General features: G+C 46.4%; 4 protein-coding genes and 1 pseudogene across 9 annotated transcripts; 3 read left to right on the forward strand and 2 right to left on the reverse strand.

The window, feature by feature from the left end:
* The first annotated feature begins 4,439 nt into the window (after positions 1–4,439).
* On the forward strand, positions 4,440–21,043 carry LOC8029989 (isobutyryl-CoA dehydrogenase, mitochondrial-like). Its single transcript, XM_002408388.5, has 11 exons — positions 4,440–4,840; positions 6,563–6,663; positions 7,849–8,018; positions 10,855–10,964; positions 11,292–11,506; positions 13,241–13,376; positions 14,614–14,711; positions 15,414–15,566; positions 18,499–18,601; positions 19,116–19,194; positions 20,730–21,043. The coding sequence occupies exons 1-10, from the start codon at positions 4,729–4,731 to the stop codon at positions 19,166–19,168; spliced, it is 1,251 nt and encodes a 416-aa protein (XP_002408432.3). The 5' UTR covers positions 4,440–4,728; the 3' UTR covers positions 19,169–19,194; positions 20,730–21,043.
* Positions 21,044–25,066: 4,023 nt separating this feature from the next.
* On the reverse strand, positions 25,067–38,456 carry LOC8029979 (nucleolar protein 10). 3 transcript variants are annotated; one of them, XR_005799035.2, is made up of 4 exons: positions 35,975–38,456; positions 34,613–34,844; positions 28,412–28,573; positions 27,059–27,233 (listed from the first exon to the last, which is right to left on the reverse strand). XR_005799035.2 is itself a non-coding variant. In XM_040222034.3 (1 exon), the coding sequence occupies exon 1, from the start codon at positions 38,036–38,038 to the stop codon at positions 35,978–35,980; it is 2,061 nt and encodes a 686-aa protein (XP_040077968.1). In that variant the 5' UTR covers positions 38,039–38,456; the 3' UTR covers positions 35,925–35,977. The 3 variants fall into 3 exon arrangements, 1 of the variants encoding a protein (XP_040077968.1); XR_006078290.1 differs by having other exon boundaries at positions 25,067–28,573; XM_040222034.3 differs by lacking the exons at positions 27,059–27,233; positions 28,412–28,573; positions 34,613–34,844 and having other exon boundaries at positions 35,925–38,456.
* On the forward strand, positions 30,064–31,074 carry LOC115330064 (annotated as a pseudogene).
* A 6,365-nt stretch (positions 38,457–44,821) lies between the features above and the next one.
* Positions 44,822–87,404, reverse strand: LOC8029980 (protein PAT1 homolog 1). 4 transcript variants are annotated; one of them, XM_029991766.4, is made up of 20 exons: positions 86,975–87,383; positions 86,139–86,238; positions 84,459–84,583; positions 81,388–81,480; positions 79,753–79,821; positions 78,340–78,453; positions 76,834–76,935; positions 73,719–73,964; positions 72,848–72,998; positions 71,221–71,310; positions 69,282–69,342; positions 68,479–68,541; positions 66,988–67,171; positions 64,445–64,582; positions 63,553–63,673; positions 62,614–62,777; positions 60,472–60,645; positions 56,804–56,995; positions 54,778–54,872; positions 44,822–47,575 (listed from the first exon to the last, which is right to left on the reverse strand). In XM_029991766.4, exons 1-20 carry the CDS (start codon positions 87,011–87,013, stop codon positions 47,308–47,310), a joined length of 2,589 nt encoding a protein of 862 aa, XP_029847626.2. In that variant the 5' UTR covers positions 87,014–87,383; the 3' UTR covers positions 44,822–47,307. The 4 variants fall into 4 exon arrangements, with proteins under 4 accessions (XP_029847626.2, XP_029847625.2, XP_029847627.2 ...); XM_029991765.4 differs by having other exon boundaries at positions 64,445–64,585; XM_029991767.3 differs by lacking the exon at positions 68,479–68,541 and having other exon boundaries at positions 64,445–64,585; positions 86,975–87,404.
* A 303-nt stretch (positions 87,405–87,707) lies between these two features.
* LOC8029981 (deformed epidermal autoregulatory factor 1 homolog) lies at positions 87,708–106,883 on the forward strand. Its single transcript, XM_029991764.3, has 8 exons — positions 87,708–88,289; positions 90,780–90,985; positions 91,351–91,474; positions 92,300–92,386; positions 93,284–93,390; positions 94,572–94,703; positions 95,812–95,964; positions 104,521–106,883. Exons 1-8 carry the CDS (start codon positions 87,863–87,865, stop codon positions 104,680–104,682), a joined length of 1,398 nt encoding a protein of 465 aa, XP_029847624.1. The 5' UTR covers positions 87,708–87,862; the 3' UTR covers positions 104,683–106,883.
* Positions 106,884–128,249: the final 21,366 nt, after the last annotated feature.

The following is a 128,249-nucleotide window of genomic DNA, read 5'->3' on the forward strand; positions in this document are numbered from 1 at the left end:
GTTTCCGAACTGAGTGGCTCTGGTAAAGTTGGCGGTTCATGATGAAGACCCAATGCCAAGAGCTGATCTTCTGTTTTCTAACCCAATGGCAATGCTTAGTTTCCTTCAGTTGCAAGACACCGTCGTCGATCTTCACTTATTCTTATTCGTGTATTCACATTCGAAATGACTGTCAATTTAGTGTAAAGGCATTTAACTGAGGAGGAGACACGAGTATTTAGGGTGGCAGTGCTGAACTTGAAGTACCGTTATTTGAAAGGAGATACAGAATTATAAGCTCGCTGTTTTCATATGACCATGTCTTCATATGGCCAAAATGGGACTAGTAAAATGCGTATTCGAGGTAAGTTTTAACTTGAGCCGCTTATTCTTGAGCGTCTCAAAATAAAGTTACAAGCTACAATTAATGGCCCGTCAAAAATCAGCAACTGAGCGTATTTTGCTTGTCCCATTTACATAATAAAAAGTAAAGTCTTTATTTCAAGTAGTACCCCAAAAAAGCGGACCCTTTTAAGACTTTTTCTTTGTAAGTGGAATTAACTTAAAATATTAATGCGCGAATTCGACCTTTAAAAGCCGCATTCGATGTAAGTTTCTACTTGATACGTCGAGTTCCTGATTTCTGTGAGCAATTTTAGAGTTAAAACATAATTTCGAACACCCTGTTGTCGACATTTCTATTAAAAGTAGCGCAAAAAAGACAAGACAAAAAGACGAAGAAACGCACAGGACAACAAGCGCTTGTCTTCTTCGTCTTTTTGCGCTATTTTTATAATGACTGTCCATCACCAACTTGCCCAGCAGGCCAAGCTTTTACCCTGCAGTCATAGAGGTCATACAGCAGCAAGTTTGTAGTGAAGCAGAAACTGCAAGCGGGTGCATGTTGCTTTGCATAAAGCATGCGCTGCACAGGTATGTACAAACTACAGGCAACGCCTACGCACAGCTGCTTTTGAGAGTGTTTGACTGCGTTGCGTCGAAAAACGAAAGTCGAGTCACCGGCATATCTCTGCTTCGTATGAAATCCAATGCAAGGAATAGCTTAACACGCGACATAAGAAGCGAGAATGCCCTGGTTTCTCGCAGCCGCAATGCAGTCAAACACACTCAAACGCAACTATGCGTAGGAACATTAAGGCGTGAGGTCGTATGACTTAGCGCGTACCTAACACATAGTTTACACGTGCAAGTTGGATGCACCGCGAGCTCGCGCATAGCGCGCGTGTGTATGAAGGCACTCTGGCGCATGCGTGAAGCTACGCCCTCGCGAAACTGTCATGTCCACAAGCGGTACCACGAGCAACATTACATCTTGACGCTTTGATTTCTTGAAATAAGCTAAAACTTAAAAACTCTACCCCCAAACAAAGTGAGATTAAAAACACCGGACTCAAATACCCAAAGAGCGTTGGGTGGGAACGGCTCGTGTTCCGTTCTTGCACTTGAGCAGGCAAACGTCTGCGCGGCGGAGCCGCTGATTATCCCCACCCGACAGACGCCCGTCAACCGATAACGAGTACAGTTACGAATACGCACCCACTCTGCTTACAGAGGGGTACGCCGCGGTATGTTGGCATCGAGGGCCGTGGAACTGACGCAGTCAGACTAGCGGCTATACGACATATGCAGCGTATGCAACGACGCCCCAGTACCCTGCAGCATGGCGGCTGGCTCTGGTTGCCGTTGCGTACGACAGATGGCGCTTTTTTCTCTGAGGGGTTATGAGGGGTCTATGTCCCAGTGGTGCCTCATTTGGTCACGGTGGCGCTGATGGTGAACCGACGGTGGCGCTCTCTGAAACCCTGCCCAGAGCTAATTCGCAACTCCAGCAGATATAGGGGGCGCGCTAAATCAGGCAAAATGGAGGACGAAACGAGGTCGTTTTTGTCGTTCAGCACGTGGAACACCATAAATTTGTTGCACTGCAGCGTAAAATCGGTGTTACAACGCAGAAGCAAAAAGAAAATCAACTCTGTACATCTACCACTTAGCATAGGCACCTTTTGCCATTCATTCTGGAGCACGCTCAAATATCAGCTTAGGTTGCTCTTGTTTTAGAAGCTTTGCCCTGTTTTGTAAAAAGAAAAACAGTTAAAAAACCTTCACCTTTGTTCTCCTTCTGGCATTTAATACAGACTTGTTTGTCAGCAGATCACACACAGCAGATATCACCGTGGCATATACAACTCGAACGGCCGATGAGACTATTGCTATTACAATACAGCTTCTGACGAGAGCCAAGAGGAGGCTTGCAGGGGAGCACAAGCACATCGAAATGAGATTGGCGTTTCCGGGCCTTGTTTACATTATGCGTAAAAACAGGGCGATCGGCGACCAGCTGATCGCAATATAACACCAATGATACCGATGTTTGGATACATAGAACGCAGGATAAAGACCTCGATCGTCCTTTGTATGCTGTAGCTGTCATACTCCGTCTGTTCGTGTGTTCCAACCGTGTGTTCGTAACATCGTTTAATGCAAGGCTTTAATGGTTACTTCATGCAAGCAATGTCAACAAAAATGTTTGTAGCCGCAGACCGATAAGTTTAGATTTAGATAAAGCACGCATCATAGTTTCAACGCGCAAACATTGTTGATACGCACTAGTGATGGAACGAATCTGCCCAACTTCAAATTCGGCAAAGTTCGGCACATGCCGAACTTTTAGAGGAAAATTCGGCAAAGATTCGGCGAAAATTCGGCAAATGTCTGCACACGCACGAGAACGCGACAGGGCCATGGATTGCAAATCTACGCCGTGCGGTGGTGCGGTTACCATCGTACAGTGTAGTTCTACCCGCGGTTACAGCGAGGTGCGGAGTGGGCGACATGGTAACTGTGAGTTTGTCAGCCTTTGTGAGTCTGGTTATCGTCAATATTTTCTGCCGCAAGAACGGAAGATCGACCACAAATTGACTCAAAAACGACCCAGTCCACTGCGAAAGTGACGTATGATGCGGTACAATTGGTATAACGTGATTTTCATTTGATCTTTCCAGCAATGCAACGAGGTAGTTGCAACATTGACTGACAAGTACTTTAAAGCACTCCTCGCCATTATAGCAATCCTGTTTTCGGCTCACAAGTAGTTTGTGCCAAAACAAACTAATATTGCTTTTCAATTAGCGCTATTTCGCGGTTTTCATCTATCCGCATAACACCAAACACAGAACTATCATGCTCGACGTTGCACATCCGACATTCTTTACTCTCCCCATCTTCCTAAACGTCAGGAGTGTCTAAAAACCAGAAACCGGCATTTTAAAAGACGCTGCGAATATGCGACGCACACTCTCATGCAAAACTGAAGCGACTCAAATCGAAAAACATGCATTTTTACAATAATATTAGCTCTTCTGGTGAAAGCTCAGCAGCCGTTGCATTCATTCTCGCACAAGAAACGGTGACTCGCAGAGAAAGTAAGAACACAGTGTTATCGCCTTTATTTCAACGATACAGACTTGCAGGCTCGCGCTGATGACGTTTCAAAACCGAAACTAGCGTAACGTGATTGCCCCGACTGCGTTCGCTCTACCCAACCCCGTTGTCACACCACTTCAGCAAGAAGTCACTTTAAAATTACCAGTGAACACACAATAATGACACCGATATAATTATCTCCCAGAATATTACCGTAATAAGTAATAACTGTGCCAATATGGACTTTAAAAAGCCTAAAAACTTCAACGGCACACCAAAAAACGATATGTCAACTTTTAGGTCTGGCGACAAAGTATTTTTGCCGAATAGAAAAGTTTGGTTTTATGATTCGGCGCCGAATTTTCGATCCAGCAAAAGTTCGGCCCATCGCTATTATGTATTTTTTTGTTTGGACCCGCGTACCTTCAGTTCAACTTGACAGCTGCACCAGCGTGAGAGAGCCCACGTTGAACACTTGCTTACATATCTTGACTATGACAAGATTTATTGCCTTCGACTGACTTGAGCACTTGAGACTTGAGAACGTGAGAAAATCGTTGTTTCTTCAGTATTGTGGGAATGTACGGAATCGCAATCGTTTTTGACATAATAATGGAACACTTTAGAATAATTCGCGCTAAGTTTTGTGCCCCGCAAGGACCTGACTTTTTTCTTAAAAATTGCGTGAGCGGCATCATGCAGCAGACGACACGGACGTCACACCGTTCACGTGACCCGCCCCGGCCAACCCGAAAAGCCCATCTCTGCTGCGAGCAAAAATCGTCTGCTTCAAACGCCATTGCCTTGGAAATTGCCTTCTCAAAATTTGCACACGCATCCGATATTATTAAAACTTTGATAAAGTGTTTAGTGCTTTACTAACTTCACGACAGACTAGTTTTGAAAAGTGTGAACTCGCCGTTCATTTTTGAATCAGCCGTGTTGTGCCGATCTCCATGTATTCTCCCATAGGGCGGGCCACCTCCTGGAACCTTGAGTACCACGTGACTCGCGCCGAGCCGCTCTGTCGGCCATGCTGTCGGCAAAACACGGGGTTCAAAGGATTGCGCTACTCTGCTCCGTAGGAGCTATATAGTGCTCTAGGTAGCGCAAGCCACCGCCCAATACGAGGAAAACTGCCGTCCGTTATGCATCTCGCAAAGTTGTACCTGTCGCACTATGGCCGCTATGGCAACATAACGCGATATCGCCGCGTGATGTACCGACGCTCGGTGGCTCGTTTCGCTTTATAATCATTTGTGCTACCGCTTGTCGTCAAGTTAATCAGTGCGGCTGTCTCGCAGGATGGGTTCTCTAGGTCGACTCCTGACTTGCAGTCGAATCAGCACTTTTTTGCGGGCGCAGTGTGTTTCCCGCAAACTTGCATCCGTCAGATTCGCATCCACCGCTCTCGATGGTATGTTTTGTTTACCATATTTTCATCCGTATAACCCGCGTTGTAGCATCTCTGTCATTTCGTGGCAATATGTCCCCCCCCCCCCCCCCCCCCCCCCCCTTCCCCCACCATCACCACCACCCCTTTCAGAGATCAGATATGTAGTAGATGTAAGTTTCCGTACCCTTTGAAAATAAGACTATTCGCGTGAATAATAATAATAATAATAATAAAATCTATAAATGAGGGTGAACGTCGCAGTAATCCTTAACTCAAAGAGTGCAAACCGTAACCACAGACTTTTTTTGTTTTGTTTTGTTTTTGTTTGTTGTTGTTGTTTATATACTTCTTCCGAAGTTATGTGCGATAATTTTTTTTTTTTTTTTATCGATATTCACCCCAGAACGGTGTTTAGCAAGGGACAGTAGCTTCAGAAGGTGACATCACACATTTCTCGCAGTACTGTGCGCTTGCTAATCCTGAAGCCCGATTCTCACATGGTGCGATTTCGCTTGCGAATTTGCAGCTGCGACGTCGGACATCGGAGTCAACCCCCAGGCGTCGCAGCTGGGCGCTCATGCACCGGACGTCACAGCTGCCACGTTGGGCACCGAAACTTCCCCCAAACCCTTTTTTTTTTTTTTTTTGCACGAGCGATGTCGGATTTGCAACATCGCAAGTAAAATTGCACCACGTGAATCGAGCTTGAAGTCGGTGTTTCTAAACTTAACCGATTTTAAAATTCATTTTAATCACAATGTTCATTGCATATTAGCGGCGAGATGTTTCGGCGGCGCCCTCGTTTGTTTACCTTTCGTGACGTCATTACCTTGTGAAGAACAAGTTCAATGGTGTCTGTAATGAGCATGGTGAAAGCCTGAAATCATAGCGCTTTCAAAGTAACACTGTCCACACCGTCAAAATTGACGTTCTTACATTGCTCTTATTTGCGTCGATTTGATATCCTTTGCTGACGTCATAGTCAGCATTCGGCCAATGGTGCTGAGCCGATCACAGCAACGCTTTCAGTCGCTTGCGTCGCCAATAGCTCTACGTACAGCTGTGAGATACTGGCTGACAAATTCTTAAATATACGAGTTAAAATTGAGGTGCACAATATTTTTCCTGTTGTTAACACCTGTATCTCGGAATTTGTCAACCCGTACCTGACAGCTGTGTGTAGAACTATACACCACACATCGGGATGAAAATAAATTTCACAATCGGTTAAGTTTACAACACTGACGGAAGCCCGAGTCACATATGGTGTGACTTTAGTTGCGATTTCGTAATTGTGAGGTCGCTTGTGTGGCAAAAAAAAAAATGCCTGGTGGAAACTGCGGGGTCTGACGTTGGAGCTGTCAATTCGCAAGCAAAACCGCACCATGTAAAGCCCGATTCACATGGTGCGATTTTGCTTGTGAATTCACAGCTGCGCATAGCTTTACCTACCGTAAAATACCGGGCAAGCACCCACTCAAAATTTAAAGATAATCGCGAAAAAATGGGGGATGGGCACTTGTCTCGTCATCAATTTTACATATCAGTGTACTGTGCATATTTTCTCAGATCTTACGAATTTGTGTATGGGCGCTTAGTGTGATATGGGCGCATACACGGTATTCTATGGTAACAATTTTAGTGTTGGAGCTTTCACAAGAATGCAGTTTATTGGCGAGTGAACAGTTCCATTTTAATTGCAGTAACGCAGTTATTTATTTTTGTTTAATTTTCAATTTTCAGCCACGATCGGACTCTCGGAAGATCAGATTCAGATGCAGCAGATGGCTACCGACTTTGCCGTAAAAGAAATGCTGCCCAACATGTGCGAATGGGATGAAAAGGTGAGAAACAATTGGGGGGGGACGGGACGGGACGGGACGGGACGGGACGGGACGGGACGGGACGTGACGTGACGTGACGTGACGTGACGTGACGGGACGGGACGGGACGGGACGGGACGGGACGGGGCGGGGCGGGGCGGGGCGGGACGGGACGGGACGGGACGGGACGGGACGGGACGGGACGGGACGGGACGGGGCGGGGCGGGGCGGGGCGGGGCGGGGCGGGGCGGGGCGGGGCGGGGCGGGGGGGACGGGACGTGGAGTAGCACATAATGTTGTGGGATGCCCTGTGCATAATATTAATTGCGTAATATATAGAGAGAAAATCTTATGCTATAAAACGAGCTGGAAAAATTGGCGCCTGTGCATAGAAAGCTCGAGCTTTCACTGAATATGCATGGATGCGGTGCACTTTATCTGGTAAAATTTCGAGGCGCAATTCCCTTCCTTTAAAAAATTAGATCAACAAACTTGCTAAAGGCAGTGGCAGGTGTGTTTACAGACAAACGAGTTTGCAATGAACGTATATTGTGGCGCCATTTTCCAATGGGTGCAGTGAGAAGACGACAGACACTCCGCCGTCTGCTCGCTGCGCCTGTCGGGTGACGGCGCCACAAGTTACGTTCATCACCAACTCTGTCGTCTGCGAACATATCCGCTGTTGACTTTGGCAGGTTTGTTGGTCTAATTTTTTACAGGAAGAGAAGTATGCCTTGAGATTTCATCAGGTAGAACTGACTACCTCAATGCACATTCAATGAAAGTTTGAGCTTTCTATGCGTAGGCGCCAATTTTTCCTGCTAGTTATACGACGTGAAATCTGAACCCTTTACAAAAAAGCAAACAATATTCATATGATCTGTTGTGAGCAAATCTGGCATGTGAAATGCAGTGTGCTGTATGATGACTGAGGTTTAAACAAAGAAAAAGCTTAAGGGGGTTAGGACATGCCAAAAATAAAATATGAAAACAATGGTGTGACTAATTTCAGCAGTGTTGCTTGGTCACCAGACAAAAATGATGAACATTCCTAAATTGATTACCGCAGTTACTAGAGCTCTAAAAATCTCAAAGCTCTGTGGGACGTGTAAACTGCTGAAATGCCTACAGGCGTGAGGGCAGGCATCTGTCCTAAATTATTTCTCGTTTCACGGGCAATGTGTCGTCTCATTTGCCGGCCATCAGGAGTACTTTCCGGTGGAGGCTATGCGCAAAGCAGCGGAGCTCGGATTCGGAGGCGTCTACATTTCGGAGGACTACGGAGGTGCTGGCTTGGGTCGCTTGGATGCTTCAGTCATTTTTGAAGCCCTCTCTCGTGGATGTGTCAGCACGACTGCCTACATCAGTATCCACAAGTAAGTCAATTGAACTAAGCAGACCGCAAAGTGTGTTGGTGGAGGTATGGTGCCTGGAACGTATCTGCAACTGGTGTTTACCGCGCCTGTTTCACATCAACTTGACAGTCCACGGGAACTTTGTTTCGGCAGCAAGGAGTTGGAATGTCGCGTCATGACAACATTTGCATTCTCTCGTGCTTTTTTTTTTTCTTCTTCCTCAGAACTTTGACGCCCAATTTTCAGGATTGCAGCATCCGACAGCATGACACTGCAGCTTTTGCAATGTCATTTGTTGCCACTTGGGGTCCATTTTCGATACATGGGCGGAATAGGATGATAAGGACGCCATTTGGAGACGCGTTACAGGCACCATAGCGGCAGTGGCTTACGGAAAGGGAAGGAACTTACAGGATAAAACAGGTGACAGACGCATCTCTTTCGTTGGGCAACATTTAGATAAAAAAAGAATAAAAGCTCATTGACTACAGCTTGGCGTCACGTTGAACATCAGCAACCATGAAAACAAATGCCGTTTCCAGCGGAACGATTGAGATGGTCTGGCTGTTCCATTGTCTTGTATGTTTTTTTCTTTTTCTTTTGTAACTTAAAATTGATTATTTTTGTCCACCAATTCATACCTACTAATACCTACTAATCACTTTAATTAGGGTTGCTACCTTCCCCCCAAAAAAGGGGGGTGGGGGTGATTATGTGGGATTGATTTCGTAAAAAGACATGCAGTGTTGACATTCTTTATTACACAAATCCAATGTATTTTGGCACGAGTTTCCCAACGTGAAATTACTAACATAGACATAATAATACAATAGCACATGTAAGCGCACAAATACACAGCATTAAACTCCATAACATGCATAGATACACACCATTTAGTCAAGAGTAAACTGCCAAAAACAAGTCTCTCATCTCTCCTGGTCCTGCGTAGCACAGATGAGTAAGCACTCAACAAGCCGTTTGGATTGTGCACTGCTCCTGTCACTTTAGGACGCATGCAGGCTACAATTTCACTAGCAGTGTCAGCCATTAAATTTCGTGAATTCTAAAGGCTGGAATTTTCATCTGCAGGTAATATAAATATTCGTGCCCGCTAAAACTCGCAAACATTAAGGGTCTTACAGTAAATGGTCTGACTTAAATCGCGATTTAAGTCATCTTGATTTTTATTCTCCACGCTGGCTGTAGCCCTCATTCTGCTTTTTATGTTAACTCATTTCGTGTGAATGTTACCATGTATTTAATTCTGGTGTAGACAGTATAGAGGAAATGATTTTTTTTTTCTTTGAATGAGGTAAGAATTGGAACCACTGCTTTTTAAACAAATGGTGAATGTGGAGATGGGGAAATGCAGTGTCAGTATACTACATAAAATTCAATTTCATAAGTAAATATTCAGAAACTACTCAAGCCGCAGCTCTCTACTCTGGTTGTGATTCCCCCCCCGTTATTTTTTAACTAGCGTTTTATCGAAATTATTTATTTTACCTCGTCGGGCAATGCCTGACGTGTTACTGGACGTTTTTATATTTTAAAAATAAATTCTGCTAAGCGCATAAGGCAGCCCAGCATACTTCAGTTCAGTGAACGTATTCCACTTGAGTGAATGCTTGATTCTTAGATTCATAGGTGAGCTTTACTTTGCATCTGTCCAAAGGCCGGTGAGCTTTTCTCTGGTGAGCTTCTCCTCGTGAGCTTACCTCCGGTGAGCTTTTCTCCGCCGCCCGGTAATGCCGCGGCCGCCCGCATCTGTGGACGGGCGATATGGGGGGGTAGTCCTGTTTAGTCGCGTGTTTCCCACACCCCTACAGGTGCCGGCTTTCTGCTTTCTCCCATTTCCCTCCCATTTTCCCGCTCGCCGCCGCACCCGCTTAGAGATTTCAAAGGATGACTTCCTCTCTCAAGCAAGCTCGCTCACACGCTTTCTCTACTTGGGAGTCCTCAACAGATTTTCGCACATACTTTCTGTAAAAAAAAGTATCCATTGACAAGCACTTTTTGCGCTAGTTTTTGCATTGACGGTGTAGAATGTGTTTATAAACCCCCCTTTCTAAAAAAAAAAGAAATGTTCTTGGATGGTTGAGAAAACCGGCAACAGATGGCCGGTTCGAGGTACAGCCCAAAAACCAACTTGCCATGCCAAAAAAAACAACAAAAAAACGTCCATGCAGGCAGGTGACAACCCTGGTTTTAGTGCTCCTGGGAATTCCATTTTTCGTGCATGCTGTACGTTACTTTCATAATGACCTTTGGCCGGTACAGAAAAGGGCACAGCCAGGGTGTGTACTAAATATTCAGCGGCGCTTTGGGAAACTTGTGATTGCAGGAAAAGGCGATCAATCAAAGACTACTGCCCTTCCCAGTCAGCAATTTTTGCTTATCTCCTGCCATGGTTAAGTAACACCGTTTTCACCGAGGTCACCATTGGCTCTGCAATTACTGGAAGTGGGCTTTCTTTCGGTGTTTCAGATAAAATATCAAATCGTGCCAAAAATAGTGGTGGGCTATCTTTCGGGGGTGGGGCATTTCTCGGGATATTATGGTGGTCCTCCCAGGTATGACTTGTCATCATCCTTAACCTTGTGTGAAATGGAACAATTTTATCCTTTAACTGGTGCTTTTCCTAAGAAAAGGCTGGCTTTTAATTACTTCGGTGCACTGCGCGGTACTTATTGCATGGAAACAACCGACTGAAATGAGGTGGGAATTGTCACTTTTAACGCCGTCCCGTTTCTACAACTTTTGATTAGACGCTCTCACACTTCTCGTTTTCGGCGTGTCCCAGAGCTTTCTGTTCATGAAATTCTGAGTGACTCGTGTTGTGTGTTCACCATTCCAGTATGGCCTGTTACTTGATCGACGCCTTTGGAAATCACGAGCAAAAGCTTAAGTGGCTTCCACAGCTGTGTACGATGGAAAAGTTTGCGTCCTACTGCCTCACCGAACCGGGTAATAAATTCAATTATATTTATTTTCTTGATATCTGTTGAGTCTCTCAGACCGGGAAAAAAGGTGCATTGGAGTCTCGATACCAAAAATACATATTTTAAGTATCACGTTTTTGGAAAATGCCCTACAATTCCAAACGTGCACCTCTAATTTTGACTCATGCACCGCCTAGTGAGCCTAGTATGAGGAGTTCTGCGCTTTGTTAGTATCTGGTGCCTCTAAACCAAATTGTGTGGACAATGCGCTGAAAAAGCTAGAGAATGATGAAGCGTTATTCGGCTAGTTCAGATACATAACCCGGCCACAATGACTTTGCTGCACGTGCAGGCAGTGGCAGCGATGCTGCGTCGCTGAGCACGACGGCCAAGCGGGACGGTGACGACTACATCTTGAACGGCAGCAAGGCTTTCATCAGCGGCTCAGGGGCCAGCGACATCTACGTCATAATGGTCCGGACGGGCGGTCCGGGCCCCAAGGGAATCTCGGCAGTGGTCGTGGAGAAAGGAACGCGCGGACTCAGCTTCGGCAAAAAGGAGAAGAAGGTGCACTCTCTTTTTGGTTGGCACGTAGAATCCTTTATCGGCGGGGATGGAGTCTCTGCATCGGTCGTGCCATCCTCTTGCAAACGGACAGAAAATTAAGCTGCTGCTTTGGTTTACCGCTCGAATGTCCCGTATGCAGAGTGCTTTGGCGGTATAGACAGAAATCTGGGCAGCGTGATGTCGCATGGCGTCGGGGTGTCAGACAGTTGTCACGTGATACTGTCAAGCGGCATTGACACTTAATGTCACATAACACTGTCTCTTCATGTCACTTGACATCACGTGAGACTCGCTTGATGTCACATGAGACTGACACTTAATGTCATGTGAGGCTGTCACTTGATGTCACGTGAGACGCACGTGATGTCACATGAGACTGCCACTTAAGGTCACGCGAGATTGTCACTTCATGTCACGTGACACTGTCTCTTGATGTCACGTGAGATGCACGTGATGTCACATGAGTCTGCCACTTAAAGTCATGTGAGACTGTCACTTAATGTAACGTGTTGCGCCACATCGCACCATGACTTGGTAAGCCACATTTCAAGTTCCAAAATTGGTGTTGACATGTGTCACTGTGATGTCACGTGAGCTGATCTGGCCTGACGCATGTCACTTGACCACCGGACCCAGAGAAGCACCAGCCTCGTGACCATGCGGCCTGTAACCGGCGCCTTGATAAATTTAGCAGGACATTTGCCTGCTAAATATTTCCGATGACTGCACGTATGTGGATGCATTAGTAACACAAATCCCAACGTATCTTTTATTAAAATGTGCTCTGCATTAAAAATAAAAGGACAGAATTGAGCTACTTTGAACAAACACAAATAAGTATGTCAATGTATAGGTACGAAAGTGAAAACGTAAGGGGTCGAGGTGGCTGCAAGCCTAGCTTGCAATGGCATTTATCTCTGGGTGCCGGAACTCTTTTTTAACGAACCTCGGTTGGGAGATGGTAGTGAAATAGAGGAGAGGAAATGGGGAATAAGCTGACGAAAGAGGGGGAGACAAAATTCGTGAATGGATGCAATCAAGGCCTGTCCACGCACTCACCTGAATCTTGCTCTCAAAACGGGCTCGCTATATGAGCCACACTTGTGGTATCGGCACCCTTATCCCAGATTATATGGTGGGTGCCGCGCCGCCATTTTCGTGCCTAGTGGAGAGCGACCACAATTGGCGACAATTAGGATTTGAAAACACATCTTCTGAATCTTTAGATACAGTGTCGGAAGGCTTGGTAGATGTTGTTTTTCTCCATCGTGGACTGTTTTAACATTCATGGAGGACAAAAAAGCGTTTCTTCGATGTTCAGACGAAGTTTTGGGTAAGTGGCAACAGCGATTTGGAGCATCAAAATGGCTGAAGTGCCGGCACAGTGTAAGGTATACTTAGGTGTGGACACCATTCCCGTGGCAGCTGTCCATATAAAGTCCTCTCCTCACCAGGGCAGACGTGCCGAGTGGAAAGCACGTGTACCCCCATGCCACAGGAACAAAACATCTTTTCGTTTTTGCCCATTTGTTTGTCTCTCAGTTGCGCCATCTGGCCGACAGAGACGCTGCCGGCATAGGCTAGTTGGGCGCGTGCCAATGGGACTTCTGCTCGATCACGTCGCAGCATTTGCCATGGTGTGCGTCCTCACCTAAAGAGTATCTTACACCGTGCTCTGAAGTGTATCTTAGAGGCTCTGTCTCAAGGTGGTGTCGACTCTCGTCTGCCTCGCAGCTTGGCTGGAACACGCAGCCGACGCGAATGGTGATCCTGGAAGACTGCCGAGTTCCTGTGGCCAATCGTTTGGGTGAAGAGGGCCAGGGATTCCAGTTTGCCATGAAGGGGCTGGACGGAGGTCGCGTCAACATTGGTATGACGGCCCCTTGGTATCATTCAGAAGTTTTTATAATTCGGAGTGCTTTGCAATGCAGACTAGTGCAGGCTGTTTGGTTAGTCTGCATTGTATTCTATTCGTATATTATGGATTGTTTCAAATTCAAAACCCCCCATTTATGTTGCTCAACTGCAAAAACCTACCGTATTTTATCTCAAGAGATAGTCTACCTAAAATAGAGAGCAAATCAGGTGAAAATGAGGAGTCGGCTAACTTTCAGTGTGCGATCAACAAAAGTTCAAAAAGTGCTGTTTCTAGATCATGTGACCTGCTAAACTTGTTATCTCTACAAGGGGCAATGAAGCAAAGATGACTGTCCTCTTCAGTCAGCAGTACCAGCTTATCTTCTATCGTAGCTAACTAACCAGATTTCCACCAATATCACCATTGGCCCCAGGCACTGCATTTACTAGAAGTGGGGTTTCTTTCTGTGTTTTTAAAGGCAAAATTGCAAATCAAGCCAAAAATAGGGCTCGTTATCTTTAGGAGGTGAGACGTCTTGCGGTATACTATTAAAGTAAGCTGGCGTGTCACGAGATGGTTTGCAAAAGACTATCTCACTCGTTTTTTTTCATGAATTTCGCCACTTTTTTTGGTTTTGAGGTTTCTCCAATTGCACACTGCCCAGTCACTCCTGAAATTTTTTAAAATTTTGAACTTTTGAAATTGAGTTTTCTGCTAAGAGTTGAAGAGACGAAGCTGCTGTCGTCTATGGGTGCAAATATCTCGCACGGTTTTCGTTTTCTCTTCTGCTTTCATGCGCTACGCCACAGCCGCGTGTTAAGGTATAAGAAAGGTAGCCCGATGAATTAATCATGTGGCTGCTAAACATTGCTAAATTCGCCTAAGCGCCTAGCAGCATGTATAGCAGCAGAGATTCAATTGAGTTGGTGTCAAAGACTTGGTGTAGCACCACATGAACTTGCTTCTTTGCTTTCTATCTTCATGATTTGTTTATTTTATTTCTTGTGTCACCGTGGCGATCTAGTTATCTGGAGAAGTTTCCTCTAGGTGCACCAGTAGGCCAGGCCACAACATGACTGAGTGGCCGTGTTCTCACTGCCACGGCCTCGATCGGAGGCGCGGCGAGATGATTATTTCGGGTTTAAGTTTGATTGTGGAACTCCGCTCAAACAAGGTGTGCCGGCAGGAGGCAAGCACTCCTGTTTCGTGTGTTTCGACAGATTTCAGACAGGCGTGCTTCTCCCTGCAGCGTCGTGTTCAATGGGGGCCGCAGCCGCCAGCATTGACGTTGCCATCGAGCACATGAAGGTTCGGAAGCAGTTTGGAAAGCCCCTGGCAGCATTTCAGGTCAGCAAACTGCCGTCGACTTTTGGAGGACGCGCATACGCTTGCATGCCTTAGGAATGAGTGCGGTTTTTATGATAAGGCTTTGCAAACTGGGCGCGATAACGCTATCACATTCCACTCTTAAAGGCGAAGCTTAAGTGTCCCTCAAGTATTTTTTGTTCACCGAATCTTGTTCACAAGAGCAGAATTCAGCAAAAGATGTAGCATGTGAGCATTGTGCACGTCTCGGAGTCTGTACCTTACATTTATTTGGTCACTCAAGCTGTATGTGCATCTCGCACATGGGTTAACTTCACTAAACCTTCATAAAATTGGGACCGAACCCTTCTGCAAGGAACGAACACACATATGACAATCTGCTGCCTGCTATGAAAGTTGTTTGTGTTCTGTGGTTTATGGTTGGCAACCTTGGTGACCTTTGGTTGGTAGCATTGGTGGCGTTTGGTGCTGCCCTGTTTTGTTGTTTATGTTGTTAAAGTCAGGAAAGTCAAGTATGTCAAGATAGTTAAACCATGGGGACATAGAACACACCTGTTCTGACCTCTTGTTGGTTCAGATTGACACATTTTCCCTACATACCACTTTTAAGGACAGTTTACCCATCTTTACTCATTTGGGTAAAGTTTACCTTCATATTCCCACCCCCTCTTTGGCAAGTTCATGCGTGCTCCAACATGAAATTGTTTGTACTGCTTTGAACAGCACCACCAGTTCTTGCTGGCCAAGATGGCCACAGCGTTGCAGACATCTCGTCTGATCGTGCGCAAGGCGGCAGAGTCCATTGACCTCGACTCTCCTTACAAGACTGCTTTGTGTGCCATGGCAAAGCTGCACGGCACAGAGGCAGGATTTAAGGTGAAGTAGCCTCGCCTGCTGTCACCAACGTTTGCGGAGTGTGTACTGCACTCACCAAACTCGATTTCACCGCAAGTGCTAGCGAAGTGAAAGCTGCAAGCACGAGCATATTGCCTTGAACAGCGCTTTCTCTGCGTGTGCTCACATGCCCTTTAGGCATGCTTAAAGTATGACATTTTTTCTTGTAACATCTGCTCTAATCATACTTATGGTGAAATGGGGTATATCAAGTTCTGTAAACGAAAGCAAAGCTCGCAGGTTAGTTTTATGCAGTCGTATTGGCGCAAACTGAGACATTCTATTGGTTGTGTAGTATGGCTCTTGCACTAATAGGCTTTTCGTTTTTCCTTACCTTGAAATGCTATTTCTACTAGTTGGAAATGTGCAATTCTCATTATTCATTGAATGCTTTTTTTTGTTTCTTTTTAAAGTTGATGTATGCCAATATGTTGACTCAGCCAGAAATCTTGTCTGGATTCAAGAGCCTTGAAGGCTTTTTTGGGGAAGGTTCTATATTGTAGGGCTTGTCCAAGATAAACTTCAGGGTAAACAAATGACCATATACACAGGGCATTGCTTTCTCCGTGAGATTGGCCTTAAAACTTGGCATGTGACGGCGGCAAGCTGTTATTTTCCTCAAAAGGTACATGTCTCATCGTTCGCCTATACTGTAAAACCCCTTATTTTTGCGGCCCCTATTTTTCGCGAATGGGTCACAGATGACATAATCGCGACCACTAAATTTCGCGAATTCCAGACGCCTGCATTGAAAATCTTAAGAACCGAAATTTTCGTGTGCCCTTAAATTTCGCGAATTCTTCAATTCGGGAAATTCGCGAAAATTGAGGGCTCGCAAACATTAGGGGTTCTACAGTGTATGTCAAAATAATGAAGTGCTACACCATCCCTACAGAAATAAGAACTAACATCATTTGTTTTGAGACAGCTAGTTGTGGTCGAGCTTGCTCAAGGAAGACAGAGCTCGAGTTTTTAAATTTCACCAGGTAGATGTGACTACAGAGAATGCCCCGACAGAAATTGTCAATTACCACTTTATCAAGGTGGCAATTTTCGTAAATTGTTTTAGGGCATACGGGTTAATTTTTGCGATGTCCTGTTTGTTTGCGACTATCTGGCTGCCACAGTTCAAACTATTCATGTTTCTTTTGTGCTGCTGCTTTGAAGAGAGTATGGGTGCAGAAAGAACCCAGTGATCCCACTCCTGCGCCCAATGCGCCATTTTGCTCCTGAGGCAATTTAACGCGCCATCCTGATAAAGATCTGCCATATTGTGACAAATTGCGTAGCTGGCCGAATCCGACAACGACTTCCGCCAGCTATCCTAGCCATACGCAACCTGAGCCATGGCAAAGTGAAGGACATAAGCTGTATTTTTTAATGAGGGAAGTGCAAGCCTTTCTGAAAATGTGACTAGGCTGGCAGGCCTAAACGAAAAGCTGCAAAAGCTTTAAGGGTTGGCCTTTGATACATTCTTTCCTTTAAAAATAAACAATGCACAGTAAGTTGTATCAACAGATGTGTCATCCTTTTTATATGAGAAAGATCTGTTTACTAATCCATCACATTGGATTTCTATGAAAGAACAAAGTGGGTTGTACTGTCTACAGCAAAAAAAGCCCCAAAAAGTTGGGTAGGAGATTCATAAACTTTAAAATTATTTTTATGAAATTTAGGTCATCATAAGATTTCATAACTGCATGCTCAAAAGTACCTTTGAAAGTGATAGGTGTTCAAAAGGACTCCGAATTTCATGTTTATGTGCTCCAAAAGTCATTCTTAATTAGGTGCTCCAAAACTCGTTTTCAGTTGCTCCAAAAATAGCTCCCAATCACAATTTTGCAGTAGCATCACTGAATAACCTTGAAAAAGAGACAGGCAAGCTGACAAACCTTCAGCAGTGTAAGAAGCCAGGAACTGCACAACAGAAGAGAGTGACAATAAACGGACAAACATCTTCATTCTCCAATCTCGCCTGCAAACATCCTTTGTTCACCAGCTGTTTAACGCAAAATTTCACAAGAACACCCACCTAAAATGAAGAGATTAGTGGTGAAAAACATGGGGTGGACTATCTTTGGAGATGCGACAGCTAAGCTCTATAAAAACAAATTGGTGATAAAACACCGGGGTATCCGCTTTCAAACCAAATGAAATGGGAACTGATGCCGCCGATCGCGAACAGGGCAGATTTGCGTTTCACAATGCGATAAACACACTGGAATCCTCTATGAATTCCTAGCTGTGTCACAAGAAAAGATATCGCAGATTGCAAACGCAGCAGATTCGCTTTTCACGGTCCGAAGGACGCACGGGAACCCGCCGCGCACACGCGTGTCACGGAAACCGATACCGCAGATCGCTGACGCAGCATATTTGCGTTTTAGGGTGCAATAAACGTGCTCACTTCCTTTTAATACCGCTATCTTTATGAACTGTGGCATGTAAACGACGAATTTGTCGCAGCTATCCTAATCGAGGGGATTTATAACTGTGCTTGCTATATGCAAGTATTTTCTTCCATTTCAAATTTGCATGCATTAGGCAGACGTTGCTGCCTAATGCATACACTTGCAGAATCGCGGCAGGTTATCCCCTTTGATCTCACCGAGCGCCTGTGCACTGCGGGGAAGCAGTATCTCCAGAGCTCGCAAGCTCCGCGAGTATTGCTTCCCCGCAGCGCACAGGTGTTTGGTGAGAAGCCCACTCATCAAAGCTCCCCCGTCGTGATCAACACTTTGAAAAATATGAATATCGCAGTTCGTCTCGAAGCAAATATCGAATAGCATATTATTTGAAACCACTCTTTGAAAATTAGAATATTCGCACAACCCTGCAGTGATGTTCATACAGTGTGGAGAATTCAAGGTACTCAAATATATTTATCTTGTTTCTTGTCTTCTTGACTTTTTAGGTTACGAACCAGGCGCTACAGATGATGGGAGGCTATGGTTTCATCAAGGAGTATCCGATTCAGCAGTATCTACGGGACTTGAGGGCTCACCTCATCATAGAGGGTAGGTTCATGCTTGCAGTATTTCTGTATTTATTTATTAATTGTACCTCATGGTTTAAGCAGTACTACAGCTGTAAGAGAGCGAGTTACAAACATTATCAAAAAAGTTAACAGCAGCCAAAACCAAATATAATCGCTTAACAGTGCATTGACTCTAACCTAATATCTGATATAGTGGCAGTAGATGGAAAAAAGCAGTTGCACTCGTATGATTTGGGGATAAGAGCTATAAAAAGAGCTTGTGTTGTGTGTGCGGCTTTGCAACGCTGATCGAGGAAAGAGGACGTACAGCTCGGGCCATTAAATTAGTTAGGAGTTGATTTTGTTACGTTTAAATTGTTGTAATGTGTTTCACAAAATAAGCATGGATGAGAGGCTATCTACCAGGTGAAGAGAGGGGGCAATGAGTCACTATAGGTTTGATGAAAGCAGGTTTTGAGGTACTATGCCTCTTGAGTAGAAAATGCCAATGCATCTTATGAAGTAACTGGGAGCTGCCTTGATCTGTTGCCCAGGTACAAACGAAATGATGCAACTGGTGATCTCCAGAGACATTCTTAGGGACTGAGGGAAGGTCGTTTCGGAGCATTCATGGTGAGTCGGGCGTCTACGCCCTTGTATGGAGTCGGAGCGTAGCTTCCACTCTGGAGCGTAGCTTCCACAGTGCTCCGGCCCTGCACTGCCGCGAGAGCGCGTGGCAGCATGTGGCTTTGTCTGGCGTCGCAGTTGCTCGCATGGCTAGTTTCATCAGAGTTAGATCACTGCTGAAGCTACGCTGACCTTGACAATATGGCCCTAAACAGTTGACGCCATGTATAGAACTACCTTTATTGGTACCTAGAGTGAAAGATCTAGCGACGAGCTATAGTCGTTTAGCTAAACTTACAAAATCTGGCATGTACACTGCACAAGCCTGAATTTTGATTTCGACAACGAATGCAGCGTCACTTTAGTGTTTCTGGTCTCTCCTCAGAGCGTAATGGGGTCTCGTTTTAAAGGATTCGACCTATTGGCATGCAGCATTTGGTTTACACTACCGTATTTATATCGTATTATTGTATAAATGGCTGTTTTAGTGAAATAGTTGGTAAATAAGTCGTGCCTTTCTACAAGTCACACTTACTGTAAAATAATGCGGAAGTACCCACTTTGTTTGTACCAAGTGCCCACTGTTAACATCTCCCAAACTTATGAATTCTGCAAATCATGTATTAAGCACTGACCCCCTCCAAAGCACTGGCATCAGCTGAAAATATTCGTCCCGTCGCGGCGGCCACAAGAACACCAGCGGCGATGACGGGGATATTGTGCGAGAATAAAGGTGCCTTCTCCAATCCCATTCACCCTAACTTCAAAGCTCTTTATTGGCCGCCATCTTGTTTTTACCGATTTCACTGGACAAGCGCTCGTGTCTAGATGAACCCAGTTTTCAGTGAAAGTGGGGTGGCGCTTCCGCAGTATTTTACGGTATGTATATTAATGCGAAAGCATTAGCTATCTCGTGGAGCGAGCTGACGTCATCAGTTTAAAGCGCAAAAACGACTCCTAGTTTCTGCGGCCCTAATAGGAGCGATTCGCCTTCCATTGGCTGGCGCGCGTCGACGGGGCTCCCATTGGCCGCTGCGCCATGGCCTCCGAGATCCCTAAGCGTGCGCGCGCTAGTACGCAGCATACGACAAAGGGAGCGGACGAGCAGACGACAAAGGGACGAGCGGCTTGCGTGCTTTTGCATTCAGAACTCATAAGAAGTGTTTAGGTGTACATCAAGCTTTTTTTGTACAGTTGGCACTGCAAAACTGCACTTAAACCACTTTCAGTATTCTCACATACAAAATCAAACGAGAAATATGACCTCCGTGGCAAATTTGCACAGTTAAGGTTCCTACTTAATTAAGAAGAACAAACTCGTTCAAGTCGCATGATTGCACAAAACTCAGCAGCGACACTTCTGGAAAAACACCGCGATTTTTACACTGGACACTATATGGTAGTCGTGTTGTATCACATTGTAGCTACATTGGCTGTCTGTAACTTTTCTTACTGGAATTGTCCATCGATTCTGTTTAGAGCCATCGTACAAGGTTCCTTCCACAGCATCTTACTTTTCTCTTCGTCCGTTTTTTCCTCAGGTTTCGTCCAGTGCCGTTTTCAGATATGGAAAAGGACGGAGAACCACTTAGCTGTTAGAAACTGCTGTTTCAGGATGTAGAATCTTTGTGCTGTCTGGTGATCGCTGTGAGACACTGTGCTCACAAGTCTGGAAAACTTCCTTTCTCTCTCCTTGGCGGCTCTGTCAGAGAGTCGCGACACAAGTGAAAGTCAGAAGTTAAACTTACAAATAATGGTTACAACATTATTGGTCACAGCAGCGTTATGGGCATCAGCATTACTGTAGGTTTCAAAAAACAATTTATGGTCCAAATTAAACATTTTACAAAGTTTACTTTCTGGGCTGCATTTGTGCTGACTTGGAAGAGAAACTTCGCTCTGGGTTTCTAAATAGAGCAGCATATAATCCTCATTTACTCAAAAAGGTATTGGAGATAATTAAAAAAATAATTTTAATTAAAAAAAATAATTTAAATAAGGGTGTTGTTTTGTTGTTTCTTTACTTTTTGGGGTGTGAAATGTGCTGCCCATATTTTTCTGCAATTTTTAGGCTACTAATATTTTTTCACGACGTGCAGCACAAAACCTTCGTCAAGAAGTTAAGAAAAAGGATGGATGGGTGTATGGCTTAACCCTTTCAATTGGGCAGTAGCTTGCACCACCTAGCTGCTCCATCGACCAACATCGCCTAGATAAGACAAGGCGTGGATGCTGCTCCTGCGGTGTCGCAAGGTAGTGGCCAACCGGTGACACAGTATTGCGCTGAAATTAAGTAATTGCATGTTGATGTTTTGTCATAGGAACAAGTTTCCATTAAAAAATTATTGTTTTAAAAGCTATAAGGATAGCTATAAACAACCATTGGGCTGGAAGAAAACATCATTAATGTACAATAAACAATCCTGAGGAGGTGCTTGAAATCAATATTTAGTCGTCCGCTGGGGCATGGCAGATGCCCGTTGTTAGTTTAATGCACAAGCCTTCAAGCCTTTTTTTTTCCTCACTAGACTATTTGCAAAATGCACGACGCCATCTAGTGGGGCGCCGAAGAACATGCTCCATCTCACCAGTTGGCTTTGGCGCTGGCAAAGGCCAGGGTGCAAAAGCGTAGTTCCGAAGAATCCTTTGCTCGCTCAAGCACTCGCGCAGAGAAAGCGCTTTCGAAAACCAGGCGCCAACGCCCGTGCCTTTGCCGGCACTCGGAGCCGATTTTCGAGCTGAAGAGTATGTTCGCCATGTTGGTTGTGGTGAGAAACCAGCAACCGGCGGGGCAACGAGCATGTACACACGCAAGAAGAGAGTAAAACTCTGCTCAGCCTTAGCCCACAGGTGTAGGTGAGAATCTATTAACGCCACCAAATTGACAAACAGCAGAGGAATGTCGACGCAACAAAGATGGCAGCGCACAGAGTGTTGCCAGACGTTCGAACAATTTTGCACATGGTATACACCGTTCCAAGTAGGTCGATACAGAAAGGGAAAGACACTCTCGAACCAGAGCGCTGCGTCAACGCTCCACTTACCCTTGCCCTCAAAAGCTCGTCTGCTTCACGGAGTGGACTGTTAAAAAGCATGTGCGCAGTGTGCAGAGGCAAGTTACTTCGACAATGTTAGGCGCCGCTTTCATATTATAGCGTATTTTCGCGCGTGACATGGCCTATGCAAGAGAAGAATCGACCGGGCTGCACTGTGCTGCAATTGTTTGCAAAAATAAAAACAAAAAAATAAATAAATAAATAAACGCCGATTCACTGTGCGAGACCCATGCTGTCAAACAGGATGAATGTGGGTGCGGCATGTTTCTGCTGCACCAGTTCTACACTGCTCCAGACCTACGACGCCGGTGGCTGGCGAATTTAAACAGGAAAGACTTCTTGCCATCGAGGGGCAGTCGTGTGTGCTCCGACCATTTTTTGGACGGCTGGCGAACTGCGGAGAACCCCGTGCCGTTCCTTCGCCTGGGCTACAACCGAAAGGTTAGTGGAGGGCGGCTTAGACATTGAAAAAAGAAACCAGTTGCGTGAATCCTGGTCTGCTGATTTAATAGTACACGCCACGACACCGTTTGCGCACAAATAATTCTCACGCGAGGCGATTACAGAGAGGCACATCAATGTGCCAATATTTTGACAGTAGATTCCAAATCAGAAAAAAAAAAAAAAAAAAAAACGAATCCGTCTCACTTGCTATCTGTACTCGGTATTTATATATTGATTCATATTTAAATTTGAGGCTTCTACTATTTCTATCAAAGCAGACGTGGCAACGCAGGTCTGAGCCGCTAACCGCAGTTAGTTCAAATGTTCCCGGCGCCCCCAAGCTGCGACAACTCGAGTTCAGCGCAAATTCACATGCCGTAATTCGTGCCATCCTGGCTTCGTTCAATCCTCAATTTCACTAGCGACCGTCAATTCCACTAGCGATCCCGAATTTCGCTAGCGATCGAAGCGCCGAGTTCGGGTTGGGAGCGACGACTGCCCCAGAACCGCGCTAAAAATTACCCACAAAAAGATGCCAGGAAAGCAGGATGCACTTTTCCCTATGCCCGACATACAAATTAGGATAGTGCTTTCCTCCATGGACAAAGACGATGAGCCGAGGACGCCGAATACGACAGCCGTGCCGGTAGAAGCAGCTGCGATCGGTGCGACTCGGTGAGCAGGGTAACTGTCCAGTAACGGATTCTCCCAAATGCCCAGATGAGGATAGGCGGCGCTACACTTGTTAAAATGGTGCCGGCTAGGAAGCCCAGCTTGGAACGGTGTATATTGCAATTTTGTTTTATAAATGTTTGCTAATGAGAAATTGGTTTGGTAAATCGTTCATGCAAAGCGAGCTTGTTCCCCTTACAAAAATGCAACGCAGTGTGGTGTCGTAAATGCTGTGCCATTTGCATCAGACTGCGCCAAGGTGCTTACGCCGAGACGTCCGGCCACATTTTACCAGAATGCTAGGAATTCGCACCGACACTGCATTTCACTGTGAAAACGGAAACCAACGGCTTGGGCGTGTACTGCCAGACCATTACGGTAAGAAGCTTGTACAAGCCTTGAAAGTATTTGGTTATCGATTAGAATAACGTAATTATTTACTTCATCTTCGTATCGAATATGACTCAGTACTCGGAAGTTTGGCGATATTTCTCATTGCTCGTGGTCTTTGAGCAAGTTTATAGCTCCGTTGATTGCACTTGTTACCGTACACTGGTGCACTGAGGAAGAGCAATACCTGCGAAATGCACATTTGTACCATTTTGCATAAGACGGGTCTTTTGTGCACAAGCGTATTTAGAAAAAAAAAAACGACACTTTGTGAAAGCTGATGGAACAACTGCCTTGAAGTAAAATTTGCAAAATAAAAACACAGTTAGCTTATATAGTAAACTGCGGCATTGCGACAGGTTGAACATAAAATTGGTTGGGTTTTTCAAATTTGAGAATTGTGGCTGTACTGCACTACGTCAAAATCGAAACAATGACGAGAACCTTTTCTTGCTAGTTAATTTGACCGCGTTTTTATGAATACTTAAAAACGAAAGAATAAAAACATTAAAGACGTACACAGACGACCGCACTCTTTCGATTAGTAACTTTGCTAATCGAAACCGTGGTCATCTGTGTAGTGTACGTATTTAATGTTTTTATTCTTTTCTTGCCCAGAGACGGACGTCTGGCTAAGCCTTTTCTTCGTGAAATTATCGGATGGCATCGTGGGCCATTGTGGCATTTAATTATACGACACAAAAACAGGTGGAAGGGAAACAAAATTAAGATTGACTTCTTTCGTTTGGCCAAAATAAACGCCACAGTGACCGCTCCGTGTCATTTAATGGTTTCCCTGGGAGAGCTAGGCCTTCGATGAGATGACGTTGAATTATCTTTGTAAGAAAGTTGGGGCACAAACGAGCTGGTGATGGTTTAACATGAAACGTCATAGGCCATAAATACAAACATGATTTTTGTCAAGAAATATTGGCCGTGTTTGAGACTTGCATCGTGTCATCCCTCATTCTCTCCAGTCTTGTTGGTTTTAGTATATCATTAGTTCTTTTGTTGTTTTCTTTTAGCGCTGGGCTTTCATCATCTCTGCTAAGCACATGTGCTCGTGCAATGTAAGCAACCTTTAGGGCAACACGCTTGTGCTTGCAGCTTTGTGTTTGCGTGAACATTAAATCAATGAAAGGCTAATTAGTAGGTGGCCAAGGTCTGCGAGTCGGCATCGTCGAATAGCAGGCCCGCTGCTCAAGCTCGACAAGGTTGCTTGACCAGCCTTCCTTCTTGGGCCTTCCTCTCGGGATGGGCGTAACACCTCAACCCAGCTGCCTATAGTTCGCCAGAGTTGAATAAACAAGCAAGTTCTGCAATCACTTGTCGACCTTACTTTTCCTTTATACAACGCCAGACTGTGTTTCCTCGCAAAAAGACCGCTCAATTGAGCAGCTACCGATATTAAAGCCCCTATACCTGCCTCTGCCCCATCGTTTCGAGGCATCCGAAACGCTTGTGAATATGTCACGCTTTTCTCTTTGGATTCATTATATAAACTATGCTGCATGTGTCTGACAGACTAATATGAACAGTATTTGAGGGAATGTAGGAGCACGTTGCCTTCAATATGCTATGCTGCACCACCCTGAGGCTGATGAAATTGCGGAGCGGAGAAGGGGACTGCGACAGTGTGCACATCAGAATATGCGCACTTTCTCGCAGCCCCTATCTCCACCCCGCAGTTTTATCAGCCTCAAGGTAGCGCTGCGTAGCATATCGAAGGCAACGTGCTTCTGATTCCCGCTCGCACTGTTCATAGTAGCACCTTTAGGAAGTTTTCCGGATATGTCTGGCGTACCTTTAAACACGGCAGAAAATCACTCTCAGAGGTTTGCTTTTTTAAAAAATTTAAGTCTTGATAAAATTTCTGGCATAAAAACAGTTTGCCTTGAGAGTCCAAGCAAGAGAAACATTGTGGGCTTCTCACAGGTCAAGCTACTGGGTATAGAGGTAAGGGGTGTCTTTTGGTCCCTCTGTTCACTTGATAACTTTTAAATTGTGCGATTTCTTTTGTTATATTTACTTTTTCCCTACGGTTCTGCACGATTTTCTCACAAGTGTACCTTGAATATTTGTGGGAACATATAAATATACAAGTTATCTTTGCTTTTATGTATGTGCACATGTCGTTTCTATGGAAAATTTCGTTTTTGTTGACATGTTTCCCACTCTATGCCTTGGGCCCCAAAAGGTGGCCGACAGTATACCTCAAAGTCCACCTGTAAGAAATGTTTATACACAGTACACCTTGACAAATGCCTGCTTTATTCGATCACAAAGCTTGTATAGTATGTAAATCATCACTAACATATACTTTGTCATTCACAAACTTTGGCCAGTCTCGTCATAACGAACATTGTAGAAAAAAATAAATCCTTGTATAGTTGGCATTGCATAGAGTTTGGACTTTTAAATGCGTATAGTCTGCTGACTACGGCACAGAAAACATGGTAAATACAACTAGACTGCAGTTGAAAACGTCATGGGATACTACTACAACGGACGCTACAACAAATCGCAAACCATTTACAATTCAACGCTTCTATGTGGTGCCATTAATCTGCTGATGTGCGAGCATTTATAATCCTCTCCCAGCCTTAGGGTTGGGGATGGATTTTAAGAGAAGGGGTGACATCCCCACAGCCCTAAACGGCAGCATTTTTTTAATAAACAAAAAAGCGTCGCCAGTTTTTTTTTTTTTTTTATTTAGGAAAAAGTCAATTTTGATGAAATGGCATTTATCTTTGTCCGCAACATCGCATCCATCTCCGATATTAAAACTGGTTGCAGCGTTACTTTGTGAATACCTTCGTATGTTGTGAAGTACTGGGACGTTTCCGCAAATAAAAACAATCCAAACTCCACCTTCAAAAAATAGCAAACTAAGTATGCAAAATCTGATCACAAAGCAGAAAATTTAACCCCCCAAAATCTGTTTATTGTTGAATATGTAACACCTCTCCCCGAATGTCCATTTTCTGTGCCATACGACTAAAACACCGACCTTGTTGAATTCTGAACAATAAATTTGGCATATAGGTTTATCGGTTTAAACCGATAAACATGAAACCCCCTGTACAGCACACAATGCAAAGTAAAAATAGTATGTGGCTCCAGAAAAATTTTAATCGGGTACAAAAGTTTAAATAAAGACAAGTAATGATGCTTCTCGAGTAGGGTGACCACCCGTCCCGCGTCTCTCGGGACTGTCCCGCATTGAGGGCTCGTGTTTCGCATCCCGCAAGAAATTCCAAAATCTTCAAAATGGCCCGCATTTTATACTGTCGTAAAACTCACTTTGCAAATCACGGTGCTGCCATATAGCGGGTCAAGAGGACGCGCGGAGGTCGCTGGTAATCGTGTGAATCCAAGTGGTACGCCATTTTCTATCCAATCATATTGCGGGAAGCGACCGTCGTTCTTGCAGGAGAACTGACGCGCATGCTCCTTTGTACCTCTCCCCTTGGTGGCAACATACTGTAAGAAAGATTGCTCGTTAAACGTTTAAATATAAAATATTGTAATTATTTACAAATCGTTGTGTCATTGCAGAAGGGTTGGCGTCGATATTTCTTTAGGGAAGACAGTCACACAAGGCAAAAAGCATGCAACTTACAACGGTCGAAAAAAGACAATGTTAAAAATTTGTCTAGGACCATGTTGATAAAAGTAAGCGTTGACAGGAAACAATAACGTGATAAGATTTACTGTTTCTTAATTTCATTATATGCATTGAGTTCTGCTGCAGTTGATATATTTTTTTTTGCTTTCAACTTCGACACATTTAATAACATTATTGACATAAATATATCACCGATAGCGCAAATTAATTTAGCCTAATTGCTGCAATACGATCTGCAGGTATATAAACAGCACATGATATTAAAGATGTAAACAGAGCCTCGGCTCTTTGTGTTTGTGTTCATAAATGTCCTCTCTCCCCCCCCCCCCCCCCCCCCCTTCCCCCTCCTGTATGTCCCGCATTTCACTAGCAGGAAGGTGGTGCACCCTATTCTCGAGATCTGCAATAATGCCGACTTTCGTAACCATTTTCTGGAAGGCAGAAAATGGACCTTTCTGGAAACGCCAGCTCCACCACCGAGAGCTCCAGGGCATCATGGGAACTGCGAGGGTGTCGTGCCTTTTAGCCAGGCCAAGTCTAGCCTAGTCTAGTTTTTGCATGCTAGGTGGCACATGCTACCGTCCGAACTGCGGCACCATTCTTAATCTATTCATGCACCTAGGCGAGCTAACTGTCTTCAACATTGTTCAAATGAGCTGCATAGTTTGTTTGTTTGTTTTTTTTAGCAAAGGAAAATAAAATGCACCGACTAGCTTAACTGATTCCCGTAGCAAAAAAAAACCAACAAAAAAACACAAGCCCTGCCATTGTTTGGAATAAAAAACACTCGCAGCTACGAGAATATGTTTGACTAGAACGTCATCGAGCGCAGGGCGGCACAGGGCACTGCAAAAATTGCCGTTTGCCGTACACGGGGAACCCACGCGAACATATACCAACATAATTTTTGCGGGCGGTACGGCGGTAGCGGCAGACGACGAAGCAGCAACCCTCGCTCTTCCCGTAATGCCTCGCGCGCCGCTAGGGGGCGCGCGCTACTTTCCAGAAAGGTCCATTTCATACGTGACACTACCTGCACATGGCACGGCTCTCTCAGGGAACCATCCAGTAGAGAGAAGGGAAGTTCTCCAAACTTATGAGCATGAGGTGTCCAGAGAGCACGGAGTATGCAAGGATTGTGCATTCTGAAACTGCAGTTTCCAACGACGAGGTGGTTCTTTGTTTCTCTCTGCATCTGAAACCAGAAAAAATGGCCCAAACGTGGAAAAAATAAAATGAGAAAGGTAAGATGTCTTTTGGTACAATGGCTCTAAACAGAGTCAACAAACAATTTCATGAAAAATGTTAGACAACCAGTGTCTAATCTAGCTTCTTATGATAGAGCATGACCAAGTACAAACCAAACGCTGAAGGCCAATAGACGAGATCTTTCCAAGTCCAAGCATTTTAAAGAATGGACATTCCGAATAGAAATATGAAACATTCCGTTAACGTTGCATCCCTCACTGAATAAAAAATTTAGGTATGCACACATCAGATTTTGTAAATCTATATAAAGAGATCTTTAGCTTTAGGTACCAATAAAGGCAGTTCTGGGTTAAAACAAAAAGAAAGTATTACGAAGCTGAAACATTGGGAAACACTTGGTTTTGTTGCTCAAATTAATTTTGTGTACACAACTCTGTTTTTTTTTTTTTTTTAGGTCGTTCACCGCTTTTAAGTTAGAGCTCCGAAATGCGTTAAAAGCAAACTTCCGATTCCACACCAGGCTCTCTGGAGAAGGAACCCAATTTAAGGGTTCTTCAACAATGCCAGTAGCACTGCCAATGCCCAAGGTGACTCCTTCCCTAAACAATGCGCACACATGTAGTTCCTGAGAGGAAACGCAAGGTGTGACGAGTCTTGCGACAGATACAGCAGCATTGGCTGATGAGAACGCCAAATATATTATGAAGCGTGATTTGTGATTCGTTCAGCTACTATAATGACAAATGCCTGCTGGATAACGAGACACGTCGGAAAAGCGGGCACATTCTAGCAGCACTTGACATCTGATGCAGCCAAAGAAGCATGGTTGGGGAGTTGCGGAAGCCTTTGTGTAGGGTTCGCAAGCCGCATGCAAGTCTTTAAGGGCACTCGCCTGCGGTGCAGAAGTGCACCACAGAGAAGCACAGTTCAAGTCGTACCAGAAGCTTTCAAATGAAAGCTGCCCAGCAGGAAAGTTCAGCTCCAAAGCGTCAGCCCTCGCAACCCAATGCAAATGGCAAAGGTGCAGATATTTTCTGGTGGAATAGCCAGGCTTATTCCACTGCAGTAGGCTTGCGGCAATTCAAACTCTGATATTTCTTACTTCTGGTTAATTCAAACATTTTTTAAAAAGTTGGTCGTCCCGCTACGTATTCAATGTATATATATACAGTGGTGGGCACGGCACGCATCGTGACATGTCTTCAAACCCGTTTTCTTTTGCCTGTCTGCAGGTAAGCCATGAAACGGCTTCTGTCCGTAGTGACAAACGTTGCCTTATTGCCGTGTCGTGCCCCCACAAGTTGTTTTTGTTGATGAAATATTGTGGTTGGGCTGTTCATGAGTTCATGAGGCAGTTGTTAGTTTTTAGTGGTGATGTAGAGCAAAATCCGGCACCAAACCAAAGTCCTGACGATAAACTAAATATGATCATGGAAGCTCAAAAAGATCAAGGGAAAGTTCTAAATTATATTAAACGCGATCAACAGTCGATCCAGAAAAGTGTCAGCGAAACTTGCGAACACTTTAAGAAACGAAGAAAGGTTAAGCCAATTGGAGTCACATATAAATAGTGTTATTGCGGTGCAGGAAACAGTTGATAACCTTATGAGAACCGTCACTGACCTAAGACAAAAAGTTGATGACTTGAAAAATAGGTCGAGACGGAATAACCTGATTATATTTGGCCCGGAAGAGACTGAAAACGAGAGCGCTGATGAGCTTGTTGAAACTGTTAAATCAACCGTGTTTGACAAGACAAGAGTTAACCCTGTAACCGTTGAGTGCATGCACTGTCTTGGTTTTAAACGCGACGGATCTCAACCAGTCAACTTTCGTGTCGCGGATTTCAGGGAAAACCTTAAGATACTAAGAAATTCCAACAAGCTGAAGGGTAGCAATATTTCTGTTAGTGAAGATTTTTCAAAGAAAGTGCGAAATGTGTGCGGAAAACTCTGGCATCCTGTGCTGCTGAAAGAGGCCAAGGTGCGAAAGCTCGCCTAATGTTCAACAAGTTATCGCTTAATGGAAAGCTTTTTTCCTGGAACGAAAGAACTAATACGCGTCAATTAGTCAACCAAATGTCTGAGCGGAGTTCTCCCAACCAGCAAGAATGACCAGAGCCTGCCTGAAAACTTTTGTTTGTTGAATGTAAATGCACGTAGCATTGTGAATAAAGTAACCCACTTTGAATCTCTACTTTTAGAGCATGAACCAAATGTTGTTGTCATGACTGAGACATGGTTAAAGGCTCAAATAGAAAATGCGGAGTTTATTCCACCAGGTTATTCAGCTTTTCGGAAGGACCGAGAGGGAAGGGGAGGTGGTGTTGCCATTATTGTTAATGATGAATATGCCTGTGTTCAATTGCCTGCGATTCATGGCATAGAATGAGTAGCTGCTAAGCTTTTTATAAGCGAATGTCCTATTAATGTGGTTGCTCTGTACAGACCCCTCGAGCCAAACCCTAAATATTTTTCAGTATTAAATGATTACCTTTGTATGCACGCTAAAGATAAATGTAAGCTAATTCTTGCTGGGAACTTTAATTTGCCCAATATCGATTGGAACAATTTACACGAAGGTGGCAACAAAGGTGAGTGCTCTCGCTCGCTTTTAAATATGGCGTTTTCCCATGACCTAACCCAAGTTGTCAAAACTAGCACGAGAACATGGGGACATTGCGAATCGTTACTCGACCTGCTTTTTCTAAGCAGACCCCTTCCAGACGCGGAATACTCATGTCAGGTGATAGATGGAATACCCGACCATGACATAGCTCTTTTCACATGCCCTTTGCTAAAGAATAAACCTCCCTCTTGTGTCATTCAAAAGGTCCTTAATTTTGGAAAAGCGAATGATGTTGGGATTGTAGGTTACCTAGATGGAAGTTTTGACGAATATAAGGAATACTCTATTTTGCCTACGTCAACTGTCGAGGAGGTCTGGGGAAAGTTAAAAAGAATAATTAGCAACGCTAGTTTACGCTTCGTTCCATTTCGCACTAAAAGGATTGCTAGGAAAAATCCGTGGATCACAAGGAACATCATTCAACTAAAGCGAAAGGTGAAAAGGCTACGAAAGGAATATAAAAGAGATAACCGCTCACCATTCAGAGGCTTCCAGATAGCGAACGCATCTCGTCTGCTTCGTCACCGAGTCTAAATTTTCTTTTATGAACATCACGCTGCAGAATTTTATGACATCAGCACCGCAAAAATTCTGGAGGTATGTTTCACTGGCAAAAGATAGCATTACTACTATCACTGTTGATTCAGTAACGATTACCAATAGGCTAGGTATGGCAAAAAGCTTCAACGAATATTTCCAGTCCGTTTTTACATGTGATGACGGTGTTCTTCCCGCGCTCCCATCCTTTGGATATGATTTTCCTGCTGCTCCGGACATTGAAATAAGTCAGCCCAGTGTTTTCAACTTGATACTAAATTTAAACACAAAAAAGTCACCTGCCCCCGACGAGATTCCGAATGAATTTCTAAAAAGATATATTGCTGAATGGATGTCCCACTACCTGACAATTCTGTATAAAAAATCACTTCACTGCAGTCAGATCCCAGGGGATTGGAAGTGCGCCAAAATAATTCCTGTTCACAAGCAAGGTAGCAAATCCCATGTGTAGGCAATTATAGGCCCATCTCATTAATTAGTATGTCGTATAAGTTTCTCGAACATATAATATCTAATCATTTAAAGACTTTTTTTTTAAAGTAACGGTATACCAGGTGACAACCAGCATGGTTTTCGTCGAGGTCGCTCAACAGTTACGCAGCTTATTGAAGTCACTCATGAACTTAGCTATTGCATAGATAGGGGTGGTCAGATCGATGTAATATTTTTAGATTTTGCTAAAGCCTTTGATAGAGTGTCGCACCCAAAGCTGCTTTATAAACTTAACACTATTTTGAAAAATAGAACAATAATTAGATGGATGGAAGCATACCTGCATGAGAGGGAACAAAGCGTCCATATAAGGGATAAACAATCGCGTCCTTGTAGGGTTGTATCTGGGGTACCACAGGGATCTGTGCTCGGGCCTGTACTTTTTATTTTTTTTATCAGCGACATGGGTAAGGAATTCGAAGAAACTGTATGTATTAAGCATTTCGCGGATGATACGATAATATTTACCAAAATTACAAGTAAATCCGACCAGCTAAAATTAAATCTGCATCTGCAAAAAATTTAAAAATGGTGTGACAAATGGGAGATGTCACTGAACATAAATAAAACCGTTTTTATGACAGTGACTAAGAAGCTAACCCGTCTAGTTTTCGATTACCGTATTGGGGAGAAATCGCTCACAAAAGTGATAGAGTATAAGTATCTAGGCGCATTATTTTGTCCGAATCTCTCGTGGAACCTTCATGTTGATCAAATATGCAAAAAGATCATGCAACGGCTCTGGACTTTCGCAGAACTCTACGAGACGCTTGTCCCCAAGTTAAAATAACTGCCTTCAAAAGCCTGGTCTTACCAGTCATGGATTATGCCAGCCCGGTTTGGGAACCCTACACGCGTCAAAACATAGAAAAACTGCAAAGAGTACAAAATAAGGCGCTTCGCTTTATTTTCAATGATTACAGATCAACCACATCAGCTACAGAATTCCGAAATAAAGCTGGATTTCACACGAGATTGAAGCGCATATGAAAATAAATCACCTTAAAACATTCTTCTCAATAATTAGCGATTCTTAGAAGTTAGACAAAAAAATACATACAGTTTTCGACTCCGAGATTTGTTAGACATAAGCATAACAGGCATATTGATCCCTATCTGTACTTTTCTGATGTATTAAAATTTTCGTTCTTTGTGAGATCTATAGATGATTGGAATAGTTTGCCTGAAACTATTGTAAATAGTCCAAGCGCATCTGTGTTTGAAAGAAGCATTGCCTCGTATTTTCTGATGTAATGTCGTACCGCATATTTTGATTATGTGCTCTTTTCCACAATGTACCCACTCCTGCCCTGGCCAGTCAATGACTGGCAGTAATAAATAAATAAATAAAATAAATATAAGCCAAATAATTCGAAAAAAAAAAATGGTTTGCTCTGTATGTTTATACAGCCTTGATGAAGATGCACCAATGGGTAATCGGTCTCTTAGCTGTAGGTGAGCAATTTAGCCAGTGTAGTAAACCGCTAACCTGGGGTTTTTAACGTGCATCTCGCAGTAGTGATTACACGAACGCGTGCCGGTACGAAACTGATCCAGATCGAAACGGGCCGGGGCGGTGGGGATCGAACTCGGGAGGTTCTAGGTGCAAGCTTTCGCTCCATGCTCCGAGCTGACATGCGTTAGCCCACTCAGCCACTTCCTCCCCCGATTAATTCAAACAATGTTTTCGTGCAATTTATACTTTTTGCTGTCACGGCCCCGTTGAGCGCACTTCTTTCCGAGCATATGTGCGCTGCGGAGAAGCAACACCCGCGGAAGCTCGCTTCCGCGGTTGTTGCTTCTTCGCAGTGAACCTGAGCTCAGTAAGAAGCACGCTTAACTAGGCTGATAGCCCGCAGTAGACAACTTTTCTGTGGGAAGAACAAACTTAATTTTGTTTTTGAGGTGTCATGTGGTGTCTAAACAGTCCACAACAGGCAACATTTTCGAGGGATGAAGTTATACATTTCACCAATGTTTCGTGTGTGGCATATGCCTGCTTATGATTAGTAGGCCTGTGTAGAGGAAATCAAACATTTGCCTTGTATGTGTAGCCATCCATATAGCAATCATAATTTTACCTAGAATCATATATCTAGATGATTTTTTAATAATTCAAACGAAATTCGTGGCTTCCAGGAGTTTGAATTGATGAGTCTATTGTAGATTGAGGGTTCAAAGTCCAAACAAGGTAAGTTTCTCTTTAAAAAAAGATTGATTCTTTTCGATACAAGCATTTGTAATCGAGCCGAACTGGACTTCTTCGGAAGGGTGCTGGCAAATTTACAACTTAAATTAATACTCCAATTGAGCACTTTCCACCACCATAGCAGTTTTGATGACAGACCTTCTCCTTTTTGCCGAAGCTGGGTCCCGGTGTCCCTTTCTCCACGACCACCGTCGAGATTCCCTTGGGTCCCTGACCGCCCGTCCGGACCATCGTGACGTAGAGGTCGCTGCTCCCCCATCTGTCGTAAGGGGCCTTAATCCGCTGATAAAAGCCTTGGTGCCATTCAGGGTGTAGTCGTCACCATACCGCTTGGCCGTCGTACTCGGTGACCCAGCATCGCTGCCACTGCCTGCATCGTTCGGCGAAGTCGGTGAACTGGTGTGCAGGTCGTCGTGACGGGGTGACGTGTACAAACTAGCTGAATGACGCTTCGTCACCCAACTTTTGCACGGTAATGTCTGAACAATCTGGCCGAGTGGCTCCGGACATTGAAAAAGACTAGATGCGCTAGGCAATGCAAAACAATGAACATTTGTCGAAACGAACTCGGTGTAGGGGATCCTTAGCACGAGGTCACCCGCACGTTGCTCAAGCTAGCTGTAGTCTACATGTTCTAGAGCGCCATCGGTGAAGTCGGCAAGGATGGCAGCGAAGCAGAAAAGTTTTATGCTGCAAAGGACAATGTTTCAGTGTAAAACATAACGGCTTTCATTGTTCATTTTGAAACGATTTGTGCACAGCAAGGTTGTGCGTAGAGCAACTCTATGGCTAACAAAACTTACTTCAACATGGCTGCAGGCAAAAACTAAAGCTTCTTAGTTCCACTCCATGCATTACACCCCAGCATTTGCAGTGTAATGGTTACCACAGAGACCAAGTGTCTTTGCAATATCCATTAGACACAATGTAATAATCAACTGTCAAGATCACTTTGGCTCTGGAGCATTCACGCTCCATTCAAACTAAAAGGGTCAGTTTCTCTTGGATGACCATCTTCCCTTGCATAAACAGGCTATACTAGATATTTGCTTTTTTAATGGCAGCAACGGCAGTGTCGCGGCTATGGGCAAGTTGGCAGTGCTTGCAGCTGTAACGCAGAGTTTGAACTCCGAACTTATCGCTCTTTCTCGTTCAAAATGTTCTCGATGGCAAAATACAGCTTTAATTGCAGGCACATGTTTGCCTGATTAAACATGTGCTCTGATAAATTCTACTTTCATCTAAATATTATTTATGACATGTGATGAATTCCCTTTCTTTGCACCATCTTGAGCCACATCCACTTGCCGTTTCTGCTTTGTAATAAATGTAACTACAAAGTCAGTTAAATTCATCTTTGACCACTTCAAAATGTGTAGCACAGCACATGATCCGTCTACAGACACTCGCGTGAAAAGCTGATGCACCCTGAAGCAACCGCGAGGCAAAAGAAAAAGCCATAAAATTTTATTTACAGCTCGGTCCTATTTGCCTACCAACCTCTCAAAATGGCGCCGGCTTCGCAACAGCCGCCATTTTGAGCCCTTTGGCCGACCTCCGACCTTTCCTCCTCTCCTGCATGTGTCTCTTCTCTGCCTCCTCACGCTTCCTTTCCATTGGCGTCTTCTTCAACTCGAACGTCATCGACCTGTTGCCTCCTGCCCCTGCCGACCCAACCCCAGTCCGTTCCCTCTCGAGCCTTTGACCCAAGGTTAACTTCCGCGACATTTTCTCCCTCTTAATAGACTCGCTCCGCGGACCCGTCAACTCCACGCCACTCTTCAACTCGTACATCTTCGGACCAGCGCTGGGAGCCACAATTTCTGTCCTCTCTTTCTGCCGGATGATCTTGTGCTGCTTCTTAACCTCCTTTGTCCATGTCCGGTCATCATCCGAACTGTCCTCGTCGCTGGACGCACCACGTGCCACTCCGTCGTCCACCGGCGTAAACAGGTCCATGTCAATGGCTGCCGCGGAGGCCGCCATCTTGTCTGCCTTCTTCTTTGTCCGCTTCTCCAGGCTTGTCACGACCGGCTGGAGCAGACGGTACTCATCACTCGCCGGATCCACTTCAAAGTCGGGGTTCTCGAAGATGGCCTTGAACCGGGTGTCTTCAAGAAGACCCGACCCAGACACCGGCTTAGACTTCGCCTTGCCGTCCGGCTCGCCGTCTTCGGCCGCCTCCTGCAACTTACGAGCAAGCTCCCGGTTGACAGCGGGTAGCTTGATGCCGCTTGTGACGCGATTGACCCTCGTCGCATCGATGGTCTCGCGGATCTTCCGGCGTCTGTAGTCCTCGTACGCAAATGGCTGAACCAGCGACTTCGCTTTATGGAACAGCCGGATGTCCAGGAAGTAGCCGTGCATGTATGCGCGCAGCAGGTTCGTGCCGATCAGGTGTCCCAGTCCAAGTTCCTCCAGCTCGCGCCTCGTAACAAACTTGTAATCGTCATACACTGCGTCCTGCTGCGTCTCCTCCAGTTCTTCTGTCAGGTTGTCCAGGAACGAGCACCACTTGGGAGCCGGGCCGAGGCTCGGAACATAGTACGCGAGAATCTTCTTGTCCTCGTTTGCCACAAAGAAGAGGCCAGAATTGCCGACGACGCACAGGTCGTTGAGGTCCACGGCGGGTGTGACCGAAGTGAATGCCTTTCCGGACAATCGTTCCCAGATCTTGACGACCTTACAATCCATGCTGAGGACCACGTCCGCGTCGCCACCGTGGAACGCGACCTTTTTCACCGGCAGACCGTAGAAGTGATCTTTGACCAGGACTGGTTTGTCCGAGCGGATGTCGAACAGCAAGACCTGACCCGTGGCCGTGCCGACGCCTAACATAAGCGCGTCTCTGAAGCACAAGGAGGTCACTGACGGCATGCCGTGGATCTCGGAGTTCTCGGTGACACTGTTGAGGGCGCACTCTAGGACCCCGACGCGGTTGCGGGAACGCGGATCGTACGCCTCGACCTTGCCTTCTTCGGTGCCCAAAACGACGAGGTTGTGGTACGCGTTAACCCTACAAGCGTTAACGGCCGTGGCTTCTGTAACGACGGGGTTCAGGAAGCGGCCCTGATCGAGGTTGAGCCGGTAGACCTGGGGACCGTCGCACGCGAAGAACAGTTCGCAGGCCGCCGACAGGTAAGCCATGTCCCGACCGAACCTGGGGATTCGGATGCGGTGGTAGCGACCGTAGGCCGCGTGAAACTCGACGTACCGGTCGCACTGGAGGAACACCATCTTGGCGTAGTCGTCGCTCAGGCACTCGAAGCACACGACTTCAGAGTCGAAGCACCGCTCGAACTTCATCGAGAGCTGGGACACCTCGAAGCAGCGGACACGGGGTTTGTAGATACCCGTGGCGAGCACGTACTGTCCGTCTTTGGACATTCGGACGTTCGTGCTGACCGTGGGCATCTCGAAGTCTTGGATGAGTTCGATGCGATGCCGGATCTCCGAATGCTTCTTGGCGAGCAGGCGCTTCTTCCGATCCGAGAGCCATTCCGGCAGCGACCTGCCGGCACTGAGGTTGTAGATTTTGACGTCGTTTGTGCTTGAGACTTGCATTTTTGCTGCTTCTTGCTAACCTTTTCGCTTAAACTTTGAAAATTTTGATAAGCCAAACCACATGGCGAAATCACGAAATACTCAGAAAGCCGTCCAAGATGGCGGGCTACACTGGATGGATTTCAATTCGGATTTCGGCTTTGGATTGGCTCGCTTATACCGATGACAATGGGTCACTGACGATCCATCTAGGCGCAAAGACAAAACAAAATAGGGGAAAAATGGAGGACGGCGGTACGTGGTTAGGGTTAAGAAGGTTAAGGATCTGTGGCAACGTGCGACATTTTAGCAACGACCGAAGAGTCCGGTAACATCTTGGGTCAGATAGTGCTGGTAAATGTCCTTCAGTCTTCATAGTAACCTATTGTTCATTATATAATGTTAAAGTATAGAAGGAAAAAGAATACAAAGTCTGACATCGCAAGATAATACACAATCGGTGAACAGCAGCGCGCGCACTGCAAAAGCAGTGCGCGCGCTGCTTTTGCTCCAGGCAGTCATGCAAAAGCAGGACAGTGCCAAAAGTCCCGAGTCACAAATCTGCAGTGCAAAATGTAATGGTGAGGCAGTAGGATGCGAACTTTTCGATCAAACACAGCTGCGGCCACCATCTAAGCTTTCACTCATGATTTCCAAAGGCGTCGATCAAGTATAAGGCCTTACTGAAACGGTAAACACACTGTTCGAGCTACTCAGCATTCGTGCTGCTTCAGCTCCAGGCAGTCATGCAAAAGCAGGACAGTGCCAAAAGTCCCGAGTCACAAATCTGCAGTGCAAAATGTAATGGTGAGGCAGTAGGATGCGAACTTTTCGATCAAACACAGCTGCGGCCACCATCTAAGCTTTCACTCATGATTTCCAAAGGCGTCGAACAAGTATAAGGCCTTACTGAAACGGTAAACACACTGTTCGAGCTACTCAGCATTCGTGAACAGAAGTGCATACCAGAAACGAGGAACGTGAGAGCATGTGATCCAAAGTGGCAGAAACTCAACAAACAGACAATTCCCGACGAAAGTAATCCCTGGAGAAGGGGAACAAAGGACAAACACAAATCTCCAAACACAATGTGTTTGTCCTTTGTCCCTCTTGTTCCCCTTCTCCAGGGATTACTTTCGTCATTCTTGTCCAGCTCGCTTGCACCTTTGCATTTAATTGCACAAAGACAATTCCCATCCTTCAGACCATGCTAAGCCCAATGAATCAAATTTAGGCAACACCAACCGTGTAAAAAAAAAAGAGCAACAAACGTGATGAGCAGAGCAAGGCCGCTGTGGAGGAAGCGAGGGGGAGATTTGACGGGAGGAAGGTTTCCCCGGCAGCTTTGACGGGGAGGTATTTCCCCCCAAAGGCCGGAAGCGGAGCGCGGCACGATTTGCTGGAGTCATGAGTTTTGTAGTATCCTGTTTGGACCGGCCTTGACGCGTTTGCAGATGACCGAGCCAGTGACATTATTAACTTGTGGCGCCACCTTCCAATAGGCGCAGCAAGCAGACAAGAAAGTGTGTCGTCTGATCACTGCACCTGTCGGAAGATGGCACCATAAGTTATAGTAGCGTCGCCAACTTGGTCATCTGCGAACGCGCCCCACATTGACTTTGGCAAGTTTGCTGCTCTCCTTTTTTTACAGGAAGAGAACCACGCTTTAAAATTTGACAAGGTAAAACTGACCTGCTAACACACATTCAGTGAAAGTTTGAGCTGTGTGCATGCATTGGATCAGCCATGGTGAATATACCTGAGAGTGGGGTAGAAAGGAACATAAAAGTCGAAGAAACAGAAAGGGATAGGACGTCTCTCAACATAAAATTCGAAGAAACAGAAAGGGACAGGACGACGTCTCTCAGACGTCGTCCTGTCCCTTTTTGTTTCTTCGACTTTTATGTTCCTTTCTACCCCAGTCTCAGGTATATTCAACATCCACCAGCTCGCCTGCACACTTACTATTTTATCATTGGATCAGCTTCAGCCACCCTAGATAAGCAACAATGGCACACGCACAAAAGAGTCCCTTGTGCACTAAAGCTATTAAAAAGTATGAAGTACCCTGGAATTACCTAGCAGGTAAAAATAAAAATTAATGGACCTTTTTCCAGTAAGGTTTTGCGCATGCGTACTCATGTCGCCTTTGTGGTTGCCAAGGCTCGGCGTATGCTGGGCTTCGTTGCACGGGTGACGAGGCCTTGTGAGCCGGCTTCACTGCGTACTTTGTACACGGCGATGGTACTCCCATTTCTTGAGTACTGTTGCTCCATCTGGTCACCAACCCAGCCGCATCTGATTAAGCGGATCAAAAGCGTCCAGCGGAGGGCATTCAGAACAATATGCTGCAGAGCACTTGGACATGTCTCTGGACTGGGCACCAGCTACTGTGACCGGCTGAAGGCTCTTGGGTGGCACCCGCTCCAACATAGGCGCCAAGTGTTCCGTGTGCGTTTCGCCTGCCGGGTGTTGGACTGTTCCCTGTCAAGCACCTACCTCTCGACAGTTGCTCGAATGGGCAAGAGAACTGGACAACCTGACGAGCTGAGGGGGAGGACATTGCGCCACAGCTCATCACTGCTCCCAGCTGCTATAAGACTTTTTGAAACTTCCCCTTAGTGTGCGCAGCCCCCTGCCGTCAAGCGGGGCAGAGTCACGAGAGCTGGCCCGGATGTATGGGATGCAGCTGGCATCCTCGTCATAATGCCTTACTTGCTTCCCACCTTCTTTTCTTTCCTTTGTATGTATTTTCTGTATTGTGTATATTCTGTACATATATGTTATGTTTTTTCACATGTGGTGGCGGGCTGGCAGGCGCTCTGAGCAAGGGTTTTTCACCTATCTGCCTAGCCTTGCACACCACCACATGTGCCCATTCCAGTACGTGCAAATAAAATTATTATTATATTATACCGTTTATTTCCTCTTTGTAAAACACTGCCACTAAAACACACTGCAGACGCACGATTGGCTTACCTGTGAAATTGTGATGTAGCTAGCGGTTGTGCAGACGCATCCACGGGCGAGGGCTTAAAAAATTACCGAAGCATCTACGCGACCCATACTCCTCACAAATCCGAGCTCCGCTGCTTTACGCATAACTTCCACCAGGAAGTACCCATGATATTTGGCAAAGTGGCACATTTGCCGGGAAACAAGGTTCGGCATAGGATCAATGCCTGCCCTTCAGTGGAAGACGATCTTCTGAGTAGTGGATACTCGTCCTTGATTATACTTATGGTTTTGCCATTAAAATCTCCCAGTTTCTGCAATATTATCACACGGCACATTGCAGGCCACTCCTTAGAGTCCGGCATAAAACAAATAATAGTTCATAGATATGTATGAAGCTATTGCGAGGTGTGGATGACATTTTATATGTAACATACGGGGCATTGCAGAGGTCACACAGTACCGCATGATCCATCAAGCTGCTTTTCGTTGATTACCCAGTCGCGCTGCAATTGAAAGCTAGACAAAATTTAGCCACAGAAATACATTAGACCTGTTCCAAAACGTACAGCGCCACGACGGCAGGGAATTTCGGGAACCCTCAGTACAGATCGCGCGCCTTCTCGTTGCGACTGCGTGCGCGTCGCGGCAGCCGTCGCAGCCATCCGCCGGAACGTCGTTGGCGGCGTACCGTATCTGTGGCAGCTTAAACGCGTCGCAAAAGGCGATTTGAATCCTTATTTGGTCGTAACTTACCTTCACGTTTTGCAGTGTCACAGAATCCACTTATTTTGCAGGGCGACAGGGTTCGACTAGGTTCAACAAAGCGTTGGCACAGCGGACGACAGAGACGGGTACAAGAGGGATGAAAAAAAAAAGGGCAGACTTTTTCTCCCGCGCACTCGTTGCTCGCCCGACAATCCGACTCGGCCACTTGGCTCTGGGCTGCTCGAACGTTGTTGTTATGGTAACCTGTGCCTGCTCGCATATGCCACGTGGTAAAGGGAGGAAAGACGATGGGAGGGGCGTACCGAGTACTCCCATTATTCGTCGCGCGCGGGCTTCTTGCAAAGGGTCTCTTAGGGGGCCTCGTGCCAACAGCAGCTTTCTCCACGTGATCATAAGCCAAACACACAGGCAAATTTATTTATTGTTGATGTTGGTGTGGCTTCCACCGCTTGCCCATTTTAAACTCGTCATTCATTTATACAAAATGTCACAAAAAACAAAACAATTTTTTTTTTTTGCAAAAATAAACTAGACATTGCCGAGCGCTCATTATGTGCCCAAAGGTAGCGCTAGAGGTCACAACCAGATGCCAAGGTTTCAGCCCGAACGAACACCTTATTCAAAAGCTACGAGATTTTCTGAAAATTTCAACAGAAAAATGGAGCCAACTTTTGCCAGTTTTCAGTTTCTGGTTCCATAGAGCCCCATCTATTCGAAAACCTCGTTGGCCACCATTAAAATTCTCAGAAAATCACTAACTTTTTTTTTAATAAGGTATTGGATCGGGTCGAAACTTTGGCATCTGGTTGCGACCTTTAGCGTAACTTTCGGCAAAGAATGAGCATTAGGGGATACCTAGTTTATTTTTGCGGTAAAAAAAACGAGTAAATTTTTTTTTCCGACACCCTGTACATATGCTTCATTGATCTGCAGAAGGTTAGAAGTTTTGGCATAAAACCTAGAGCACTATATAGCTCCTTCGGAGCAGAGTAGTAGGGAGGCTCAAGTGAGGGTGGGTGCAACTGCTAGATCGGCGATCACGGGACATGGACGCCATTTAATTGCTAAATTTTGCTGGGAGTCTATGGGGCAAAGGGTCGTTTTCTTTCCTAACTCGGGTCATAAAAGCCCAATAAGGTGCTTGAATAATTTACACAAAGTATAAATGATTACTTTTCCATAACCACCGGTTTTGTTGCGATAGGTTAAGTATTTTTTTAACGCGAAAAATGGTAAATTCCGCCATCTTGGACGTTGCTGCTTGTCTGGCAACTTTGCTTTCTCCGCTCGACGTTTGCAATTCTCGGAGCGAGAAGGAAGCGAGAGAGGCTGCGCCAAGGCGCTCGTTGCTTGCAATGGGAGGCGAGAGGAGGAAAGGCGCATGGAGCAACAGAGTTGCAACAGAGCGGGCGCCTGCTCTCGTGCAGGCAACACTGGCGCATATCCTTTCTCGAATCCTCTCCCTCAGGCGCCGCCATTAAATTGCAAACGCTCTCCAGGTTTTGAGTTGCGCCCACCCTCACTACAGCCTCCCTACAGAGTAGCGCAATCTAGAACGCCGCCTCTCGGCGACTAGCGGCGAACGCCCGGAGGTTCCAACTGCGGTCAGAAATGCATGGAGAACGTGAGACAATCGCTGTTTCTTCAGTATTGTGGGGGTGTACGGAGTGGCAATTGTTTTTGACATAATAATGAAACATTTTAGAATAATTTGCGCTAAGTTTTGTGCCCCGCAAGGACCTGACTTTTTTTTAAAAATTGCTTGAGCGGCATCATGCAGCAGACGACACAGCGACGTCACACCATTCACGTGACCCGCTCCGGCCAACCCGAAAAGCCCATCTCCGCTGCGAGCAAAAATCGTCTGCTTCAAACGCCATTGCCTTGGAAATTACCTTCTCAAAATTTGCACACGCATCCGATATTATTAAAACTTTGATAGAGTGTTTAGTGCTTTACTAACTTCACGGCAGACTAGTTTTGAAAAGTGTGAACACGCCGTTCATTTTTTAATCAGCCGTGTTTTATCAATCTCCATGTATTCTCCCATAGGGCGGGCCGCCTCCTGGAACCCTGAGTACCACGTGACTCGCGCCGAGCCGCTCTGTCGGCCATGTTGTCGGCAAAACACGGGGTTCAAAGAATTGCGCTACTCTGCTCCGTAGGAGCTATATAGTGCTCTAATAAAACCGTTTTCTACCTATATAGCATGAGAATGGCGCAGAAACAATAAGATACGTCTATTCAGCACCGTTGATGGCATGGCTCGTTGACCTCAGTCAACTTTCTTATGCGGAACGCAAGTTCGTCTGCTTCTTGCACATGGGTTGCAGCGACGTCAGACGTCGAGTTCTGAATGGCTCCGATTGGAAGGATAGTGGGTAGACCTCCACGATTGGAAGGCTGGCGGGTAGGTCCACCCACCAGCCTTCCAATCGTACCCAAACAGAGCTCTGCGTTTCGACGACACCGCAACTTCCGGCCAACGTTATTAGATTAGCCCAGTCACGGAACTGCTCATAGACGCTGCATGCACGAGCAGTACTCCACCTCACTCGCCACGACTAGCCTCCCGTCGTTCTGACGAGCCGGTCGGCTGCTTTGGGAACTGAAGTGTATCCTGTGGGATACGTACGTTTCAAAGCGCAGCATCTAGATGGCGTTCCATTGTACTCTAGGAAACAGAGTTTGTAAACGAAAATCTAGATGGCACTTCGAACGACGGGAGGCGGACCGAAGTGAGTGAGGGGAGGTCCACAACTGATGTAATCTAGTAACATTGCCCCCGGCGCAAGCAGCAGACAAACTTGCGCTCTGCACGACGTCATCACTAGTACGGTAGACGTGCGCAGTCGCATCGTGAATGTGCTCCCGACGCCAGCAGACGACGCTCTCGGTCCCGTACAGGCATTACTCGTTGTCTGCATCTCATCCAACTCCAACGTCGCCCTCAACAAGCCACTGGGGGCAGATAAGCAAACAATTATGTAATGCAGATTCTCTTTACATTCTTAAGCATGCCACACCTGTAACTGCGTGCCAATCTGCCGTTAATTCCACGGTGTATCTCCACCGCAGAAACGTACACTCAAGCACGAAACAGACACGCAACCTCGCATAAAAAGTGACTCCAATCAAGTTTTATGAGCAACAATTAAGTTTTTTTTTCTTCAAAGTAGGAAGGGGGCGAGATGAGGAAGATGCCACCTCTTGTACACCAAAACAAGAAAACTGTACAGCGATGACTTCTCGCCGCAGAGAACTCTCGACCCTGTCTCTGCCGCAAATTGAACGAGGGCAAAGAAAAGAAATGCACAAGTAAAAAAAACGTGGATGCTACACGTGTCGGACCCTCTCAAAAGCGATCCTTGCTCTCAAAATGTACAAATAGAAAAAAGCGCCCCTCTATAAAAAGAAACAAAAACAAGAAATGTTCCCCCTCAAAAGTTGAGACCTTATTGCAACACTTCAGCAGAAGGCAAGGGGGGGGGGGGGGGGCAAATTATTGAAGGTTGTTGACAGATCAACTCAAGCGTGTCATTTCTGTCTCCGAACATGGCCACCAAGGGGGAGCAACCTACCATTGCAGAAGTCACTTTACACAACGATGCAGTGCTCTACGTACAGATGTTAAAACCCAAATGCAAAAATGGGGCTTGGCAACGCAAATGTTTTTTTCCCAACAAAATGTTCGAGAAGAGCTAAAAAAAAAAAAAAAGGCTGCCTGGCATGCACTTGCGAGACATTTGAAAGGACCCATTTCATTTGCTCGCACGACGCACGTGCCTCCTAGATTCTGCAAAGTGAGAACATTGGCAACGCCTGTAGCAAATGTCGGCGCCCTGTTCCCAGATGCTTGCCTTGCATCGTTCTTTCGGAAACAACGAAAAGCAAAAGAAAACAACAGGCAACAACTTTCAAAAGTTGCACAAAGTCATTCTGAAGGTACGAGCAGAGCCACAAGAACCGTCTTTCCTAAAGAAACAGAAAATAAAATGTAAAAAAAAAAAAGTAGCGAGTTTAGGGAAAGTTTTACTCGTCCGTAACCAAAAATGCGGACGCTGAGATTACTGAGACTTTTGAGCGAAAACAGTGATTCACGCAAAAGTATAACGAAAAAAGAAACCAAGTGTAGCGACAACGAAAGGTTACGACGAGAGGATGTAGGTAACGTTGACAGTCACTTTAGTCTTTGAATGTAAAACAAATAGAAGTCGTCTCTAGCAAAACTGTCAGCGTAAGCGTTTCCTTTAGTTTTCACGAAAAAAAGGGTAAATTCCCACGGATGATCTACATTCGCTGATTTATCGTCACATAAATGGCCAACTTCCTCCTCCCCCGTTCGTTACGGGAATGAAGGCTTGAAACTATGGCTCTATTGGCTGAACTTCGGCCTGCACTAAGTCAACATTATTTAAACACCAATTTCTCGTTTACGTAACAACTGGCTGTCGTAGTAAAATGAAGCAAAAGAATAATTACGTTTTTACAGCAAGTTCGAGAACTTTTTCTGTGTACCTACACGCTTTGTATTCTTGAAAATTTCATGGCACTTTAATTGAAACAAAAGCTTCGAGGAAGTGAAGAGACAGCACCACTGGCCTTGCCTGAACAGGTGCAAAAAACAAAAAAACATAGCTTAGAACTTTAGACAACAACAAAAGCTTCCGACCGAACGTCCCAGTTTACGTCCAAGCTGTCACACTTCTGAGAACATAAAACCAGAAAGGAACGCTAGCTTTATCTTAAGAAACTAGCGTAGAAATGAAACAACGTATGATCACTTGCTCAGCCGTACATAAAAAAAACTTTGCTCGTTATTTCGTGTGCAACCTCAAATGCACCTGTACACGTGAAAACCAAGGGAAGTTCTTCTAGACTTTCCTTCACTCCCTGGAAATACAGACAAATTTTATGCCCTCTTGATAACCACACTTCCTGCACATATTTCGTCCAGCGCAACTGTCTATGCAACCTCTGTCTGCATCACCTTCGGTTGTTCAAGCAATGTAATCGCCGAGACGCTCGACAGCGCACTTCCCCTGGAGTAACCGCGATGGACACCTCACACAAGGTCCGCGTAAGTCGGTTTCACCGAATTGACTGCCCCAAATAGTTTCTTTCACATATCCTAACCTTACGTTCCCATCATATCCCGCCAAGCTGAAGTTACCCTCCCTCACCCCCTTCCCCCCAAAAAGAAGAATTGAAATCAAAGTGCAGCACTTGAAAATTAGTGGGTAAACACGGCCCTCGTCATGAGGTTATCTCTCCCCCAAGAAGTAAACTTTCGGGAAGCGACTGCTTAAAGTAGTAGTGACTGCACTGCGCAAGGCAACCCCACCCCTTTCCCTAAGAAAAAAAAAAAAAAAAAAAATCAAAGTGCGGCACTTTAAAATTGGAGGTGAACTCCGCCCTCGTCGCAAGGTTTCCTGCCAAGAACTAACCATTCGGAAAGCGACCGTTCACAGTGGTGACTGCACGAAGCAAACTTCTCCTCCCCCCACCCCCATTTCCCAAACGACAGAGTCCAACTCTCGCGCAAGCCTGGGAGGGATGACCGGTCCGTAGGGATGGCCGCACGCACAAAGGGGGGGGCCGAGAGCCTAACCCAGCGCCGCCACACCAATGTCTCCAAAGCCGTTGTGTTGCTGCTGCTGCAGTTGCTGCTGATGGTGCTGTTGCTCTCGCGGGGACCGCGAGAGCGCCTCCGCGAGGTTCGGCATGAGGGCGAAGCGGCGCAGGTGAGATGACAGGCAGTGGCGCTCTCTCGTGAGCAGCGGGAGCGAGTTCAGGGCCTCCTCGTCTACTTGACCCTCGGGCGAGGTCACCAGGAGCCAAAGGTGGTCCGCCATCTCCGACAGGAGCTTCGTCCTGCGAGGCGTTGCATGACCTCTCAAGTGAAAAAAAACTGGCACAAACTCCACACTCCCTGGTCTCGTCAGCATAATCCACCTAGCGTAAATATTTCGCTAGAGTAAACAACATTTGGAAAATATGGCCCCCGTCTTCGCGTTCGCCACCTCTCGTGCAAACTCTTCGATGCCCTTAACTATAGCGGAACGAAACCCTCTGCCCGACCGCAGTCACTGCCGATCATATCGATACTTTTAGGGGCGAATATTTCAAACCTGCATGCTTTGAACAATACTGGAGTAATAATGTGCTGGTGCATTCCTCCGCACGTACAACTTGTTCGTTTCTATGTCTGACTACATCGTTCTGGTGTGCATTTGTAACATTTTTTTTTATTATTCCAATTTCCAGCAGTCCGTTCCTCAAGCGATGGCCAATGGCAGTGCCTTCGAGGCATCAATAGATAAGGAAATAAATAAATTTAATGCGTAAAATTCGTCAGGTATACACGTCGCATGCTCCCCTTTATGAACAATAAATGTGCATGCATTTCTCCGCAACACTCCAGAAGAGCCAATCACTGTGATTTACGAAAGACAAACAGCAAATGACAAGGCACTGACAACATGGGAACACAAAAACAAGTTCTGTGTGGATCACTTTTATTTTTTTTTTAATTATTCCAGACGTTATCTGTGCTTTGTCATTCACCAGCTCTTTTCGCCGGTCGTAACGGTTGGTCTCCGCGGGTACTGCAGGAAAGCAGGCACACGGGTCTGTTCATAAAAGGTCAGCCTATTTTCAAATATATATGGCATGCACAAAATCTGTGTATGCATCGCTTCTGTGTGCATGTGCATACCATAAAATACCAGGCAAGCACCCACTCAAACTTTGGAGATAATCGAAAAAAACAAAGGGGGATGGGCGCTTGTCTGGTCATCAATTTTACACATATAAATGTACTGTGTGTATTTTCTCAAATCTTACAAATTTGGTAATGGGCGCTTAATCTGAAATGGGTGGATGCGCGGTATTCTACGGTATGTGCATGCATCGAATCTGTGTGAATCTGCACATATGTGAGAATGCACACAAAATCACAGACACACAGATTCAATGCATATGAACTCGCACAAGGATGCATACAGAATCATACCCATGCAGCTTATACTACGGGCTGTTCGATTTTAATTCAAACACACAACAATGCATACAAAATCACACCCATGCAGCTTATACTACGGGGTGTTTGATTTTAATTCCTACAGATTTCAGAAAAAAAGGGGGTGGGAGTTAGTCGAGTGCCTTCTTCACCGTACATTATCAGGCTCAGCGAACAACATATGAAGAAAATAATCCCTGGAGAAGGGGAACAAGAGGGACAAAGGACAAACACAAATCTCCAAACACAGCTAGGTGACTGGTGCGCGACCGAAAAAATCCGCCTGGTCCGGGTATCGAACCCGGGACCTCTCCATTACAGGTGGAGCGCTCTACCAATTGAGCTAACCAGGGGTTAGACATCAGTAGAGCAAACGGGTTTTATCAGCTGCCACCAGTCTAACACCAACAAGGGTGAAGCTTGCAATTTAAGGTTATAATTAGAATGCAATTAAATGCAAAGGTGCAAGCGAGCTGGACAAGAATGAAGAAAATAATCCCTGGAGAAGGGGAACAAGAGGGACAAAGGACAAACACAAATCTCCAAACACAGCTAGGTGACTGGTGCGCGACCGGACCAGGCGGATTTTTTCGGTCGCGCACCAGTCACCTAGCTGTGTTTGGAGATTTGTGTTTGTCCTTTGTCCCTCTTGTTCCCCTTCTCCAGGGATTATTTTCTTCATTCTTGTCCAGCTCGCTTGCACCTTTGCATTTAATTGCATTCTAATTATAACATATGAAGGGATAATCAGAATGCTAAGTTGACTAATTAACTAACATTTGTTAATTCACTTTTCAATTTTTGGTTTTAAAGGGGTAGTGAAACGAAATTTTAGCGCCGATCTTGTTGCATAAATATGGGCTAGGGACAGGCACCACCTCGGAAATATAAATATTGCGCTGTAAAACACAGGAGAACTAATTTTAAACATAATTAAACGATTTCAAATTCTCATCTGGTGGATGGGGGGAAGTTCTCGTGACATCACTTGTGCCAAAATAGCAGCGCCGTTCTGCGGCAATACGGCGTGCCGGCAGAATTCGCCTAGGCCTGAACGCGTTCGCAAAGCCTTGGCGGAGAAAGCCAAAGCGTAGTTGGCCACAGTGAGCTCGTTCTCGTTTCGGCTCTTTGCACGACACGGCCCGAGCATGCTTCTGGCACAGCCGGTATTAGTTGCTGCGAGTCGCGAGCTGCAAGCCGACGTTAAAAAGGATATGTTTGAACTACGAGGGTGTCAGCAAGAGCCACGCAAATGCCAAATACCTGTTCACACTCGGAGTGGACACGCGCGTTTGATCGAAGTGCTGGATTCGCTCTGTTAGACCGCGTTTCGGTAAGCGCTTCTGGACCGATCTTTTACGATTGCAACTCGATACTGACATGACACTCGGCAAAGAAAGGTTAGACCGACATCGCGTAGCTCCCACGAACTGCTATAGCTCGACACTGACGTAGCGTCGAGTCAGAATAAAAATGGCATACTAATAACAGAGTGTACATACCGAGTTGCCAAGGTAATCCGTATGGCGTTTATTTGAGCTCTATATCACACAAAACAAGGAGATAGAATCAATGAGAGTCCCTTTTCGACGACAGCGTTCGTCACCGCTGTCTCGGAAAACAAGGGGATCGAGATGACAAGGGGAAAATATTGACCTCTGAAATTTAGTTCAGGGATCAAACTACTCATCCGGTAAGGGTCCACAAGGGTCGCGCGGGCATATTCCATTCAGCAGGCCAGCCGGTCATGGACAGACTGTCTTGGCCAAGGACCGCCGGAGCAACGGTGCGCCGAGTCGATGTTGCTGCTAGGCCTACTATATTTTGCCGAGCTCGCTCGGTCGGCAGAATCGTGGCTGTTGTAGCTCTTCTCGTGTGTTTGTGGATCCTGCGTTCTTGATCGTGGTCTGTTTTAAGTACTCCTTCCCTTTTTTTTGCTGGTTGAAGTAGGGACGCACGAGAAGAGCACGAAGAAAAATAAATGTCCGTTGGTGGCCGATACCAAGTAACTGAGCAACGCTGTCGGCCTTGTTGATTTGATCGTAAAAAGTGCGTAAGACAGCTTCGGAGCTGTCGTAGGATTCTGTCGTAACCTGCGCAAAGGTTACGACAATTTCGTTTCGAGAGCACGGGTTTTCTCTCAAATTTGTCGTACGCACTTTTTTCGTCGTGAATTCGCTTTGAGAATCCGGCCTCAGAGCTGGTTTTGTCAGTGCTGCCGTGGTTGCCGACTTGCCGTGGTGCAGCGTGCGTGCAGCCCTTGCACATCTCAAACGGCCACGTTGTCACAGGTCGTAAATCGTCGACGCGCCACCAAGTGGCAACGCTCGTAACCACAACATTCACGCCGTAGCCTTTCCCGACCGGCACAAGTGACGTCACGAATGCGCCCAATATCCCAAGACGCATCGCGCTCTCCGATGGCCGATTTTTGAGCGCGTGCCCAATCGGGCCCATCAGGGTGAAAAATATAGCCATCCGTACAAAATACAAACGCGCGATTATGATTTATGAATATCATTGATCATATTGAACCTATTTCTGACCATAATAGGTGTATTTCAAGTTTCGCTTCAGTATCCCTTTAAAGGTCATGTTGGAATTGCAGTATTGATGGCAATTACTATTAGAGACTAGACAGGACTTGCCAAAAGGTAGCACTTTTCTAAATAGTATAAACTGATAAAGTTTAATGTTTTTTCGCCCGATTTATAAATTGCGTGTAAAAAGAGCGCAGCAAGCCCTGTCCATAATGACGCTTGGAAGAGCAACGTAGTCGTTTAGGTCACGTCATCACTTGTGTCGTCGGCGCACCTACACGCGGCCGATACAGTGATGACTTGATTAAAATGACGTCGCTCTTCGAAGGGTCATTGTAGGCAGAGCTTGCAACACTCTTTTTGAGTACAATTTTTAAATTGCGCTTAATTAAAATTAAATTTAAACAATTTTAAATTTAAATTAAAACCCTAAACTGGATCAATTAAGATCTAAAAGACCATTCCCTTTTGGAAATTCTTTCCATTGGTCTGGCCTCTAATAGTAACTGGTGTCAATACTGCAATTCCAACATGACCCCAAAAACCAACAAATAAAAGGTTAACTAAGGGGTTTTAGTTAATTAGCCAATTTACAGTGACAATTATTTCCTCACCTAATGTCCACCAAACATGACAAATACACGGTGAACACTGAACTCGTATAACTCTCACCCACTATTTAAAAAATAATGTTCAAATTAAAATCAAACTTTTTGTATGTACATGAACATACAAAAGGGTTTCACATACAATCAGATGCATACATGCACCCTATGCATACAAACTGTCACATGCACACACCATTATAGCAGTCTTGGGCAGTTAACTATAGTAAGTTACCGGCCAAGAAGGTAGCGGCAAATGCCCCTCAAAGGGAATTGTATATCCCTCCGCCTCCTGAGCATCCAATAGCGTCCGATCGTTTCCGTGACGTCGCAGCCAACGCGCGAGGAGGGCCTTGCCTTCCGATACATAGTTGCTTCATCTTTTGACTTTGACTTAGCATTGTGGAAGCCACAAGAGGGAGATTAGAGCTTTCCGCCTCCGATGGAAACAAATACGACTTGGGGGGATTAGGTTCCCCCTCCGATGGATACATAGGCTGCTTTCAGGGGCTCGGTTCGCCCTCCAATCAATACGGAGGTCGCTTTCTTAAAAAGTGGGATCGGAGACAAGTTGGCATCACTCTGTAGCTAATATCTATCCATTGAAGCGAAACGCTTCTTCCAATGAACTCTTCTTTAGAGTGCGGAGGGATTTGAAACAGGTGTATCACGCTTGAGGGAGGAGCGTCTCCTACCTTCTTGACTTGTAACCGACTACAGTAACGTGTTACCGGTAACTACTTACTTTTTCAGTAACTTGTAATTGTAACTCATTACTACTCAGTGAAAATAACTTGCAACTGTAATAGGGTTACCATTTTTTCAAAGTAACTGTAAAGAATAACGTCGTTACAGTGTATGGCACATTCTCCACTGCGCACGCAGATGTATCACAGTGCGGCATCTCTAAAGCGTTTCTTTTTTCTTCGTTCCGAGGAGGGAGCGAGTGCTTTTTGGGGGAGGACAGTTTTTGGCGATTGTCGCCCAGATCGCCCGCGGGCTTACTAATGCAAAGCCGATTTTCTGAACCTTGATTTTCTGCCGCCAAGCGTACGTTTCCTTCCCTTTCCATTTGAATCGTCCAACTCCCAGATGCACCCTTGCGGGGTCTCGACTTTAGGCCCGTTTGCTCTCTCTTCCCCTTTTAGAGCTCAGCTCTTAGGCGCCTGTTTCCGGCTTGAGCGGCGTCGCCGTCGGCATAATTGCGGGGTGCATTATGGGACGCGCGACGTCACTGATGACGTCATCAGTGACATCATGGTCACTGATGACATCATCAGTGACATCATGGTCACTGATGACGTCATCAGTGACGTTACGGATGACATTATCGGCATCGTCACTGATGACGTCATCGGCATCTGCATCGTCATTGATGACGTCATCAGCATCGACATCGTCACTGATGACATCATCGTCACGTGACCCTTGAGGCGACGGCGACGCTGCTCAGAGGGAGGGGTAGCAGACAGGATGAGGAGGTGAGGAGGAGGGATATACCTTTCCCTCAGTACCCTTTCTCTCCACTTGAGAATGAGTATTCGCTTGAAACGTCAGTCGTTCTGCTTGTTTGTGTGTTTTCTTTAAATTGAAAGGCTGCCCTTAGCCGGTACCAGGAGCACATGGTTCATAAATATTCACGTCGTGGGCTTTTCTCGTGGTCTCTTCTAGTTGGGGTGGTGAGACGGAGGAGTGCAAACGTGTCCGATCTCGTTAGAAAGTGGCGGAGAAAAGGTTGCAACAGCTGTTAGGAATCCTACACGCAGTGGTCATTTGTACCTCGGTCAATGCTTCTTTTGCGTCGATGCCGTGTTCAGCGGGTTTGACAAAGGAATGTTGCCGCAATATTGCTCTCAAAGTTTTCAAGAGAAGCTTCGTGTTTCATGAAATATTGTGCGCATGCAGTAGAAAACGATTCGACCTACAAAACTGAAGTGGCATGAGAGAACATCTACAAAGCTGATTGCAAGGTAGTACTTATATTATTATTATTGACTTCACTGTTGTATTAGAGTATATCTTATAATGATAGCGCTTATTTTAAAGTTCCTCATGGATCATCAGCAGGTATCAGCCAGCTTAAAATTTGGACAAACTAAAGTCACCTGTAATTTTGCCGAAGAAGAAACTATAATAAATGCTTTATCATATGGGGGATTTACCCCAATACTGTCTTAAATTGTGATCTTGTTCAGGGAGCTATTCATGGTAAAAATTAAAATAGGAAGAACCAAACATGTTATATTGATTCTTAGGAAAATCAGAGTTTCTTAAAAAATCAGATTCCCTACCATGAACCACACAGTGCCTTATAAAAAATCGATGCTAATTTCAAGGACTATTAAGGTAGGTTCCTTTTGAATGGTTTCTAATATTTTTGTAAAGTAACGAAGTAATGGCACTACTTTAGCAAAGTAACTCTTTCAATTTTGTAACTTTAACTATAGCAGGGTTACTTTTCCCTGAAAAACTGTAACACTTACATTTTAGCAATAACATGCCCACGACTGCATCATAGGCACATACACACTATACATGCAAACACTTGCACAGCACCCTACGTATAGCAATAATCGAACGAGAACGGCGCAGATGCACATGTCCGCTATGCACATGAACACTCACGCAAGCATGCAAACATATATGCACCCTACGTACAAGAACACTCACACAAGAATGTGCATGTACACGAATACTGTGTTCACCCTAACACAAGCATGCACATACATGCATCCCACGTATAATACTCACACAACACGCAAGCACGGCCGCTATACACGTGACCGCTCACACAGGCATGCACACATACATGCACCTTATTGATACGAATACTCACGCAAGAATGCGCATGCACTCACACATGCAGACACACAGAAAGTGACAGCACGGTACGCGAAGGCAACTCCTCACCACTTCCGTTGTTCTTCGTTGCTCGCGGAATCACCCTCTTCGAGAAAAATTTGTTCCGCGCGCTCTATGAGGCTGCAGGTCACGCGCACAGCAAACTGCAACAGACATCCACCAGTTCAGTAAAAAAAAAAACCTGGCTAGTCAATGCAGCAGAACCGATCCATTACAACGTCGTTTGTATAAGCTCTGAGGGAGTCAACTAACTACACCCGAGACGTCCATAAACCACCGAGACGGGCAAACTGGTTCTTTGCAATAGCAAAACTATTAGTGTCGTTTAAGAAAATTGTTCACCCTACATACATCAATTAAATTAATGCCAAATAAGCGTCCCTGGGTCTGATGTGTAGCTGGCAACGCTACATAAATTGATGAATAAAAATAATCAAAGGTGGCCACACACACACACAAAAAGAAATCTCTGCATTGTGATATCAAATTTCGAACAAATTAACTGACTGAATCAATACTGCCTTCCAAGCAGTTATTCGGGATCTCGTGACATCAAGTTCACACTTCCAAGCATATTAATTAATAAGCTTGTTTCACGATGCCACTACGGTGCAATCCACTTATAACGATACCACACACAACAATGTCCTGCTTATAACGATCAGTTTCTAGGGGTTTTAGACTAGAAACGCCCAGTATCTAGTCAAGATACAACGATAACCGTTCATAACGATTGAATTTTCGGGTTTTCTATATATCGTTACAAGTGGATTGCACTGTATATAAACATCCTGAAAACTGTGACATTTTTGATGAAGTAGTCAACTAAATCAATAAACAATAATATCAAAATAAACTCAGGGTATAGTGACATCAAATTGGTAATGCCACATAAAAATACTTAATCAATTTACTGGGACAGTCTGGGATGGCTCACCTGTTTTGTCTTATTATTTCTAGAAAAGTAAAATAAAAAAAAAAACATGAGCCATTCTACTCTGTGAAAATAGATGATCAGCGAAGCTGTTTAGTACACGACAAAGACCCGCCTCGAGGAGATGGAGGAAACTAGACACGCACGACGGGACCACCACCCCGGGAGAGCAGAAGGAAAGGAAACTAGGCACGCAAGCACTGGTAACGACGACACAGAGAGGGCAGTGCAAGCGTAGACACGGCCGACGCGGGTCGCACAGCAGCAAATCTTTGAGAAACCTTTATTATTTACCTGAGAGTCTACTGATCTTGAAAATGGTGCCTATTGATAACTAATCTACTGAATAGACCTATTCCTACCCAAGCATCAAGGAGAATGCAGGGAATGGTATTCCATGCATTGCACGTGCTGGCGTCTTGCAGCAGTAACTGTTCTAAAGCAAAAGCTCAAAACAACTGGCATCTTGCACGCCTGTTCGTCATTGTTTTATTTTGGTTATTTACTTTGAATCTTTTATACAAGGAAGGCGTGCGCGTGCGGCGGTGCGAGTGTGAAGTTTTTAGTCACTGCACACGAAAAATCCACGGAACCCTAGCCATAAACAGCTTCGCTGTAAAACACCAAAAAAAAACACCAGTTTTCTCTAATTCCAATTAAATAACTTAGTCAACCAATAATGCTGCACAATTCAGCACTTGTGAAGCTGTACAATGCACAGACTTCGTAATAGGCCACATCAATCAATCACCCCACCCAAATATTGACACTTACAGGATTTGTTAAACCTGGCCAATTCAATGCTACTTCAGCCCATTAACTAATCCCCCCCCCCCCCCCCCCCCCCCTCCAACCCCCGTTTCGGGAAGGGGGCACACACATTGTTAAGGGCTGCACCTAAGGCAGCAAAATGCCAAGTCAGCCTCTGTACATGGCTCACAGATACAATTGATATTATCAGTAGAATATATACACCTGATTGATTTGATATATGCATCAATGAGCCAAATCCTCAAATCAACCAATCACTTAGAGGGTTTGCTATTGCTCATTAATAAAGTAGATAAGCAGAATATGTAAACCCAATTGATCGATCTGGTCTATAAATCAATGAAACAAATTAATCAATCAGTCACTCACGGGGTTTGCCAAACTGGGCACTGGGTTCATCATCAGGCTGGCTGCCAGCTGAACCAAGTCTGAAAGGGAGGCGTGGCTCGCCACCAGAGACACGCTGCGCAGCCCACCCCGCAGGATGCCGTCCAGCCTGTCCTTGCGCTGTAGCAGCGAAATGTGGCGAAGCACCGTCGCCAGCGTGGACACGCCGTGATGCTGGAGAGAGAAACGCAGTCAGGAAAGGGCTTCGGCCGAGGCACACTCCAACTGCCAGTTTAAAGGAGTGATGCAACAATTTTTGTACTCTCAATAAATACCACTTACAGGGGTTGTCCAGCCAGTTTAAAACAATTTTTGGAGCAAAAAAAAAAAAGTAACTTTGGAGCACTTTTGTATCAGAAAATTTGCACTTTAAAGCAGCTTTGAAGCAGCACACACACTAGTTTGGAGCAGTTCGGTGAAGTTCCCTATGAGTGATGCCACATTTTTGTAACCACTTGAGCGATGCCCATTAAAAACCTAAAGTTGGCGGTCATACTGTGCTAGTCAAAGTGACCTTTGAGAGCTGTTAAGCTGTGCTATAAACCAGGCCAAATTAATGTTTTGTTTCCATTAGTGCTAGTGGACAAAGGTTAGCAGGATTGATGTGCAAGCGTGCTAACTGTCGCAATTGATAAGTCAATGTACAGTACCAATCTAACAGGGGTCTTTAAACGTTTTTTTATAGCGGAGCGGTTAAGGGCTAGCTTCTCCAGGATCGTGTCCGTGTATGTCGACACAGACCTACCTGGACAGCTACCGCCATCTATAAGCGACGGCGGCAAGCACACAACCAGTATGGTTTCCGCCGCCGCTCGTAGATGGCGGCAACCTTTCCAGCTATCATAGGAGAATGGATAGTTGGGCGCGTTGGTGGGAATTCATAGTAGGAAACAGTGCGAAAAATAGACGACGACGAAGAAGCACACAGTGTATCAAGTACAGCTCAGCTGGTCTTCCTTCTTTACGAGAGTGGAAAGTATGAATGATTTTTGGCTAGGGGCTGGGCGCAGTTTGGAGGATTGGAAGATAGGCAAGATTACATAAATACTAAAGAGTAAGCTTAAATAAGCATTTAAACACACAAATTTAAACTAGAGTTCAACAATTTAAAATGTATAAATACATATACAGGGTGTCACAAAAAAAAAATTGTTTTTTTTTTGCGCAAAAATAAACTAGGCATTGCCGAAATGCTCATTCTCCGCCCAAAGGTAGCGCTAGAGGTCACAACCAGATGCCAAAGTTTCAGCCGATCCGATTACTTAATCAAACGTTATAAGTGATTTTCTGAAAATTTCAATGGGAAAATGGCGGCCGACAGAGTTTTCGAATACATGGGGCTCTATGGCACCAGAAACCGAAAAAGGGGGAAACAATTGGCTCCATTTTCCCATTGAAATTTTCAGAAAATCGCAGATAACTTTTGAATAAGGTATCGGATCGAAATGAAACTTTGGCATCTGGTTGTGACCTCTAGCGTTACCTTTGGGCAGAAAATGAGCGTTCGGCGATGCCTAGTTTATTTTTGCGATAGAAAAAACCCTGTAAATTTTTTTTTTTGTGACACCCTGTACTTTATTCTTAAATGCAAAATGTTGCTAATTATGACATTACAAAATAACTGTGACTAGGAGAACTCACCAAGCATAAACCAAAGCGCATATGATAATATGCAAGTTATGACACAGATCTTAAATGCACAGATGTAAAACAAGGAAATTACGAATAGTAATGCAGGTCATCGCAATGTACAACAGATATTATGGCAAGAAAACCCACGTTTTGATGCAGATTTTGTCTCATTCTTTTCAATACCTTCACTTGCGCTTTTACAACGCATCATCACACAGCCACTTTTCTTTTTTTTTTTTTTTTTTTTTTTTTTTTTTTTTTACGCCAACGAAGTGGAAATTATGTGTGAGCACATTTCTATAATACAGTGTCATGCTTCTGAACATGGGTATGCAGAAAAAAAGAATTACTTGCTCCTGTTAAAGGAGCTGTGCAACAATTTCAGGGCTTTGCTTAAATATTTGTGGAAGTTGATGCCTGACACTTCTGCAGTGAACTGCAGAAAACTGATTTTGCCTGGATACCCTAGTTTTTATTTAAAAAAATGAAAAAGATCCAGGTTTTTGCCGCCTCTCAACTCGTACATCGTCTTCTGGGTCACGTGCGCAGTGACGTCACTTGAGTAGGCGCGGGGTTCCGGAAAAGTCCTCTTTTTAGAGTCATCAGCGAGCAGCGAGAACTCGTCCGCTCGCGACCGCATGACCACGTGCTGGCGGGCGCCCCGCGAAATATACGGTGAAAGGAGGAAAGTCTCATCCGGGTCCGGCCATACCCGTCCTTGCCCGTCCGGTACTGTCCCCCTCCCCCTCCGGCTACTGGCGGCTGTTCGCGGTTTTGTGGACCTAGGATAGGTGGCGCCACTAAAACTTTGTATAATGAAAGTTTCGTCGATGATACCAGGGTTTTGACGCATTTATATATATGTTGGAACGACAAGATTTACAGAAAAGTTACCTTTTATCAAGCAGGTATTCACATAACTTGGCATCTTTCTACAAGATTCCACACTGACGTCACGCCGCTTGTTTCTCATGGCCGCCGCTCGTGGCCGCAGGTCAGGAAATATTCCAAGTTTTGCTTCGCTATTACGCGGCGGAATCGCAACATTTCAATGAAAGGAGTTGTGTTTTCTGTCATTTGTGACACAGTGAACAGTATCAAAAGCAGAAGATGCCAATTCTTTCAACGTTAAAATCGTTGCACAGCTCCTTCAATCTTTAGTAGGGTGCCTCGAAATGCAACTAAAACTGCGTTGCATTAGGAATGTCGGATTGTAATGGCCAAACCCCCCCCCCCGGTTCCCATAGTTGCCAGACAAAAACAAATGGTACTCTTCCAAAAACCACTTCGTTCGCTCTGGCGCAATTTTTCGCTTTGGGAACAGCGAAGCACAGGCAAGCAAGAATTTATCAATATAACGCAAACGGCGCAACTGGACCACCCCTGCGCTTAAGAATTACTCCTCGACATTCGTAACCTATGAAGCACACGGTCTTTTTCTCTCCATGCAATGGCAGTCATGAAAAGAATTCGAAGAAAACTAGCAGTGTTCACTCCCCTCAACTCGCAGCCAGTTTCTTTCTCTCCATGCAACGACAATCGCAAAAAAAAAAAAAAAAAAGAAGGAAAGTTAGCAGTGTTTACCAACCTTAACTTGCAGTCAGAACAAGCGTGGTCACGTGACACGGTGCCAATTATATGCCGCCAACATTCATCGTAGCCACGTGCTAGGGCTGGCAAAGCACGGGGTACGCACCGAGTTCCACAAACTTCTAGAAGTCGTCGCAGTAATTGGGAAACAAAGATAGCGACAGAAGAGCGCAGAAATTAATCAAACCACACATTAGACAGGTTCGTTTTGCTGCGACGAGTTAAGGTTGTTTGAGTGCTTGACTTAATTTTTCCTCGTACAATGCACGACGCCTGCGTTTTTGCACAAAATAGAGCTAGAAAAACACTAGACAAAGGTCTTGCACGTGATATTTCCCTACTCCGCGCATATCAAAGCACCGGCCGCAATGTTGGCATTGACTTTCTCCAAACTTTCGGTGCGCCAGCGCCAAGTGGCAGGGACCCACCCGGCCGAGGATGGGGAGGATCCTGAGCACGAGGGCCCGCCCTTTGCGGATGCTCATCAGCTGCAGGAGCCTGTCTTCGGATGGCTGCACCTCCGCAAACAGGCGCTCCGACAGCTCCGCCCGGCGCTCCGGTGGACAGCTGCCGTCCTCGTGGGCCAGCACAAGCGTGTAGAGCTGCGAGGGACCGGACGCAAGGTCGGTACGGTCAGCACGTCCCGACTCTGGGGTCCGCGGCGACGCTTAGGGGCACCTTTGCTCTTGCAAGTTTGGTCCAACTACGTTATCCAATCAAACTTCTGTACCGCCCTCCGGTTCACGTGTTCTTCGTGGCCAGTTTAAGGGAGGGGTTGATTGATTGATTGATTTTGGGGGTTTAATGGCGCAAGAGCTACGAGGCCATCTGCGCCAAACGATAGTAACAATCAGCATGCTTTGGTGAGAGTTTTACCAAAGTGCAACCTAGGATTTGGTTGCAGAAAGACGATTGGACAAGGTTTCCCACTGGCCCTGCAAGCCTGTCGGCCTTCTCGTTGCCCTCTATGCCAACGTGACTAGGTACCCAATTTAAGGGAGGGGTTTCGCATGCACCTGGGCCACTGCTGTCTCCAGGTTTTTGGGCAAAAATTACCGTATTCGTGACATTACCATAATATGCTTGCTTCCTCCCCCCTCCTACACACGCTCACTCACTTACATACTTACACAGACACACCCATGCCATACTCCGTCTCACAAGCTGATTTGAGTGCTGGCAAACGAGCGGGTACGGGCACCTGGATAAGAAATGCGCTTTCTACGAGCGAGAGTACCGTATTTTCTAGACTATAATCCGTACCTGGTGCATAGTCCGCAAAAGCAAATTTGGGTATCAGAAATAAAAGTTTTTGCTTAGACAGTCCGCACCCGGTGCATAGTCCGTACTTAGTGCCTAACCCGAACGAAAAAGTGATCATACATAACACAACCTGACAAATGCCTACTGCATTAGCAGTAGGCATTTGTCATACATAAATCAACATTAATATACTCCGTTACTCATCAAATCCTTCACGTCTCGCTACACTGAACAATCTAGAAAAATCAAATCCTTGTATAGCCCGCATCAGGTAAAATTTCAACTTCTAAATGTATGTGGGCCGCGGACCACAGTCCAGAAAATACGGTACTTGTGCACACGAAGCATTCCACTTAGCTGTGCTCTCGTGAACTTTGCCAGCACCGAAGCCAACTTGACAGGTGAAGTGTTGTGGCTGATTCCCCCACGCTCACTCACTCGCTCATACAGATGCACGGTCACTTTGCAAGCAACTCTACAAAATAGGCAAACGCCGAGGACCAGATGCGGGCGACCGCCTGACGAGGTCCGCCCCTTCGTCTTCTCGACAAACGTTGACGGACGTAACCTCCTCGGCAGACCGACAGCCCCGGCAAGCCAATCGGCGTGTCGGAGCGAGCCGTGTGATGACGCGTCGTCAAAGCGCGCTCCTCCTATGGAGAGCCACACGCTTCGCTCCGTCGCTTCAATTGGCTCGAGGGGGGCCTAGCACGCACTCTTTGCCTCGATTTTGGGCAAACAAAGTATTGTAAAACTGAAAGATTGGACTCTCACAGTGAAGCCCGTGAGAATCCATTCACACACTTGCAATTGCTCGGGACCAAGTTCTTGCGACCTCTTAAGATGAGAAAACGTGCTGGCGCCCTCTACGAGGCAACTTCGGAACTGCATTTCAATAAAACAAAGGTTTTGCGCCACCTTGCAAGATCAAGTGCACATACTACCCGAGAGAAATGGTTGTTTATATGGGTAGAAACCGAGGGGAAGGAGAAGGCGAGAGCACGCATGGACGTCGGAACACCGAGCTCCGACCGGAACGGTTAGTGGGTAGAGGCAAGCTGCTCTGCATATCTACCCGTTCTTCGAACATGTTCGAACGAACGCCTGCGTCAGGCGATCGGCACTTGAATGGCCAGTAGAGACAAAGGCAGCTAGCTTTGCGTCTATTCACGAATAATCCGTCGGAGCTCGGTGTTTCGACATACCCGTGCGCTCTTGCCTTCCCCTCTACTTCGGTTTCTGTTTCGAGGCCCACGATCCTAAGCGGTCGGAAGCGCGCGAACCGGAATCAAGACTTGTCCCCCTACCTTCTCGATGTCCAGCATGAGCTGGCGGAACCAGAGGAGGTCCCTGTCCGGGGGCACGGTGCGGTCCTCCTCCTCGGACAGGCGCTGGACCCCCATGTCCAGGATCTTGCGGGGGTAGTTGACGCTCACCACCTGCAGCTTGCCCAGGGAACGCTCAAACTGGACTGCAGACGTGGGATGGGGGAGGGCAAAAGCGGGATGTCACGTTGTGGACCGGGCTACTAAACCAGCGGGTGTGGCAAGAGAAAGAAGCACCAAGATGAACAGTTCGCCAGAAAAAAGATGCACTCCCAAAGTCGGTGATAGGTTAGGGATTCAGCGGCCGCTCCACCTCCGGCACGAGCTTTCTGTGCAATAAGACTTTGCCGAACAGTGAAAACCCCAGCGGGAGGCGACGATCACCACCTTTCAAGAAATTTCACCTCAACCTTTCGGAAGACGAGGTATTAGAAACTCGTACTGTTAAGTATAAAGTGCGAAACTTCTCAAACTTTTCTATCTCCTAGGGGGCTCTTATCCATTTCGAGAAGCCAAGCAACAGGCCCTGGTCTCTGCATCGATGTGGTACAGCAGTACAGAAACCCGCAGTCCTCACAATTGTTATACATCAATTGGTTTTCTCTACATCGATGCAGTACAGCAGTACAGAAACCCGCAGTCCCTGCAATAGTTGTACATCAGTCACTGGCTCAGATCTGCCAAGATGGTGTTTTATCCGAAGAACCCTCGAAGGTGGTCCTCTGGGGAACCCAGTTTGAGAACCAATGATCTGGAACAACCCACGACGACTGCACGTCTATGCGAGCCCTCGCAGACACTGTGTCACTTCTTGTCGACTGCGGTGACAAGCCACGGCACACATTTGTTTTCTTTCGACCGAAGCGACTGCTTGTTTCGAGCAAGTATGCCCGAAACCTCGAGCGTATGCCCAGTACTCACTTGGGGTGTAGTTCTTGGACTCTGTCCGTACTCTCTCTGGCCTGAGGAACCGCAGCTTGTCGCCGTCTCCGCCGTCAACGCTCACGGAATCCCTGAGCTCGTTCTTCTTCTTCGTGTACATCTGCCGCAAACGAGTCGAGGAAACAAACGCCGCCGTCAATGGCTGCGTAGAAGATTTAACTCCCACCCGAGGTGGCACCAATGCCGAAAAATGGAAAACCAAAAAACAAAAAGCTAGAACTAAAGAAAAATTCCCCTTTTCCTCCATTGCGGCGGAGGCACAGGCAATGCAGGGGCCACGTTACTAATCTCGCTCGATTGAATCTGAGTCACTCTGAAGGGCCGCCTCACGTGACAACAGAGGCAGGGCAACGCTGGAGGTGGTTAGATTCTTGAATGCCGAGAACTTTCGCCCTAAAACGAGGTTCGGTAAATTTTGGAACGTGGCCGGAATGTACTGCCTGTTGCTTCGCCGTGATGATACGCAGACAAACTTGGTAGATACGACAAGTCCTGGGACGACATCACGAGGTCATGTGACTACACCCTGTCTCACTTTATGTTATGCCTGACCACGGCGGACGCCACAAGCCCTCCCACCCAATCCAGCTCTACGAACGTAGCACGCGACTAAGCTTTACCACGCTTAACAGCATCTTCCTCTCAAAAGTTGCAAGAAACGCGCGCGGACTTAAAACTGGCTCCGACGGCTGGTAGCATCCACTGCAGCCGGACGTACGGTGACACAGAGTACAGTATGTCACTGAAGAGTGCCACTTTTCTTTCAAAACCAAGTTCTATAACACAATCTGCGGTAAAAAAAATTCATCCGACTTCGCAAAAACTGGGGTCTCGTGGAGCTTTGAGAATGCGACAGGTCCCGCCGCCTCACCAGGTAGTAGTAGTCCTCCACCTCGGGGTTCTCCGGCTGCACCTGGAGCAGCTGGATGCGGACCAGCCAGTCCTTCTCCTTCTGCGTCATGAGCCCCGCGTACGGGTCCTCGCTCCCGGACCTCTCCTGCTGCGCCTGCTGCTGCGTCACGACAACGGTGTGGGGCTCAGACTTGGCGCTGCGTTCTCGAACTTTTCGACTTCGACGGATCCCTGTCTCTCTTGACCGCCAGCCGAGGATTCCATCCCAGTGCCGGCGTTGATGCATTACAGCCGCAAACTAGCCAACAGAGCTTCGAGACAACAATGCGTGCAGTAGGGTGCGTTTGGTTCATAGTTATGCACAGTGGTTCAGATCTCCTAAGGTTGTCCTTAAACTCAAAAAGCATTTTCCTTAAGGGCAGGGATGGTCAAAGGAATTTGGGAGCTTAAGAAAGTTCTGGAGGTAGGGAAACCTTAGAGGTTCTCTGGGGATACCCGTGTCCCTAGGAGCACAGGGGATCCCCAGAGTACCTATTTGGGTTCCTCAAGCTCCCAAGTTTCTTTGACCGTCCCTAAGGAAAGTACTCTTCCAATTTCAGCCCCACTTTTGCAGATCTGAGCCATACAATAATGCATAACTACGATCCACACAATGCTTTATGTGCACACAGTTGTTTTACGAGATCTGTGGGCTTCTTCACTGCACCAACGCCAAGGGGTGTTCCTCAGCTAGCATTTAAGAGAGGCAGGCATGACAATGAGATAAATACGTTTGGGAACCCATGCTCTATAGTCGGCGACAGGTCAAGAACGAAGTGGAAGCCCCTCCGATCTCTTTCCACTTCAATAGTGCGAACGCTGGTAAGGAGGCAACCTCCTCTCTTTCCACTGTTCGCTCCGCTGATATGGGAAGGGGTGGGAGGAGCTTCCACTTCGTTCTTGACCTGTCACCAACTATAGACCAGTGGTTCTCAAATGGGGGTCACGGACCCTTCAGGGTCCACGAAGCCCTGCCTCATCAGTCAAGCCTGGCAAAAAAAGTTCTCTTTTAGATTGAGAAGGAACATTGTATACTTTGGGCAAGTTTTGTCATATATCAATGAGAGAAGTCTGCTTCACACTAGCCCTTAATTATACCCATTTATTAAATCCTTATCATAATTAACCTATAGCTTTCCCTTCCCCTCACCACGAACGAGGTCCTCCATCACCTTTGCCAATCCACAAAGGGTCCACGGAACATCTATAGTTGAGAATCACTGGTCTAGACTTAAAAACCAGCACTAAAACACTTTCGAGAGAAAAAAAAAGGGGCCTCCCCCCTGTCCCTACAGCCGACTCTCATTAATTCAAACTCCAGGAAGCCACAGACTTTAGTTTTTAAAGGATCAGAAGTTTGAAGTATCAGAAATTCATATAAATATGATGTGAGGCGAAATAGGGATTTATTATAGGAATAGCTACACATACCAAGCGGATTTTTTACACTTTCCTCTACACAAAAGCAGGCACACACATAAAACATTGGTGGAGATTAAAGTGAATAGTGGCTTTGGCCAAATATTGTTTCAATTGAAAATCTAATAGTTTCTTTGAGCCTTTTACTACCGTCGTTCCATGCTTAAACAAAAATTCAGCTGAACTCGTGAAGTTTGTTCCCAACCCTCCACTTGTCGATTCCCAAGCTCGGTTAGTTTTTATGCAACTAAATTTATGAACTGTGGGCTCAGAAAGTCCAATGCCTACGTTGGGGTGGCATACAGATTTGACATAAAATTAAACCTGAAGAGATGCTCAGCTATCCCAATCGAGGAAATTTATAAATCTGCTCGCGATATGTGAATATTCTTTTTTAAATCTCAACATTAACCCTCAAAAAAAAAAAAAAAATCGATGAAAGTAGATTGTTAGGACGGTACTGCTTGCGTAATCGTAATGGGTTAGTCCCATCAAATGCGCATCTCACAAAGCACCCGCATACAGCAGAAAAGCAATGCCCGTGAGCTTGGCGGGTATTGCTTTCCCGTAGTGCATGGGTGCTCGGTCAGAAGCGCACTCAAAGAGGCTAACCCAATGATGAACAACAGTTACATCTTGAGGTGGCCCCACCCCTATTTTTAGCATGATTTGCTATTTTTCCTGAAACACCACTTCTAGTATAATTGCGGGGCGCCGTCCAACGGTGACCTGGGTGAAAACGGTGTTACTTAACCAGATCGGGAGATAAGCAAACATTGTTGACTGGGAAGGACAGTTGTCTCTGGTTCATTGCCCTTGCTGCTTGCAATCACATTTCGAGGATCACAAAATCAAAACTAGCATTTCCTCAATTTTTTTTTTTACGGCACGCTGTAAGTTAGCTTATCCCTTGTTTCCATCCGATTTGCTATCAGTTTTAGTTCAGCTATATCTCGGGATGTTACGATGAGCGGAAACTCTGTTTGAATTAAGCAGCTCATAAATGCATCGAAAACATGGCGGGACAATTAAAAATTTTAAATTTGTTTGAATTGACCAAAAATAGGAAACATCCTAGTTTAAATTATTGCGAGACCAGTGTACCTGGTAGGGTCCATCCCTGCCATAGAGCAGCCTTTGCTGGTGCTGCTGGTGCTGCTGGAAGGCACCCAGGTGCTGGAAGGGTCCGTCCTGGTACTGTCCCCCGTTGCTACTGTTGCCGTGGCCCCCATACTGGGGCTGGTACATGTGGTGCAGGTGGTTCGGGGGAGGGAACCGCACCTGGTTCCTGCAGCGTCGTCCCAGCATTAATTTGCCGCAGGTTCCTCTCGAGTTCGTCCAGACTTCGTCCCCCAAGTCTGTCGATCCGTTTCGCGGTTCGCATTCTAGGAATGCCCAACCCCCTCGACCAACCATTACACGTCGTACCACCGCAACTTGACGAAGAGTGAACGCCCCCCCTTGAGCCAGTTGGAGCGACGGAGGCAAAGCACGTGATGGCCTTCGCCAAAGGTATGGGGTTGAGAGCATAAACCCAAGCAGTTAGAGAAGAGGGGAAGGACTCTTACTCAGACCCTCTTTTGCGCGTCCAGACGTTGCTTTTGTTCCCCTCGGAGATAAGCCCGTCCCTTGAAATTCTTACAAAAGCGGCGTTCCCCTCTCTGCTGCCCGTGGCTTTGACAGCACTGCGCACACCTATTGACATAAAGTGTGGTCACACAATTCCTTTCAATGTGCCGACTGGCTCGCCGGAATCATGGCCTTAGCAGTTTGCCCAGTCGCGGCGAAATGGAGAATGGGGGTCTGCGTTTTTGACTCGTTGTTGATAAACAAGCACATGAACTCGTTACGAGTGCAAGCACAGCACGTGCACAGGAGGTTATCTCTTTGTTTTTTGCGGTGAGCGGGTACAAAGCCGAACGTACGAGTGCACAAACGTGGCGAGCGATGGCTGCTAACAGTGTTCAGGATGCGAGCAGCGAGCCCCAGAATTCTGAAGCAACTTTAGGAGTGACGAAAGCTGCAGAAGCGGTGCAAAGGTGGTGAACTGGAGCACCTTCAAATCAACGAGTTTAAAGCCAGGCACCCGTCGAAAAAAATGTAATTGCTCCGTGAAAATTCCTTGGCCAGGAAGGAGAGAGGATTTCATCGCAACTCCCGCTAGCTTTTCTTGGGCCGTAGAAGTCAGAGGGATCATTGGCCGTTTGAAGGGAAGCGTAAAACAGTTTCTTAACGCATTGAGCTTACGGAGGTGACCTAAAGTGGCGAACCTAGAGTATTAAAATTTCACCAAACAAACTTAACAGAGTAAAAAGATAAAAATCAAGAACGCGAAATCTCCCCTCCAGCGTCCATACGCTAACGAAAGGCATCCAAATGGTGCAACAGCCAACAGACGTACCCCGACGCTTGTACAGCCATGCAATGCCAGATCAAGCACGGTTTCGAGTCAAGCGCTGAAGCCGAGCGTTTGGAAACGGCACAGGGGATGGCGCAAAGACACAGGGAGTGAAAGACACTGAGACACCAAAAGGCAGACGCAAGTTGATAGATAGATAGATAGACAGATAGAAAGAGAGAGGGAGAGAGACATACTTATTCAAAAGAGGGTGCTGCACCTGACGAGGATAGAGCAGTCGTCGCAGGTCCATGGAGCCGCTACGGCGCAGTACAGGAAAAAGAGGAAGAAGAGAAGAGAAATACAAGAAAGAAGCAAGTGTAAGAAACCCAGGCACCAGGAGAAGCAGGAAGGACAAGGTGATAGGAACGCTCGGGTTTTCAACTTAACCCCCATAGCCGCCGACAAAACGAGAAGGGCAGAACAACGTCTTTCATGCGCCTGGACTTCGGCATGCGCTCTGTGCCTTCCATTGTGCTTTGGCTGTACGTGTCGTCAACGGTAGAAAGCTCCCGCTGGGGGCGCGACAACTCAAGCCCCTCCTTGCTGCTCCCGCCTTGTCGGCGACTACGGCGATGCTCCGGGTGCTGCGTTTCAGAAGGTCGCCATACTTCGGACGCAGATAGAAAGGCTGTAGTCGCGATTATACTAACATCTAGAAGGTCGCATAATCTAAAAAGTGCATTCAAGTTTACAACAAAAGAAGAAAAAAGAACTTTGTTATGGAATCAATACGATTACGTAACAATTCCCAACACTGACGTCTCTCGGCCCGTTACCAAGAGGCTGCGCCGTCATACACAATTTCCGGCTCCACTCCTTCGTAGTGAAATGCACGAGAGGTTCGACGAAGACGAATTGAGCGCCAAAGTCTCGAGGTTTCTCGAGTTCCCGGCACGCAATTTTAGGAAAACAATGAGACACGACGACTGGAAGCATTGTCAGGGCAAGCTCGAACTTTCAGTTTCTTAGATCGAGATGAAAATAAGCAGCAACTCACATGCCGGGCCTAAAGCCGGGAGGTCCTCCTGGCAAAGGCATTCGGCCATGCATTGCATTGTCTGGAAAAATAAAATAATAAAGTCAAACACCAAAACAACACGGCAACACAATATCTGTATTCACCTCAAAAACCGTAGTAAAAAAAAGTCCGCTTCCTTGCGGAACATTACTAATTGCCCGCTCCATCCGTTAAATCAGGACACAGCACATTTTCGGATTTTCGCAGAAACGACTTTCTGCTTCCTCGCCATTTGCAGCTCCGCTACGAGCAGCGGGGTTGACAGATGGTTTTAGTCTGCACTGGTTCTTGATGCCTCGCAAAGAGGAGAGCAGCGGCGGCCCCGGCGTTATCCGCTGGGTTCATAGGTGGTGCTACCGCCTGGAACGTGCAATTTTGCACAGTGGGCAATCTAAACTTTCAGAGTTTTTAGTTTTGAAATTACTTTTTGAATTTTTTCTACTTTTTAATAACTTTTATAGTGTTTTGTTACGCAAGAAGAGAAGGAACTGCTTCGCTATAACAGATAGCACGTCGGATCTCAAAGTTTCGGTTTCGTTGTTTAAACAGAGCTCCCACCCAAACAAAGTGTGACCAACCAAACTTCGTGATCAGTTTGCTATATCCGATAATCTGTTATATCAGTGTTTGTTATAAAGAGATTCAACTGCACAATAACTTGAAGCACTGAAATTCATGTGTTTTTTTCAAGTTCTAGGAAGTTGCAAGAAAACTGCCTTAATTCAGATGAAAACACAGAGCATAATAAATGAACCTACAGAAATATCCATATAAAACTTCTTGCAAACACGCAATATCCTTGCAAAATCTCAAACTAAAAAAAAATATATATATATATTTCTAGGATATTGCAGTTTATCGTATAGGAAGTATTGTTTGGCGGCCGTAGCTGCGTGCGAGGCTGCTGAGCATGTGCTGACAGCGAACATCCACAGTTCTTTTGCAACGTGCATTTCAAACCAATAAAATTTCCGGTCGTAGCAGCCTATTAATGCGAGCTCATTCTGAGCATGCGCTATAAACAGCACATTCAAATGTGCTACCCACTGAATACCTCGTATACACAAGCAGAAGTTTTTTTCAGAAATTGTGCCACGTCTCGCTCTCGAGAAGAGCTTTCCCCTTAGCATGCGGGTGCGCTGCAGCAAAGCAAGACACGGAAAATCGCTACAACTTCTTCGCGGCTGTAACTTCGCTGCAGTAAATCGGTGTGCAATGACCGAGGAGCACACTCGGCGAAACTAACTAACATGCCGGAACAGACCACGAGCACGAGAATCATTGCAAAACTTCAGAGTACTCTCCGTGTTTGTTGCGAAATTAAATCGGGTGGTACGTTATTCGAGAAGATTATCGAAAGTTCTGAAAACCCGCACAGGCATGACGTTATCCTTCGGATGGTAGCAGGGCCCAAGCTATTTGTTATCAGTATCATTATTGCGAAATGAAGTTTTGGCGCAATGTTGGCGCACAATCCTTACATTTTAGTAAAATGTAGCAGGATGTAGCAGGCACATCCCTGCATTTATCACTCTGACACGACACTTTGTCAAACGTTAGCTTTAGAAGCACCCCACGGGTCGTCGTGCCCCAATCATAGCCTCCTTCCCAGACCTACATCGAACAGAATCGCCTCCCACATCTTGATAACTGACACTCCCAATCTTAAAATTGCGATTACTAGTTTTTAAACGACGCACGCACCCAGTCTCAATACTTGAAACTGCAGCCCTTAAAATTGCGATCATTGAATTTCAAAACAATGTTCCGAAGCAATGGCGCATTCTAATGCCCATTGTACTGTTCCGTCTATGCATTTCCTTGTATAACTAATGCACTCCTTTAAGTGGTGACTGTAAACCCCGACAAAAACGAGAAAATGAAATGAAAAGAGGCCAATCTCATTGACGCAACTCACTGAGAATGACTGGTGGGAAGTGGCCCATCATGCGCCCCCTGCCCATCATCGGATGCACCGGTGGTGGTACAGAGAGGGGCATCCTGGAACCTGAAAGGTACAGGTATTGGTCTCATGCACGAGAAACATGCAGAAAGAAACCACATAAAGGCTCCGCGAAAAATTGCTTTCAGCAATGCGAGAAGTTTAAAATTTTCTTTGTTTCTGAAGGACACCATGGGATTAGCGAATCTAAAGGGGACTCGACACGCTACCGAAATTCCCGCCCTTTGCCACGGTCGGACGAAGCTGTATTCGCAAGATTCGTCGAACGAACGAGAACTAGCAGAGACTGTCTACTAAAACTAAATGAAGTCGAAACCTAGGCTCGGAAATCAGTACGAAGGAACGCAACATCAGACGCTTTAAAAGTCACTGCAGTGCTATAACACTCTAACGATAGTGGGAAAACCCCAAAAATTAAATCGTTATACCCGACTGTCATTGCATCTGGACCAGAAACTGAGCGTTTCTAGTCTAGAAACTCCAGAAACTGATCATTTTAAGCAGCACATTATTATACATGGTACCGCTATAAGTGGATTGCACTGTAGTAGCTTTTTCTTTTTGCTTCTTTTTCTAATGTGAAATTTATCGAATTCTTTTTTGAGGGTACATCTCGGAGAGAGGCAGGAGTAAGAGGCCGAGAAGCCCGACAAGGCTTCCCGAGATTATGTATCCAAAGTTCCTACAAGGCGTGTTCAGTGCCGCGGAAGTCACGAAAATGAAGCTTTGGGCATTCTATTCTTTTCGGTAACGAAGATGTGCTCCAGACGACGGATTCCGTCTCGACGTCTGAAATATTTCTGCGTCGTCGTTGCACATTCCACGGAGAAGAAAGTATGTCCCACACGCGAGCTTTATTGGCTTCAGTGAGCTTTAAATTGCATTAAATTCGAAGGCAAAAGAAATAAAGACTGTATTGTAACGGATAGCATGAAGTAGAGGTGCGAGAGTACCGGTTCGAATCGAACGGTGCAGCATCATTCCTGGCTTAAACACTGTTAAAAAAGAACGGTTGCCTGGCTTTTCCTTCCACTCTGAAGGTTATGAACAGGGTTTCGTCCTTTTGGTTGAAAGAAACCTTAAATGACACGGCAGTAAGTTTTTTCGTCAATTAGGTTTTATCCGAAAAAGTCGAAATTTCAAGGTCGCAACGACAAAATAAAAAGCAAAAAAAGACAGAGTTTTACAAATACTTTATGAGCTTCCTTTGAAATCTCGAAATACTGGCAAAAGGGGTAAGCCTTCTAGCTCACCAAGGTTCCTTCAGGACAATCGGTCATGGTACCCACACTTCACTTATTTTGCTTCTGAACTTTTAAAAATTATGAATGCAGTAAAAGAAACTCAAAATTTCAAAGAGATGGGAACCTAAGGGAAATAAACTCCGAAAAACCCCAGATTTTCGGCGGAAAAAAGAAATTCAGAAAAACGCCCTCCGAATTTCACGAGCAAGGAATTCCGAAAACATGAAACCGCGGTCACGAGCTAAGCAGCGCAGCTCGATTCGAACCGGCATTTGCGCGGCCCCAGTACAAAGGGACCGGCCCCCTTTGGAGACTGCTCTTGTAGCAGAGTGTCTCACCTGCAAAGTTGGGCGGCAGCAGGCCCGGCGAAAGACGGCCGTGCGGTGGCGGCAGCGCCCCGGCGGCAGGTGCCACGGGTGGCGACATGCAGGGCCGGGACCTGGCTAGAGGGAGGCCGCGGCCCCCGGGATAGCCCTGGCTCGCCGACGGCTGAAGAGGAGACGTGGACGCCGTCATCCGAAGGACGACCTTAATCGCGGAACGCGTTACGGCACGGTGCCTGGTAAGGTCGGAGATGTGGCAAATGCGCGCGTCCTCGAAAGGGATCTCTCGATTTTCGCCGTACGACGTCGCGAGTGCGTCATGCCGTTGCCCACAATGGACGCCGTTTCCGCCGTAGGTCTCCCTTGGCCGGGTGTTCGGCATTTCGCAAAGCCCGGATAAAAGCGTGGCCGCAAGGCTCCACGGCGATTGGTCGACGGGTGGGAGGGGAGGAGCGAGGTGCTCGACGCCGATCGGTCAACGGGTAGGCCATGTGATTAGAGGGGTAGGCTAGGGGAGCCCGGCCGCCCGTGCGCACTGAGGGAAGACCGGCACTGAGGGTATGAAAGGCTCGGGAAGACCGGCAGTAGGTTAATCGGCCCGATTAGCGGTAGTATCACTTCATTCTAGGAACAACTATCGAGTGTATACATTGTAGGCATTAAACTATCCGACGAAGAGCGCCGTGAACGTAGGCGTCCGGCATCTGAAAATCATTGCTGAGTGTTTGTGATGCCAGAACTTTCACGTATGCAACAAAATTGCCAAGAAACTTGTCGTCAATATTAGGACATTGCAAACGTGCCGTGCGAAAGGAGACGCGTCCCAGCCATCGAGTTACTGTTGCGGCATGTGTGCCTATGGGCACTGAAGCGCCGCCAGACTCACCGGGCTTCCAAAGACGTCCGGGGAGAAGGCGGTCCCGCGGAAGTGCGTCGACCCTTCGGGAAGCGGGGGTGGCTGGCGCCTCCGCGCCGCCGCTTCGGGCTCCAGGTCGGAGAAGGAGCGTCCCCTCGGGGAAGTGCAAGGGGGTGCCCCGGAGGAGAAGGGCTGCTGCGGGTGCCCCAGGAGTTCCCGCTCCAATTGCTCCGCCCGCATCCCTGGACTCCAGCCCCGGTGAACCCTCTGCGGACTCTGCGACGCAGACGCCGAGAGATCGCTCGGACGGGGATCGGGTCGGACCGGCACTCGCGTCGGAGGACGTCGAGAGGCCGGTCCGAGCACCCGCGACCGCAGAGGATAAAAACCAGCTTTTAAGCCTCCCGCGAGTGATTACGACCGTCTGCAAGCTGGTCGTAAGCAGTCGCAAGAGGCTTAAGACCGGTCTTTCACCTGGCCGGTCGTCGGCGATCGCGAGTGTTTGGACCAGCCTTAAAAGTGCAATTAACCTAAGAGCCTTTCTCATTGAAAGCATGTGCAAACTGCAAAATTTCTTCTGAGCTTAAGAGCCTTAAGAAAAAAAAACAACTTCATGTTAGAGACCACCCACTAAACCGACGGCTATCTCATAAACCAAAGTTACCCCGCTGCCCCACTTTTCTCCCCCGAATTTCCGGACGAACGCCTTCTCAGAAATGCAGGCCACGCCTACCGTAATATTCCCGAGAGATAGCCCACCTAGAATTGATAGCAAGTCGGATAAAAACAAGGGGTAAAGCTAACCTTCAATGCGCCATAAAAAAAAAGTTGTAAAAAACATTAGTTCTAGATTTTGTGACTGCCCTTCCCAGTCGGCAACGTTAGCTCATCTCCTGCAGTGGTTAACTCCTTCCTGACCATGGGAAAACTAGCAGTATTTGAAGAATCTGTGCGAACGTTTCCATTTTCCTAACTAATCTGCAAATGGAGCAATGTGACACATAAAAATGTGGCCAATTAGTTGTTCTTTCGAAAGGAACCGGGGTTAATATAATGTGGAAAAAATATTTTACAATTTTATTTCTTGAAAATACAGGTACGTGCGGAAGGCGTACAAATGCCGAAACTTTTCAGCCATGTCAAATTAAGCGACAAATACAAAAAATTCCAATACAAAAAATGTGCCTCACACCCATGGCTACCACTTCTGAACGTTAGTGCACTCTAACTGACTGTGTCTATTTTCGGTTCGTCGGAGAGTTAGCCCCCGTAACACATGTGCTTTTTAACGAAGGAATGCTTATACAGTATAGACCACTTACAACGTAATTGCTTATAGTGCAGGACCGGGTATAACGCGGTTTTTTTAAACCACCGGTTCGCCTCCCACAGAACTCCATGTTTTTACATACCGCTTAAAATGCAGGCGCGCGAAGGGAAATACCGGTTATAGTGCGGTTTCTGGAACAGCCCTGCGACCGCGCCGACCGATTGGTGCAGCGAGCACACTTCCCTGTGCGACACTAGATAACGGCGCGAGCCGCAAGCAGCACTCGCGGGGCAAGGAGGTTGCTCGAAGAAGCGGGGAGAAGCGAAGAGAGAGGCTCCAGTTGCCATAGCGACGGAAGGACGCACGCACGTGTCGTTCACGTGCGTGCGTCCCTCCGCTGCATTGGAAACAACTGCAACGACAGACCAATCGCAGGTCGAAGAGAAGTGTTCGCGCGCGTTGCATGCCGGTCGCGGGCCGGCTGCTTCTATCCGCAAACATGGCGTCAATTGTGATCATCGACGTAGACGGCGTGGTGGAAGCTCGTCGTTCCGTGTAAAAGCGCTATCCTTGACTGTGAATTTTCGTTGTGTGTCACTATAGCCCAGCATATACTAGAAGGGAAGATCCACCTACTCGTGCGGCGACGTCGTGGCGGCACTCTTAAGACGACAGAAATGCCCGTGTCGTCGTGTTTGTTTACTTCGACTACAGTGGTGATTTCTAAGCGCTTGTGTTTTCGAACATCGCCCGGGTTTCTTATTTGGAGCAGTTCATGCCTGTGCTCAAGTTGAAGGTATTACTGGCGCGTACCGTATAAAGGATGCGAATTTTCACGCGTTTTCATCACAGGAGAAAAGTGATTAGGGTTAGCAATCCTGAAAGCTTGCAACGTCCGTCCGCAACCCGCGACGCCGTTAAAAGGCTGCGCCAGGCAAAAGTCACTCATTCCTTTCAAAATGTGTGACACACTTGAGAGAGAAGTGTACTAGTCTGGTGAAATAAAGACTTTCCTCAAACTAAGCTTTATTTTTCATCTAACATAAAATAAATTCTTTTACAAAGGTAAGTTGTCTCATGGCATGTATTTTGGCCTGAAAAACTGATGTTTTGGTTATAGAACGGTACCGCTTATAGTGCGGATTTTCGCGACTCCCGCGACATACGTTATATGCGGTCAACGCTGTAGTGGTAAAACAGATAGTAAACCTCACATCCTCAGCAGAATGCTTTCCTTTGTTCTACCTTGGTTGTGTCGTAGCCTCGATTGCAGTTCCCTCATGTTTAGAATTTTCGTGCGCCTTGTTGGGAACATAAAACGTGCATGCCGGCTCAGGGCGGCCTTTAAAATTATAGCGATGCTTACCGACCAACATCCATTAAGCAACGCCTATAACATCATTTGAAGTGTCCCGAAAGCTCCTGTGCTCTAGAAAATCTGCCACAATACAGATGAATTATGTAAATAATGCCATCTTTGTTACGAAGACTGATGCAAGTCATTAGCCATGTTAGACAAGTGCAACCACCGCTCCCACGACTATTTTTGACGTCGAAACGAAAATTCGAGTTCTTTGGCTAATTACAAGATTGTGGAACATAATTCTCCGCACTAAATTTAATTTCTCGACGGCACTTGGAAATTATTGATCACCGGCGATCGATGGCCTATGGGCGCGGTCAGGAAAGAGTTAAGCGACACAGTTCTCGCCGATGCCACCACTGGCCAGGGCCCTGCAATTACTGGAAGTGGGCTATCTTTCGGCATTTTCAAAAAGATAACAAATCATGCCAAAATAGGGGGCGAGGTATTTTTGGGGATATAACGGCACATCGACTCATAGACGCGGAGAACAAATAAAGGAAGGCACCCACCCCGATGGGGACGGGGTTACTCCCGGCCGGACGAAGCATGTCTCGCTCCAGGTCTTCGAGTGTCCTCGCAGTCGCTGGCAGCGAAGACTGGCCCGGAGCCACCTGCAGGAAGGTACGAAAGAGCAGCCGCACAAACGGTTAGACCTCGTCGGGAACCGAACGGTGCCAATCGCTGGGCAGTCAAAGGGAACTGGATGCCACAGTGCGCTAAGTCGTGCACAGTTCTCTCTCTTTTGTCCTTGTCCTCGGGCGCTACCACGCATTTTCGTCGTAAAGTTTGACTTTGTCATACTTTGACCTCATCGCAGTTGGACTTTACGGAAGCTCGACCTCTTCGTAGTGTGACCTCGTCCACACCGAGTGGGCGCAACGATTCCTCCTGAATTGTGCCGTAGAACTGGATTGGATTCAAAGTGTTTCTCGCGGTGTCGAGTGATAGGAGCCAGTGTTTTTAAGGATTGCTTTTCTCGAAATTTGTGGACTGGGTTTATTTTTTTCTCGGATCCGTCAGTAAGAATGAATAAAAACATGCAAAATAAGGACAATAAGACAAATACAGGACACAAACAAACACGGTGTCTTTCTGAATCTGTTTTGGGAAAAAATCCGCATTCACATTCTCACGAGAAATACATTTTCATACACCTTTCCTTGAAAACACAAAACCTTATAAAGAGAAAGAGGAAATAGCAGAACAATGGGCGCGCAAACAGTTCTGTGTAGGCCGTGTCATGGGTCTACGTGGACTGACAAGAATTTCTTTCGTGAAGCCGGGGTTCTTCTTATTGAAGGAAAGCTCCAATTTGGGGGTTTTCCCGATTCCGGGGAAACCGCCGCGGGGGGTTACCTTCCCGAAGTTGATCCGCACGTATCAAAAACGCGGAACCTTTGTTACGACCAATTGTACGAGTTTGTGTCCACACAGTGCAAGAAGATTACATTTTTAAGGTTGATAACAAAACGCAGCGCATCGCACAGTTTCGACAGACTGCCGTCGCAATGTGAAGACATTGGGGAAAATTACTTTCTGAATAATAACAATCTAGATGTTTATTACAGTGCCCAGGACCAACCTTGCAGTCTTGGTACTGAAACACTGAATAATAATAGTAATAATATAATAATAAGAATAGACACTTTGGTTCAATCCTCTGCCCGTTTCTGTGGTTAGCACTGTGCCCAACGATATGTTTTCTTCCGTACTGCCCTCGTAGTATTTTCTAGCGTATTCTGTAACCTTGAGTTAGAACAGCGTGCCAATTGTTATTATGGGTGCTGTGGAATTAAAAATGTTTTACGGTGTTTTAATTATTATATTTCTAGGTTTCTTACACCTATATCTACACTTCAATTCCAAATGTCTTCTTCCCCCGCCCCCATACCGTACTGCCTCGTGGTACTGTAGCCATTAGAATAAACTAAGATAAATACGAGTTTCGCCACAAGAAACATCCATGAGCGGAAAACCCGCCAAAAAGAGACAATTCGAATCGATCGATTGATCACCTGAGTTGGTGAACTCTGCTGGCGCAGCTTCCACAGCAGGGAGGTGAGCCTGTCCTCAGGCGGAGGGGGGTGCACAGGTTTCGGCGTCCATATCGTCTCCGTCTTGGGCGAGCCCTTAAACATGACAGATGTAAAACAGCTGTATAGCCATCACGCTCCCCTCAGACAGACAGAGTTAACTGACCACCAAGAAAGAAAGGGCAATTCCACCCCCCCCCCCCCCTCCAAGAAAAACTGAGACGGACAAGCTTTAACACGCAAGCAAAATGAAAAGCCTAACATTGTCTATTGCCGCACGCCAAGTAGGCAGCGCGGCCATAGCCCAACGGTTATCGCGCTTGCCCCCCACGCGAAGGGCCAGGGTTCGATTCCTGGCCGCGTCTATGCATTTTTGTTGAAACTGTAATGTGATGTTCTGGTGAAATCGAGAACCGTCTAGCTGATTCGAGGTCAGAATGTTCTACGCGTCGAACCTTCTACGTCGAATGCTCCAGAAGCCAATGTGTGTACAAAAGCGGCTCCGCGGGCAAGTTGGAGTCAGTCTCGTCCCAGCGTTCGACTCTGCTGTCACGCCGACTTCGACGCCTGCGACGCTCTGTTATTATTTTCTATTCCCTTTTTGTTTTGGCACAAGTTCGCCACATTAAATGTTTATTTCTCCCTGTTTATTTCTTATTCATTGGTCACCACCCGTGACACTATTTCGACCCACCACGCTTCCGATTCCTGGCTTGAATGTGCTGTGACGAAGACAACATTTTACTAAAATAATACTATTCCAAAAAATCATGAATAGAGAAAGAAAAAAACCACCAAACCCCAAATATGTGCCCAGGCGTTTCGAGGGTGAGAAGACCCCGCTTTTATCGGAGGTGAGCAATTTGTACGGATATTACAGTATGGCATGATGATACACTGTCTTCTGCTTCGAGAAGTTTGCATGGTTTCTGCCACGCAAAAACAACTGAATTTTTTCTTTTTTTTTTTTATTGCTTTTCGTGACAAATAATGAGATGAATACCTATGCATGGGACAGCGAGGCATTTATTTGAGTAGCATGAGTGAGGAAGTAAATGAGGGACAGGGTCTCGTGCCGGAGTAAAAAAGAAAGGGGGGTAACGAGGTGCAACGCACCGCCAACTTTTGCGGGAGTAAGAGGAGGAGTAATGCGGCAAAAACACGCCCCAAGACCGCGAGAGAGTAAGACAGAGGTAGAGTGCAGAACAGACACACCTCGAATTTGTGCAAAAGTAAGGAGAAAAGCAGTCTCAAACACCCCAAACTTGCGTGGAGTTAGGAAGGGGAGTAACGAAGCAAAACACACCTCAAGCTCATGCGAGAGTAAGAAAAGAGGGTAATGCAACACACGCACATGCACACACTTGGGTAAGAAGAAAAGTGGCAAAAACGCACCCCAAATTCCTGCTGGAGAATTGCCGGAGGCGGTGGCGAGACAGGGCGAGACCACTCCATTGGCCGTGGCTGCAATTGGAAGACGAAACGCCCCGTTGATGTCACATTCAGAAACTCCAGAGCAACTTGCTACGAGGAAATCCTCACGACATAATACAGATAAGCAAAAAAAAGACAGGAGTTTGGTGAATGGCACAGGTTTCTTGTCAAACAGCTTAGGCTAGAGCTTAAAGGAGCTGTGCAACAATTTCAGGGCTTTGCTTAAATAATTGTGGAAGTTGATGCCTGACACTTCTGCAGTGAACTACAGAAAACAGATTTTGCCTGGATACCCTAGTTTTTACTTAAAAAAATGAAAAAGATCCAGGTTTTTGCCGCCTCTCAACTCGTGCATCGTCTTCCGGGTCACGTGCACAGTGACGTCACTAGAGTAGGCGCGGAGTTCCGGAAAAGTTCTCTCTTTAGAGCCATCAGCGAGCAGCGAGAACTCATCCGCTGCCGACCGCGTGACCACCCGTCCTTGCCAGTGTGGCGCTGTCCCCCTCCCCCTCCGGCTTCTGGCGGCTGTTCGCGGTTTTGTGGACCTAGGATAGATGGCGCCACTAAAACTCCGTATAATAAAAGTTTTGTCGATGATACCAGGGTGTTGACGCATTTATATATATGTTGGAACGACAAGATTTGTAAAAAGAGTTACCTTTTATCGAGCAGGTATTCGCACAACTTGCTATCTTTCTTACAACGACCCAAGTGACGTCACGCCGCTTGTTTCTCATGGCCGCCGCTCGTGGCTGCAGGTCGGGAAATATTCCAAGTTTTGCCTCGCTATTACGCGGCGGAATCGCAACATTGCGATGAAAAGAGGTGTGTTTTCTGCCATTTGTGACACAGTGAACAATATCAAAAGCAGAAAATGCCAAATCCTTCAACGTTAAAATCGTTGCACAGCTCCTTTAAGCTGTTTGGTGTCAGCAACTGTTCCGAGGTAATCGAACCTTTGATGCCGATTTTAATTGAAAAATCTGCCAAACATGAATAAAATGTTTAATTTTTTAGGATGCTTAGACCCGCTTCAGATGGTACAACTTTTCCAGCAATTTCGGTGTTGCTGGTGAGTTGTTCTCTAGCTTTCCCTATTGTTTATGGAACGTAACTGTGTGTCTAAATAGGGCAAGAAAAATCAAATTACGATGATGGCAAATCGTAGCAATTTGGCTGCTGCATGTGAACGCAGGCAGTTCGTGTGGCTGGTGCTGCGACGCCAAGTTGCCAGGAGAAACTGCCCTGTCTGAAGTGGGCCTTAGAGCCCATAGACCGAGTTGTGGCCATAAATATACTATCACAGAAAGCGGTCTAGTGCCCCCTTCAAGAGCCGCAGCGAAAACATGCTAGACACGGGTCTCGCTTTATTTCGTGCCGGCATCAAAATGGTTGATGCCAGCCAATCGGAAAGCTCGGTTCTCCGGTTCAGGTGGACGCCATGGAAAGCGGCACTCTGAGGGCATTCAGTGGCTCTGGGTCAGACCAAATTTTCTCACCACCAAAGCCACTCCGCTCGAGACAGTGGTTGATGGGACAACACTGTTTGCACGAAATAACGCATTCTGGAAATCCTGGAGTGAGGTTTGAACTCACCGAGGACACGGCCTTGGAGTACGCCCTGATGGCCGGGTCATAGTCATGGTCGTCCTCTAGCCCCAGGTGGGAGATACTCCGCTCTACCACCTCCTGAGGGAATGCATACAGACACCGAAAACCAAGCTTAGCCTTTTCTTTTTTCTGAACACGCACCAATATTTACCGACCTAAAAGCATTCAAGGGCCTTACATAACAAAGGGGTGGGGAGAGAACGCAATAAAACTAAAAAAGGAGGTAAATGAACAATATACGAAGTTGAAGGCTACCAGGCACTATTTAGAAAAGCAGTTTAGCTTATCAGGACCATATCACAATCATCAGCTTATCAGAAATTATCAGAAATGAAACTTGTAAACAACGAATTCCCCTGGTAGCACCAGCTCAGAAGGGAGGCAGGCATGAAGGAAAGTGCACTGGAAAATGTTTGGTCTTCAACTCCCCATTCCCCCATCCCTGTTCCCTATCTAGGGCTCTCCAGTTCCCTCCTGGAGTAGCCGGGGAGGGACTACATACACTGAAACGGCTCATTATCAATGCATACTGTTGATCGATTGACTAAAGGCCACAGGAAACGGAACATTAAAACAAGAACGAGGGTCACACCGCATTTTCGGGGATCATGTGTGCGGCTAGTGGACCCAATTCATTGATTACAGGTTAACAGGATTACAGCACCTACAAAGGTCGTACTAACCGTGAACCTGCAGACACATTTCCCAGGCTGAAATAAAAAATCACACCCTAATACAAAAAAAAAGAAAAAAAGTTGGCACCAGCTTTTACTTGTACTCGTACGACTATTGGAAGTATCAATTAATCATGTTCCCAAATTTCCTACATTGATAAAAACAAGACTAATCTAAGAAAAATTTATGAAACCGTTACAAATGAACAGCAATGTGCCATCGTAAAAGCCGACGCCAGCTCATCCTGGCACTCCGCATGATTATTTCTAACCTCTCTAAACGCAAGAGTCGATGAACACGCTTCTGGCAGACAGAAGGTTTTGTGCGCTTCACTAGATCAAACCTAAGCACTAGCTATGAGCCTTATTTTAAACCAACAGTAAATGATGCAAAAAAAATAATAAAAATTAGCAGAACAGAAATGCCGTAGGGATACTCGATAAATGGCAACAGTGCGTTACCTCGTGTCCAGAGCCGTATATGTAGAGTTCAGTTATTCACTGGTAAGAATAGGGCGAAAGTAAGGGCACGTTATTGTCAGAAATTGTTTCAGTGAGCTTGAGCGCATTGGCTGACAGCATTTCTGACCCACCACTATACACCGTTTCACCTTACGTCCCGGCACAGAAGATGCTACGAGCCATCGGGGCCAATCCGAGGCCGTGCGAGTGTAACGTGACCTTGGAGAGGGGGCACAGCGAGGGCAGAAGGTGTGTCGAGGGCAAAACCCTCAGAGTTGAATTGGCTAAGATAGCTTGTAGCGCCCGCTGCGTCCGGATGTAAGGTGAAATGGAGTATAGCCACGAATACTCTCCTAGCGGAGGCAATGAGCTTAACTTATATTCTCCAATCACAATTTGTAGGTGAGGATGTATTCAAGCATTTCATTTCAGCACGGAAGAGTGGAAATTTGCTACTTTCCGTAACTGAAAGGGCAACGCCTGTCACGTTTGGGAATTGTGACCCTAACCCTGAACGCGCACCCCATATTCGCAGTTTCGCCTCATGTTTCAGGAAACTATTCTCGCAGACGTCACCTTTTCTGGCTCAATAAACACACTCAGCACCTGCAAACTTTCTATTTCCATCAATCTCTTACATTTATCCATTCCTGTACTTTAAGCCACGTTCACAAGCAAAAAAATACCTGTGCTGCGGTACACGCCTCCTTCAAAGTCATCTCAGTTATTTTTTCTTCGCAATATCGGGGGGAAATATCTGGTAGTGGCTGGCGGTGATGCTGCTTTTTCCGCTCTCCTCCCATTGACCAGTCTCTCTCCCTCTATACATTGCTCTGACCTTGTCTGGAGTCCCTTGACAAAATCAAGCTTCACATTTCTTGCAAGTACCGACAACCACTGTTGCGCAAACGCACGTCGTGACACGAGCTCTGCAGCCATTCAGGGTGTCTAGCAAATTATTATTTTGAAAGTCCCTGACTTTTCCAGGTTTTCCCTGACAATTTCAGGCGAAAATTCCCTGACTACTTTAGAGGCAGTTAAATATGTAAGACCATTACATGTAACACAATGCAGTGAGCATTGAGCACTGTGAGGACCATTTTGCACGGGCTTAATCCAACTTGCATATTCCGAAATATTTGGGTTCGTCCAGTCCGGATTAAACAAGCACTTTCTTGCCGCCGACATCGTTAGTGATGAGGCCACTTCCGGAAACAAAATGAAAACATGACGCTCAACCACACACATTCATAACCGAATGGCAGCATGGCCGCCAGATGCACACTTTCAGATACTTTTAGCTTAAGGCTTGGATTGGATTGTGGTCAGCGGCTTTCCTATCTGTTACTAAATCTAGTAGCTCTAACTGGATCTAGCCTAGTGTCGCACCCTCAATCCCATCCAATCTAAGGCTTGGACTGGATTTGTCGGCTGTTTCCTTTGCATCGGGTAGTACACTCTACACCGGGTGAGCAGAGCCCGTGCTCCGCTCTAAGCAAAATTTATTGCCTATATTTCTGGCCCCAAGTCCTCAAGCCTTTGCTCAGGGCACTCGATGGTGTTTTAGGCTCATTGTCCCTGAATGGGCTCGCTTCTTGATTTTTCCTGGTAATTAAAATTTCCCTGATAATTCCCGGTCGCTAGATAACCTTCCATTTGCTTTCAAGGGACAATCACTTCAGTGCTGCGCCGCTATTTGCTTCCGAGAGCTGTACGAGGTGCAGACCTCGTGCTTTGGCGCATCCAATGCTATTTGCGAGACAAATACAAACACGTCGGGGGGTCTTTAATTCCGTCGTCAGCAGCCGCAAGCGGCTGCAACGGAGTTCATCACGTTTGAACGAGAATGTTTAAATTAGTTTTCGCAGGGCCCCAGCAACAAAAACTTTGAAAGCCACTGGGTCTAGGCTTGCTACCCACCTCGTGTAGGATGTAGGGGTCGTCCTCTTCGTGGAGGGTCTTGGGGACCAGGGGACCGCAAGGGATGGTCTTCCCCTTGTCCTCGAGCTCCGCAAACTTCTCGTGGGCCTCCTCCCAGTCCTCCTCTGCAAAAGAAGAGTAGAGGGCAAGAAGTTGGTAAAGAGCGATACCCCTTGAACTAAGCGGTAACTTGCGCCACCTACCACATAATGCTTATACCATTAAAGCACCGAGATGGCCCGCACAACGAGCGAGAAAAAGGTAGACACCATCATGTTTCCACGACAAGTCTGTCTTGAGCTTCGACAGGCGTTCGTACAAGTTTGACAAAGTGTACGATGATGACAATTAGACTTTTTTTCTTGTCTACACAGCAAAAAAAAATATCTGCCTCCCCTCCAAAGCCTGATGCTTCGATTGTGCTGCGTAAGAAACGCAGCACAATAGAGATAGCGCAAATTAGTTTTCTCTTACGAGTTAAAAGGCTGTCATCGAAACAACTAACATAATGGAAAGTTCTTGTGCAGGTAACTTGATATGCTCCATGCTCGACAAGAGACATTTTGCAAAATTACTCAACCACGAAAGGAGCATGCTTCAAGCACATGCTCTGTTTCACATTTAGTGTACAACGCTGCCAAAGCTGTTGGTGCAAGCATGGAATCTGATCTTCCAGATCATTTGCATGCATTCTCACGCAAACGAAACCATAGATGAAGCCACATGCTTGCACCAGTAGCTTTGACAGCATTGAATAGACATACACACGTCCCCGACGTCACGCAGCTGTGGTGGCACTGTTGACGGCACTGCGAATGCGCAGACGCTTCAGTTCACTCAAATTCGGTTTCTGCGCATGTGCAGTGCCCACACCTGGTGTGGGCAAACGCGGGCTTGTTTGTAAACAGCGTGTCTGTCTATACTAAGTATAAAATAGAGTATATTGTAAAATGCACCTGAAGCATCCGCTATTAAAGTGCTCCAAACTTGGGAATTCTGCAAATTATATACTAAGCACCCGATTTGGCTGGACAAGTGCCCATGTCTAGGCTAATCTAGTTTTCAGTGAAAGTATGATGGGTGCTCCCTTGGTATTTTACAACAGTTAACTGCGCTGCATGTGCTGGCCTCCGCAGCAGCAATTCTTCTAAAGTAGAAATCTAAAACAAACCTTATTTGTGTGCCTTATTGCCTTATTTTGATTATTTAGTGCCTTATTTTTTTTTTAGTGCCTTATTTTGATTATTTATCTCAAACCCTCCATACAAACATATCAAGTGCATGCCATATGTGCCTATGCTCCCAGCATTCTCCTTGGTTTTTGGGTAATTTGGCAAAAGTTCAATTGACACATTCACAACCATAATTTTGCCCCCCCCCCCCCCCCCCCCCTTTTGTCGCAACAAGCTATCTGACGCGTGCAGAAGGCGAGCGTTCCAAGGATTAAGAGGCCACCCGCACATGCGTGGCACACACAAGCTCCAAGTCCCACCGTTCTGACACTGAACAATGAAATGGCAGATTAACGTCATGTGAACACTCTGCCAGGGCAGAACACGTAAAAGCAGCAAAGTCGTGTTTACACACACTACAGTGCACAGTGTGAACGCATGCACACAAAAAACACGCACATATCAAGATTGTGTCAAGCTTTTAACGTGACAAGAGGGGTTCACTAACCAAGGCCAGCGCCGAAGGTTTCGTCGTTGAGTGCATCGTAGTCGTCTTCTTCGACTTCTGCCGTGAGGAGCTCGTCCTCCTTGTTCAGTGGACACAAACCCTTGAGAGTGAAAAAACAAAACACGTAAGAAAAAGAAAAGAAAAACGGAAAAATAAATTGGTTCTTGGTCGGAAGTGTTGTCGTTTTAACGACTTGGACACATCCCCCCATACCTGTGCCAAACATTACATAACCAACCCCACTTCATGCCAAAAAATATATATATATATATATAAAGAAAAAATTATTAAGCTGTTTTAGAGGCTGTGAACCACAAATTTACGTCTCCCTAAACCACTAAAGCTGACAGCTTGAAGCGCGAACAACAATGTTCTACACAGAGATCAACTGCGAGTCCACAATTTGTTCTGAAGTTCAGATATCGTCCACCTTTTGGAAGGTACTCGTTTTTATAAGCTTGGATTTAGTTTAGGTGTACAAGCTTATACATTGGTGCTGCTTGCTAGCGACGGTTCTCATACAAGCACACGAAAATGGAGCTGGATACGCCAAATCTTCGCAAGTGGCTCGACAGAGCTAGCAGTGAAATATTGCGCTGCCCCATGAAACGTAAATTTGTGGTTGTTTCAAAAATAAGTACCACCTCTTATTCCTCGAACAGCATATGGCTTTGATTTAATCTTAAATTATCGGCGGTTTATGTTCAATATTGGAGGTCTTACAGGAAAATTACGCAGACTATCGTACGACTTCCCAAAGCGCTCCGCTTTTTGTTCGACGGCTTGCAAAACGAAAACGAGCATAACAGGCAAGTTAGGACGGAGGCACAACTCACTCGAGGATCTTTTTTGAGTCCCAGCAGCGTTTTTGACATGTTTCGACCAGCGAGAGAGGGAATTTCGTAGACTTTACTCGGGCAGGTTGCATATCAGAAGAGTTGTGTGATGAGATGGGGTTTTCTTAGCACGTTAGGCCTAGCAAGGGTGACACATTTGCAGACGATACGGCGGCGCACGTGCACAGTGCATCGAGAACACGTCACGGCACTCCGATGCGGTGAATTTCTCGCCGGTTTCAGCCGAAAAAACGGCGCAAAACGGTGAAAATGTCACGCGGAGAGCGTTGGGAAGCGTTCAAACACGAAACAGCATTGAGATCAGACAGGAATCAGGCAGGCTCAAAACGTGAAACCGACGACGCGCCCAACGCGCGGACGCGCGTGCAAAAGCGCATAACGGAACTATGGTGGTCGCGCTTGTTTAATCGGTTTATCTAAAAATATGTTGTACAAGTGAATATTAGTAACTTACTTGTCTGTCTTAATTTTAATGTCTTAAGTGTTAATCGTTAAATCGTTGCATAGATTTATTTTATTAAAAACAAAATCCCGTTAGAAAATCGAAGTTGTGAATACGCAAGCATTTAATAATAAAATTATTTTCAAAATTTTGAAAGATTCTAAAGGAAGTTTAACAATTTGACGAGCATAAATGTAGTGAATACAATTATTTACTCCACCTTGTTGTTCCAGAACCAGATTACACCGATTACACAGAAATTTGAAAACCAGAAAAAGCAAGAAACGAACTTGTATGTCTCCCGTGTGTTGTTGTGGTTGTGCCGTTGTGCATCGTCGAGATGCTCTCTGCCGTGAAGAAACTGGTCGTCGACGTCGTCGAATGCACCCATCACCGGCCTCCCTCTTAGCCGAAACCCGCGAACTATGGTCATGGAAGACGGCGATACGGTCGAACCGCCCGTGATAACTGCCATGGAATTCAACGAGGACTTGCCGAACGCCGACGAGGCAGCGTTCCCCGTCAGCGAACCTCAGGAGGTCAGCGTTAGCGTCAACGACGACGAGATGCCGAACGTTCTCGTCGCCACCTCGCACGACATAATAACTTCGGAACAACTCGAGGAGGCCGGTCTGAAGGCCACGCACATCGTGATACACGACCAGAGCGCTATCGATGTCTTCAAGACCGCGCAAGCATCGCTCGCCGCCCAGGCGTCCGAGGACGCCGACGGGAGCAACGGCGAAGTCCAAAAGTACAAATACAACTGGGACGTTTCCGTGCACGACGCCGAACTGCTCGTGCGCTGCCGAAACGTCAGCGGTTTCCTGCACAAGAACAAGTTCGGTTCGGGTAAGCTCTCATTCATTCTGGGAACAGCACTGTGTGATGTTCCAAGGCTAGAACCTAGTTTATCTCGGGAACAACGCACGGCAGAGGTAGATTATAAGCACCAACAAGAAAATATCGTAGGTTGAGAAATGTGTGTCTGTGCGTAATAGCCTAGCCTCTTGTCTGGTTCGAAAAGAGTTCGGCTCGGCTCTCTGCGCTGTCGATTAAATCGATAAACAATTGGCTCTACGTATGATACATGAGTGACGCGTTTGAGGTGTATCCCATTAAAAGAACTAATTATCCAATTCTGTCTCTTTTTGGCTGGTTTCTTTGCACCCACCAGTGCTGCGCCCACGCTCTGAGAGCGGTGGGTTTTGCTGACTCTAGCAGCTTTTTGTGTTGCAAGCCTCCCCGAATCTAGGGGTTCCCTAGTCGCCCTAAAGTTCCTTTTCCTAGGGAGTTAGGGAAAAAACAAGATTCTCTACTTTTTTTTTTTTTTTTTTTTATCTTGATTTTGTGCGCGCTATTGAACTGTGCATTGTAGAGGAGATCGTGTGTCGTACTGCTTACACATGCAAACATGTATGTACGCCTGTTAACGGGGAAAATTAATAAACAAATGAAGGAAATATGCAGGCAAGGTGGTTCAGCCAGCTCATCTGCATTCTAGGGAAAAAGTAAAAATGTTAACTTTTAATGCCTTTTTTTTTTAATTATTGGGTGCTTGGGTGCTTGCACCAATGTTTGCTTCCAGTCTGAAAAAAAAGAAGGGGGGGGGGGGGGGGGGTCCCAAGAGCAGAAAAAGCTGACTAATAAGCACTTTACATCATAATTTTTAGTAGCTCATATGCTTGTGTTGGTCGATTAGTGCCAACGAAGAATGCCATCAAAACTGCCAGTAATGAATGAAAAGTTTGAACAGGAGTGAGGATTTTCATTGTTAAGATATCTCACAGGAAGAGTTTGAGGTATTGATGTCGCTGGCCTGTAATATGGCGTAGCCCCCTTCGTGGTCGGGATTTTGGGAGCTCTCTCGATGGAGCAGCTGTGTGCTGAGGGAGCAGCACATGACATTGAGAGGGGGAGATGGTTGCCCGCTGAACCCTTGGCTGTTCTAACAAGGCTTTGTGCAAGTTGGAGTCTGAGATTATAACTAATTTTTCCGGAGCGAAACAAAGCGAGAGGTAATCTACGGTCTATTTGGAGGCCTAGCAAGTCAAAGCGATCAGCAAGCTAGGCTTTTAAAGGGGCTGTGCAACGACATTTGATAGGAATATTTCTTGTTTACATCAGCTTCCTGGCACTAGTGGAACCTAAGAATACTCGAACGCAACACCATTGACCAACAAGCGTCTTCGTCGCGGCGGAATTCAAAGGATGAAAGCAAAGCTTTTCTTTCAGTCTCTCCTTCCAAAGCCGCCTTTTGCTCCTTCGTGAAATTTGATGACGGTGCTGTGGGGACAATGGCAACAGTACGATCCCAGCTGTGACGATATTCAAATGCTGCTCACACAGTGGACGTGAAGACTGCGTGCGCATTTGATCTGGGCTCGTGACAATCAATGCCTCGACATGCATTCAGGTAGTGTCCCGTGTCCAATCGCTGCAACGACGACAATAGCGGAGCCATAACAATGTCCGGAACTCGGCGCGCGTCCTGTGCTTTGCCAACCCCAGCGCAGGGCTATGATCAACATTGGCGGCATATAATCGGCCCCAGATCACGTGGCCGCTTGTTCTGGCTGCGAGTTGAGGGGGTGAACGGTGCTCGTTTTTTTCTGGAACTTCTATTGCATGGGGTGAAAAACGAACGCATGTTTCATATGTCATTAACGTCAGGTATCCGTTTTAAGCGGTATTTGCGCAAATCACAAAAATTGTTGCATCGCCCCTTTAAATAGACCGCACTATGCATTGTAACTTCTAACTTTGCTCTGCTTGGAGAAAATAAATTATAATCTCAGGCTTGAGTTTGCTCCAAAGCTTGTTGAAGCGTACACAAGCGGTCGGCGGCCAAAGCGACCGTTTCCTGCTTAGCATAGGCCACCGCTCCCTAGGCGCAGCGCCCCTCTAATTAGAGAGCTCCCAAGCCCCGCTTGCGGAGGAGGCTTTGGCTTATTACAGGCCGGCAACATTAATACTAAGATTAATTTTATTAAATATCTCACCTACTGTTTCAGGTTCCTCTCAATCAGCCAGCCGGTTGAGATCAAATTTACGAAGCTGTAAACGTTTACACCTCCAATTCACTAAGGTGTAAACCGAGCCGTTACTCCTTTCGGGGTGTCATTTCAAATGATTGAGTGACTACTTTCTTTGGAGCGTAATTCCACATGACTGGATCGTTGCCCCTTTGTGGTGTCGTTTCATGGGATTGGGTCATTGCTCCTTTTGGTGTATCATTTCACAGTACTTCTTCACACATGCCCCCCCCCCCCCCCCCCCCCCCCCCCTTGGGGGGTATAATTTAAATGATTGCATCATCACTCTCTTTGCAATGTCGCTCAGGCGGCCGTGGGCGGTGCATCAAATCCGGGGTGCGCTGGTACACCCCGTCTGAGTTCGAGGCGCTCTGCGGTCGAGGGAGCAGCAAGGACTGGAAACGGAGCATCCGCTATGCCGGGCGAACCCTGTTGTGCCTCATCGAGGATGGCATTCTCATGCCCCACGCTACTTCGTGCACCTGCGCTGCTTGCTGTGATGACATGGTCGTGGTGAGTGCCACTCCAGTTGGTCCGAGTCGTCGAAAGCAGAGCGGAGGACACCACTGCCCAAACTCATCCCTGGTTCGGTTCGATAGAATCGTGGAAAAATCATAGAAACACCCCGTATAGCCTCAACCAACTTCTGCGTCGCAAAGAAGACATATAGCGTGCGGTGTTGGCGCCACCAGGCCGCAGGCAAACTGGCGGCGACTCGGTGTACGGTGGCAGTATGAGCCCGCTGATATATTAACGAAATCGAGCGACGAGTTGTGTGTTGTCCGGATTTGTGGATCGCCGTTGTACGCTAGCTCGATGGGGTGTGGGGTGATTCTGTGAAGTGTCGCAGGATAACCCAGCGTTTGCTGCCATTGCAGAGTGGACCGGTACGGCTGTACACTCCATACAAGCGGAGACGGAGGGACGAGCCGATCTTGGGTGGGAAGTCCCCGGACGATCCGCCGGAGAAGCCGATTCCGATCGCGCCAGCACCGCCCAAAGGTAGGGTAAAAGATTTCGAGTCGGTCCCCCTTTTTCTAGAGTTGATCACCCCATTCATGTCTCTAGTTAGAGTTACTCGCAAAAAAGTAGGGTTGCTCTTCTAGTAGTTTTAATATATCCCACGACATCAAGGTGTGTTGAAATAGCTGATCATAAATGGTTCGATTTGGAGCATGCAAAACATAGTTGCACAGTTCCCAGTCGGTTCAGGACTCTATTCGGGGCATAGCATAAAGTGACGCCAACGCACAACATCGATGTGAAGACTAAATCAATCTGAATGCATGCAATTGTCGACATAAATTAAAAAAAAAAAAATGAAACCAAACTTACAAGTTACTCTCAGATTCAAACTACAATAAGTTAGTCATCAGAAATGCAAAAAATTTCAGTCATTTACTTTTAATTAGGCAGTTGATTAGTAGTTACTTCATAGCTTTGGCATACGGTACAGTGCTCAACAAAACGAAATGGACCAATGCAGCGCATGGCGTCACTAGAGTAACTGCGCGTGATTTGCTCGAGGAGCATATACAGTTACTTTAACGGAAACAGCTAGCACGTGCAGTTACTCTAGCCTAGAGTAACCAAACAGCTCCGCCATTCGGTTAATCTAGTAATCACTAGAGTCACTGTATCTACACGGGGCCACGCATTCCACTGGCCCATTTTGTTTCGTTCAGCACTGCCCACGGCTGCCCCATTTCTGGTTCGTCACGAGGTCGGTCGAGTTGAACCGTTTTCTCACGGGAGCGCACCAGCTCGAACGGTGCAGACGACCCGCGCTTCGGAGAAGTTTAATTTGATCGCTCGCTTTCGGGACAGTGACGGTGACCCTCGCTCCGGCCATGGTGCCCGACACATGCCGGGTGGTCGTCGGAAACCTGGTGGACGGCGGCAGCATCCTTTCCGGTAGGTACCACCTGCCTCTTCTGCCGGTGCAGACGACGACATTCTACGGTCCATTTCGGACGGAGAAAGGCGGGACACTCTCCTTCGCAGAGCTCTCCACTCGCTCCCCTTGAACAGAGAGAATGCATATTGGAGAGTAGGCGAGTGGCAAGGAGGAAGCCACCAATCTTGACTAGCAGAAAGCTTTGGGGAAGGGGCTTGCCCTGCTATTCACAAACCTGCAACTGACTAGAATGTACATTCTGTGCGGCGATTCGAGCGCTCTCCCGTATCGGCGAGGTGAAATCGCTCTGCTTAGTACGGTGCCTGCAACGAGTCTCCGACCGGCGTGCTTACCGCACCCAGAAAAGGGGTCCTTTTGATTTACGCCCGGCGACGCTGTAGAGGCATCGCACCGTCGCTGACCACGATCCTTGCGGTATCGCGGCGGCGGTGGTGGATCTGGTGGACGCCTGTTCTGCTGCAGGTTGCCCTTTGGCTTCCACGGAAGCTTCAGCAGCCGGGACCGTGGTGTCGGTATGGTCGGCTTGTTGAAGGCACGTCTGATTGCTGCAGACACATGGACCCAACAGATGCGTTTGTCAGTTTCAGCCGGTTTTACGTCTGCTGTTAGGCGAGCTTTGCCAACGGTGGACTCTATTGCGACAAACGTTTGCACGTAGCGAGTTGTTGTGGCAAATTCGTGAGCTCGGGTCTTTCTGATAGGACGTGCTCTTTGCCTGTAAACGGTAGCGTTTCCCGGCCAACGAAACTGTAGTCGGAAACGAGGCCAGAAAATTGTGTCTGTGGCTCGGAAGGACTGCCGTAACGGCTTGGTGTTGTTTTTGAGATTCGTATGCCATGAAATGGTACTGGGAAAAGGACGGGCCTCCATCGACGGTTCTCCCGCTTTTGCAGATGCGACGATCGAGACCACGACACCCGTGTCGACGCCGCTGGCACCGAGGTTTGCGCCCACGGCGCTCGATTTTGGGGAGCAGCGCATGTGGTGGCAACTGGAAGAAGTAAGCAACACTGTGCAGTGCATCGCAAAGAGGCACGACAACGCATGAAACTGGTGGGGTGGGCAATTTATTGAGAGACGGAATTTAGAGCAAAATTCGAGGCTAGACGGTGCAAGCTTCCGCCCGATAACAATGGGTGTAGCCGATGCCATCCATCCATTCATCGATCCATCCGTTCATTCCACGGTTGCACAAACGGGTGGACGGAAGAATGGGTATTAGAATTCTGTACGGGCTTGCTGTCGATTTTAGCACTGGCGTCGATCGTTGACGCAGGAGGATCCCTTTTTTGCGAGAGGATCTCTGCAAAAACATAATGCAGCATGCATTGGTTGTGTGTTCGAGGATTCATAGCAGTTAATGGAAAGTGTGCAGATGGATTTGTTACGTCCTGGTCCCACTAGGCCCGCGAACGGAAACAGCTGACACCAACGAACCTCAGGCACATGTAATGTGCACGTGAAGATGCCTTTGACAGGCTTGCAGTCTCTCGGAGCTCGTGGTGTTATCACGAGTGATTGCAAGCCTGCCGAAGATATTTTGACGTGCCTCCTGCACATTGCTTGAGGCTTGTTGGTGTCGGTCGTTTACGTTTGATGCTCTGGTCACGGTACCAGGGTGTCGGAGTTGTCACGGCACGACGAGTTGGCGAGTCCGATTGCTTTCACGGTCAGTGACGGGTTAAGAGTTCAGGGGAAGCTCCTCCCACCTCTTTCCACTTTAGCAGAGGAGGTTTGACTATAGTTGTGACTGCTAGAACATACTTTGACTTGTTTATGCAATAAATCATAGCACTTTGTTCATACACTATACTTTAGGGATCACATTGACTGATTGTGGTGGTTAAGTTGTGTGCTTGAATAGATCTTGCTATTTTTGAGGTCTTTGACTTCTTTCTGTTTTGTTATGACTTTATTTTTGATGTCGTGGTTTTCACCGTCACCACTAGCTTCATGGCCCCTTTAAAAAGTACTGTGGAATGTTTTTTTTTTTTTTTTAAGTTTTGCTTTTTTTGGGGGGGGTTAAACTACAAGTTTGTTGTATGCATTCCCAAACTAATTCTATGTAAGTATTAACTCTGTGTCAAGACTTTAATGTACAAGTGTGCAAGTACTTTGATTGCTTGTGGGTTTCGACTAGTCGAGGTGTGAGTGTGCCCGAGACTCGCCCTTGCAATGCAGATGGTGAAGAACCTTGTGAAGCAGGTGCAGGAGCTACAGAAGCAGGTGGACATTGTCAAGGCACAGGGGGTCGCTGCGAGGGAGGCTGCGCTTCAGCAGCTCAAGATTCAGCTGGAGAACGAGAAGAAGGAGGTGGGTAGGCGGGCCTGTGTCTCCGTCTTCCGCAGCGCCGACGCTCTTCCCAGTGAGGCCTCATCGCCGAAGGCGCTTTCCGATTTCGGCAGACTTGTTGCCCGTGAAAACTCGGAGGCTGAAGTCCTGCAGAGGTTCACGAGTTTTCTGTGAAACTGAGAAGTGTTGCAAAGACCAACGCGTCTTGCGAGACTCGCGAGACTCGTGAGAACCCACAAATCTCGTGAAACTCGCAGTTTTGTAGGAACTCGCGAGTTTTGTGTGCAACTGTCAGATCTTGTGAGAACTAGTGCAGTGAGCTTACACTAAAGTGTAAGCTCACGTTTTTACGTCACTCGATGTTGTCGTTGACACGAAACTGTCCATTTCGCTGCCTCTTTATTGTGCCCCCCCCCCCGCCGCCCAAACATTGCCTATTCCACATTATTCGCCGGGCTCCTTCCCTAAACGGGAGGTTAAAGGCTGGCTCGCACACTTGCAACTGCTTACGATCATGTGCCTTAAAACCTCTTAAAATCTCCTGCGACGATTGTTGGCGCCACCCGTCAGCTAGCAGTGGAGCACTTTTTATTTCCGTAGTTTTCCTACATTGTTTTTTTTTTGCACATTTTCTATTTTTAGGATTGAAAAACTTTTTTAACATACCGTAGAATACCGCGCATCCGCCCATTCCACATTAAGCGCCCGTATCCAAGTTTCTAAGGTATGAAAAATATGCGCAGTACATTTATATGTAAAACTGATGACCTGACAATCCCCCATTTTTTCGCGATTATCTATAAGTTTCGAGTGGGCGCTTGCCCGGTATTTTGCGGTAGTTATGAACGACCATTTTTCAAAGATAGTGCGTACGTTTGGCCTCGCAAATGCCGTAAAACCTTCGCTTTGGTGAAGTGCGGTCCCAGGGTACGACGCCAGTGACGAGACCCTCGCATTACGCTTGCGGGAACGTGCGGCGCATTCCGGGGTCGCAGCTGCGATTGGTCCAAAACGCTCGCGCGGAGGGCGAACCGGAGAACTATCATTTCTCCGTCTTTTTAACTCTCCCCAAATCAAAATACTCAACTAAAATAAAAAAAAATAAAAATTGTTTTTTGTGTTTTTTTAGGCCTTGAACAGCACCTGGGTGGAGTCCCAGATGAGCCTCTCGCGGAGCATGATGGAGGCCCGCGCCGAGAAGGAGCTGGCGGTCCAGCAGGCCTTCCAGCGGGTCCAGGTCGAAGCGCGGGCCGAGCCTGCCGACAAGGAAGACACCGCCAAGGTGAGGGCACGCCACGGCACGGGGCGAGCGGAGTGGAAAATAAACGAGTAAATATAAATTAGGAGATACTGAATAAGTGAACCTAAATAATCATTTAAATAATAAAATTTAAACTAGAGTAATGAAGAAAAAAAAAAGTAAGGGGATCACTGCATATACTTGTTTTCTGAATTCAGTATGTTGTTAATTATGAAAATACAGAATGATTGCAACACAGAAAAGTCCACAGGCACAAAATCAAAGTGCGTTGGAACTTTGGAATATTTGCGCAGGAAAAGAATACTATTGGGAATGGTAGACCTGACGGTGACAACGTGCGACAGTTGTGACACGGGACACTAAGCGCAGTATGCAAAGAATTTTAAGATTGTCATGCAGAAACAGGCAACTACGAATAGTGATTCTGCTGGTGACAATGTAGAATAAATAACATGGCGAGAGAACCCGTGTTTCGACGCGGTTTTCTCGTTCTCTCTGAGAGCGCTCTTAGTGCACGTGTCATCGCCGTTTTTTTACTCATATTTATTTTTGCGTTGGTAGCAGTGGGGTGCGGGCCGGGCATCACTGAAAAGAGCACAGCTATCTGTGGTCTTGTCTTCACAATAAGCCGAAGAATTAACCAAATATTTCTTAATTAACGTTTTGCTTAGTGGAACTAAACGTATTGCTCCATTTAGGAACTTTCTGAGCGTCATCTGAAACCGCTAGGTCAATCAATAGAGTAGACTGTCATCAATTCAAACTGCTGGAAGCCACAAATTTTGTTTAAATTACTAGAAGTTTGAATTATCAACAAAAATATTTTTACATGTGATGCAAGGTAAAATTATGAGTTGTTATGTCGATGGCTACACATGCAGTACAGGTGTTTGACAATTTCTTTTACACAGGCCTGGTAATAATGCGTAAATATGCCACACATGAAACACCGATGAAATTTAGGAGTTTATTCGTCCCTCAAAAATATTGTCTAACGTGGACTGTTTAGACAGCACACGAGACCTCAAAACCAAACTAAGTTTCTTCGTCCAGGAAAAAAATGTCCATCGTAAAATACCCGGGAAGTGCCGACCCCGCTTTCACTGAAAACTGGGTCATTCTAGACATGGGCGCTCTTCCGGTCCAGTCGCTAGGAACCAAGATGGCGGCCAATAAAAAGCTTTGAAGGCAGGGTGAACGGAATTGGAAAAAGCGCTTTTATTTTCACACGATATCCCCATCATCGCCGCTGGCGGTCTCGTCGTCGCCGCTGCAATGAGGTGAATATTTTTGGCCGATGTCGGTGCTTAAGGCCACGGTCCCACTGAATCTGGCAATTTAGGTACTTTTTGGCAGGTCATCACTCATCTCCTTTTAAATCCTGTTTTGTGAGATTGATGTCATTCGAAAGGCAATGCAATCCTCTTTCATTTGATATTACGTGTGTATTGGTTTATACTGCTCATGCGCATTTGTAGCGTTGCGAATATGATGGCGCGGACCCTCACTTGCTCCGCTAGTTCATGTTTTACGAACGATCCAATAAAGATAACACGGTTCCAATATAGCAGTTTTGTTAAGATGATGTCGGAGCAGAATGTGACGATACACTTTTTTGGTGTTTGCAGTACTTTGTTTTTTTCATCCCTCCAAATATTGTCCTAAAATTGACATATTTCAGCACAAATATGTTTTTAATGACAACTGTTAGTACAATGAAATTAGCTACAGATGTAGTGCTTATAATTGGTAATATGCAGAAAAAAATTTAATGTTATGTAAAATTTTTTTGTTTACATATTTTATATCAAACGTAGCACTTTTTTGTGCTTCGAGTCATGGTACTTCAAATGCCACTTAGGAAATAATTAAACTATGATAAAATCTTTTATAACATTTAGAGCTACAATGGTTGCCCAAGAGGTGGACGATGGCTTTTTTTCATTTTCAAAGTCATAACGCTCCAGGAGCCCTTCAAACTTACCTGTTTTTGACGCATATCTTTTTTAGACATCAAACAGATTTACTGGCATCTAATAATATTTATTGTTTGGAATAGATACACATTCCAATGTACTAAATTTTCACAATGATCTTGCTTTGGTTTTTTAATAGGTGTAGAGCTTAGCTAATTTTCAAAACAATTAAAGACTGTTTGGGTGTTTTGTTGCGCTACCTGGCGGATGGCAGACAAACTGCTGATTTCTAATGTTCAAAAAATTTCCGAGGGCGGCGTTGGCGTCTGTATCATCATCAATCTCCGTGTCTTTTTACCTTCACATTTAAAAAATATATTGCAAGATTTACTATCGATAAATGAATGGTTTACGTACTGGGTCAGGTTCATAAATCTAAAACAAATAATTAGACAAGCGTAGCATGATATAATGTGTTCATTATTCGATATGATTGAGATCAATAAACAATAAAGACGAAGAGGAAAAAATACACCCGAGTTCACTTCATGCCTAGAGTCACTAAATCAGCTGCGCTTAGAGTATCAGAACTCCGTTCCCCAACATTGTTTTGGGCGCCGCCATTTTGGGTCTTGTGCAGAGCAAACGCAACTGCCGATCGTCATGATTCAAAAGTGCGACTTCCTAAGCATTAGATCCGGTGTCAGGAAGCTGATGCAATATTGCTTTGCTCTGTCGCGGAGTGTTTAAATATTTGTGGAGGACGGAAAAGCGTTTTCTGTGATTTTAGATAAAGCTTCAGATAACTGGCACCGTGATTTTAAGTCACAATATGGCCAAGTGTCGCTACTCTGAAGCGTAGCTAATTTAGTGGCACTAGCGGGAACAATGAGGAAGAAGCAGGTGTCAAAAGGTAGTGGTTTGGGGAACCCACGGGGCTTACGTCATGGCGCCTTCATGTATTACAAGCTCCTTGAACAAGGGCATGAATAGTGTCATTAAATAAGCTACGTTTCAGAGTAACGACACTTGGGCATATTGTGACTTAAAATCATGGTTGCCAGTTATCTGAAGCTTGATCTAAAATCACAGAAACGCTTTTCCGTCCTCCACAAATGTTTAAACAGTCCGCGACAGAGCAAAGCAATATTGCATCAGCTTCCTGACACCGGATCTAATGCTGAGGAAGTCGCACTTTTGAATCATGACGATCGGCAGTTGCGTTAGCTCTGCACAAGACCCCTAATGGTGGCCTTCACAACACTGTCGGGGAAGAGAGTGCTGATACTCTAAACGCAGCTCATTTATTGGCTCTAGTTCCCGCGAAACTCCTTTTCCCTGACTGAAACTGAAAATAAATATGAACAGTACACCATCATTATAGCTGATTTAGTTATAACCAACTACACATAATGAGAGGAGGAAGCGGCTGGGTAGGAGAAACGCGGGTTTTATGTGCGACCGTTCTAACCGTCTCAAAAGAGAGAACGCGCGAGCTTTCGCTGGTTTAAAAAAGGCATCCAAAGAAAAGGGGCGGCACTTTGTGTTCTTTGTGTTTATGCGTCTAATTGCAAATTGTTGTGTGTATGTTTATACAGCCGGAAGTTAGTCCGCCTCATTGGGCGTCTAGTGTCTCAGCTGTAGATGAGCAATTTAGCCAGTGCCGTGCAACCGCAAACCTGGGGTCTTTAACGTGCACCACGCAGTAGGGATACACGACCGCACGCCGGTACGATGCTCTTCCAGATCGAAACGGGCAGGGGCGGGGAGGGTTCTGCAGTGGTCCGAGCTGGTGTGCGCTAGATCATGCACTCGGCCACCGACCCCCCCCCCTTGTGCATCTAATTTATATACAGGTATAAGTATTTGAAGATCGACGATGGAGGTCGATCGTCTCGAGGTAATGTAACGTAATAACATTATATAAATAATAAGTTTGTTGAAGGACTGAACGACTCAATCTTTCAATTCTTGGATTGTAATATGGCGGTAGCCTATTGTACTTACTGTTGATGAAGAGAAATATGAGGTGACGAGGTAATGATTAAATGATGAGGCTCTATAAGGACGACGACATTAGTGGGTGTCGAACCACAACGTTCAGTGCCTGACTTGTTTCAAGTATCGTGTACCCAAAGACTTTCTTCACTCGTAACAGAATATGGTAGAATCAATGAGGATGCTGCTTTACAACTGTACGTGGGACAGGAAAACTGCACTGTGCAGAAGCGCGGCTTATTCGTTAATATGAGGGACGGATTTCTAGCAGTATTCCCTGATTGACTGCTTGAAACAAATGGCCTCGTTGACGTAAAGTGTCCCCGTTCCAAAAGATTCTTGAAGCATACTTAAACCGCAAAGGAGTATGAGGCGAAAAATAAGAAAAAAGGAGCCTGGTGTGAAAGGTCCAAATCACCACCATAGCTTCTACTACCAAATACAAAGGCAGTTACACAATACACAAAGAGAGTTTTGTGATTTAGTTATATTTACACTCAAGGGCACTGATATCCAACGTATTCAGAGGGATGACACCTTCTGGTCAACTACTATAGAGCCTTTTCTACTCAAGTTTTACATGGAAGGCCCGACTTCCGCTGAAATTCCTCACGTAGACGAGTTGTCCGACCGAATAAACTGCCATTACTCCCGATCTGGGAATCTCTCTATCTTCGTTCGTAGGATCATCAGATCAAGGGGTGTGGCTCTTCGTCCGCCGAATATTGCTTCGGTGGGTGTTTTTACCGTGTAATATGAGACCGTCGCGTGCTGCTGGAATAAGAACCTGGCGATTCTTCACTAAACTGCTTCTTCCGTAAGCTTCAAAAGAGCTTTTTTTCGTTTCGCACACCATCTGTTCTGCTTGCCCGTTAATTGCAGGATGGTATGGTGCACTAATGTGATGACTGGTGCCGTTTTTTTTTGTTTTTTTTGTCTTCAAAAACTTGTTTATTTTATTTGAAGCAAGATTTGGCGCGTTATTAGAGAAAAGTATTTTCGGTAGGGCAAAAGTGGGTAAAAGAGACCGTAGAACGTCAATGACGTGTTTGGACGTCGTGGCAGGCATCGTGTAAACTTCCAGCCACTTAGAGTATGCGTCGACCATGACTCCGCAGATGCGGATACGTTTCGCCACCCACCGACTGAATAGTGGATCGTTTTCAGTTACTGTTCATGATGGCGTTGGACTCAACGAAGACTTCGAGTCTTTCCAGAAAGTTTCTGGGAACTATATCGTAACAACCTTTACAACATCTTCCGGACCCCGTGAAACACAATAGTTCGTGACGTTATTTTAGTCGTCATTAAAATGGTGAGGTAAGTACCGTAAATCCCGAAGCAGTTTAGTTGACGTCCGCTTCCACTGGCGTCTTGGAAGATTGAGTCTACTGAGCGTGCATTCCTGCAGAGGAAACTTTTATTGATAGAATATTGACACGTCAATCAACATTTGATTCCTTCTTGGTAAGATTTATTGCGAAAGCCCGTTACACCCGCCGAACCGCATCTCCCTATATCAGAGAACAATTTATACCCAGCCTGACATTCTCGCATACATCCGTTTGCTGGGCCACGCTACTTGAGCTAGCTGAGCACAGCTGGCAGCGGCGCGAGCAAGGCCACGAGGGGAACGTGATGGTGCTCGAGCCATCCCACTGTGAACCAATGTTTCGGCCACCCCACGGGTGCGTGTCGCCATCTATTGGTTGAACTAACGCCTTGTTCAAGATGGCTGCCGTGGGACCGCAGCCTTAACGTACAATTTGCAGAATTCCGCAGGTTTGGGAAATGGTAATAGTGGGCGCTTTTGCGGTATTTTACAGTATTGTGGACTATCAGCCCCGTCGAGCGGGCTTCTTGCCGAGCACCGGTGCGCTGTGGGGAAGCAACACTCGCGGAAGCGAGCTTTGCAGGTGTAGCTTCTTTGCAGTGCACCGGTGCTTGGAAGGAAACGCACTCAGCAGGGCCGCGACAACAAAAAGTATGAATTGCAAAAAAACGTTGCTCGAATTTAGGCGGCTCATCAATACATAAAAAAAAAGTAGCAGGACGACCAACTTTTTAAAAATTGTTTGAATTAACCGGAAGTATGAGATATCAGTTTGAATTATCGCGAGCCTACTTGGAAAGGTTTGAAGCGTACGGCAAACACGCCGGTGCACCGAAGGTTCGGCTCGTGCGAATGGTGCAATGCTGGTGGTACGAAAGCGCGGACGTCAATCTTTTCATCCGCGTTGTCGCACCTACTGGCTGGCACCTGTCGCACGTGCAGTAACTTTAGTGCTCCCCAGTGCTTGCCCCATGCTTCAGATCTTTCTAAACTTGACTGATTTAGTGGTCTTAGATGATGCTCAGCAGGTTTCTAATTGTAACGATATGTTTATTTTCGATAAGTAAAAAGTTGATTAACTATCTTTAGTTAACTATTCGACGTATCATGAGGATTAGCTCCCTATGTTATCTCCCCCTCGCCATACACCTCACCTACATGGACCTCATTAATCTGCCTTTCGCAGCTTTTTTTGTTTTTCAATAAATCTATTTTAAATAAAATCGAATGCCCTGTACAAGGACTCTATTCGGAGTCGGGTTTGGGCCCATTCATTTCGAGGTGTGTTGGGCTCGGATCGGGCTAGGATGGAGGTGTCGGCGTCCGACAACCTGCCCCCGCCAAATCTTGAAGATTAATTTTAGGAACTGCAGGAATCCCCCATATCAACTTCGAACGTGCGAAAAGTAGCGGCAAGCAAGTGCTAGTTATGAAGCAGGGAACATTGTTGCCGCTGACATGCACGAAGCGTCGTGTTTTATGCAAATTTTTCCACGCCCCTCGTTTTATTCATTGCAACTAGCGGTGAAATTTTGGGAAGCAAGCCAGTCTGCTGGTATCCGCACGATGGTTCCTGAGCACAGTCAAGGTATGGCTTAGGTGCCATTTTTTGGTGAAATACGTATAGATCTAAGCGGAAGAAAGTTTGGTTTGCTGTGAACCATGCCACATAGATTGAGGTGAGCTCAGATTAAAAAGCAAATGGGTGGCCGTGTGCGAGAACCTTTCCCAAACAATCGTGGCTGAGGTACCCGGGCCAGTGGTGGTTCTGCACCGTCCAAATTTCTTATTTACAGCGGAAAGGTGAGACACCCATTGGGGCTACCTAACTTCCCACCAGCTAAACAAACGCCCAGATCGATTACGGCGGTACCGATGCACTACGTGGGACAACTTTGGCCTGCGCAATCCTCAAACTCGAACCTCTTCTAGGGTACTCCATTTCGTATTTGAGTTCGACCGGAGCCAGCTGAGCAATGCCAAAAGTGAATCGTCACGGCGCTTGTCATTTTTGTGCGTCCGCCGTGTCTGCCGAAGCTATCGCTCGCAGCAAGTGCACCGTAATCCTGCAAGTGCAAGTTGCTGTTTCTTTTGTGTGCAGTTGGTCTAGGAGGCGATAGGAAACGCACAATGGTGACAAGCACTGCAACGATTCGCTTTCGGCGGCGCTCGATTGGCCTCGTAGCGTCGGCCGCAGTTGGGTTTGACGTGAGTGGGGTGTGGACCACGATGGACTTGCTATCAACTTTTGGCATTCCTTGCAGACCTACGTGCACTGCTCCTAAACACAATAGAAAAGAGAAAAAAAAAATTAAACCTTTCCTTTTCAAGGATGGTTCACAGACTTGCGACTGCTTACAACCGCGTCTCTTAAAACCCCTTAAGATCTTTTAAGACGAGAGAGAACGCCAGCGCCGCTTCTCGGGTGGCCGCAGAACCCGTTTCGTTTCCGTCTATTTCCTTCTTTATTTTTTTTCGTGTGTTGCTTTTTTTATTTTTGGATTTGAAAAACTCTTGACAATGTTATAAACAGGGCTCTGTGTCTTCAGAGTTTATATTTAATGAAATTCTGAGGGTGTTTTTCGGAGTTTATTTGTTAGCAAAAATTCAGTGTTTGTTGGAGTTTATTTTTCGTAAATCCCCAATTCTCCGAAATTCAGAGTTTAATTTCACTGCATTTAAAAAAAAAAAAAAAAAAAAAAAAAAAAAAAACAGCGAACTTATTTTACATCAGATCATACCATTTTTCTTTCCAGAAAAAAAAAAAATGGTATGGTCTAAACCAGAAACCGGAACAATGACTAGCACTGACGGGTGCTTAGATTGCCGTCTTTGACCCGGAACTACATTGACCCCTTGGCCCTAGCGAAAACAAATGAGATAATCCTCCTTTTGTCAATGGTGTTCGTCTTGCAAGAGGGCAAAGTAGCCCCTCCTCGGGACCGCTGGCCATTCGCACCTATCTATCGGACATTTTATAGTCCCGAACTTCGACCATCACTTTTTGCCACCATGGCCTCTAAAATCGGAGTTTGTCGGATAAATCCGAATTGTCAAGAAATTTTACCGGCGAGTGTTTTTCGGATTTATCCAGAAACACGGAGCCCTAGTTACAAATGATCATTTCTCGTAGATATTAGGTATATTTGATGTCGTAAATATCGCAAAGCCTTAGCTCTTGCGAAGCGCATTCTGTCGTAGGAGTTTGCAAGAGCTCGGTCCTAAGCGGGTGCATGAACGGGCCTTCAAAGTCGGCTCGGTCGTTCGGATTCGCTCCGAAGAGGGGTGCCGGGTTTCCGCCCTCGACAACGGGAGTCCTCTCCCCTCCAGCGCTGCGGCAACTGCAACCGGGAGGCGTTCTCGGAGTGCACGGGTTGCCACCGCATCAGCTACTGCAGTGCCTTCTGCCAGCGCAAGGACTGGGCCAGCCACCAGGACCAGTGCGGAGAAGACGCCGAACAGCAGCAGCATTCCGACTCGGGCGACAAGTGACCTCAAACGCCGCGGGTGCTGCCCGCTCAGTGGCGACGACGACGGGAAATCGCGAGACGATGGCGACGCGCTTCTCCGCTCTGTTGGCCCCTGATCCGGCGGCGCGGCGGGAGCCACGCGCTCGCCGGACTGGCCGGCCACCCTGCTTCCGTTGCCTCACCCCGCCGTCCGCACAAGGGTGGGAGCGAGAGTGGGACCACCTAAGGTCACTCTAGTCACCGACAGTCAAAGAGACGCAGGGTGTGGCTAATTGACCCTTCTTGAAATTAAGCAATGATGCACGGATTATACGCGGCCGTCATTAGTTGGTCGTGTACCGCGAGCACTCGGTGGACACGAGCGCTTCGTCGGCGTTCCAAGTGCATGCTTGGATCAAAACACGTTCCACGCGAGTGCTGCATCGGTGTTCGGCACAAACTCGGAACCAATCGCGGGCCTCGCGCCCAAAGCGACGAGACCAACTAATGGCGGCTTCACATAATCCACGCGTTGTTTCACATTTTCGGATTGGGTCTGCGGGACACTAACCATACCGGTCGGAGAAACGTTGCAGGCACTTTGGCGAAAGACCGATCCGCGACCGGTCCAAGAAGCACATGCTGCACCGTCGGCTCGGGGGCGAACGGAGTATGGTGACGTATGTGCGACGGCCGACATAACGTCTCTTGATTGTGCGCGATTCCAAGTCGGAGACATCGGCGGCGCACTTTGCGCGTCGGTCGGATCTGCAAACCGAAACGGCGCTTGGTGCGACGAGTTTCCGACGATCTCCACCACGGAAACTTCCACGGGGTACATGGCACCGATGAACGCTTGGCACGACGATTGTGTCCGATCACTTTGCGTGCGGTGTGGATTTGGCGTATGGCAAAGTGTGCGGTTTGCCGTACCAATCAGAATGTGCTTTGAAGTAATGCAACCTCGAAGTAGTCCAAAAAACTCGCCGCGACAGTTGCAGCCGACGTGAACCCGAGGTGTCGCTCCGAGTTTTCGAACTGCCAGGGGCGTTGGGTGGCACCGTCGACACGCTTTCCAAGTTCGCCGTGTGCAACGTTGGCAAGCTCGAAGTGTGCTTTACAGGTCGACAGTAATACTGGCTGTGAGTTAGCATGACTCTAGGGACTTGTGTGCCATTTGCTGTGCTCGAGTCATTTTCTCGTCGTTTACTCCTAATGTGGATGCGCCGTCATTGTCAGTGTGCTTTGACGACTGTGGTCGGTGCCAGGTTGAGAACCAGTAGACGTTCCGCCCAGAGCTTGAGCTTTCTGCCTTTGGAAGCACTTCGTTGCCTGTGCGGCCATGGAAGGCAAAATGTGAATGCTGGAGGCAGAGCGTCAACTTGGTTGCTAACCTGTTGCCGACTACTGATTACTTTGTACAGGCTGGATCCCTCGACGTGTTACCCTGGTAATTGTGGGGTGTCCACATTGTTAGTGTCGTGTCGTGACTGTTGGAGGCACGCTTTGTGGGGTGCAAGTCAGGCAACGCGTGGGTTTTGCTCGAGTTTCTTTGTGATCGAGCTCGTCATGCGGACCAGTCACAGTTTTGAGTGGGAACGTGCGGCAAGGGTCTTGTTCTGAATGCCTAAATATAGGATTTGGAGTAGTGCAGTGTTTATGAAAAAGAACTGTGGATTGAAATAAAAACAAACACATAAATAGTGACAAATTTGGCTCAGTAAAGTAGAAAGGCTTGATGGTATAGACATGCGAATAAATATAAAACATGTAGCATCCTCGAGATAAAGTGTATTTGCAAGCTTTGGAGGGGGAAAAAAAGTATGATTTTACAGGACGTCTCACGTTGGTGTGAAAATTAAATTTACTGAAGGCACAAAAAATGGGATTGACGTAAAAATGCCAACAGCATAGCTTAATGATGATAATCCCTAGAGAAGGGGAACAAAGGACAAACACAAATCTCCGAACACAGCCAGGTTGTTTGTGTGAGTTTGTTGATTTGCGTTTGTCCTTTGTCCCCCTATTCTACTTCTCTAGGGAATATTACTTTTATTCTTCTCGGCCAGCTCGGTTGTACCTTTGCAGTGGTGTAGCCAGAGGGGAGGTATATGGGTCTTCAGTTCTCCCCCTTTGCTCGAAATCTAGGCGACCCTATAATATACACATGCGTTTCAATCCCTTCCCCTCTGCACCCCAAGTCATGAACATCCCAGCCACTTCAAGCCACCTTCCCAGAAGAAATAAAAAATTCCTGGCTACGCCACTACTTTTGCATTAATAGCCTGGCACGAAGAAAAAAAAATTGCACTTTACACAGTTTTTTTTAATAAATCCTGTATTTGTTGAAACTCATTCTTTAGTTCACATTGTATAGACTACTCAAGATTTGTAACCATTTTTGTAGCCTTGGTAACAGTTTATTTGTGTCAGGTGCTTATGATGCCGACAAACAAAAACCAATGAAAGACGCACTGAAACAAATAAATAAAAAAAAAATCCGCGCATTTCGTCGAGCAACACTGATAGAGCGTGACAGCGACGAACGCGATTGGCTTATTTTGCCGGAAGCGGAAGTTAAGCGAAAATAAACGGGGGGAGACTCGCGAAGTCGTCTGCTTCCGCGGGTGTCTGCTAGACCGCGAGAAAATTTCGCCGCCGTCGCATTCTACAGCGTGCCGAATTGTTCCCGGAGTTCGACATTGCGACGCAACGACCAAGTAAGATCTCCAACTCGTTTAGGCATGGTTTCGCGTCAGTGGTGTGTTGTAAACACAAGTTTTAGTCATTCAAAGCGTGTCAAGCTATGGATATGTCGGGAGAGTGTTAACTGGCAGTGTGTGGCGTCTTCATTTTTTTTTTTCTTGATTTGCTGGTCTTTGCGATTCCAATCATTGTATGACAGCGCTTTCTAGGCACACGCCGTTTTATTGATTTATTACGGTGTGCGTCTTGTCGGGCGGTGGTTCAATGGTTTCGCGATGATTCATTGGCGCTAGCGAGCTATCGCCGGTTCTTTTTTGTATTTCTCTCAGTATGTAAGAACTCTCATCATAACTACTGTATTAAGGGAGAGTGCTCCGCTGGGATAACCTGAATGGTACCCTTTAAAAAAAATGCTGTAAAAAAAGAAAAAGCCATAGGCGTTGTGTTTGCGCAGTGTATGTCGCCATACACTACTCAGCCACAAATTCTTTCTAAGCGCATAGAGGAAAAGCTACACCGTCCTTGGGCACGAGTTCAGTTCATTCGCATCACGTATCAGTCGTATCATACGCCGCAGTCGCCCTTTCTCAGTGCCAAGGATCAACCATTCTTTCGAGTGTTTTTGTGTTTTGCGTTTCTGCTCTTGCATGTTTTGTTCTCACTTCCCTCAAGCATTGTCCTCCCTTTGCCTGCCTAAGCTACAAGACCTAGATCGGTGCGAGCGAGGGGGGCTTGTACTTTCGGTTCTAGAAGAGTAGCGCTTTCGCATAACGTCAACCCGCAGTTTTATCGTGAATGATTCCTGTGAAAACGCGTCTACCTTCTGGGCGCGCTTAGAAAGCAGACTTGCCAGGATCAGCAGCGGACGGGTTCGCGGACAACCGAGTTAGCGATGGTTGTACCGTGTGGCGCCATCTCCCGATGGGCGCAGCCAGGAGACGGCAGTGTGCGACGGCAGTGCGGGGGGGGGGGGAGGGGGAGGGGGGGGGGGGAGGGGAGGGGAGGGGGGGGGGAAGGGAAGGGAAGGGGGGGGGGGGAGGAGCAATGGAGGTGTTTTTCGGAGTTTATTTTTCTCTGAAAATTCGGGGTTTATCGGAGTTTATTTTTGTTAAATTCCTAATTCTTTAAAATTCGGAGTTTATTTTACAATGTTATATTCTAAAAATTAAAAAGAAAAACGGAATGAATAGAGTATGCGTACCATGACCTATTGGTATTCATGTTACAAGGCGCAAAAACACGGACACAAGAGAGAAAGAGACAAACAGGCGCCTGTTTGTCTCTCTCTCTTGTGTCCGTGTTTTTGCGCCTTGTAACATGAATACCAACGTTTACCAACTAGCCCAACTACAAGTTCTTCTACATGACCTATTGTCCTGAAGGAATCTCGACGTGCTAAAAGGCAATCTCCTTTTGTCCGTAGTTTAGTTTTCAAAGGAAACTGAAGTGGGGCCTCTCCTCCGGATTACTGACCCCACGCGCTCGCGTCCTTAGCTTTCCTAGTACTATACACAACTCCTAAATTCGAGTAAAAAAAAAAATCGCCTACCTTAGAGAAGAAAAAGAAAGGTGTATATAGTAGTGTGAAAACGCACTATCATCTTTCGAGACGTCATCCTATCAGTTTTTCCGAGTTTAATCATGGCGGCTATAAGACCGACACAATAGTGCCTTAAAAGTTGATTGCTTTAAATAGTTCGTAAAGTAAGAGTAAGGCCACCTTTTCTTAAATTCGCCGCCATTTCCTGAAATAACTGATGCACCCCCTAACCCTAAAACAATGCATATCAGCCAAAAACAAAAAAACATAATAATAATTAAGGGATTGGGTGGACATCATGAAAAGTTGCGTTAAAAAGTCCTTGTACTTAGAAAGTACCTTGAATTTATAGTACTTTACCTCAAGTACATTTTGCCCGGTGCACTTACTACTTGAGGTACATAACCTCTCATTTACTTTGTACTCTACTTCAAGTACTCGTTAGATGTACTGTACCGAACACTGGAAGACACCGAATTCGCGTGAGATGAAGCGTTTGCGCATGCGCAGTGCTGAGCGCCATCGCAGTCACGTGACGTCAGAGACTTGAGTCGGTGTATAACAGAAAACGCAACTTAAAATTATGTCCGCAGCTTCATTAAAACGTGGCACAAAGATAAATGATTGTGTCCATATAAAAGAGCGGTACAACATTTTTTTTTTTTTACTTTACACGAGTTTATTGGCAGTTCCGAGCAAGTATACTAGCACGGAACGCCACTGACCAAGAAGCGTCCTTGTTTTGGTGTAACGATATTTGAATTCGGCTCGTTAATGGAACCCGGGCATTGCTTGAGCACTCGATTTGGGCTCGTGATAATCAATAGCGCGACAAGCACCAGCAAGCAATTGGGTAAGTGGCCCGTGTTCATTCGCAGCAATGACGACAATAGTCGAACCGTAACAATGTCTGGAACTCGGCGCGTGGCCTGTGCTTTGCCAACCCCAGCGCGTGGCTATGATCAACATTGGCGGCATATGTAATCGTCTTTAGATCACGTGGGCCGCTTGTTCTGGAACGCTGCCGTTTTTCGTTATTTTTTTCCCTACAACTACCACTGCGCGGGGAAACAAAAATCTACAGGGTGTTTCACGAAAGGTGGACAAATTCGATATTGCGAAAATTCTACGCATCGCACCAAAAAAAGGATTGTGTCGCTTTTGGTCTTAGGCTAGGGGCCTATTTTGGGAAAATTATTAAAGTTCGGGATGATTAAGTTGTTAATTATTTTCGCGTAATTAATTTGTTTAAAAAGTGAGTTTAAGAGCATGGTTTCATTTGAAAACTTGCTAAATATCATCGAAAAACGCAAAAAAAAAAAAAAAAAAAGAAATTGCGCGATAGAAGGGACGCGTTGCATGTTACAGCTTTCTGAAAAACAGCACGACTTGAACGTGTGTTTTTTTTTTTTTTTTTTTTTTTTTTTTTTTTTTGCAATTGGAGCGTTTTTTGGCATCGACGGCACCGCGTTCCGTGGAGAAACAGTGCAACTTGCCTCTGCTGCGTTGCGCGAGGTCAGTTTCTCCACGGGGCGCGGTATTATCGATGCCGAGAAGCGCTCCGATTGCCAATCGAAACTTAAAAACCCGTCGAAGTTGTGCGGTTTTTCAGAAAGCTGCAAAATGCAACGCGTGCCTTCTATCGCACTCCAATTTTTTTTTATCTAGTGTTTTCCGATGATGCTCAGCAAGTTTCCAAATCAAACCATGGCCTTAAACTCAACATAAAAAATATTTACGCAAAAAATAATTAACTTAATTATTACGAACTTCAATTATTTTCCTAAATAGGCCCCTGGCCTAAAACCAAAACGACACAAGCGTTGTTTTTTTTTTTTTTTTGTGCGATGCGTAGTTTTTGCAATATCGAATTTGTCCACCTTTCATGAAACACCCTTTTCCTAGGTTATAAACGTCAGGGAATCAGGGTTATAAACGCCCTTTTAAAGCAGCACTGACGAAATATTTGCGCTCGCCAATTTTTTTATTATTATTTTTATTATTATTATTATTATTTGGACATGGCATATGAGTGCCCTAAAACCGTCGATCGAAAACTAACCGGTTTGAGTCCCGCTCACCACTCTTCTCCGTGGTCATGTGCCGTCTTTTATGGTTTAGAGTCACACACCAAATATAATCAAAGTCGTGGGTCATCGAAGGCACACACTCAATATATGTATATGATGCCCATTCTTGTGGCTTCTAAAGAACTGCAAACACGTTGATTGGAAGAAAAAAAAAACAGAGAACCAGAGCACTCTGTGCATTTTATGCCTAATTCGCAACATGGCGTCGTGTCGCGGGCTGGACGGCTGAAGGAAGCAGACTACGCGACGGCAGCGGACGACGGCCTGTACTCCAGAACTGTTGTTTGCGGTACCGGCCAGTACAGGCGAGGGGAGAAAGGACAAGCACTAGGAAGGCTGGGGGTGAGAAACCTAGTCTCTAACGTTCCTAGTGCTTTTCCTTTCTCCCCTCGCCCTCCATTGCATTCTTCTCCCTTACCGCCTTCCTAGGGCTCGGCCTGGCGTTGCCTTTCTGCAAGAAGGATGGGTCTCCGAATGGGCACATTTGGGGAAATGAGTAACGTTCGGTACAATTAGTTTATTAATTGCTTTCGAGTAATTAACTTTTTTTACTTTATAAATCTAAAGGTGCTGGTCTCAATCAAATTTGCTGGGCATAGAGAGATAGATATAGATAGATAGATAGATAGATAGATTGAGATATAGAGATAGATAGATAGATCATATAAAGGGAAGATTGGGGGGGGGGGGGGTTCTGCCTTTGAGGAAAAAACACCTGAATTGTGTTCGCTTGGGCGTTAGAATGACAGATATCACAATTATGTTCCAATGCGACGCGCCGGGGAGCCATAAGAGCAGTTTGAAAATAGGGCTGAAGCCCCGCCTTGGGGCAGCCGAAAGATCCGTCGATAACGTCACGCACAGCGACTGGTTGCCGCCGTCACTCATAGATGGCGATAGCTGTCCAGAGTTCCTCCCGATTCAAAGGTATCAAAGGGAAGGTCTGCAAGTTCATCATCATATGTGTCATCAGGTCATTTGAAGACGGACACGATCCTGGGGAAACTAGCCATTAACGGCCCCGCTGTTAAAAAGAAAACACGCCCAATTCGGAGGCGTTTTTAGATTTCGGTATCCTACGGACGTAGAGTATCTTTTCGCTTTTGCTGACCTCGTTGTCTGAAAAGGTATTCCGCCAACTAACCAACCAACCTAGGGAACACACTTGCCGCTAATGGCGCTGTCATCGAATTTGGCTTGCAGTGGCTCTGTTCCAGTGGACGCGAGGAGTCCGCATTCCGAGGGTGAGTTTCTCAACTTCCAGAGCGCTGTTCATGGTCAACTTTCTGAAACAACCTGTGGGATAAAAAAAGTTTTCGAAGAAATACCAATATTTTAATTGATTTGCATTTCATACCCAGCCAATTACAGTCCTCGGGACCCTTACGATCTTTTCTCAAGAAAAGCAGAAGTTGGAACTTGTGAATATAACCCAAAAGTTTAATCGCCGCTTATTTGTATTTTATGACTGCGATCTCATATATTCCCGGGGAACATTGCGATGTTTGTTGCTGTTCACTTGACATTCTTATTTTAGTGCATGCACCAAGGCGTTGTTGTCCCAAAAAGTTAAAAAATGCGTTCGTAAAAAAAAAAAAAAAGAAAAAAGATGCACAATTAAGCTAATGAACGCAGCACAATGAAATTCATACTCAAATTTTGTGAGTAGGTTTAACAAAAGAAAACAACAAAAAACTCATTTTCCATGCCTGAGGAGAACAGGAGCAAACCGCCTGATTGACGTTAATACTCGTTAATACTCGTTAATACACGCTCGGATATGCCGGATCGGCTTGAAGGCGTTCATCTTCAAGAAGCTTTCAAGTATGTGCATGCCATTGGGTGCCATAGATGTCCGTAGCAGCGTGGACCCGAGGGACTGCTTCTGCATTCTTCTCGTGCATAGGAAATAAGTTTTTTTTTGCTTGTATTTATTCCCAGAGACTCCCGAAATTTGAGTATGATCAGTGCACTACGTAAAGGCACCTTTCTTCCAGATAAGATTAATTGCACTCCGTTCATTAACCTTTTTACACAATTTTGTTTTTGTACACCTCAAGAATGTCGGAGTTCGCGGACTTCTTGCACAGAGGTTGCAATGACGTCAGAACGCTTAAAAAAAAAACAAAAAAAAGAACATAATAAAAGGGGGACCTTAAGGCATCTAGCATTGAGTACTACTCACTACTCTTCCAATCAGAGCCAATCAGAACTCGGCGTCGTTCTGACGTCACCCCAGCCCGCAACACCCCCCCCCCCCCCCCCCCCCCCCCCGGCCCGGCTGGAGATGCAGACAACTTGCTCTTCGCATAGTCACATAAAGGAGGAGAACGGCGGGGAGGAGTTTCAGTCACTGATCTCTACTATAGGGGGCTGGATGGCGCTTAGCTGCTGTCCGAGCCTGGCGCAAATGAAGCCACCGGAAGTTCGATGCTTGTCCCGGAAGTGGGGTGTGCGCTGGGCTTCCTAGTGCATTCAGTCGATATTTTGGACCATGCTTTTTTGTGTCTTTGATTGGGTTTTAATAGTCCCGTTCTGGATTAAATCTCGAAAATCAGGCATTTGAACTTGGGACATATTCACAACTTGATCAACTAGAATCTCAAAATGTTTACATTGAATGGCTTCCCATGATACTTCTCGGGTCCGTATGCGCTCTTACTGCGCAACAAGCGGGCTCTCTTGAGGGAACAAGCGAAAATCCAGCGCCCTCGACGCTTTTCGAACCAGCACTGGGAAGGGTTACAAAGCCTGCCAAGCGCTCACTTCCGGGACAAGCCGCTCATTTCCGGTGGCTTCATACCTGTTTGCTCAATGCGCCATCCAGCCCCTCTAGTGGAGATCAGTGGTTTCAGTTGTCCCGCCTCTATTAGCGGCGAGATGTTTCGGTGGCGCCCTCATATGGTTGCCTTTCGTGACGTCATTACCTGGTGATCAACAAGTTCGATTGTGTTTGTAATTAGCTTGGTGGAAGCTTGAAATCATTGCGCTCTTAAAGCAACACTACCAACACCGTCGAGGTTGAAGTTCTTCCATACCTCTTATTTCCGTCGATGAGAACTCCTTTGCTGACGTCATAGTCAGCATTCGGCCAATCGTGGAAGGCCGACCACAGCGACGCTTCCGTCCGAGCGCAGCCAAGGGCTGAGGGACGGTTCGCAACGTCGAGAAGAGCATTCCTACGCACCACAAAGTAGTCCTCGAAAGTAATTTTTTTTTTTTTAGTAACTGTTTGGTGCGTCAACAATGCACAATATTCCAGATGTGTACTGCTGAAAATGATCTGCAACTAAAATATTAATTATCTGAAGTTTATGTTTTTATTAATATATGTAAATTCATGTGGTTTGGAGAAAATACGTACATCCGCTGGCAACACGGCTGCAGCGCTCGGTTTTTCTGTGTGATCTTGTTCACGTTATGGTCAAATCATGTGCTTCGCTGCTTTCCTCACCAAGTCGCTTCAAAACGTCCTTTCACAAAGACACGTTTGGGCGTCAGGCGCGAGAAGTCGTGATGAATGTCTACTTTCAAATTGGGCAGGAGACACCGGCCGCGTCGTACCGCGAATGCGTTGTGAACAAGAAAAGCGTCCGGCCCACTACAACTCGCTGATACGCGACGAAATCAGGGCACCCCTTTACCTGACGACCACATCGAACACCGAGAAGCTGGTGGAAAGGACTGCGCCTCGAGCCCTGGTATGTCCAGACAATACAAGGAAACGTCAGCGGCCGGGTCATCGGGCACCTTGCATTGTCTACTTACGTCTCGAAACTGTGCCGAAATGCCGAACAGGTTGAAAGCTCGGACACAGACACCATCGGCCAGCCTACGTACTCGCATCCCCTGTGACTAAATTTCAGAACGTGAAAAAGCACGTTTTGAACTTGTAGCAGACGATACCATTGATACACCCGTAGCAGACGAAATACTCAGCGAGAGCGGGCGGCGCGGACGACCAGCGGCGCAGCGGAGTGATACAAAAGTGCAGGCGAGATCGCGCGACCCATTGCCGGCGTGTGATTGGCTCCAGCCATACATAGCTTTGGCTGCGCCCGGACGGAAGCTGAAACGAAGTATAGTTTCGGATACCGTTTCGGCGTCTCGCGCCCCCCGAGCGCGCCCATTACCCAAGCATGGCGGAAGGCGTGCTGGAGCATAGCCTCCTCTATACTGACAAAACATGGCAGATCGCCACGAGAAGCGGCCGCCGAAATGGAAAAGGTGAAGCGGCAGACAACGGATGAGAGGAGAGCCACGTGACTGACGCCCCGCTGCGGCGAGACGCGGAAACAGGCACTTCTCCCGAGCGAACAAGTGTGTTTTGGATCCTCGCTGCTGCAGAAGCTGTGCGCTGCATACCAGAAATGCTCTGTGCTACCAGATCCTCGCGCTCCACATCTGGGACCGGGCACCCTGTGTCTCCGTCGTTGAACTGTCAGTATGGCTGGAGGCCATGGGCGTTCCAAAGACATGCCCTGCCGTTCTCACTCTGTCGGCGACTACAGTACGTTGCAACTGTGGGGAAGGCGCTATAGAGGATAAACACGGGTGTATAGTTCCGCACGTCACGCTTCTTGATGCTGTTCTCACGCTATGAACTCCGAGTCAAGAGTCGCGGCGGGAATTCGCGACTCCAGCGACCTATAGGGGGCGCCACCGCCAAACAAACATGGCGGCTGAGTCCAGGTCGCGGCGGCTCGGCCGGGCCGCCTGAACAGGTGGCGCGTTCAATGTAACAGATTTTCTCTTGTTTAATGCCCAATTTTATAGGCATTTGAACTGAGACGGTTAAGTGTAGCCGGTGCAGATAAACTTGCAAAGCATAGTTTTGTTTTGCCGGTGTTTTTCTGTCCTTTTCGTGTCAAACTTTCGTTTCGGAGATTTCGTTCAAAACCGAAACTACGGGCTCCGGAGAGACGGTAATATACTAATCAGTTTTGATCATCTAAGGAAAGCGGCGATGACTATAGAATTGTTCCACAGAGAGTAACTTCTCAGCTAACTCGCATGCCTCGACCATGCGACTTATCTGTCCGCGAAATCGAGCTTTTGTGCGTATCCGCGTTTACGAAACAGCTCCAGTCGTCTGCTCGGCCAATAACACAGGCTGCAGGAAAATTACGAAAATTAAGCAACCGCTTTTTGAGCCAAGGACCATGTTAACCCGCCGGTGCCCCACTAAGCAGCTGATACTCGTATTTCAATTCAGGTTTTAGTAGCAATCGAGAAGTCATTTTGACGAGCGGGTTATGTATTATATTACGTACTATGGTCCCACTAAAGCGATATTAGTATATCCTTCGGGTTGAAATATGAGCTTAGTTGACTAGCTATTAGGTGAGCTGCTGAATAAAAGTATATTTGACAGACAGAGACATACTACTTAAACTTAGCCAAATGGTTCTATAGCCGGCAGCACGGAGACAAACTGAAGAGAGTGTGTATTGAAGATCCACGCAGAACCTCTCTGCATTGAACTTTGCTTCGAATCCTGAACGGAGAAAATTAGTATTTTTTTGTGGCCGGTCAACCTGACCAATGTAGACGTATATTGCTGCTGGCTTCGACATCCTCGTAATATAAATATTGGAGGCGCGATAGGTCAAAATGCCGTGACAGCATCTAACGTTGCGAGACTTGTTTCCCACCTTTTGAAAACGGATAATTTCCCTCATTCATCATTTGCAGCGAGCAAGTTTTCCTGAATCAAGTAATTGCGAAATCAGCCCAACTCCTTCAGTGTGGTCCAGAGGCTTTTTCGGCGAAAAACAGCCAAGATGAATAGCCAACGCACCGACCGGCGTGGGTGGCTCAAACTTGAAGCTAACCGAACACAACCAAACTGAGGAAAAGCAGCTATGGAACCTTCCCATTCACTTGACTGCAACATTGATGTTCCATCCAGTATCAGTTACCAAGCAGTCGTCACTTTGAATGTGATTCGAAACAGACAAGAAATCAAAAAAAAATTTCCGTGATTCCTCCCCATCCAAGAAATCGAAAGCACGCGACCGTGTGCTGTGGAGTAAACGGGCATTCAAACACGTAATAGAAGAAAACAATCTACTGAGGCTTCACCACACTAATGATCACTCAGGCGAACTTAAGAAATATTCGGACGTTCGTCAAGTTACATTGTTCGCCACCGCGCCGACAACCCGTCTCCGCGAAAGCCACCAGAGACGCGGAGGGGCGCGGAGCGACCTGGACCGGCTGGTTCCCGGTTTTCCCGCTTGGCGGCGTCCGTTTTGCTGGAGTCGCGAATAGCGGAAGCGAACGAGCGCTTCAACTTCCGGTGTTCGACTTCCGGTTCTTTTTTTTGACGCCTGTTTCCGCGGAAGAACCGCGCTCGAGCGGAGCGCTTGTATTTTTATCCGCCCCGCTGCGCACTTTGCTATTCTTACACCTGATCACTTTTTTTACATTACTTATCGGCATCCTGTCGTGTATTCTTGCGTAAAAATATACTTCCGTCTTAAGGGACACTGGAGAAATTATTGGACAGTTTTAGTTCACGGGGCACTAAAACGGATTTTTATATACTTTCTATAGGCACAAACTCAACCTATATACGAACCCTTAGCAACTTAGTAAAAAGCAAAATTACAATCATGCGTGGTCGTTTTTCCCCAATAAAAACGCGACTGACAACACCCATTACACCAAAACAAATAAACAGACAGGCAACAACCGAGCAAACTGACAGCAAATAACTGACTTCAACAGTACCTCATTCCTTAAAGTTTCAATTTGCGGGAGTTTCTTCGTCCGTAAGAAACACCACTAGAGCTCCATGGTGTAAAGCGAGTCATTTTGATTTTTTTACAAGCTCAATAAAACAAAATGAACATTGTATTAAAAAAAAATCGTAATTTTTGCTTACAATGTGCGAATAAATGAAAGCGATACCTGTAGCACGGTCGTGCAAAACGGGTGGAATGGTGCCGTCACCGTACCCGAGGACGGAGGTGCGACCTGGTTAATTCTCGTAGCCGTCGTGGTTGGCGTCATGGACGTCACTGACGACCGCCGCCAGTGATCCGTGAAGTACGCGGGTAAGCGCGGTGGAAGTTTCTAAAAGCATCCAATATTACGCGAAGCAACTGGATACTGCCGAAGTGGGATTTCGCATAACGCGAGTGGTGTTTGAAAACGAATAGTGGTATTAGAGACGGGTCAAATGTTGATGTTTCAAAGCATGGAACGCTTTCTAGTGGAACCTCCTATCCCCCCAAAAAAATTGCCTGTCCATGCATTCCCCCGTCCAGATTTAGCGGGGAAATTGAGGCCACGTGACATCAGATCATATCACGTGACATCACGCTACGTAACCTGACGAAATTAAGGCGCACACATCGTTAGTGCGCACCATTGCTCCTGATCCTGTTTCCCAGATTTAGTCAATTAGCTGGATAATCAATTAGCCGGAAACAAACATACTCACACACACGCAGAAAACATGCGCGCACAAAAGGGAGCTGATATGTACGGGGAATTATGCAAGATATACGGTCAAAAACGGACACCTTTTCCCCGACTTCTTCTCATTATTTTTATTTTTGATCTTCTGCCACGTACGAGAAAAACCAAACCCTATGCTCTGTTCACCCCTAAAAGTGACGGTGCAATGGAAGCTACGTGGGCCGGTCCATCTCTCTCCATGCTATCACGCTTCTGCTCGTACTCGCGTTTGCAGAGAGTGGGGGGTCAGGTGATGAAAGCGGAGGCGGTCGATAGGTCTAAGCGATCACGTATAGCGCACCGCACTGTCGGCTTTAGCGCTGGAAAATAGCCGAGTGGCTTCGGCCGCCACCGCTGGTAAGCAATCAAGTCCCTGAGATAATGAACCTCCACCGAGACGTCTCCATTCATGGCCTATCATCATTCCCGCAGGGGCCAAGGACGTCACTGACGCGTTGCGAAGAAAAGACAAAAAAAGTTAGTGTGCCTAGATTTTTAGAGTGCTTACGACTACGCGATGGGGGTTCACGTGGTTGGGGAAGCCGCTCGTCTGGCAAGTAGGAGGCGTAAGCGCACGATCGTTTGCAGGCGTCTATGACGAATAAAAACGATCCATGTTCGCCTGAAATCCAGACGCAGACGACATGCTTATGATGGTACCAGTCAGTCAGACAGCGTCGAAAGTGCAGCGCCGTGGTGCTCGTCGTTTTCTCTACGTGCTCTATCATTGCTAAACCAATCACAAAAGAAAAAAAAAAAAACAGTGATTTGCGTTTTTGACATTGCTTAATTCGTCCCATTGCCTCGTAGCGTCTGAACTTGTGAGCTGAAACGAAGTATAAATACGGAGGTTTCAACGGTCGCCCCAAAGAGGCGTACGAGCTACAGGGCACTGATTGGACGGCGAGTGCCGCGTCAGTGTTCGGCTCCGACTCGGGTCTCAACCTAACGGTGACGCAACGCTCGCGTCCAATCATACATCGTGTACACAAGAGACGCGGTGTTCGCTGTAGGCCCCATGACAGAGTTGTCTGCTGACTCTTTTGTACGATGTGTTCGCAGTGTGACCGCGGTTTTAGGGTGACATGGAACATTGACCTCAAAAACCGCAGTGAAGAAATAAATAAATAAAAAAGGTCCGGCTTGTCGCGGAGTTCTACTGATTTACTCCACTATACCTCGTAAGAACTACTTTGTGCAGCGCATAAATAACGCGCAAAGCTACATTTGCTCAGCCTCTGGATGAATGGGTGGTCGCCATTGAATTGCAAACGCTCTCAGTGGTCTCAGTTGCTTCCTCTCTTACATCCAAGCTCCCTTTAAAGACAACTAAAACAGAACGCGGCCTTTTCTTGTGTGTTTGCTGGAAGCGGAAAAAACGAAACAATTAATGACGTAATGTCTTTTCTGACTGTTCGCACTTTGGCCGTCCGGCAAGTTAGTTTTACACTGACGCGCATCAAAGCGTTTCCTTTCATTTCTTGGCGTATCTGCCGCGGCCGCGGCTTTCCGTTCTCTGTTATGTTGGGAAACTCCAAGCTATGCCGACCAAGTTTTTTGCGGATAAAGGTAGGTTCGCTACGATTTGCTATTATTTTTCATTTTATAGCGGTGCTATACGCGGTCATAAACTGAGGGAGTGGAGGACATGAAAGGGGGCGGAGACGCCAGAACACCGCGAGCTCCGATTGGAATGATATTCGGAATCGTTCGCTTTTCCGCGCAGGGCGTTCGATCGCGAATGCATCGGACGCCGGCGTTCCGCGTTCAGATTTTGTCTCCACTGCACCGTTCGAATGCGTTCAAGCGTAAGCACATATTATATGACAGCGAATGCAATTCGCTTCATGCAAACTATGCATATATAGTACCGTCTCAACTTAAAGGGGTCATGAAACGATATCGGGTTGGAATGTTCGTGACTTTGCGGAGGTGCACTGGTCTGGCCCAAGTATATACTCGCACAGGCCGCCACTGATTCGGAAACTTCTTTGCCGCGGTGAAATTGCGGGGATAAAGGGGGGCTGTTTCTTTCAGTCTCGTCTTCGCGAAGCTTGGTGACGTATAGTTGTGGGATCGAAACCACCCGGCTGAACAATCAACGCCTCGGCGGACACTCGGGTAGTGGCTCGTGTCCAACCGCTGCGGTGATGAGAATAGCCGAACTCTAATAACAACGCCCGGAGCTCAGTACTCGTTTTCTACTTTGCCGACCCCCCGCGCGGCGCTGTGATTAACGTTGGCGGCATAGGATAGGCGCCACGTGGTCACTTGCTCTATCTCCGAGTTGACGGAATGAACGATATTCATATGTATCGAATTCTTCTGGTGACTGTCATTGCCTAGAAAAGACAACTCCATTCGCACGGCCAACATACGTCCCTTTGCAATCGGCGAATCAGTCTGTGCTGTCGGGTCGCGAGCACATGACCCCTGTGGAGGATCGCAAACTGCTCTGCCGCCGACAATAGAGGTCAAAAACTAGTCAAATTCGTCGTTCGTTGTATATACAGCAGGAGGTTGGTCTGCCAGAACATGGTGACATTGTTACCCACTGTAGATGTGCAATTTAGCCAGTGCAGTAAGACTGCTAGGCTGGGGTCTGACGTGCACCACGCAGCAGTGATACACGACTGCACGCCAGTACAATGCTCATCCAGTTCGAAACGGGCAGTGGCGGGGGTAGAGGTCTCTTAGCTAAGGGTACCTTTATGATTCTGTGAATAAGTAGTATTTAGCGAAAGTAGAAACATTTTTTCATAGATCCTTTGAATACTCGAATCGTAAAAAGAAAAACAAATTTGCAGTGAGTGTTTGTTTATTTAATAAATAAATCAAGCGATCAATTATGCTTTTATTGCGTGCTCCCAAACAGCTGTCAGGCCTAAATAACATACATTCGATCAAGTTCAATAATAACTTAAAAAAAAAAAAAAACATTGTTACATCCTAAGCACACACGAGTAGGATACTTTTTTTAACATTGAAAAAAGGGCAGAGGAATCTGGGTATCTGCTGTCGAACTTATTATAGGTGTGCTTGACGCTAACGAAAGAAGTATATATAAAAAAAAAAAAGAAAGGTGCGCGGTAATATAGACCTCAAATTGCATTTCCTCTCTGTTATTCTTAGCTGATCTGTAATTATTCTTGGCTGATATGTAATTAGTTTTCGTTTACCATGAATTCACATTTAAGACACGCACTATCTTCATGTATCATGTAGGAAAGAAACGAAATAATGACCGAATTAATAAATTAATTGCCAGTCCACTTTTTAGCCGTTAATTATTGTAACTAGCACAACACTTCTGCTTAATTATTACATAATAATCGTGCAACTTTTTAATACCTCCAGGTCTTATAACTAGGGTGTCCATATTCCTCAAGGTAGAAAAAGGGACATCCCAGCGGGGGGGAGGGGGGGGGGGGGGGGGCTTTTTAAAGATTAGGAGAACTTTAATGAAATAACTCCTCTTATTTAAAAACGTTACCATATTGCACTAAGCCCTAGGGCCTAGAAAACAGTCCCACTCACGGTTCAGTCGCACGCACTCATTTGGAAGGTCCTGCTTCGGGTCCTTCGTTGGTGTGGGCGTATTTTGCAAACGACTGAAGTTTCCTAAGCCGGACTTTATCCTGCAAGACTCGACTGTAAACGTCTGTGCACATATATATAAAAAAATAAATCATGTCCCGAAAACGGGACATGATTCCTTATTTGGACAAAAAGACGGGACGGCAGAAGCGAACCTCAAAAACGGGACTGTCCCGGCCAAAACGGGACGTCTGGTCACTCTACTTTTAACTGTTACGACTAGTAACCTTATTCACTAGCCTAGCTTGTAACCTACAAATACAAAGCAAGAGCGAGATGACAATAGTTTACAAGTATCTAGCCCCCCCCCCCCCCCCCCCCCCTTTTTTTTTTTTTAAGGGGATAACTTTGTTGTTAGAATCGAGGTAGGTGCCTCCTTTCCAAATTTGATTAAGGTAAAAATGGCCAAAGTGGCAGGCGAGCTGGTGTAGGTTGAATACGATGGTAAACCTAAGACTGGGGTAGGAAAACAAAACGAGAAGGAGAGAAAAAAAGAAAAAAAGAACAGGCAACGTTTTACGTTGATGTTGCTTGTTCTTTTTTTCTGTCTGGCTTCGCGTTTTCCGTTTTCCTATCCAGTCTCAGGTTTGCCATCGCATTGATTAGGGTCTAATCTATTATCATTGCGGTATACACTCTAAAGAATAACCGCGATGTCTCATTTTCAGCACAGCACTGAGCATTCTGTATTTTGCTTAAATTCACGCTTAGTGTACCACAGCGCAAACTATTTTTTTTTTTTATCCACACTTTATTTGTAGTATTGCGGTGGTTGGCTCTCATGCTGAAGTTCCGTGACACAGACAGCATGGGAGTGGCTTTGATAGCTTGTAGCGTCCCCTACGGCCCATCGTGAGACAAGGGTCTTTTAGTATAGCCCCGAAAGCGAACACAAGCGTCGCTGCGGTCGCCGCGCCCTGATTGGGTAAGGTGTACCGTGACGTCAGGGAGGGGACTCCGCTCCGCGATCTCGCATCAGCTCGCTTCCCAGCACCGGTTTCCTGGTTTGGCGTTGTGTGCCGCAAGCTCTTCGAGGAGCTGGACTTCGTTTACCCGGTGTGCAAGACGTTGAGTTAGGCCGATATTGACGTGCTTCCGTACATTTTATAAGCCTGCTTGTAACTTTTACCTTTATAATTGGGTTACAAATTCCGAAAGCTATCGACGGAGGCAATTCCGCCGATGAACCTCCCCGTCCGTCCACACGACACAAGGCAATTTTGCGAGGGATCGGTGAAGCGGTGGCGCAAGTGTTTCAGACGCTGGAATTCTGTTCCTTGCATGTTCATGATTTAGGACGATATTGCATCCCGCTTTCAAGGCACTTAAAGTGTCATTTATATCATGGGCCTTTGGGTGGTCGGCAAATTAGCTCGCGACCCCGACTTTGCGCTGCCACTCTGCATGCGCTGGTTCGCAGATGTTTTAGAGGCCCTGTGTCTGATTATCTTTGAAGTGCTCGTGGAGCAGGGTTGTTTTGCATAAATGTAGCTTCTTCATGAATTAATTGTATAGTTTATACACGTATTCAGATGCATATTTCTTAGAAGATGCACAATTACTGGAAATTAGTTTGTATGGTAGCAGCAAAAACGGCCGAATTGCCCCCCGTTGCCTGTATAATATGTATTGAACTGCCCAAAATATGCACAACAATAGTGCCGTAGTTTGGAATGTTTATACTTTTTCCTGACATTTTTATTCCAGCCTTGGGTATTCGCAAAAAACATCGTTTACTCTGAATTGTCATTTCCAATTAAAAGAGACACTGCTGCAGGTCTCCAAAAGCTTCCTCAGCCTCCAAACTCCCCACAGCTGGACTCTGACAACAAAGGAAAACAAGAGTAAAAACAAGTATTCGAACGTCTGTCCAGTGGATAGAAGCAGCAATAGTAGCAGAAAATGTGGAACCTGTGAAGGGCGACAGTTTGCGTTAAAAAAGCTTCTGAAGGTAAACATGTTCGGCAGATATCTGCCTGGTTGGGTGAATTTAAATGTAAAGAATAAAGAAATACGCCAACCAAAAAGTCGAAAAATTGTCCCAACGTTTCGAAACAGTTCGTTTCTTCCTCAGGGGCGACTAAACGGGATAATAGCTTCTTTGTCTTTCTTTGAACTGGCTATCTCTTCTTCTTCATTGTCGATTGCTGGTTGTCTTCGTTTCGCCTGCGCCGTCTTGATTGTATCTCGTAACCCATGAACATATAAACTGGGTAAGGTGCCTAGAGACCTATTGATGTTATTTGCGGCGTTTTGAATATGCCAGGATTCTATCAGCTGTCTTCTGCGTAGGTTCGTCTCAGTACCCAGAATGCTTGCATCTTCAAATCCGATACGGTGGTCAATAACTTCACAGTGCTCCGCCAGAGCACTGCGTTCGCGGTCGAAGTTGCGTACGTCATTTTTGTGTTGACGGAGCCGTTCTTGGAAGTTTTTAGTTTCTCCAATGTAGGAGGCGGGGCACTGGGTGCAGGATATTTGGTAAATTACACCCTGGGCCCTTTCCTTGGGTGGACGACTTTTTGGCCGAGGTAGAAAACGCCCGAGTGTGGTCACAGGTTTATGGGCCACGGTGACGTGTTCTTTTGCAAAAATCCTGGATAGTGTTTCACTTATCCCTTTTGTGTAGGGTATGCTGATGCGTGCAATCGGTGTAGGACGTGCAGTCCCAGTGGGTTGCCCGTCTCGGCGACTGCGGTTTAGACGGTGAGTGATCTGGCGAATGAAGTTACCTGTGTATCCATTATTTTTTAGATCACGGGTGATCGCTTGCTCCTCTTTCCTTTTGTCTGTTGCAGATGAACATATATTCTTTGCCCTCATCAGAAGTGTCGAAACTACTGACGCTTTGTGACTTAGCGGGTGGTTTGAATCAAATTGGAGGTATCGTCCCGTGTGCGTAGGCTTCCTATACACTGTAAAATTCAGTGCCTCACCCTGTCTTTTGATTAGCACGTCAAGGAAAGGTAAACAGCCGTGCATTTCGTGCTCCACCGTGAATTGGATGGCTGGTTCAATGGAGTTCAAGTGAGCCAGGAAGTTGTCCACTTCTGACGCTTGCATGATACAGAAGCAGTCGTCGACGTACCGCAGGAATATTTGGGGCTTGGGGTTGAATGATTGTAGCGCCTTGTGCTCAATCGCTTCCATTGCCAGGTTGGCCATTGTGACTGAGATGGAAGCGCCCATTGCCGTTCCGCTGGTCTGTTGGTAGAACTCCCCCTTGAAGGTGAAGTAGGTGTTCGAGAGACAAAACTCAAGTAGGCGACATAGCTCATCCCTGCTGAGGCATGTCCGGGTGTCCAGGTCCTCGTCTTTCTCGAGAGCTTCCCTGGTTGCAGCGATGGCCAAGGGAACGGGAACATTCGTAAAAAGGGAAATGACGTCGAATGACACCAGGCACTCGTCATGGCTGACCTTTATCTGTGATATGCGTTCCACGAACTCACACGAGTTTCGTATGTATGTTGTAGTATTTCCAGTGAGAGGAGATCGTCGCATAATGCTCTGAGTGGTGATGTTGTAAAATCTACGATAGGTCTCAGGGGAACGTCAGGTTTATGAATCTTGGGGAGTCCGTAGAATCCCGGTGCGAATCCATTTCTGCAGATGAGGCGCAGGTAAAGGTTCTTCGATTCCGGATGTTCTTTGAAAATGAGCGCCAGGGTCCTGTTCAAGTTTCTCTGTATTGCTGATGTTGGGTCCCGTTTGAGTTTCTTGTAAGCCGAGCAGTCAAGAAGCTGGTTGGCTTTATCTTCATAGGTATCCCGGTCAAGGACGACGGTTGAGTTACCCTTGTCTGCTGGCAAAATTACAATGTTTTTGTCATCCCTGAGTCTTCGGAGTGCTGTACATTCTTCTTTCGAAAGGTTATGAGGTCGATATCGTGTAGACTTCGACAGGACGCCAATGGCTTTCATACGGACGCCTTCTCGTACGTCAGGGTCCAGGTGCATGACGCCCTCCTCTATGGCCGCGACCATCCGGGGTAGAGGTAGCCGTGTAGTGGCCAAGTTGTAGTTGTGCCCTCTTGCAAGAACCTCAACTTCATGTGGGGAGAGTGACCTGGAAGATAGGTTGGTGACAAATGCGGAATTGACGATCTTCTGTCTTGCCTCGTTCCTTTTGTTCAGCGTCAAAAGTTTCTTTACTTGCGACCTCCGGTGTTTCTGTAAGACCGTCTGAGCGCAGTTTTCTGCGAACAGTTTTCTGCGATATCGACCTCATAACCTTTCGAAAGAAGAATGTACAGCACTCCGAAGGCAGGGATGACAAAAACATTGTAATTTTGCCAGCAGACAAGGGTAACTCAACCGTCGTCCTTGACCGGGATACCTATGAAGATAAAGCCAACCAGCTTCTTGACTGCTCGGCTTACAAGAAACTCAAACGGGACCCAACATCAGCAATACAGAGGAACTTGAACAGGACCCTGGCGCTCATTTTCAAAGAACACCCGGAATCGAAGAGCCTTTACCTGCGCCTCAACTGCAGAAATGGATTCGCACCGGGATTCTACGGACTCCCCAAGATTCATAAACCTGACGTTCCCCTGAGACCTATCGTAGATTTTACAACATCACCACTCAGAGCATTATGCGACTATCTCCACCGAGTTCTATCTCCTCTCACTGGAAATACTACAACATACATACGAAACTCGTGTGAGTTTGTGGAACGCATATCACAGATAAAGGTCAGCCTTGACGAGTGCCTGGTGTCATTCGACGTCATTTCCCTTTTTACGAATGTTCCCGTTCCCTTGGCCATCGCTGCAACCAGGGAAGCTCTCGAGAAAGACGAGGACCTGGACACCCGGACATGCCTCAGCAGGGATGAGCTATGTCGCCTACTTGAGTTTTGTCTCTCGAACACCTACTTCACCTTCAAGGGGGAGTTCTACCAACAGACCAGCGGAACGGCAATGGGCGCTTCCATCTCAGTCACAATGGCCAACCTGGCAATGGAAGCGATTGAGCACAAGGCGCTACAATCATTCAACCCCAAGCCCCAAATATTCCTGCGGTACGTCGACGATTGCTTCTGTATCATGCAAGCGTCAGAAGTGAACAACTTCCTGGCTCACTTGAACTCCATTGAACCAGCCATCCAATTCACGGTGGAGCACGAAATGCACGGCTGTTTACCTTTCCTTGACGTGCTAATCAAAAGACAGGGTGAGGCACTGAATTTTACAGTGTCCTACGCACACGGGACGATACCTCCAATTGATTCAAACCACCCGCTAAGTCACAAAGCGTCAGTAGTTTCGACACTTCTGATGAGGGCAAAGAATATATGTTCATCTGCAACAGACAAAAGGAAAGAGGAGCAAGCGATCACCCGTGATCTAAAAAATAATGGATACACAGGTAACTTCATTCGCCAGATCACTCACCGTCTAAACCGCAGTCGCCGAGACGGGCAACCCACTGGGACTGCACGTCCTACACCGATTGCACGCATCAGCATACCCTACACAAAAGGGATAAGTGAAACACTATCCAGGATTTTTGCAAAGAACACGTCACCGTGGCCCATAAACCTGTGACCACACTCGGGCGTTTTCTACCTCGGCCAAAAAGTCGTCCACCCAAGGAAAGGGCCCAGGGTGTAATTTACCAAATATCCTGCACCCAGTGCCCCGCCTCCTACATTGGAGAAACTAAAAACTTCCAAGAACGGCTCCGTCAACACAAAAATGACGTACACAACTTCGACCGCGAACGCAGTGCTCTGGCGGAGCACTGTGAAGTTAATGACCACCGTATCGGATTTGAAAATGCAAGCATTCTGGGTACTGAGACGAACCTACGCAGAAGACAGCTGATAGAATCCTGGCATATTCAAAACACCGCAAATAACATCAATAGGTTTCTAGGCACCTTACCCAGTTTATATGTTCATGGGTTACGAGATACAATCAAGACGGCGCAGGCGAAACGAAGACAACCAGCAATCGACAATGAAGAAGAAGAGATAGCCAGTTCAAAGAAAGACAAAGAAGCTATTATCCCGTTTAGTCGCCCCTGAGGAAGAAACGAACTGTTTCGAAACGTTGGGACAATTTTTCGACTTTTTGGTTGGCGTATTTCTTTATTCTTTACATTTGAAAAGCTTCTGGTATTTTAGCTTCAGGACAATTCGATTTAAGTAAAATCTCAGTTTTAGGGCTTAAGGGACTAATAACGAGCTAGACACCTTCGCTTA

This window comes from Ixodes scapularis, unplaced genomic scaffold (genome assembly GCF_016920785.2).
Source record: "Ixodes scapularis isolate PalLabHiFi unplaced genomic scaffold, ASM1692078v2 PGA_scaffold4__175_contigs__length_147842914, whole genome shotgun sequence".
In the NCBI taxonomy this organism is placed as follows: Eukaryota; Metazoa; Arthropoda; class Arachnida; order Ixodida; family Ixodidae; genus Ixodes; species Ixodes scapularis.

What these genes read in the sequence shown, in the direction of transcription:
- LOC8029989 (XM_002408388.5), top strand. Translation starts at nt 4,729, where the DNA reads ATGGGTTCTCTAGGTCGACTCCTGACTTGCAGTCGAATCAGCACTTTT. An exon ending in CGCATCCACCGCTCTCGATG is followed by an intron (nt 4,841 to 6,562) that starts GTATGTTTTGTT and finishes TTCAATTTTCAG; the next exon opens with CCACGATCGGACTCTCGGAA. An exon ending in GGCTCACCTCATCATAGAGG is followed by an intron (nt 18,602 to 19,115) that starts GTAGGTTCATGC and finishes TCTGTTGCCCAG; the next exon opens with GTACAAACGAAATGATGCAA.
- LOC8029979 (XM_040222034.3), bottom strand. Translation starts at nt 38,038, where the DNA reads ATGCAAGTCTCAAGCACAAACGACGTCAAAATCTACAACCTCAGTGCC.
- LOC8029980 (XM_029991765.4), bottom strand. Translation starts at nt 87,013, where the DNA reads ATGTCAAAAACGCTGCTGGGACTCAAAAAAGATCCTCGA. An exon ending in GACTCAAAAAAGATCCTCGA is followed by an intron (nt 86,239 to 86,974) that starts GTGAGTTGTGCC and finishes TTCACTCTCAAG; the next exon opens with GGTTTGTGTCCACTGAACAA. An exon ending in TGGAGGACTACTACTACCTG is followed by an intron (nt 63,674 to 64,444) that starts GTGAGGCGGCGG and finishes CGTTTGCGGCAG; the next exon opens with ATGTACACGAAGAAGAAGAA.
- LOC8029981 (XM_029991764.3), top strand. Translation starts at nt 87,863, where the DNA reads ATGGTCATGGAAGACGGCGATACGGTCGAACCGCCCGTGATAACTGCC. An exon ending in GCTGTGATGACATGGTCGTG is followed by an intron (nt 90,986 to 91,350) that starts GTGAGTGCCACT and finishes CTGCCATTGCAG; the next exon opens with AGTGGACCGGTACGGCTGTA. An exon ending in TGGAGAACGAGAAGAAGGAG is followed by an intron (nt 94,704 to 95,811) that starts GTGGGTAGGCGG and finishes GTGTTTTTTTAG; the next exon opens with GCCTTGAACAGCACCTGGGT.